Source organism: Pleurodeles waltl, chromosome 7, assembly GCF_031143425.1.
Source record: "Pleurodeles waltl isolate 20211129_DDA chromosome 7, aPleWal1.hap1.20221129, whole genome shotgun sequence".
NCBI lineage: Eukaryota > Metazoa > Chordata > Amphibia > Caudata > Salamandridae > Pleurodeles > Pleurodeles waltl.
The window spans coordinates 101,320,238-101,464,416 of record NC_090446.1 but is presented as its reverse complement, the minus strand read 5'-3'; the positions used below and the strand labels follow the sequence as shown (position 1 = coordinate 101,464,416).

At 43.5% G+C, this 144,179-nt stretch overlaps 1 protein-coding gene across 1 annotated transcript; it reads left to right on the top strand.

Moving 5' to 3' along the window:
* The first annotated feature begins 26,291 nt into the window (after positions 1-26,291).
* Positions 26,292-94,172, top strand: GATA5 (GATA binding protein 5). Its single transcript, XM_069243159.1, has 7 exons — positions 26,292-26,367; positions 36,689-37,295; positions 74,050-74,219; positions 85,621-85,746; positions 88,557-88,638; positions 90,279-90,403; positions 92,534-94,172. The coding sequence occupies exons 2-7, from the start codon at positions 36,797-36,799 to the stop codon at positions 92,684-92,686; spliced, it is 1,155 nt and encodes a 384-aa protein (XP_069099260.1). The 5' UTR covers positions 26,292-26,367; positions 36,689-36,796; the 3' UTR covers positions 92,687-94,172.
* The last annotated feature ends 50,007 nt before the right edge of the window (positions 94,173-144,179 follow it).

The window sequence follows — 144,179 nt, the reverse complement described above, 5'->3', positions numbered from 1 at the left end:
CAGGAATAGGATGGCGGGAGGGGGTGCCGCGGGGCCCCTGGGGGCCCCTGCAGTGCCCATGCCAACGGCATGGGCACTGCAGGGGCCCCCGTAAGAGGGCCCCACGAAGTATTTCAGTGTCTGCAATGCAGACACTGAAATACGCGACGGGTGCAACAGCACCCGTCGCACCTTCCCACTCCGCCGGCTCAATTCTGAGCCGGCGTCCTCGTGGGAAGGTGATTTGCCCTGGGCTGGCGGGCGGCCTTTTGGCGGCCGCCCGCCAGCCCAGGGCAAATCCCAAAATACCCTCCGCGGTCTTGCGACCGCGGAGCGGTATTTTGGTGGGGGAACATTGGAGGGCGGCCTCCGCCGCCCGCCAATGTTAGAATGACCCCCTGAATGTTGACTAACCTGAGTAAGGTAAATTGTATGGGTTGAAGAAACGAAAACAGAGAGATAACAAGCATTAGCAAAGCCAATAGGTCTTCCCTTGTGGACCCATTGGCTACGCCACTGCTGTTTGCCGAGGCTGGACAGCATTGGAAAAAAAAGAAAAAAGGGGTAATCACTTGTCCTTTTTTGCCGGTCATGCCATTCTAGAGGTATGTGCATGCGCACCTAGCTATCGCGGATCTGCAGAATGACATGGAACATTTTTCTTTTTTTTATTTACTGATCCCATATGGCTGATACCACTTGGATCGATAAATAAAAAATATTTTTTAGCACTAAAACAGAAAATGAAAATATAAAGAACCGTGAGGTGGACTAGGGAATTGAGCAGTGGAAGGAAGAGTAGGTGGCGGGAGGAGGGGAAAAAAAGTGCAAGAGGGAGAAAGCAACACAGCTTTTGGGTGAGAAGCACATGATGGACAGAACAACATGGATCATGGAAGGCAAAAAAGTTTGGTGCAGAAATCCCATGAGCGAGAAAGTGAGCATACACAAGGGAGAAAGTACGATTGGGGTCGGGGGAGAGGCGATACGATAAAGAGAGAGAACAACACACAATGGGGGAAGAGAAGTTCATGGGGAGAAGCAGCACATAATGGAGAGAGCAAAACAAAACATTGGAAGGAGAAGGAGAAGAGGAGTGATAAAGCAAGAAAACAACGAACTGTCCTAAACTGGATAACCAAAAACAGTAACACTCATTGTTGGCTTTGCCGATGTCTTTTGAAGATGTTGCACAGCATCAGCAAGATGCTGAGCAACATGGCCAGAAAAAAGGCGCAATGAGGTGGGCATCATTATTTTAATTTACTTATCTGAATGAGCTTGCAACACAAGGCTGACAGTAACATGGATCACCGGATTGCAACTATTTTGGGGGAGGGCAGTCAGCACAGGAAGGAGGTAAATGGAAAAGCCCAAGCGCTCTCATGGAGTGCTTAGCAAAAGCAAAATAGTAATTACCTAAAGGTGCGCAGTGGAATGATACATGTCAACCCAGCCAAAGGATGGTACAGAGGCTATGCTCCTTGGGAGGTACAAACACAAGATGAAAAAGGAAAGTCACCAAATAGGCAACAGTTAAAATAGATTGACACTAAAGCCAACCAATAGTAAGCAATGGGCGGGCTATAAGCCTCCGGTAACTTCTTGGTCAGACCACAATTAGTCAGGTTGCGTTGTCGGGTAAGCAAGACCTAAAAAGAAATACATAGCAAGAAAGCTGAAGTAGAGGCAGCAGGGAGATAGACAAGAGTTAAAAATACGAGAGATAGTGAGAGGCACACTGTAAAGAATGGAAGACAGGTGACATAGCAAGAAAACATGAGGGAGATAGAAAGCGGAAAAGGTAAATAAAGAAGAGTAGAGACATAGCAGCATCAGAGTGGAAGGAGAGATACAATATGGAGAAAGAAGTGTAGATAAAGGAAACAGGTGAGGTGCACTGAGGGGTGGGGTAGAGGATGAGGATAGGTTTATAGGTGAGCTAGAGAGAGGTAGAGGGGTGAGGTAATGAGAGAGGTATAGAGATATGCAACGCAAGTACATATAATGGAGTGGTGACTAGAATGGAAAAAAAATGAGAAGACATATAGAAAGAAAGGCCAGGCTAAGAGAGTAGTGAGGAAGAGGGGAAGGGTTGAAAGGGAGATGACAGAGGAGAGGAAAGAAAAGAAGCAGAGAGACAGATGAGAGGTACTGAAGGGGAGCTGAGGTTGGAACAGAAGTAGAGAGGGGGAAATGTAGAGAGGAGAAGAGAGAGGTGATGGTGAGAGGTGTATATAAAGAGAAAGGTAGAAATAAAGATGAGGTAGTAAGCGAGAGAGGTAGCTAAAAAGATAGGAAGAAAGATGTATATAAAGAGAGCTAGAATAGAACGTTTGAAAAAATAGAGAGAAACACAAAGTGAAAGATGGAGAGAGGAGCGAATGTGGAATGAGAGATAGAGGGTGGTGGAGAGGGGAGGTGGCAAATAAAAGGAGAGGGTGTCCAGGCAGATAGCACGAGAGACTAAGTAGGGGAGAGAGATGAGGGAGTGAATGAGTTGTGACGTAGAGAGTGGTGAAGAAGCAGAACCCTGGCAGACAGGCAGATAGAAGAGAACTATAGAGAAAGGGAGGTAGCTAGAGAAGGAGATTAGGGATGGATATGAGGTTGAAAGAAAAGTGAAATACATTGAAGAGAGATGCAGAGAAGTGAGATGGCCACAGAGTAGTGATGTGCAGAGAGGGGTGTGAGGTAGGTGAGAGGGGTCAGGATGTGGATGTTGGCAGAGAGAAAGGTGAGGTCTTGAGAGAGAGGTAAGGTAGTGGGAGATGCACTGACAGAAGCGTGGTAGACACAGGGGAGGTAGAGATTGCTGAACTAAAGAGACATGCGGGGATAGGTGCATAGAGATGTGGATGATTGAAAGAAATAGAGAGAGACATGGGGGCGAGGAAGAAGATCTGAGATGAAGTAAGATGAGTGACAGGGGAAAAATACCGTTCTTTCATTTAAATGCCATTAGGTACCTGAAAAGGGGAGAATTAAGGCTGGACCTGATAATAGTGCACATTAAGCATCCAAGGAGCACGTGTTCTGATCAATCAAATCACCATCTTCACAACTGGCTTCCCCTCTGTGCCCAAGCCTTGAGTTTTCCCAGGTTAAAATAAAATGTTCCTGAAAAAGCTGAAAGGCACTCCACCTTTCATTGAAATTAATTTAATTAAGTCCTAAATATCTGTCATTCCAGTCTTTTCTATTTATCATGTATGCTGTGCACTGGGGTTCACATTCCAGTCTGTCCTCTATTTATAGATAGTTTCTAATACTAAATGTTCTTAGGGGATGCCAAATTATGTTTTGGGTTGGCTCTCTCAGTTCTGATAGCTTCAAAATAATCTCAGAACGTTCTCTTGCCACCCCGAAACAACTCATTTATCTGCCAATGTCATTAATCACGTATGCAGTTAACCCTGCCTGACCTGTACCGATATCAGGTTGCAAAGACTCCTGAAAACCGTTTAGTTTTTACACACATATTTAATCAACTTTCCAGAAACATTAATCACAGCTTTGCTGATCAGTTTCTCATTTATACTACTTGCTTTAAATAAAAAAATAAGCTACGAAAATTGATATTTTATTTTACAGCAATATGCATGCTTTTATAGTCTTATGATCTGAAGTTAATAACGAGGGTAAATCTTCATGTTTCTAGCACTAGCTTTACGTATTTCTTAATTGTAATACAGAACAATACACTGTTCAGGATCAAAATGTATTGGTGATGGGACACAAGATATAAACACCTATCAATTCCACTTACCTACAGTACAACACTTCAGCTGGATTTGTAATGATTGCTGTAACAAGTCCTCGACTGGTGAAATGTACCAGTCACTTATTTCTTCAGCTATACATGGATGCTTGTTTGGTAAGTCCAGTAGCTTGGAGGAGTTTATCCTGTTTCATCGTTAACACAACTTTTGACAACCAAGTGTTGTCATGGTAAACTTGTGGTATATTCAATTCTCAAAACAAACTTTAGGGCTTACATGATGTGCTTTGTGTAAGATAAAAATAGGCCTGATGGAGTCCAGCGCACAAGAAGAACTGGACAATCATGAGTGTACGCTGAGGACCCACTGTGACAAGGAATGTGACATACAGCTGGGCATATACTGTGCAGCCTCCTTTACACACTGTTCATCAGCCAAGATGGAGACATATTGGGGGCATCGACTGATTGTATTTGCAGGACTGGCTTTTTAACTTGTTGACTGAACAGGAAGAGTTGCCAACAGGCCTTTTATGTTTACATTTGTCTGTCAGTCTTCTGCTACTGTGTCATTTGGTCCAGCTATGTTCGACATGGTTGCCAAGTGTATGTTTACCTCAAGTATATATAGCAGATTAAGGGCTTAATTTACAAGGCCTTTGCGCCACAGTTGCATCATAGTTTTTTACCAATGGTGGCGCAAGCACTGCTTCACACTGCTCCACATTTACAAATTGACGCATTGGGCCTGATGCATCAGTTTGCAAAGACTTGCATCACACAATACCTGCTCCAGGTATACTGTATGCAAGGTAGGTGTTCCCTCAGAAAAGCCATGCAAAACTTCACTGCATCAGAATTTTAATGCCTGCTCAGAGCAGACGTAAAACGGACGCAGGGCTTTTCTCTATGGGAGCCTTCCTCACATTGTTGGAGTAGGGTCATTTTTTTGACGCTAGTCCAGCAATGCGTCAGTTTAGCGCCACAGACGCATCTGCGAAAACGTGCACAATGGAGCTCTGTATTGTAAATACAACGCATCCATGTCATTGTAAGGGTGTCGTAGGGCAGCGCAAGAAATCTGGGGCATCGGAGCTGATGCGCCAGATTCTTGCAAATGAGGCTCTAAGTGTGAAACATGCGCTCTGGGCTTGACAACTGCAGCCCAGGAATCTCATTTAGATGCCAGCAATGTGAACTGCAGGGCTTCTACAAAGCCTTCCTGGGGTCATTTGTAATGGAGCAACCTTTATGTGTGAAGTATAAGAAACAGAGGATCCCTTCAAAGTTGTTATGTATTCTCTGTGTTTCGCTATTTCTCACTCTCTTTCTGTTTCTCTCTTTCTCTAAATATATTCGTGTATGGGTGTATGTAGTAATGGATATATATATATATATATATATATATATATATATATATATATATATATATATATATATATATATATATACATGCCCCCCACAGCCCCAGGGACTGCACCTCCCCGGGGCTAATTTAAAATAGATAGTGGGTCTGTTGTCGACCCCAGGGCCCTGGGGACCACCACCTCCCCAGGGCTAGTTATGATATCCTCCTTGAGGAGCCACTGATGGCCCTGGGGTCTGCCATCCCCTAGGGCCGGCTCCTGCTATGTCCCGAGGTGCCCGCCCCCAGGGCACAGCTGTTTGCTCGGGCTTGGCAGGAGCTTTGACAGCTCCCACCAAGTCAGGGCAAACACTTCACTTTCTGCAGTTTCATCTGTTTGTGTGAGAAAGAGAAAGAGAGGTTGTCATTGCAATGGTCTGTCCATTCAATGACTACAGAGTCAGACTAGCAAGATACTTGGGACAAATGTTATAGTTACTTTTGGATGCAGAGCGGGACAGAGTCACTTCTGGCCTAATGATCAAGGTCTTGTGCTGTCACTCAGTAGGATGAAGGTTCAAATCCTAGTATCGCTTGGCAGTGTGTTTGTTTATTCACTAGCGTTTTGACTGTTAAACCTTCCTAGTGATAGAACGTTCACTTTTCTTTCCTATCACATGTGTGGGTTGAATGTCATAGATGTATCTGGAAAAAGCACAATTATGAGTTGTCTGTGGTGTAACAGTTAAGGTCACAGACCCTCACACTGCATGTTGAGGGTTCTATTCCAGGTGTGTCTGTGGTCTTTTCCTTTCTTTAATTTATTTTAAACTTCAAAAGTTAAAGGTTCACACTCAAAGGTGATCTCACTAGTTTTAAATAGCAAATACACTTTTCCTTTTAATTTGTCCTAAAATATTTTATTCTACTTATATCATTCATCAAAGCCGAAATCACTCTCTCTCTCTCATTCTCTAACTCACTCTCGCTCTCTCACAGGGTTGTGTGTTTTGGGGGTTGGCCCGAGGACCTGGCTGCATGCAGTGGTTGGATTAACATGTAGTAATGAAAATTAATTTACATTAAAAAAAAACATAGAAATTTACTGACCAAAACAAAAGTTACAGGGACATTATAGTTAGGAAATAGAATGAAAAAACATAGAAATTCACTTAAAAAACCAAAGGCTACAGGGGCGTTATAGTTAGGTTCTGAATTTACTCATACAAAACCTTAGAAATTCACCAGTTATAGTTATAGTTATTTCAAGTAACTATAACTCATGCCCTAAGGTAACTATAATGCGCGCCATCAGCATGCACTGCTAATCACCCCAGATATTACAGCACTCATGACATCTTTTATAACATCATTGATAATATCATAGTAACATTTGTTGAAAAATGATTCAAATAAAAATTACTGATAAACTGTGCATGGCCAATCCACCCCCACTCCAATCCACCCTAATACAATCTGCCACACCACAACCCACTGCACTCTAATTCACCCCACCCACTCCAATCCACCCAAACCCATTCCAATCCACCCTAAACCAATCCAGTTCACCCCATCCCCTATGCAGTCCACCTGAGCTCAATCCACCACTTTCAGTCCAATCCACCCATCCCACCCTAATCCACCCCACTTAATCCAATACACCCACTCAATCCAATCCACTCCACCTCACCCCAGTCTAATACACCCCAATGCGATACACCCCACTCCAGTCCACCCACTTCAGTCCAATTTCCCCTACGCCAATCCAATCCACCTCACCTCAATGCAATCCAGCCCAGTCCAATCCGCCTCACTCTTATCCACCCAACTGCAATCCAACCTACATCACCACAATCCAATCCATCCCAGTCCAATTCAATCCACCCCATTTCAATCAACTTCACTCCACTCCAATCCTCCCCATTCCAATCCACCCCACCCCACTCCACTCCAATCCAAGCCACTCTCCCCCAATCCACCCCACCCCATCCCACTTCAGTCTACTGCACTCCAGTCCATCCAGCCTACCCCACTCCAGTCCAAGGTAATCCACTCCACTGCAATCCACGCCACTACAATCCACTTCACCCCAATCCAGTCCCTCCATCCCACCCAATCCCAGGTCAGTCCACTCCACTCCAATCCATCCACCCAACCACACTCCAATCCGTCTCACCTCAATGCAATCCACCCCACTCCAATCCACTCCATTCCACCCCAATCCACCCTAAACCAATCCAACACGCCCCACTCCAATCCAATCCATCCCACTGCAGCCCACAGCACCTCAATCCAGTCCACCCCACAATCCCCAATCAACCACACTCACTAAAATCTACAACACTCTACTCCACCTACCCACTCTATCCTAATCTAATCCTACTTACCCCTTCCCAGTTCAGTCCACCCCACTCCAATCCACTTCAGTCTGTCCCACTCCAATCTGCCCCACTTTGAACCAAAACAACCCGCCCCACACCAATCTCAAACAACCCACTTCAATCCAGAACAATCTGCCCCACACCAATGCAGTCCACCTCACCTCACCCCAATCCAATCAACTCCACTCCATACCAATTCACCGCACTCTAATCCACCAGATTCCACCTCACTACAATCCAGTCCAACCCACACCAACCAATCCACCCCACAAAAATCCAATCCACCCCACGCCAACCCAATCCACCACTTGAGAGGCAGCTGTGTTTGCAATCAGTTGCAATCATTCATGAGATATCCAAGCAGTGTGAGATACAGAGTGTGTCTACCACCAACCCTCATGCCAAGCAGGGTGGAAGTAGCAGCTGTTCTGGAAGAAGGCCTCTGCTTTTGGAAACAGGACTTCAGAGCCCTAGATACAGTCACAAGAAGCGTATTATACATGTCTATATATTCATGTACCAGGGCCAGAGTTACACGCAAAACAAAAATGGAAGCAGCAACTCAACCATTAATACAACATTGCTGCCTGTAGATATATGTCACATGCATCATGGGCACTGATTGGAATTATAATGGTCCGGTTTTGTTTACTTTTCACCAATAAATATGAATTAAATAATCTATAATGGCAATGCTCTGCAGAGTGGTGTGGGGCTATCATTGTCATGATAACACCCATACTACACAACTTTCCGTCAAATCTTTTTTATATTTCACAAGCATATATATAATACATTTAATTATATTTAAGAATATGTTACATTAGCCTGATTTCATTACTCTGTACTTTTCTGGGGTCCAGTGTTCCATCTGAGACACAGACAGGCATTAACGGTGCAGGGGCTTATGCAGGAAGCACAGTGAAGTCATCTACAGACAGTAGGGGCATCAAAGCATGAGCTTCAACCAAGAGTTGCACCCCCTACCCCCACAGCCACCATTACAAAGGTGCAGCCTTTGCTCATTCCTAGAGAATACTGTGTACTGGTCGAACGTCTTTAGTGGGCCTTCAGGCACTGGCCACAGGGCGTGGACCCTTGTTCTTACCCAACAAGTAAGGAGATCAAAGTGTGTGCTTTTGCCGTGTTTTGTGCCACATCCCACGTGCCTATTACTAAGTGGGCATGTCCTTCAGCACTTCTGAATTGAGTACTGTACAGAGATATGGATTTTGGTCTTGCCCTCCACCCCATCCTCCTGCCCATGTACCCTTTGTGCATTGTCTTTGGTCGTACATTACAGGTACTGGGCATTGAGCAATGCTCAGGTATTCCATGCTCAGTGCTACACCCCAGCAGCTGCTGGGTAAATTTTTTGGCTGTGCCTGGCATCCAAAGTGTGCAGTGATTTCACTTCTCTGTACTTGATATCTGCCACTAGTATGTGCTGTGCGCAGTCTGCAGACATGCCTGACAGAAATCAATCAATCAAGCGGTCAGTTGTAGAGTATGTCGCTGTCATCCCTGGGGGTATCTGTCGAAGAGCAGGTCTTGAGTCTCTTTCTGAAGTCTTCCAGTAAGGGTGCAGTTCGGAGGGGTGGGTCTTTCCAAGCCCTGACAGCATTGTAGGAGAAAGAGCGGCCGCCACTTTGGCTGAGCCGGATTCTGGGTGCATGTGCGAGGACCAGAGAGGAAGCGTGCAGATACCTGGTTGGTTGGTGAAATGTGCTTATGGTGGTTGACGTAGTCCAGTCCTTGATCATGTAGAACTTTGTAGGCATGCACGAGGACCTTGAATTGACATCTCTTCTGGACGAGGAGCCAGTAGAGGTTTCTGAGATGGGCTGTGATGTGAGTGCTCCTGGGAAGGTCCAGGTTTAGTCTGGTGGCAGTGTTCTTTATTGTCTGGAGTCTCTTTAGGAGCAGGGAGGACATGCAGGCGTAGAGAGCATTGCAGTAGTTGAAGCAGCTGGTGACGAGGGCCTGGTTTTTCTGGTGTTGGCTAGGATTCATCTGAACATTCTGAGGAGCATACGGAGGGTGTGGAAGCATGGTCAGTTCACTGTTGAGGATGATGCCAAGGTTGTGAGTGTGGTCTGTAGGCCTGGGAGTGGGTCAGAGTTCAGCTGGCCACCAGCTTTGGTCCCAAATGGACGTGCTTTTCCCGAAGATCAGAACTTCGTCTTGTCGGAGTTAAGCTTCAGGCTGTTGGTTTTCAACCAGTCGGCTACGGTGGTCAAAGAGTTGTGGAAGTTGGATCTGGTGGTGGAGGGGTCTTCAATAAGTGAGAGGATCAGTTGAGTATCGTCTGTGTAGGAGAAGCTGTTGAGTCCCTGGGTCTAGCAATGTCGGCCATGGGGGTTATGTAGGTATTGAACAGAGTGGGGCTGAGGGATGTTCCTGGGCATACTCCGCAAATGATGCTCTTGGGTGCAGAGGTGAAAGAGGTTAGTCGGACAATTTGATTGCATCCTGTCAGGAAGGATGTGATCTATTTGAGGGCGTTGTTTTGTATTCCGATGGTGTAGATTCTGTTGATGGGGGTGTGGTGGGTGACGGTGTTGAACTCGGCTGAAAGGTCGAGGAGGATCAGGGCACTGGTTTCCCCGCAGTCTAGGAGTGCTCTGATGTCATCAGTGGTGTGGTCTCGGTGCTGTGGTTGGAACGGAAACCTGATTGTGAGGTGTCCAGTAGGTTGTTTTCTTCCAGGTAGTTAGTGAGCTACTGATTGATGGCCTTCTTGAGTACTTTGGCCAGGTAGGGGAGTAGAGAGATGGGTCAATTATTCTTGAGTTCTTTGGGGTCAGCAGAGGTTTTTTTTAGGAGGGGTTTGGCTTCTGCATGTTTCCATTTGCCCAGAAAAACTGCAGAGGCGATGGAAGTGTTGAGGTTACTGATGGTGTTGGTTCCCAAGTTGAAAAGGTGGTGGGGGCATGGATCAGTGGGTTTCTGGTCCAAGGAGGTCCTGGCTTTGCAGTTCGGGCTGGACTGTTCCCATGGGGAGAAAGGCCAAGACTGATTTTTATATAGCTGGGTCCAAGCTGGAATGGCATAGCAAGCAAGAAAACTGATGGAATAAACACAGATCTGTGACTGGGGGTGAATTTTTTATTTGTTCCGCATTCCATCCATCATCTGTTCTTTTTGCATCTAAGGAAATGCCACCCATCAATGCGGGCCGAACCTCTGGTCAGTTCCCATCGGCCATTTTTGTAAAGTGACAGCACTGCATGAGGTTCCCAATCCAAGAAGTTATTATAAAGTTTAATAAACATGTTTTCATTTTCTCTGTCATCTATCACAGGGACATCTTCATCCCAAATGTGGAGCCTCCCTGTGATAAAGCATAGGGAAAAGTGGAAAAATGTGCTTAACTAAAATAAAAATGGTAAAAATATTTGTATGTTAAATATTAATGCAAATTAATTTTACACTTTTATTTTAAATTTAGTACAAAATAAAACAAAGGCTTCAGCAATATTAACTTATTTTTAATTAAATATTGAATTCATTTAAATATATTAAATAATTATAATTATTTTTCAGTTTTTTTAATTAAAAAATAAATTCCCACCTAAAATAAAGAAAAAAACATTTTTAACTATGCATTTAAAATTAACTACTAATAATGATGTATAAAGTTAATTACAATTCATTTATTTATATACAATAGAAATGAATGATACAGTATTTATAAATTCAAAATAATTCTTAAATATTTTATAATTGAATAATAATTGAATAAGAAATGTTTTATTTTTAGATAATTTTTACAAATACATTATATTTATTTAAATTTTTTGTTTTAATGTATTTTATTTCCTATGAGTTTGTATTTTAAGTCCCTATCTCCATTATTTTCTCTGGGAGAGTGTTGCAGCACCAATGGTTGGCTATGTGTGGTACTGGACTTGCTTTGGCTCTGAGCGGGAGTAACTTACTTCTGTTTTGGAACTCATTTTGGCAGTTGAAATGTTAGAAGTGCAGTTTGTGAATAGCAATGGGCTTACTCTTTTGTGGGTATGTGCATGTCTGTCCCTAACCACCCCTCTAATCCTTTCCGAATTCCTCCATACTCCTCCCTAAATCCTCCCATTTAGTAGTAAGTATGCCCCTTCTTTCAGTGACTCGCCCTTGTCCCTCCCACATTTACTACAAAGTAGTAAAGTTAGATGTGTGAATAGAAATGACAGGAGACATTGTAGGTTTGTGAACAGCATTTTGAAGTACTTTAGTTGTACTAATGTAGTACTACTGAAGTACTAAAAAATACAGTGTGTGAATGGCCCTGATAGTGATTAAACCTTAGGTGGAAAAAAATGTACTGCTCTGTATGCCTATCAACTTATGGGATTGTCTCCATCGGAACCTATGCGTATTCCTCTGTGCTACCTGGAAATGCAGTGGGCGGTTCATATTTCTATAACCCGATCTGGTAAGGCAGGTGTGTATCTGTTAAATTCTGGTCTTCGTCGGGTCTAGTGGATAAGGGGATAAATGCCTCTTATTTATTGCTCTCTCCCCAGCCTGTATCACAGGATGGAAGTAATCTCCAGAAGTGAGAGGCCTATGCATAATGCATCGTGGGCTGCTACACATTTTTTCCCCTTTCCACATGAACATTGTTACAGAGGAGATGCTAAATGAGTCACAGTGGTGCATGCAAACAATGTTTTGTTGTTGTTTGTAACTGGTTGACCATTTCTTCCAATGAATCTGATATTCTATGGTTATATACAGCACTGACACCTCCATATGGAACAGTCATATTTTTCCTTATATCATCCAAATAATTGTAAGGAAATTCAACAAAGTAAAATAAGGCACTGAAAGGTTGACATGCCATTAAGATTTTGAGGACTTACATTCAGCAATTTTCTGAGATGGCTGCACACTACAAACATGGTAAAACCCAGTGTTATTGTAAAAAGTCGTATATTTTGCCCCCCCTTCTACTTATAAGTTTTGAACAATTTGACCAATATGTGACAAATTGCTCCCTTCCCTGGAAAGACCACTTGCGCCCATAGGTGTGGCAATTACCACGGCCCAGCCCCGCTCTTAATGATGGCAGCTTCCAATTCAGGGTCTACTTTCGTACAGGAATAGGACCTGTCAAGCAGGAGGGCACTAATGCAAGATCTACAGACCAACCTGACCATGGTATTTTATTTTTTGAATAACAATTAGGGCATATGTATCACATCCAACAAATTATACAAAACACAATCATCACATTTTTGCAACAGAACAATATTCTTGTGTGTATGGCATTTTTACAGTGCAAATCAGACTTTACAATGCTCAGGATCTGCCCTTCCAGTGGTCCTCCCCGCACTACATGATCTAGCATTCTTATTATGACAAGGGCTCCATCCAAAATTAAGGAAATACTCAGCTCCCAAATGGGGAGTACTGCCACCTCTGATGCAGACCTGATGCCATGCAAGAGGCCTCCATAAGGAAACCCCTTTGACCCACTTCTCCAGCACTCCATCTCCATTAGAACTCCAAAGCCTACACCTCTGAGCTGAAAGACAACCAATTAATAGGACATTTGCAATACAGAATGCCAGAGGTGTTTACTGTAGCTTCCTCCCCAGCCCGGCAGCATGCAAATGGCCATGCCACACACAGAGCTCTATAACAGACGCCTTTATTCCTCAGCATACAATTACACACCCCACTCTGATTGCATCATAACCATTAATAACAACACCTTAACACCTCCCAGCAAGTTAAGGAATTCCTGTGCTGAGTCCTCCTAGAACAGCAAGGGTCCTAGTGCACATAATCTCACAACACTACATCTCCCCATCTGATAAATAAAAAGTGGAACCAACAGTCACATTATATTTCTTCAATAAGTCATCAAGGCGCTTGCACTAGTCAGCCAGATCGAGTGGTATAAGGTTGTTGAGATGCACCGTAATTGTGCATCAATGGCACAGGCTCTGATGTTTGCTCTGGGCTGTTAGGCGGGTAAACCACATTCATAATTGCAGGAACCGATGAACGTCGAGGTAGGTTCTTAGAGTGTGATGAGTCCCGTGTGATGGACTTTCCTGGATCATGCCCCGTCACCATCTGTCCATTGCATGCCACGACTCTCAGAGGATTGACAGCAAATGCAGTGTGTGTTTTCCACTTTACTTTCTGCTTGTCCAGAGCCCAGTCCCTGTCATCAAAGACTTTTTCCTGAGCTCAGTGACACCGATCTGCATATGTTTTCATTTTGCACATTTGAGATGTGTCTGTGACACGAACCTTATCAGCATTCAAGGAACGGCCCACTGTGGAAGTTTGGTTCAGATGGCTCTCCCAAACAGCAAGGTGGCAGGACTCCCATCAGTTGTGAAGTGAGGAGTTGAAGGATAAGCACAGAGGACTTGATACAGCACTTGATTTAACTCGATCCCCTCCATCGATGCTCGTTTAAATACCCTTTTGAGGGTACCTATGACTCGTTCCACTGTGGCTTGTGGTCACAGAGGTGTACTCTTTTGATGCTTGACATTTAGGGCCTTAGTTAGATATTGGTGGATGAGTTACTCCATCACAACGGTGATGGATATCCTGGCCGCCAAATTTCTAAATCCTATAGGATAATAGGATTTAGATTTTGGCAGACAGGATATCCATCACCATTGTAACGGAGTAACCTGTCTACCGAAATCTAAACCAGGTCCTTAGTCTAACTAGAAACTCCTTGACGTCTTCGCTATTGAACGGCAGGCCATTGTCAGATTTGAGAATGGTGGGGATACCCCGCGCTGCAAAGATGTCATCAGCCGCTCTATGACATCATCATTGGTTGTTGGTGGTAGCTCCTCTACTAAAGGAAAGTGTGACTACTCATCAACGACTGCCATGAGATGATGCATGTTTCCTCAGGGTCCCAAGAAATAAACTGCAACTCTTTCCCAAACCTGTGCAGGAAGGACAGGCATTGTCAATGGATGCTGCATCACTTTGGGGGAAAGGCAGTTGCAAAGATGGCACTCTTTTATTTTAGTTCCCTCTCAACTCGCTTGGTAAGACACATGAACCACACTCTGGCCCTCATAATGAACACGGAAGTGTTTACCGCCGTGTTCAGCTAGCGGTCATTTAACTGACCGTCAGCCCCCCTGGGACCCTGCCGGCCACATAAAGAACATTCTGCTGGGCCGGCGGGCGGAAACATTGTTTCTGCCCACCGGCCCAGCAGAATGCATGGCCAGGACATTGCCGGCGGCTCCACATGGAGCCGCCGTCAATGCCTCTGTGCGGCGGGTGCAGCTGCACCTGTTGCGCAGATCACTGCCCGTGAAACGGGCAGTGACCTGCCCGATGGGGCACTGCACAGGGGCCGCTGCACTGCCCATGCCAAGTGCATGGGCAGTGCAGGGGCCCCCAAGGGGGCCCCGGAGCACCCCTTCCACTAGCCCTTCCTAGGCGGGGGAACCCGCCAGGGAAAGGCTGGTGGCAGTAGGGATCATTATCCAACAGGGCAGCAGCGCTGCCCTGTTGGATAATGATTGACTCCACCTTCAGGCTGCCGGTCGTGTGTTCATTATATGGCGGTTCAGCCCGCCATGCCGGTGGCGGTCTTTTCACCCGCCGCCGGCATGGAGGGCTGAACGGCTGGGGTTCATAATGACCCCCTCTGTCTCTTAGGGCTCCTTTGGTGTTTACAATGCCACAATGTCCTTCATGGGTTAATTCATTGACTTGCTGTTTTAGGCTCTCGGGTATGACGATTTTCGAGCCTCTCAATACAACACCTTCCCTGCTCACAAACAGTTCATCCTGTATATGTTTGAATTTTTGAAATCAGCATCGTCAACAAAAGGTTATGTGATCCTCTTCCATGACTGAGTTGAAATGTTGTCTTTGAGGATAAGCACGTTCTTATCAGCATTATTAGCAGCAATAGTCTGTTCAATGGATAGGGCGGCTAGCGTGCTGGACCTCACAATGAAGTTAATATATTCCTCAGCCATTTTGGATGTCGCACTGTGACAATGTAGTCGTGCCCATGAAAAGTAATCAGCAGGGATCTTTTCCCGGCTTGTGTACAATTGCATAGTCAAACTCTTGCAGTCGCAACCCCTGCCTCTCAATGTGAGGTGGCATCTTGGCTTTTGGGTTTTCAAAAATATTGAACAGAGCTTGGTGGTCTCTAATGACAGTGAAACATTTTCTGTATAGAACACATGAACATGTTTGCAGGCCCACACAACAGCCAGACTCTCCTTCTCTGGCTGAGAGTGAGCATGTTCTGTGTCAGAAAGGCTTTGACTGGCATAGGCCACAAGGCATCTCTGAGCATTCAGATGACCATTATTTTGAGCAAGGATTGCCCCAGCCCCACCGGGCTCGCATCTACTGTGATCTCAATATGTAACTTGGTGTCTATATAGGCCATCTCGGAAGCATTCTCACTTGCATGTTTTATTCTTTTGAAGGTTTGATCACATTCAGCAGATCACTGGAAAGAGACATGTAGCAAATTCATGAATGTACCTTGAGCAATAACTGACCATGCCTAAGAAGAGTTGCAGTATGGTGGCATCTTGTGGGGGGCTAGTAGCTAACAGTGCTTGCACTTTATCTGGGTCTGGAGTCATTCCTCCATCAGAGAATATGTCCCCAAAGAACTTAAGTTTGGGCTTGTGAAATTCACCCTTTGTGGCGTTCGGAGTGAGACCTGCATCAGCAAGTAATTGACACACTTGTATAAGAGCCTTGTCATATTCCTTTTGCGTTGCTCCAAATACCAGTATGTCGTCACTGTAGCTAAAAGCATGTGTGACAGGTTGAATTCTTCAACGTATAACATCCTGAAATATTGCTGCAGCTGACGACACTCTAAAACTCAAACTTTTGCATCTGACGAAACCAACATGAGTCAAAAAAGTAATTATGTACCTATAGTTCTCTTTCAACTCGAGTTGTTGGTATCCCTTGTTCAGTGCAAGACGAAGAAAAAAAAATTGGAAGTGTTCAGTTGCACGTATTTCTCTCTCGAGTGCTTTGTTGGCATGGTGCATATCAACTTAGATGAGCACTGCATCTCCACTGTTCTTTTTTGCACCACAACTATGGGCGAAACACATGGAGTAGGACTGGTGGAGCTCTTAATGATGTTATGCTTCAACAGCATTTCTAGTTCTTTCTCAACGGCTTCTTGCAAGTGAAACGTGACTCTGCGGTGCTGCTGGGGAACAGAGCAAATGTCCTCATTAATAGGAAGTTGCACTTTCATTGTATTGAATCTTCCTAGGCCATGAAACAATGACGAAAACTGACTCATAATTTCAGATTGAGTGTGGAGGTTGTAATTGAGAGATATCGATCGCATGTCAGCAGCAGTGGCAAAACTAAGCATAAATTGGATGAAGTTCCTTGAAGAAGGTGAATTGGTGCTTGCACTGATACTGCTTTATGGCACATTGTCGCTGTGAATGACCCTTGACTCTGCAACGGTTTACAAGCAGCACACGTGTATACCTTTGTGTTTGACAGATTGAGGTGTGGCAGAAGAAACAGGCTTTTAAACTTCTCGACTGACATATCGATGCACCACCCTCGTTGATAAAGGTTATGGGGCAACCGTTAATCTTTATTGTGCTCTTGGGGTAGTGGCCAAATTAATTTGGTTGTTTTGTACTTCATGGTTTGCCTTTGTCTTTTGTTCTTCCTTGCAAGCACCCAAATCGACATGCGCTTGTTGTCCCTTGGTCGATAACATCATCCCACATCCATCTTCTTTACTGGTGCTTGATAATGACGTTGAAAAGTCTTTGTAGGATGGGCTTGGTGATGCTCAACTTTGGTTTCTACTTGTCGTAACTGATTTTGCTTTTTGGCCTTATGGGTGTTGCAAGAATGCTTCTGGAACCTTCCGGTGTCCATTTTCTCTTCTCACTGTGACATAGTTGTTTTCTCTTTTGCTTTGCAAACTATTATGAAGTGTTTTTCTTTCCTCAACCCTTGCAAATCTTTCCTATGGCTGGAAATTTACCCTTATGTGTGAATAAAAACTCACATCGGAAACAACTTTTTCTTCTTTGAAGATGTCAACTTGCGTGCATTTACCTTGTACTTGTGCTTGCTTTTCATGACCAATGCTGATTCATTTTTCATTGTTCCATGTTCTATGTCATCAGCTTGTTGATCTGCTGTTTCATCTGCTCTTTCAGCCATTAACACTTCCTCTAAACTGAGCGTCTCTCTCAACATGCGTCTTCTGAAAGAGTCTGAAAGTCTGCCACCGATGACTCTCAGTCACATGACTTCTTCATCATTAAATTCACTAAACTTACAATATTTGATAAGCACATCAAGTCTTTCAACAAACTCATTCGTCGTTTCACCAGCTTGCTGTCTCACTTGATTGAAAATGTAACTTTCATGGTCAACATTCAGCATGTACTTGCTTCTCTGAGCTGACGGTGTGATCTTGCATCAGTCTGTGAGATTTTCTAAAGCACTTCTTTTACTCTGTCACTGGCAAGGTTCTTTAAATATTTAATGATTTTCTTATAATCTGCTTCTTCTAGGGCATCTAAGAAGTCATCAAATGTCTCAATCCATGCAGTCCACATGGCACTAATATTTTCCTTTGTGGCGGTGTTGAATGGTATTTTCTACTACCGCTGAGAGCATATTCTGTTCAGATGGCTGGCACTGTTCATCTGGACATGTTACTTCTGCAAGCACTGGCCATGTGCTCGCACTTGGGTCATCACACCCAATCTGAGGGTGTAAGTCGTCTTCTTTCTTGACATTGGGTAACAGTTCCGTTTCTCACACTTGATCGTTGCTTTATTAGCTTTTTGCGTCATACCTTGCTGCCTTTAGCATTTCGCTTTGTATTGATGATGGCTCTGTGTTATGGAGCGACACAGCATTTCTTCTTTCAGCCTTTCCAATGGATTCTGGTGGGCTTTCCGAATGTTGTCTTTTGCAGGCCCTTCAACTTCTTTGTGGGCCATATATGGGCAGGAGCAGGGCTTAAACTCCAGACACACCAACTTTGAACTGCTTCTCATTGATCTGGATGCATGTGGCACACACAAACAGTTTACTGCATCATCGCATACTCTCAGAGAGACCAGTCTTGTTTCTTTGGGGCATGAATCCCCTACTCTTCACCAGTTGTAGTGTCCTTCCCAGGGCAAGAGCATGCAAAAGACCACACTACACATGGAGCTGAATAACAGACATCTTTATTCCTCAGCATACAATCACACTCTCCACTATGATTATGTCATAACCGTTAATAATCACACTTTAGCACCTCTCAGCAAGTTACGTAATTTCTCTGTTGGGTCTGCCTAGAACTGCAAGGGTTTTAGCACAAATAGTCTCACGACACTAAATCTGCCTACATCTTTTGCAAAGCATGGCCCTACCCCTCCACAGTCCATTTCTGGTTCCCCTACCATTCAGAGTCTGCCAATGTTTGTGCCATGGTGCTGAACTGAAAAAGAAATTTGAGTCTAGGGACAACTCATTAAACAGGTGGGATAAGTTATGGTATTGATATGGAAAGCTCCTCCACCTCAGGCAACAATCCTAATTCAAACATTTTGTATTAGAAAACTTAGCCAGCTGCCTGGCAGAATTATTTAGGCCCTTCACAGATGACTCATGCATCCAAACTCTCCTTGGAATAATACAGGTCCTTGCAATAATTGCTTCAGCAATTTTTATAGCCAGTCAAGAAATGTCTGCCCTCAGATACACACAATGATGTCCCTTTTGCCATAATGAAGCAAATCATTCCTTCCAATGTGTACTTTTTTTAGAGCAGGAAGCCTCACCATGGGAATGACATAATCCGTAGAAGCATATTAACTGAGCAATGACCTGGATCTTGGGCATTGTTCACAGATTCACCATTAGGTGATTACAAATGATGTGTCAATGTGAACTGGTCCAGCTCACTGTAAGGCATGATCCCCAAATGGGGACACATAAAATCCTGAAATGGTCCTGACTCAAAAGGACTAGCCTCCCTATCCCAAGCACCTCTCCTTCTCAATCTTTCACATAGCTACTTCTTTAATTGCTGTTATGAAGTGTTAATTCTTGCAAGATGTTTCCACCAAGGCCCCTCGGGCAGCAATTTCAAAACCATGGCATATACCACTGTAATGTTTTTGAGCTACTTGTGTTAGGGTACAGGTATAAGCTAAGAGGTAATTGCCTACAAGATAACTGGTAAGGGGGCCCTAAGTAGAAACTGGGGCTACACTCTATTTGTATTATTTTTAAAGAACTTTAACTCTGAGTGACCTGGAAGATCATGGAAGGAGCTGTGTGGTATGCATAAAATGGACAGAATGCACTGATGTTACGGTTCTTAGAATGTTATGATTAGACTGAAGCAACAGTTAAGGAAGTTTGCAGTTGGATATTGGTGGCTGATGTTGCTTCCATTCTACATTAATAAATCTCCATTGAATCTCATAGAAGGCACACAAACTAAAATGTTATTTGATTTGGAAGCTAAGATCACCTCAAATCCTATCAAATTCTTTGATACTAAATTGGAAGAGAAGGTGAAATTAATCAGGCCTGAAAAAAAATCGAAAGGGTATGGAGGGGAACCTATTATTTGCTGGGTTATATCATTGGACGCATAGAGTTTGGTTATAGATTCATTACAGGGAAGATATATGTTTCCTTAAAATGTGATTCCATCACCAGCTGGTACCATCAGAGGGAGCTGATGGTATATCTAGAGTTCGGTAAATCACTGTCAGTAAGGCTGAATGAAAGTGTGAATGCAATTTGTGACTCTACTATGACTTATGGTTATGCAAGGGCCTTTCCAGACGTTTAAAAAAATGTATTAGGTTGCCTCAAGAACTGTCTTCATGTCATTAGGCTTAAACCTGGATATTTCCTGAAAGTAAGGTAAGGAATATTCTGCTAATGGTGAAACATGACATGGCTAGTGAGATTGAGAAATGAAGGCAAAATTGCATCACAGGGAAAGTAGAAGCTACATAGTGGTTGTCTCCAGTTGGTATGGCACGTAAAGCCAATGGTGAAGCAAGGCTGTGCATAGATCTCAGAGAGTTAAACTAATGTGTGGTTGTGGATCATTATCCCCTTTCAAGCATAACAGAAGTGTTAAACTCTTTAGGTGATGCCAAGCATTTTTCTTCCCTTGATTTAACCTCTGCATATCACCAAATCAAGCTACATCCTCAATCACAAGAACTGATGTTCTTTACTACTCCTCTTTGTACTTTCAAGTACACGAGGATGCCCTTTAGGTTAATATCAGCCTCTTCTGTCTTCCAGAGAGCGATAGATAGTGTGTTGAAACAGTGTTTTGAAAAGTGGTGAAGGAGTTAAGATTTATCAGTGTGATATATTAGTGTATTGCAGGAATACAGAGGAATTTGATATGAGACTTTGTGGGGACCGCCGAAGAATCTAATCTAATCAACTTACCCTTTAGTTTGAAAAGTTTGAAAGTGTCTAAGACTGAACATGTGAGTCATAATATCACTGCTGGGAGAATTCAACAAAAAAAGGATCTGGTAAATACCATAACATAGTGGTTCTTAACTTTTTGAACCCCCTCCCCCAACTTAATCATTAACGGAACCCGAGCACCCTCACTGAAGCATTAATGGACTCCAAGGACCCTCACTGAGTCATTACTGGAAGCCAATGACCCCGGCCTAAGCATTTTATATGTTTTTGAACCACAAAACAATACACAAAAAATACAGAAACAAACATTCATCCAACAAATACACAAATGATTTAATTTTTATTAAATTTACAAACCAATATAAAAAAAACAAAATTTGAATAGGAAGGCTGAAGCTTTTCTATTGAGGACACTCATTGTCCATACTACATCCTGTTTGATGCACTTGCAATGCTCCCACAAATCAATCTGATGATTCTTACGTATTTGTTAGCCTCCAATTTCAAAGTCCTTCACATTTACAGAATTGTTTAAAGTTTCAACTGTCCACTTTGCTTCTTTATTTCTATACACTTTATTAATCTGTTAATATTAATTAATTTTCTAAGCAGTAGCAGACCCCCCAGAGTAGGTTTCACGGAACCCCAGTGTTCCCTGGATAACAGGATAAGATCACTGCCATAAATGATATGCCATAGTCCACAAACAAAGATGATTTTTTTAAATTCCTTAGCCTGGCTGAATATTATATTACGTTCATCATCAATTTTGCTGACAAAAGCAAGAATTGGAGGAAGTAGTTAAAAAAAGAAACCTTTATTTGGGATCAAATGTGTGAAGAGGACTACAAATGTTTAAAGTCCTAAGTAATTAAAGCTCCTAGCTTTTGTGGTTTTGAAGCAGAAAACCATAATAATGACTGATGCCAACTCTAAAGACTTAGGCAGTGTACCTATGCAGATGATTGATGGTCATGAGGAGTCTATTTTGTTTATTTCCTGAGGTCTGAAGGGGGCGCGGATGAATTACTCCATTAAAGAAAAAGAAGCCTTGGACAACTTCTGAGCTGTAAGAAAATTGAGGACGTTTAAGTGGTTTAGTTCATAATAGACTAAACCCGACCACAACCCTTTAAATAAATTTTTTATCAACATAGGAATAAACCCTGTTTCATGTAGGATACGCAAATGTGTGGTATCACTTTAGGAATTTGAGCTTGACTTTAACATATGTGTCTGGTGCAAAGAATTAGTTGGCTTATTGTTTTCTAGATTATATGACAATGATTCTGTGGATGAGAACCTACATTGTGAAAGTTTATGAAGTAACAAGAGGAATCGTAAGGGAGGACTAATAGTTAAAAGAGTTGAAAAATGATCAGACCATGCAAAATAGTATTCATTTATTGAATGGTGGTTGGACATCTAAAAATGCATGTGATTATTCTACGATATGTTTTTGGGGGTAAAAGGATTAACTTTCCCTAACAAATGACTCACTCTTGAGAGGTAGTAGATTGGTGCCTCCTTTGAGTTTAAGGGATCAGATAGTTTCCAATGCCTATGAGAGTAAGTGAGTATTTCTAAGACTAAGGAAATAATTTGAAACCATTTTTGATGGTCTGGAATGATGTATTTGATGGTTAAGAGAATGGTGAGGTTTTGTTGTGAGTGGTGAAATAGCGATACGATTGTGAAATATATGGGTTTGCATGAACTACCATCTGGGCTCTGGGGGTGAAAATAGCACTGCACAGTGTTTCTTAAACTTTTGACTTATGTAGGCCCCTACTTAATCATTACTGTAACCCTTCATGGTTGTTTTGTCTGCTATGGACTGTGTGATTTTTCCAACCAATAGCATTACAGGAAATGTGTGATGCACTGACGCATCACTTTGCCAATGCTGAAGTGGGATGCCAGAAAAGGACAGGAATACTTCAATTTTGAAATGGTTTACTATTTCCCTCACTGGCTAATATTAAGGGGCAAGGACCATGGCAGGTAAAACTGGCTGCTGCTTCTTCGGTGAAGTAAGCAAAAGAAAACACCTACTTTTAATTTGCTATATGATGTTTATAAATCGGTGTGCTCTAACACTGGATGTTTTCCCCTATAGAATGTGACTTTATGAATGACTTGCCCTTGCTGTGATGAGATTTTAATTAAGCTAATTCGGGGGTATGTTTTGAAAATTCTTCAGACCTATCTGCCATTTTTGGGCATCTTATTTCACACCGTGCAGTCTGGGCGGAACTTTATACACAACAGCTGTTGTGGTTTGCAGTGATAACAGCATTGCATGTGTTTTACACAGTGCTTAATTTGTAAATGAAACGTGCTGGTGCTCAAAGCCCTCCTCTTAAACACGCGGCTGCTGCAATTAACTGTGCGAACATGGAATACTGAGGCAGTTAATCCTGAAGCCATCTTGGGCCTCTTCAATTCATTTAAAGCCACTCCCTGCCCCTTCAGCTCACTCTTGCAGCTTTCTGATTTCTGCCTTTTTAATGCTTTTTCGATATTCTCTTCCTCTGTCTTTCCCATGTGTGTCTTTTGCTCGTAGTAAATGCTTGAAGCAGCAAAATAAGCTCCGGCCCTCAAAAATAAGTGCTGGTGCTCAGCACCGGAAACAACAAGCACCAATTAAGCACTTGTTTTACAATATAATAACATCTGTATGCATGACTGTGTGTATGCCACTGTGTGTTTGAGGTATTATTTTTTTACATGAACCATGGCTGGGTTCCTATCAAGAATCACTAGAGACCTTTTTGGATGTCAGTGAGATATTGTGACACTAGAGTATGAACTACCTCAACCATACCTGAGGGGCCTACTAATAAAGGTATTTCTTTAGGTTTGCCTCGAGGTATTTTGAAATTATCTCAATCCCATAATTATCCAGCGAGAAGCTGTATTAAGAACTCCCTCTCAAGTAAGGTAGGTCCACCCTCACCCTGGTAGTATCATCTTACCAGGGTAGGATGAGGTGTATGAAGATGTAGCATGCCACAGCATGTGGGAGTGGCCTCCTCATCCAATAAGATGGGCTTCTTAGCAGGTCACAGGATTTAGATGGAGACATCAACTGGATCGTTTCCCCAATTTCCATTGTACCATTTGTGTTTTTTCATTTCAAAGAGACAACCTGTACTTTTTGTACATTTTAACATTACCAGGGGACCGGTGAATATAACGTGCAGTACGGCACATCCCACTAGGTAATTTTAACTTTTTTTTCTATATAAGGTTCCTCAGATAAAAATATCAAGAGCTCCCTTGGAACAGGTTGGGCCCATCCATTTTAAATCATCCAACTGGTTGAGGCCTCTATGATAAAGCATGCCACGGATAATCTGTGGATGTGAGTCCTTTTTATCAACTCTGTGAGGTCTGGTAGTAAAGAATGAGAGAAGTTAAACCAGGATCCGAAGAGATTCCTTGGAATATGGTCCATAAGTATGAAGCTGTATCTCTATTGGTTATGTTTACCCTATAGGTTGAAAGAGAACATGGCCCTCCTAAATTGTTCTATTTCCCCTTTTGCGGGATAGATAAATAATGCCCTTGCACCAGAGCCAAAATTCAAACCGCCTTGTCCACCACCACAAAATCTCACCAGTGGAAATGCCAGGTCCCAGCATGCCAGGATGCAGGACTGGGCCTCAAGAGTGCTTCACTAATCCTGTGTAACTTCAAAGATGACTGAGCCATCTGGAGCCAATCCCCTATAGCCAGCACCAAGAGGCCGAGGTGAAGGGGTGCAGAGTGGCAGCAAGGGCAGAACAGAAAAGCAGGCCAAAAGCAAGAAATCCAGAAGGGGCTTTTCTTGAACAGGAGATGACTGTGGGGGCAAAGAGTGTTCTGTATTCTGGCTCTCGGCCTACAAATTTAAACCAATTGCGTGGCCCAGCCACGATCTGCCACTGATCATAACCGCCTCAGGACAAATATGTCTGGTGAGAGTCAGCTTTTCGGGGCTCCTGCTTATGATCTCATCCCCCCCCCCCCACCACCACCACCCCATTTAAGAAGACTGCAGAAGTGGTTGATATGGCTACCACCACCACAGACACTTCTGATGGCACAGACCTCCAACTGGGGGTCTAATTTCAAAAAGGCCTGAATTTTGGAGGCTATTATTATAGTTAGATCCTAACTGGTCAGGAGTGGGCAAAGTTATTGAGGCAGCTTAAATGTGATTTCCACTCTCTCAAGGTGCCTCCCCCAACATATGCATACGTAAACATGTATAATGTTTCATTGTGTCTCCCGTCCAGGTGCCTCCTGGGAGCTCAGGACAGATATGTATCATGCCCCGGACGCAGAATGAACCTCTGCGTTTCCAAAACCAGATGAGACTTAACCTCTTCCACGAGATAGAAATAAAAACATTCACCTTTCTTGGAGTATTTGTATTTTTCTCTCCACCTGCTACTGCTACGGGTGTCTTTCCGTTGCACACCTGCACCGTTACAATAATTTGCTACTAGATCACTTTGTCAGTTTACATCCTGGTTCTCTTGCTGACGGGTCCAGCAGTTCATAGACACTGTGAGTACCAATAAAACCTGGGTGGGGGCTCTTGTATTCGAAGTAGCTTAGTGCAAGTTTCCTTGGGTTTATGAATTTGTTGGACAGGAGGAGGGACGCCCGGAGCCGGGAGCCTGGAGCGAGCCTCCCTGTCTGGGTCCCGGGGGGACGGAGACAGAGACAGGAAGGCTGGTGATTCACCCGGGGAGGCAGATCTCCACAGGATCTGCTTTTCCTCCGCTCGCACCCAATCCTGAGAGCGCAGCAGGTTCGCTCGAGCCCAGGGTCACGTGACAGCAGTCCCGGCAGTGAAGAGCGCGCGCGAGAGTCCAGGGCAAGCACTCCTGGCCTGGGATCAGAGGAGGAGGAGACAGGAGCACAGGGTGGACTCAGGCCTGAGATCACCAGCCGGCCAGAGGGGCAGGACAGCCCAAGGATCAGAAGAGGTGAAGAGGCGCGCCCTAGCCCTGGGAGCGGAGCACAGTGGCACTCCAGCCCTGAGATCAGAGGAGGAAGAGAGACAAGCAAAGGGGTACTCTAGCCCTGAGACCACAGAAGAAGAGAGGAGGGGCTGCAGGCACTCCAGCCAGCCCCGGGATCAGACGAGGAGAGACAAGCACAGTGGGCACTCTAGCCCCGTGATCAGAGGAGGAGAGACAAGCACAGTGGTCACCCCAGCCCCGGGATCAGAGAAGAGAGGAGGGGGCAGCAGGCACTGCAGCCCCGGGATCAGAGGAGAGACAAGCACAGTGGTCACCCCAGCCCCGGGATCAGAGAAGAGAGGAGGGGGCAGCAGGCACTGCAGCCCCGGGATCAGAGGAGAGACAAGCACAGTGGGCACTCTAGCACTGAGATCAGAAGCGGGACAGCAGGCAGTCCAGCCCGAAGGAGAGAGGAACGGGGCAGGCGCTTCATCCCTGAGATCAGAGGAGAAGTGCCTGGGACTCCGAGCTTGAGATCAGGTGAGATGGAGAGACAGGCCGGGCAGGCCCTCCGGCTTTAAGATGAAGGGTGGGGGTACCCCAGTCCTGGGAGCAGACAAGTGAGTACACGTCCGTCCCCGGGCTGACATTCACCAGGGGGGGGTGCAAGAGCCTCCCGACATCTGGGGCTGGTCCCCAGTGCCCGGGCACACGCGGGCCAATGCAGTACTGGTGACGGGCTGCTGCCGGTCTGGTGGTGAGTACTCTCTCACTCCATCTGCAGTCACTGAGCCCTTCTGTGTACCCGGCACATCTGCCGTTCAGGGGTACTTCTCTGTCCAGCACTTACCGCCGTGCACGGCGAGTACCCCTCGCCTCTGCTTGCTCCATATGTGGTGAGTACTTCTCTATATAATGCGCACTTAATCTTCACTGAGCGCGTATTTACCATGCATGCCCGCGTGTGGCGAGTACTTCTGTCCTCTGCATTCACCAGATGTCGCAAGTACTTTTCTGTGTAATGCGCGCTTGATCTTTAAGGGGCACAGCCTTTCAGGCACCCCACGCTTGTGGTGAGTACTTCTCTGCATGTGGCGGGTACTTCGCTAAATCTTGCACACGTAATCTTCAGATGGTTCTTACCTGAAAGACACTCCACGCTTGTGGTGAGTACTTCTCTCCTGCGCGTGCTCCTTTATGTGGTGAGTACGAGTCTAAATCATGCACACAGTTGATCTCCAGAGAGCAGTTATCGTCCAAGTATTCCACTCGTGTGGTGAGTACCTGTGTGCCTTGCATCATTGCGGGGAGTGGGTCAGTCCTCTGCATGTTCCATGAAGGGTGACTACTTCTCGGCGCGCTCTCTCCGCGAGTGGGGAGTACTTCACTCCTATTGATGCATAATGTGCAGGGGCATTTCTCTCCTCGGCACGCTCCCTAAGTGGTGTGGTGAGTAATTACCTCCTCTGCACACCCCCGAGGCTCTGCGTGTGGTGAGTACTTCCCTCCTCTGCACGCTCCCGATGTTCTGTGGGTGGTGAGTACTTCTCCCATGTCTGGTGAGTACCTCGCCCGTCTTCTCGTCCCGCGTGTGGTAAGTTCGAAGCCCACGTGTGGTATGTCCTTTTTACGTGTGCCGTGTACTTCGCTCCTCTCCGCATGTGTGTGGAGGTACTTCTCCCATCCACTTGTGTGCTCAGTACTTCTCTCCTCATATGTGGTAAATACTTCTCTTGTGTGTGGTGAGTACTTTTCTCCTCTCCACTTGTGTGGTGAGTACTCGTTATATTTTGCGACTACTTCTCTCCTCACCCCATACGTACATCTCTCAGGTGCAGCGGGTACTCTCGTGTGTTGTGAGTACTTTTAGTCTCTCCACTTGTGTGGCGAGTACTTCTCTTCTGACCCCATTTCACGCTCGGTGTGTCTTTCTCGCGTGCGGTGAGTACTTCTTCCCTCTTCTCGCCCCATAAGTACCTCTCTCAAGCATTGTCGGTACTCTCGAGCGTGGTGAGTACTTTTGGTGAGTACTTGTCTCACACTCTCTATCAGCCGCCCTTATCTCACAGATAATGACGCCGTCTGTTCTAGGATGAAACGCTGTCACTTACACACGGTTTTGGGTAATAACAGGCGTCAACTTTGGAGTACTTGTGTGTGGGGGGGGCATACAAACTGCGGCCACGCCACACATACTCCCACTTGTGAGAAACGGTGAATCAGTTCTTATGCAGGTGTGACGTCGCACTAAAGGTTTCTCCAGCGTGTCACAGGACGCTGTGTGCACCTGCGCAAACATGCACTTAATTCATTGTGAAAACATTTATTAAGGTATAAAAACGTAAGTATTACATGCAAAACATTTTAAACCGACTGTCGTTGGTTTTTGTACATTTGTAACCCTTTCCGAGGCGTCCAGCGAACGGTTTTAACTACCAGCACGAAAAACCCAGACAAACTGCATCAGACGCAGGTCCATGTTTCACAGCTGGAAAGACACAGACAACTTCTCAATTCCGTATTACGTAAATAAAGCAAAACATTACATTAAATGTGCTGGATGTTTTTCCTTGTCTAAATGTTTAATTTATAGAGAATATAGTTTGCTCCCGTCCGCGTTACACACACAAAGAAGGTGTAAATGGATCCGCCCTGTTCGTGCTCGCACAAGTCGTGCATGCGGGCTGCGAGTGATGGGCTCTGCGGGATCAGAAGCGCCCGAGAGGGACGGCTCTGGGATATCACTCTTTTTATCGAATACTTTTTACCTTCACGCTATTTTTTTTTTCCTCTTCTCGTGGGCTCCGCGGTTTAGTTTTCTTCTTGATTTTTTGTTTTTTTGTACTCTGATGATTTCTTTGTCTTTATGCTTTTTTTCAGCAATACTAGTTTTCCTTTTAGACTTCAGTCACGAGGGAAATCAGACGTTTTTACCTTCTAAAGTACACTGTGCTTTTGCAGCGACAATTTCACAAAGAATATACCAGGGCATAGATGAAAAGGCATTGCAAAATCTTCACGTATACAATTAGTTTTGCTATGTTTTTGCTTCGTTTCCTCGGAAAAACACGAGTCTGAACTTATCAAAACATCATAATAGTAAAGCAAATAAAAAAATCTAATAAAAAAAGTTACAATTCTACAGGCACTAGACGTTTTGCTCTGGAATATATATGGATTTTAATTATGTTTTTTACTACGGTAACATTTACTAATTTTGATGCTGCAAAATGTAAAATAAAAAGAATAATAGAGAATGTGATAGTTTTTTTAAATGTAGGTTTTTGTTAAGTATATATTGGTGCGGATATTAATGAATGTCCTCGATGGAGCGACGGATTAAATTTTTTAATTCTTATCAGTTTTCGAGTGATTTCAAAATACGAACGACACAAAGTAATAAAAAGCACAGTGCAGTTACTTCGTGTTTTATAGGAAAAGTGTCTTATGATCAGGGCCACTTTAATTCTGCGACAGCAGAGGGACAAATTATGTGGCAGGGTTAAGTAAGATATCCTGCAAGAAAAGCCACATGCGACATAATGCGGCACACTTTGTAATTGTATAACTTCAATTATTTCGGCATTTTGAAACTTGGTAACAGTATATGGACATTGGTCGAGCCCCATTAGTACCAGGTTGACATCCGAATATAGCAATAAGCAACAGAAAGGTTACCAGTTCATCTTTACAAAGGGCCTTCCAGTGCGCAGCAACACCTGCCCCTGCATATTTAGTAACTTTTGAACTGTTTGAGCTAGAAACTTTTTTTGTTAAGATTAGCAGATTTTGCGGCAGATAACGGATTATGTGGCAAATATGGCAAATTTATAATTATGCGAAAATCCTCACTGCCGCAGAACCACATAATTGCAGTGGCCCTGTTTCTGAGATTGAGAGTCCGTATTTTAGTATATGTCATATTCTGAAGCCGAGAAGCTGGCTGCACAGAATATTCAAGCTCTATTCTTTTGGGTGACGTTTGTAGAGCACTAACATCATATTGATGTTGTCAACTCACTATATATTGAGATATAGGTAAAAGTCGCTCGTAATTCCCTCTGTTCTCGGCTCCTGGTTCGGAAATGAGAAAACAGGCAGGCAAGCGGTGTGCCGCGGATCACACATCGCTCTGTTGGAGAATCTCAGCTTGGACCACAGGAGGGATGATGTCTCTCCAGGTCACCCATGGCGGGATTGTACTGCCAGTCGAAGTATCACGGGACGCCCTTGTCACTGGTGCATAAAACAACGAAACCGAGGTTGCACCATTTTTGACGGACATGGAATGGGGCAAATACATTTCGCTCCGCTTCATAATACAGAAATATTTATATACAAGAGACAAGATGGCGGCAACAACCTTGAACATGTGTGTAGCCGCTGCATTGCCTGTTTATTTTAAAAGAGCGACAGGTATATTTAAATAGACATCTCAGTCTTCGAATAATCCTTTGCAATAAATAGAGCGGACTGATTTTGCAGTACACGTGCACTGAGTGATAAACGGAGACGGCCGTCCATCCCATGGAAGTATTTATTTCACATATAAAGTGGAGAAAGCCCATTCTACCAATTCCTATCGTGCAAACACAGCTGTTTTAGTGCAAATCAATTTGAACTATATTTATGTTGGTGCAACCACTGTTTGCACAAGGGGCCTTTCCATTTGCACAGTCAGCAAACGTGTTGCAAATCGATCAAGCCTACCTCTTTTTTTTCCCAATTTCTTTTGACGATTGCCGCTTTGAACTTTTCTCTCTCAGAGGTTTGGGTGTGTGTGTGGGGGACGGGGTGTCTATTCCAGCCATATGTTATACATTGTATTTGTATAGTGCTTACTACCCCTGATGAGGCATCGAAGCGCTTTGTGGCGAGCCACAAAACTCGGAGCCAAATAAGTGGCCAGTCAACTGGTTATTGGGGTTAGTTTTGCATGATCATTCCGTGCATTCACGCCAGTTTCTTTGTGGTAATTGTTGACACAGATGTGATCATTAGGGCGGGGCTAGGCGAGTCACAGTTCCCAGGTGGAATTAATAGATATTGTAATGGTTTCCAAAGAGCTTTAAGGCAGTCAGGCATGGGATTTTTAGAGTGACTTGCATACAGAAGAGGAAGAGAGACCGTAGAAAGAAGCAGAGGGCGATTTTAAAAAACCATAAGTGAGGGAGGCCAAGTTTTCATGCAGGATTTTAAGGGTTAGAACAGGTTGAGAATTTTTGCATGCACCTTTTGGATGTAAATCTGTTGAAAGAAACAGTTTCAAAGGTACTTCTGACAGTAAAAAAGGAAACACAGTTTGACAAATAAGAGCTTCTTTTATATACTCACTAAACCATATTTATTACTTTACTATAAAGTGTTGTTAGAGTTTACGTAAGTTATATGCACCATAAACAATATATTTTATGTAAACACACCAGCAACTTAACAATATAACAAGACAATGAATATTGACACATTGCAGTAACCATTAGTGAATTTCGTGCCATGTTTGTCACTCATTCAGTGGCTGGTTTGGAAGGTGCCGTCCCCTTCATCTGCCCCTAGAGCACCCCCACAGAACAGACACCCCCACATCTGCAGCATAATGGATGTGTCTGGGGTCACCTTCTCCTGCCAGCATCCACCTTGCCTCCTAGTAGGTTGGTATTTTATGCTATGGCGGTTGCTTGTATGATACACGGTGGGGGCCACTTTTTGTGGACTCAGAATTTTTGTTTAAGAAGATCTTATGCAAAATGCATCACGTTATTTAAAGCGCCTCGTGTCGCCTTCAAAACACTTCAGGGCACTCTACCGTACTCCTTGCGCATTGAGTTCAGGGCTTTAGAAAACAACTTATTTTTATATAGCGCTTCTTACACCAGTTTGTCAGATTTACCAGTGTAATTTATACCTTGCTTTTTTGACACGCCAATTACCGACCTCGGAAGGATGAAATGTGTGCATTTATTTATTAATCATGACAGTTACTTAAAACTTTACACGATATGACTGTCGGAAGGACGAACGGTTGGACGTTGAATTTGAGATGTCCTAATCTCACCAGATGTCAGCAGCGAGCGCTTAATTATTTGAAACTCCAAGTCCTGCTGTGGTGGTTCGGGGCGAAGGGGCGGTTGAAGACCTGTATGTTTGGACCACTGATAGTCCCACTATTGGCAAGTACTATCTGCAGAGTGTAACATTTGCCAATCCCCGTCTTCTTGGCGCTTTGTTCTTTCTTTAACCTGTGCCTGTTGGGGTCGTGGTGTTAAGGGCCGGTCTGCAGGCAGCTCTGAGGTGGGCGCACTGGAGGGGTTTTCGCTGACCGAATCAGTGTACTAATGCGGTATTGTTGCTGCGTGGGTAGATTTGTGGTCGCCGCGCGCGGGTTTGGATTTAAAACTGTGAGTTTTATAAATTATGAAAATTTAAAAAAACACCGTCAGAAAAGACGTGAAGGGAAGGTAAGGCGTCTCAACAGTAACACAGGATTTAATATTGTGATGCGAACTTCAGGGTCCGTGCACCCAGTGAATGAGATCCGCCCTAGAACTCACCCACCTGGGGCGATCCACAGTACACACGTCGGCAATGAAGCCCATGTCTTTAACGGGATCACTTCCAATATTAAACTGAACCACAGTTCCAAAATATACATTATCTTCAACAGAACTTACGCGACACAAGAATTTAGACAGGTACGTAAGAAAAAATATGCTGCCCTTTAATACTAGAGCTTTTTTAAAATTTGTCAACTCCTAATTTTACACAGAAAAATAGTGGGTGAGAAGTCCCACATTGAATTTTGAAATAAGAAATAAATCCCTAAAACGTACTTTTTTGCAGGAAACTTTTTTTTTTTGCTAAGTTCAAACGTTTTTGCTTGAATTTTTTGCAAGAAATTTCCCCCATGGGCGAAGTTTGTCCCCTTCACGAAAGTTGGTCAACGGAATTACAAATTCATACAACTACATTGACACAATCTGAGACAGATGTGTAATCAATGCTTAACATGTGAGGTGTAACATCTGCTGCTTGCGCACCTGCTTGAAAATATCAGAACAAATGTGCGACCCTGCGATCTTTAGGTCAGGTTTTTCGGTGCACGTGGAGTTTGTGGTTGCTTCTTAGTAAAGCGTGAAGCTGAAAGGATGAGAGCTGTGCTCTCGGTACCTGGACAACACGTACATATCCACATTATAGAACATTATTGCGTAATGTTCTCCATGAATGTGTGGAATTCTGTCTATAGCATTTATGTCCTCGGTGGATGAAATGCTGTCCTTGCATCAAGGTACAACTGATTACCACCACCTCCCCCACATTTTAACACTTGGGTCATTTACTGTTCTGAGTCCATTTCGAGAATATTTAGGGTAAGAGCTGGAGATTGTGAGGTTGACAGTGGGACAGGCCGAAGTTTTGGTCGGGAGATATTTAGTGAAGGTCGAGATTTCTGAGTTCAGCTTCTGCATCCTCTGCTTGTGAAGTCGGTTTTCACCTGGTACCACGAAGCATTAAGCGCACATGCTTACCTAGGCAGGACCAGAACCTCCACAATGGAAGCTTTACTTTAGAAATAGTGATGGACCGGCTAGGCAAGGAGACTCCCTAAGCAAGTTAACTCCAAGTCCCATATTTATACTTTTCTAGAGCCGCATTTGCATCATTTTTTGGCACAAAAGCAGTGCAAACTTACAAAATACAATTCAAGGACCATATTTACACTTTTTTTGCGCTGGATTTGGTTCATTTTTTGACGTAAAAACGGCACAAACGTACAAGATATATTTGTATTTTGTGAGTTTGAGCCATTTTTGCTTAATGAAATGACGCAAATGCGGCGTTAAAAAAGTATAAATATGGCCCCAAGAATCTCATAGAGCAGTGTTGTCCAACCTTTTTATCGCCGCGGACCGGTAAATGTTGGATAATTTTTCCGTGGCCCGCTTGGGAGGGCGCAATGCTCTGCGCCACGGCCGCCCGCCACAGTGAAATGAAGTTGAAGTTCCTCGGGCGGCCCGGTGCCGATTGATCCACGGACCGGCACCGGTCCGCGGCCCGGGGGTTGGGGAACACTGTCATAGAGCATGCAGCCGTGGTAGTTATGGTAGTTATGGAGATGGCCTTTCCGATGTAGCTGCGCCGTACAGTGGGAGACGTTCCCAACGCACTTAGCAAACTCTGCGCCCCATTGTACAGCACTTAATGCCAGTGTCATCTTCAGGATTTTGGGGGCCATGGGCAAGATGTATTTTGGGGGTCCTGTACAAAACAAATTTGAATGTTATTACCATTTCTTACTAATTCAGTCCCAGACAATGCCAAACAACACTAAATTATATGTTAAACTTTAACAGGGTCACACTAAAATAGTTGAAATGTCTTGCGCAGGACCCCAAAAAAGGTAGAGGGAGAGAGGTTTAGCTAGAGAAACAGAATAGAAAGCGGTCAGACAGAGGGAAAGGTCTCTTTTCCAGTGGGCCCCCCTGGAAGGTGGGGGCCCTGGACAATTGTCCACTTTGCCTGTACCTTAAAACGTCTCTGCTTGTCACCTCAGTATTTACTTCTGGTGAAATGGTGTGTTTTTCTTTGAGTATTGCACATGACGCTCAGAAGGATTGCAGGTATTGCATGGCACTCTTTGGGCAGTTGTCTATGTGTACAATTATACCACAGAGTTGCCCTTGGGTACAAAAGGCACACACGTTACCTGCTCCATGAATCGGCCGCACAGTTTCTGAAGTCACGGGGATGATGTTGCTGGCTCAGCACAGGATGCCAGGGCGCACATCCAGTTTCAAAGTTCCCATCAGATATTTCCTGCTCGATCCAGTCTCTTGCATGAGAAAATCAAACCAAGAAAAAAACAGAAAGTTTGCGAAATTTGCAGAACCAAATAGTCAGGATTTACCTGAGATGATTCTTGTGTAATAGACATGTCATGGGGCCCTGGGGCAGAGACTGCACAACCGAGGAACTAGTAGGCTTACGTTTCCATTGATGCTCATTCCTCACACAACGTGGCTTCGTTGCGTGCCGGTGTGGAGGCCCAGAACATCCCTCTCCGCTCTTGGGTTTTCTCTTACACACATCACGTTCAATCAGCGAGCTGTGTGAGAAGTGACAATGTATGAAGCCTTTTATGCACTGGTCATTTCGTATTGTTCTGGGCAAAAAGATGACCCTGATCTCAGCTGGTCTGGTCCGTGCTTAACAAAAGTGGCTAGCAAATAAATTCATTTAATTTGGTTGGTGAAGTTGTGAAATCGAAGGAGTCTATGACTGGAGCTCTTCAATTAAGTTGTGCCACTGTCTAGGGTTGGCACCGAGGCCTACAGCAGCTTTTGTGCAGGACAGGGTCTCTCGGGGATTGGGGGACAGTGAGAAGAACCCCAGAGGGAGATTTGAGGGCCATGGAGTGAGTGAGGTTTTCAGTATGTCAGTGGCTGCAGGGCAGGTCAGGGACTTTTGTAAGCAGAGATGAAAGGTACGGGGTGAAGGGAGCCTCCAGGCTCTCTGCGAGTAACAAATTTGTGGGTTCTGGGAGGTCAGTTGGCGAGGAGAAACCAGGTCGAGTGGAGTTTCTCCGATGAACACATGTGAGCAAATTGTGTTTTGTGTTATTCAGGCAGAATCATGCTTACCTAAGCTGTTAGTTGGTGTCTAGACAGAACCACGTGACACCCTCAGTGGTGTTGTGTGGGCATTGCAAGATGACACCTTCACTGATGATGTCTGGGTAGAGCCATGCAGCACCTTTACTGGTGGTGTCTAGCAAAGCCAGGTGGCACCCTCACTGGTGGTATCTAGCAAAGCCGGGTGGCACCTTCACTTGTGGTATGTAGGCAGAGCTTGGCGCCACCCTCACTGGTGGTGTGTGGGCAGGGCTAGGTGCCACCTTCACCTTGTGAGGTGTGGGCAGAACCAGGTGACACCTTCACTGATGATTTCTGGGAAGAGCCATGCAGCACCCTCACTGGTGATGTCTAGCAGAGCCAGGTGGCACCCTCACTGGTGGTGTATGGGCAGAGCTAGGTGCCACCTTCACTGGTGGTGTGTGAGCAGAGCTAGGTGCCACCTTCACTGGTGGTGTGTGAGCAGAGCCAGTTGGCACCTTCACTGCTGGTCTGTGGACACAGGCGGTTGAAAGATTTACTGTTGGTTGGGTTTTGCATGCAGTGTACAGAACCATTCTCTGTTGGATTGTCTTTGGGTAGCGCCAGCACCAACACTCGCTGAACATTTACTAAAGATTGGTAGATGGTGTTGGGCATTGTTGGCTGCTGCTTTTGCTGTTTGCTGGTGTATGCTAGGTGGAGCCTTTTATGTTAGTTAACATTTGGGCAGTCACCGTTGGAACATCCACTGTTAGAGGGCGTATGACGGGAGACTTTGGAAAAATCCCTGGTACATGTTGTGTGAGTGGAGTTGGTTGAACATTTGCTGTGGGGAGGTGACTGGACACAGTCAGTGTGAACATTCACTGACTGTCGGTGTTTGACCAAAGCCCATCCGAAATTCAATGTTAGTTGCTGTTTGAGAAGAGGCTGCAGAGACCATTGGTCTCGGGTGGTGTCTGAGCGGAGTCATTGGCCATCCGCTGTTAGCTGTTGTGTGGGCAGAGCCTGTGGGAACGGTCCCCGCTGGTTCATATTCGGACGTCAGATAACCTTGGTACATCATTTTTCCCAGAGTCTTTTGGAAAGTGTGGAAGTCATTGGTCCAGAGGGTATTGTACTGTTCTATAATGTATTACCTGTGACTTCAACTACCTGGGTGCTTAGGAGGAGATTTACTGAGTGTTGCACATAAGTGTGATCACGTTGGTCTTACCTAGAAGGTAATCTGTCTGTTTTTGCTCTTTCAGGTGCCGGTGGTGAACCCTTGGAGGGAAGCGTATTGCAGCCCAGATACCAACCACTGCTCCTGAGGAGCCCAGGATCTCAGCCTTACTTTGGAGCCAAACCCAGGAGAAATGTATCAGAGCCTGGCACTCGCGCCTTCCCATGGGCAGTCCTACCCGCATGACGCCAGTGCCTTCCTGCATGGGTCCGCCAGCTCCCCGGTGTACGTGCCCAGCAGCAGGGTGCCCTCAATGCTGCCAACCTTGCCCTACCTGCAGAGCTGCGAGAGTGCTCACCAGGGGCACCACCTGGGGACACACCCAAGCTGGGGCCCAGCAGGCGGAGACAGCTTCAGCACCAGCGGTGCCCACACCTCCCCGGGCTTCCCATACTCCCACAGCCCACCGGTGGGCAGTGGGGGCAGGGAGACCTCCTACCAGAGCCCCCTGGTATTGGGCAACAGCGGTGCCCGGGACCAGTATGGCAGTGCCCTCATGCGGACCAGCAGCTCTTATGGCAGCCCCTACACAGCCTATGGCAACCCAGAGATGACCCCCACCTGGGCCAGCGGGCACTGGGACAGCAGTCTGGTGCACAGGCAGGCCCTGCAAGGCCGGAGATCGAGTCTGGGTAGGTACAAGAACACCTGTTGGGTAGGAGAGGGAGTAATGCTTTTTTTAAATCTTCTTAAAAAGTTTTGATGTCCAGAAAAATAACCTTAAAAATACGAGCCAGTAAGTCATAGATGTTAATAGACTGCATTGTGTTTAATGTATGACGTCACACTTTAGATCCTTTGATATATACTTATTTGTTTGACCCTCATCCATTCCCTCTCCTTAGTATGAGGCTCTTAACATATCCATAAAGACCGAATCCAGGCCTGATTTTCAGTTTATCCACATAAGAAACATTTACATTCAATGCATTAAAATGGCACTCATTCACATAGTGGTCAGCCTGAGAATCTGGCTTGGATGCGGCTTGCCTAGACCTAAGATGGCCACTGAGGTCTCCTTAAGTGGAATTTGTTTTTATTTCGTCATAACTCAGAGTGTGCCTTGTGTTGTTTCAGATCTGTAACTATTGTGTATCAGAGATGGCTCTGGAGCGCTATTCCACCAACTTATAGAGGTAGGGAGCTGAGCTCAAGGCAGTCAGGTGCAGAATGTGTACAAAGGCTTGTGTTGCTTATCACTTCATTCTGCAATGCTCAGAGTGGTGAAAACATCCGCAACAACTTTTGTTTCCTCCAAAACTCTCTTATATTCTTGAGAAAATTGCTGTATTGTTGTAAACGCCTCTTAAAATAGATTAGTGGTGACCCACACTGGTCTTATTAAGCCCAGACGTAGAAGCAAACCTATTTTATTCGGACTTTTAAAGGCTAAAGAGCCGTATTATTTTCTCTAAAACGAAACGGCATATAAAAGAGCACTGCCGGCTTTTTGCTTAACTTGTACAGGAGCAAACAGTATGAGCCACTTAAAAACCTGATCATAAAAATGACCCTTTGACACTTTTTTCTGGAAGGGGGTGGAGCCACCAGCAAACGCGTGTTTCTGGAAGATTCTGGGCAAACACCTGAGCAGAGGCACCGTCCAGACAGAGCCGTCCTCCTAGTCATGTAGGCAGCAAAGGTCGCACGCTGAAAAGAGTCCTAGCCCCTAGCCCGCACCAGAAAAGGGTGTGATCTATCCGGTTAATTCTCACTTTAGTGAACCGCAACCATCAAAATCAGAAAATTGTTCAAAAATGAGATCAAACCCCACACCGGCAACATGTGCTACATAAGCAGGATGAAAAGCTTTAAGACACTACAGCAAACTGAGAAGTAACCATGGTGAATACACATCCCTCCTCCAAAATATTGAAAAGGGATTAGTTGGGAGAGAAAAGGAAAAAAATGGGACCTTCATATCAGAGCAAAGGTCATGCAGAGGTCGAGGCGGGATAGAAATAGAAGGTTATAATTCACGCCATCAATTGCAGAGTCTGAGATGAAGTCACCAGACCTGGGACTGTTCCTGGTGGACAGCACTCACCTATATCCAGTGCTTAATTTGTGCTTGTTATTTCGGTACTGAGCACTAGCACTTATTTTTGAGGGCCAGCGCTTATTCTTCTGCCTCAGGCATTTACTGTGAGCAAAAGACACATATGGGAAAGACAGAGGAAGAGAAAGATGGAAAAGCATCACAAAGGGAGGAAGCTGCAAGGGTGAGCTGAAGGGGCAGGAAGTGGCTGTAAATGGATTGAAGAGGCCCGAGATGGCTTCAGGATTACAATGCCTCAATATTCTGTGTTCCCACATTTAATTGTAGCAGCTGCGTGTTTAGGAGGGGGGCTTTGGGCACCAGCACGTTTTTATTTCAAATTAAGCACTGCCTATATCTCGGCCATGAGAGCACTCTGCTTTGTAGCACCACATATGTGGCTGATGGCACTAGGGTGGAATCACGCTACTGCCTGTCTAAATGCACTTCCCCCAGTTTGCGGGCGTTTGACATTAGTTCTACTTCTGTCCTGTTGGAAATGCGAAGATTCCCTCACAGGATGGTGCATCTGAAAATTGAGCACGGCTGGGAAGCCAAAAAGAACTGGAAGAAGACTTTGTAGAAGGTTAAAGAAAACATATTATTCAAACATAGGTTTTTGAATCTATCTATCTATCTATCTATCTATCTATCTATCTATCTATCTATCTATCTATCTATCTATCTATCTGTCTGTCTGTCTGTCTGTCTGTCTGTCTGTCTGTCTGTCTGTCTATCTATCATTCTATCTATCATTCTATCTGCCCTTACATTGAGATGTATCACTGCTGTGAATTACAGATTTCAAGCAGTATTTTGTACTTTAGGAATGCGTTATTTGGACAGAGTCTTCCTAAATAAATCATTCTAACCACGAATCTGTCTTTGATTAAACAAACCATATGTCAAATAAATCACCCTCTTTGCTCCATCAGCATTCTGTAAATACAGGATACCCTCAGTCTGCTTTTATGTAACATTTTTATTTTTTGTTCAATCAACACAAAAATGTTTTTAACAAAACTCGTTTGAAAACAGTATGTTAAACACATTTCCATGCTGTCTACCTGTGGTAAAACAATAGATAAACATTCAGCTATGTATTTCAGATGTGAAAACCTTTTTGCTTTGGTAAGAAGTATATGGTTCTACAGGAGTGAGATGTTTTGGAGCTAGATACTGTAGTGTTCAGCTAACAATGGGCCCTGGTTGCAAATGAAATAAACAAGTTTTGTTTCACTTTCGTTTTGAGGATATGCATTGAAAAAGGTAACTGATGTGTCAGGGCAGAGAGTGTTTGATGCTTATATTATCTAAAAGCATTGTCATGGTTAGAGGATTATATTATTGGCGAGAAGAAATTTCAGTAAGACTATGTTACTAAATGGAAGAAATCCATGTTTATAGAAAAGTTTAATTTCTACATATATTGCTAATTAATTCATTGGTATGGGCGTTTTAAACAGCATTTTAATCTGCACCAAAATTGACAGATTCTTAGTCTGTTTCGTTTTGCTTGTCCTCCCTGCATTTGGACACAGATTGGGTTCAGATGTTCACACGGTTTAAGTGTTTTTTGGGTATGTTCAGGAACCCCCCCGTTGTTATTTTTACTCTCACATGCAGTAACAGCAGTGGATAAATTAACACCAAACTTGGCATCGAGGCAGATCTCGGTTCAAATTTGATCCTTTTTGTGATTTGGCGTAAATCTTTTTAGCTTTCAGTTTTTCAAAACAATAAAAAATGTAGGTTCAGCAAGTTTAAGCATGTGTAAGATTAGAAGTCAACAGATGGCTTTTTAAAGGAAAATGAACCCTGACTGATTACCATCCCTGGACTTTCTGTGTCATCTACCATTATGTGGTAGGCTATAGGCTGGGAACACTGATGGGAAAAATAGGCTGGTGTATTTGACCTTTATTTGTAAATATGAACCTGATTATGTACATTACAAAGTAGTATGTTATGCCCAATTCCCCAGCGGAAAACGCAGCAAAACATGGTGTCACAACTGTGAATCCGAAAGGAAAATAAACAATTTTCTCTCTAAAATAATATATCATGATAAAATGTCTGTAAACATTATAATGGGATTTGCACTCCGTTTTAATGTTAAAGTGATTTCAGTCAGGTGTGGTCGGCGTGCTATAAATTATGGACCCCTGATCTTTTTCAGTACACCTTGAGAATGGTTGGTGAACTTTGTAAAAAAAAGATATATGTTTCTTAAGAAAAGCTACAATAATCACAGAAAACAACATATTTTAAGAGATGGAATCTTTAGAATATGAAAACAGACATTATCATTTAAAACTATCAGATGCTGGTCAGACTTCAAAGAGATGGACTATAGGTTCTGTTGGATAAGTTACACTGGAGGGGGTTGCGATAACCATAACCGGCCAATTGGAGAGGTTTTTAATTTGTGTTCCTCAACCACAATGTCCGTTATCATATATTTCCAGTGGTAGATAGTACTCCGTCCCTAGACTTGTATGTTTTCATAGGAAGTGCCATCATTAAAAACTGTTCACGTCTTCACTTAAAATGCACCAAACTTGGTGCAATCTTTATTTCAAATTTAGTGTAGACTGGCAAAGAAAGTTGAAAGTTACTATGGAGATCTCTTTTAATGGGGCATATAAAGCATCCGTGTTATTTTTTGCCTTTCCTGGAGTAAAAACTGATTGATGGATTTACACTATACCTCACATGATGATAAAGCTTGCACCAGGGTTAGTTGTTCGGTGTACATGTATTCACTTGTTTTAGTCATTTGAAACTTTTAAAATATCAGTGAGAACAGAAAAACAAATCTGATTTGTTAGAATGTCTGTGAACTCACATTCAAGATTGCAAATTTGACCACATCTGATTGGCTGACTGAATGTCTGTAATACTCTCATTTGGAGACATTACTTGGTTCATGGAAAAAACAAAAGTAAACATTTTTCACATAGTACAGGCAACCTGCCTGTGAAACATGGTAGTGAAGGCACCCATTAAAGTGGTCTGAAATGCCACCATTCATATTAACCAACAGTGGCAAAGGCAGTAGGTAAGGCCTTGACAAGATGTTTTGATGGTTATTTTATTTTTTACTACTACAAAAAGAAAGGACAAATAAATGAAAAAAACTAAACACGCCTCTGCCAAAACATGAGGCCTCATGCTTGAGATAAAAAAATAATTTTCTAAGCCGTCACATTTCGCAAACAGTTTTAGTAGAACATAACACATGCTTCTTAGCAGGCAAGCGTACTTAGTTGTAATGTACATCATAGGAAAGTATGATTCTTACTGGGGCAAAGAAAGTGGAAGACATGGATTAAACTCATGCGAATGACTATAAAAATAATAAACACTCGAGATAAAGAATTGGTGGAAAAGGCATTGGCTTCAGCTTTTGTGCTAAAGTGCACATCCTTTAAAGTAGTAATCAGGCAAACTCTGTCTCTTACGGTGCACGCGACAGATACCCGCCATGAGCTGACCCTGTCCCCCTGGAAGGTGTGTGTGTGCGCGTGCGTGCGTGCATGTGGGGATAGATCAACAATTAGACATACTAGCAACTCCTACCTTATTTTTATGTTTTGTCTTTAAGATTAAAAAAATTCCTCCAATGATCCACATTGAACTATCCTCATGTCCAAAAAATGTGGAATTTATCAAGAGGCTGTCCACAGAATTGAAACTTTTTGTGTTACAAATACAGAAGCTCAAGTTCCCATTGCAAGTTTCTTTCATGTCATTTCAACTCGACAAGATGCCCTCGTCCTCAATGTGGAAGGAGCCTTGCTGGAAGCATTTAGGGCAGAGTTTAATCTATCCATGCCTTAGTGTAAAATGAAGTATTGTGTTTAACATACAAGCAACAATTAGACGCAAAGACTTCCGCTACTCTGTGATTAAATGTGTTTAGACTTGTGTGATAAGAGTAGATCTGTGGCACTCTTTCAGCATGCTTCCTACTGTAGCGCCGTTTAACTCCCTGCAAAACGTATCTATTCAGCGCAGCTCCTTGAGGCCCTTTCTAGAGAGTTTTCCCGCTAGACCCGTCTCAGGACAGAAATTGTAATCACGAGGAAGTCCCCACGACTCCTAAAACCGAAGCGGATGTATTTCCAACCTCACACTGAAAAGATTGAGATAATATTTACTTAAGGTAGACTTTCACGGACACTGCCCAGGCTTATTTTACAGCTTGTAAAATCAATATATTTCTTGTAGTATTATTTTGCAGTGTTTTATAAATATTGATCGCGTTTGCAAACGTCGTCTGTCCCCGGCTCCTGCATCAAGGCGCTATTGATATTAGAGAAAAACTGAAAACATAGAGATGAAAAGCGGTCATCTGTCTCTGTTCCCCTGACTCACCCCACTCATGGTTTTGAGGGTGCCTTTGACCCCACTAAGCGACCTTGCTTTGTTCTCGCCTGTGTTTACACCCCTGGGGCAGATTTATTGCCCAGGCTCCTTTTAACTCATTTATTGTGGCAAATGAGTTTATGTTTCAACAGACTCCTCGTCTCCTAATTCGAGTTAATCTAAACACACTCCCAAAACCATCACTGGAGCGCTTTAAAGGGGCAATGGGGTCGGCCATGCGTGGGGCAATAAAAGCCTTGCTCTGGCAGTCGGCCCTTTCAAATAGAACTTAAAATGTGCTTTAAATTGTACCCCAGAAAACCATCCACCCACACTCATTTTTAAGACGTATTTTTATTTTTCATTTCGTGCCCGAATGTTCCACCGTTTCACACAGATCTATTTTTCAATCTTGTTATTTTTTTGACCTCAGGGATGTTTTTTTCTACCTGTAATAGAATGCCAGTAGTAAACCTGTTAACCTAAATGTCCATAATCCAGTTTTATTAAAGAGAAAAGCCCACCCATTAACCCCTTCTCCTCCTGCCAAAGCGCAAAGAAGCTGAAAGAAACAAGTGCTTCCTAACCATCAGTGCTTTGTGCCTGGTGTGTTTGATGGAACAGATTGGCTTCTGCTGTTTGTTGAACTTTAAAAAAAAACAAAAAACGGCAATAAGACTATGGGGGTCATTACAACCTCGGCGGTCTGTCTGGCAGACCGCCGAGGTTGCGGGAGCCAGAATACCGCCATTGCTGGCGGTATGGCTGGCTCCCTATTTTGCCTTTTCCGCTGGGCCAGCGGAAAAGTCACATCAACATTGCCGCCGGCTGATGTGCAGTGGGTGCAGTAGCACCCATCGCGCATCTCACTGCCCGAAATTCGGGCAGTGAAATGCCCGATGGGGCTCTGCCTGGGGGCCCCTGCACTGCCCATGCCAAGTGCATGGGCAGGGCAGGGGCCCCCAGGGGCCCCCTCAGTCCCCTTACCGCCAGCCTCTTCCTGGCGGTGCAAACCGCCAGAAACAGGCTGGCGGTAGGGGAGTCATAATCCCCAGGGCAGCGCTGCTTGCAGCGCTGCCCTGGTGGATTATCACCGCCGGGGCTGAAATGGCGGTATACCGCCGGCCCTGGCGGTGCGACCGCGGCGCTCCCGCCGCGATCCAAATACGCCGGGAGGCACCGCCAGCCTGTCGGCGGTGCTCCCGTCGTTTTGGCCGCTATGTCACTGTAATAAGCAGCGCCCATCTGATAAAATCCAAACACCCCAAAAATAACCACTTCCACAGGATACTTAGGCGAGGCTACGCCTTGAATAACACATTCTCGCCTTTCTTTATTTGGGCTTTTTATAGTGCCTACCAGTGAAAGGTGAATTGCCTCTAGAAGATTTTTGGTATCAAGTACATCGATCTACAGGTAGACCATGTGCATGAAGGCAGAAGCACGTATGCCTTTGTTGGGCTTCCCATTGGCTGCTACAAACGGTGACATCACACTGGTGGGTGACGCTCTGGAACACAATAGTCTTTCTTGGCGCTCAAGAGGTGGAGTCAGACGAGGGTCGGGCAATGAAAGGTGAGTTATATATGGAAACACCACAGTGAAGGGGAGTAACCCGCAAGGAACCGCGGGAGAGGCCACCATGTTTCATTTTAGACTCCTCCCCTTTATTTATTAAGGAGCTTTGTAAAGAGCTATGCGTCTGCTTTGTGTTATTGGTTTCAATGTTTTGCACCGCTAGTGCCCTCTGGCTAAATGCTCAAGTGCATGCACAGATGTGTGCACAGAGGTGCCAGTCACCTGTCCCCTTTGTCCATTCACCCAGATTGCCTCCTGACCCATCAAAGGCCACATATTTTATAGTCACATTTTTTGTATTTTCAACATTTATTTCAACTTTTTGACTTCAAAACATTCCTCAATTTACACCTTCTAGTGTATTTCATGTACGATTTAATACACTACTGACTCATAGCTTTATAAGTGAGTGTGTATATGTGTTTACGCACGCACATGTTGTGTATATAACATGTCAGTGAAAAATAACATGCTATTTAGAGCAAGTATACCAATTGACACACATTTATTACTAAAGTGCAAAGTTCGCATTCCATGTTATTACCACAGGGAAGTGATACCAACCTGAGAAAACACTGTTTATTGATGCACAGATGGCACGTTGTAATGACATCTCACAAAAAACAGAACTGCGTTCATGGTCACAAGGAGCTGCAATGTTAGTTTTTTGTACGGTACAGATTTAGTCCTTTACAACTTGGCATTGTTTAAATATCTTTCATAAAGCGAAAGCATATTAATTTTTCTAACACTGCAATGTGATCTTAACCTACATGCTTTGTAAATGTTACCAGAAGTCAGAGATGACAAGATAGGACCATATTACACATTGCCCGTTAGGTATTTTTATATGACATGCTTATTGGGGGGCTATTAGGTTTGCAAAAGGCAGTGCTTTATTGGAGCCGGTGGTTTCCGTTGCTCGGCACCAGCATTTAATTGTCAAGACCCAGACTTATTGCAGTCTGCCACATGGTGGCGCTGTCTGTCTAATTTAGGGATGAGCACAACAGCTGATTATTAACTATACATTTAAAATGACTAACACCTGCCAACCAAGCCATTCTTGTAGCTTTGGATAGCCTGCAAAAGTCTGAATTGTAACACTGGTAGGACCTTGATCATTAGTACTTGTGTTGGCACTGACATTGCCATCACTGGCAGGGACAATCGGTGGTGCAAACTGCATTGGCCTCTTGACAAGGACTCCGGAACTTATGTTTTTAGAAATTAAGCACTGGCAAAAGGAATGCATTTTTTCAAACATAGCTGTTTATTGAAAACATTAAGGGAAACATTGGACTATGTTGGTGAATTGTTTGTAGTAAAAGAAAAGAACAATTAACGTTGCAGATAAGAAAGTGGAATTGTAGGAAAACCCTTTACTTTGTCCCACAGATTGTCTCTAGAAGCAAGGGATTGTTGAAGCTGCTCTCTGCCAGGTGCAGCTGATGGGGGACCCTGACTGCAATTAGAATGTTCATGTTTTGTGTTCCTTTCACAAAAGAATATCAATTTAAAAAACAGCTAGTGGTAACACTGCAGATTGATGTGAGGCTGTCATTATAATGATAACAGTGACCCGTCACATTTAAAAAAAATATTTCTTAAGGACATGAGGAACATTTTCCTTATTTCACAGATATATGTATATATATATATATATATACACATTATATATGTATTATATAGGTATATGTGTGTGTGTGTGTGTATATATTTATATATATACTGTAAAAACCAGTTAAACGGCATTGTATATGACCTTAAATATTATATCACTGGCAACATTTTAAACAACATCATTAATGACATCACTGATTATATTTAAATAATAACATTGTTGAAATTACTAATGAGATCAACCAATGATTCTGACAGTGTATATAGGCTTAGAACATTGAGGTACAGCCACTGTAGAGTACTGGGGAATCAACCTTTGAGAGGCTGCTGCTGTTGGAAGTACATGTTATACTCAGAATATCAGACTTTATTCCGACATGGCTGAGGAAGATAGTGTAAACTTATAGAAAATGTGCTCCCATTTTATATTCTGGAGCATCCTCCAAAACCTCAGTGAGAAAATGATGAAAGAAAATAGTTTTCTCTCAAACATAGTTCACCAAGTCCTAGTCTAAGGTCAGTATTTTTCACAGGGTAAAATCACCAGAGAACTCACCAGAATTCCTAAAATGAATATAATGCCAATCAGAAATCATTTTTATTGGGTCTAAAATCTGTTATCACTGTATCTGCTACTTTTTGTAACCTTCACAATCGGACATTCATTGCAATGAATTCCATTGAGGGCCATGTTCCTGTGTCTTGTAATGGCTGCCACAACATGTTGTTCATCAAGGAGATGTCCCTTTGGGACCCCTGCAACATGCCCATGGGGGGGTCAGATTGTGCTTACCCTGCCCATCTAAATTTCTTTTAGCTTATTTTCAGGATGCAGGGACATGTCTCTGAGTCCTGTAATGAGTCCCATAACATATTCATGTTGGAGCCAGTCAATCAGGATAGACCTTTCCCCTTTGAATCGGCCAATGAGAGTATATATGGGATCCAACAATTCAGATATAACTAACTTTTTAACCCCTTCATGCCCACCCGATCCCCTCTTTAAATGCTAATTTCTCGAATCTGGCTGAACGTATTTACACCAAATCATAACAAGCATTTTCAATACAACGGGGCTTGCATTTGCTCGAGTTAGAGCTATTTGCGTTGTAAACTCCTAACCGGACTTTTCTTGACACACAAATGAAAAGAAAAAAAAACACAGCGCGATCGCACTATGTAAAATGCAGCGCGATCGCGCTAAAATTGAAAACGTAAAAACGGAGCACAATCGCGCTATGTAAACCCCAGCGCGATTGCGCTGCGGGGAAAATAAACAGATAAAGTAGTCCGGAAAACCGGGCTGAAAACATCGAGCCTCGACTGGTTTCAGTAATTTACCGGTGCTGCGTAGGTGGGCTAAGCACCGGAAAAGGCATGACGTATGCATGCCTTTAACAAATGAAAGCAAGCAGATTTTAAAGAGCAATCCCAGGAACCTATAAAAGTGGCTGACGTGACCCGGGCGTGGTTTCAAGCCCAAAGAGAGATTACATCATGGACGGAGCGCATTGCGCTCGCACATAAAAAGCATACTTTCTGGGTAACGTTCTAAGTTATTGCTAGATTTGGTCCAACTACATTCAGCTATTTTTCTGCATTGGAGGCAACTTTTTCAATAAGAATTGACATGCAAAATCTCACTTTAGGGATCCCCCAACTTTTGGGCCCTCGCTTGATAGATCATCCAGAAACCTTCCTTGAAAGAGCCAAGGTGGACAAACCTTTTATTTAGGAAGCTTCGTGCAGCCCCCATACTATTCTACAGAATGTTATCTCTGCCAAGGCTACTGGGATCATGGGGCATTGAAGACCTTATTATGCACAAGGTTATCTGAATTTTGCAGCTAATTATGCAACAGATTTTCTGGCAGCATCATTTTCATCCATGGTAGACTGAAACAGCATTTTTGGTGAAATTTGCAAATTTTGCAAATTATGTATTATTTTATATGGCAAATGCAGTACTCAATAATTATGTAGTAAATTCAGCAGCCTCAGAATTTCCCAAATCCACTTGCCCTTATGGTCGTCTATTTTTTTAATATTAATTTTTTCAAGAAAGATAAAGAAAATCTAAACAGCCTAATTCCTATCAGAGCCCATTTTTAGCGGCACTTTGAAGAAAACATCCTTTTCGTGCTAACTACTTCAGAATAAATGACCACACGTAATGTGATCCTATTTTGCCATCTCAGGGTTCTGGTGACATTTACACAAACCACTAAGCCTTCAACTTCGTAGTTGATGATGTAACCAGAAGACTTTGAAATTCATAACTCGCACAAGACCATACAAACCTTATATTACATTTATTATGATTTCACAATATTTATATTGCTAAGTAACAACACCTAAAGCACCATATAAACTAATAAGAGCACATGCTCAACCCATTAAATAATACTTCTTACATGGTCGACTCAACCATATTGTTGTAATGTTAAGGTTAATGTGATATGTAGCGTCATCTGTAAGATTATTTATGACGTTTGGAAAAACATCTCTGACAGTAAGGGTGAGGTTACCAGTTATGAATTCTGTACAATAGTCTGTCTATCTTTTCCCTATTACAATCCAGCTGTTATATCACTAGACACTGATAACAAGAATATGACACCGCTGTACTACTGTAATATTGAAGTTAATTAAGTTTAGCTGTAACATCACAATGCCTGCTGCCCAACCACTAGACAGTGTTAAAGCCCAGTTACTAAGCAGAATTACAACTGCTGTATAAACAAGCCAAATAAAAGAACAGATAGCTTTTTATTTTTCTCTGAAAATGTTCAGTGATTAGTTTATAAAGTGACATTTGTGGCAGTATTTTTATTTATTGCACTGCTAGAGTTAGTTACCAGAAACTAGAAAACTAACTGCATGCAAAAACATTTGAAACTGCAGCTTCATTCAAGTGTTTACTATTTATATTCACACTAGAGTTGACATTTAGTCTATGCATCTGCAAGCATAGTATATCTTTTTATAAGAGGTATCTACAGACAAGGATTTAAAATCAGGTACGGTGACTGGCGGACACACACACACGTCGGCGATAGCCACTGTGTAGTTATGGTTAGATCAGAGTTTCCATTCAAATCCACTTTTTTGTTTTACTAATAACTTAGGCAGTGTTAAAGGAATCTGCACAAAACTTTCCCAAAAAGTTTTGGTCAGGTTTACTTTTGGCATGTTACGTTTGGTACAGATCCGTTTAATACGGAAGTAGACCTTTACTGAGCAAAGTATGTTTGTCCCCTTGGTTTGATGTAAATCAGGTCAATAGTTTTCTAGAAGTTGGCGTTACATAAACGTGATTTATGGACGTGGAAGGGTTAATAGAGATATCAGGACCATTAGTCCACTGTCAGTCCTTAATCCTTGGGTTGTGCCCTGTCCGAGAATCCAAATGAAGAAAACATAAAGCCCCTCCCATTGGATTAAAGAGATTTTTTTTTTCCCCTCATGTATTTTGTGTTCATGAACAGGGTCCTTGGTCCTAAGGGCCAAAACAAAAACATTTTATTGCCACCATCACAGGATGCTGGTTTGATCATTGTGTCTTATGAAAAAATTGAGAACAATGTCAAGGGGGGCGGGGACAGAATCCCGTGACCCTTGGCTCGTGGGGGAGGGGCTCCAAAGGGAACTTCAATTTGCATAAACTTTTTTTTATATATTTGCCATTTGATTCAAGGGTCAAGAGGCAGGATTTACAGGTTCACAAATGCTCCCTTTGGGCCAGAAGACCCCAGTAATTTGCCTTGGCCCCACAGGTAGGTGACCGTACCTAGGCCCGGGTTCCAAAATTAGGGAAGTCTGCGCAGGGTGCAAGCATGTAAAGTGCCCCCTATTAGTGACAATGTGCTGCTCTCAGGGCATTGGCAGACTTGCACTTAAATGAAATATGGCGCAGCTGTTCGGTGTTTCTCTCTCCAGGCGGCAACCCACCTGCGCTTTTCAGAGGGATTAGAGGTCTCCTTGCAGGCGGGTCCAGTGAGTCACCGCACCAGCTTGTAAGCGGATGTCTGTGGGGTCTTTATGACCCCTTTTCACCCCTTTAGACGGTTGCCTTTAGAGGGTGCACTGAAAATGCACCACCTTTTTGTGGCTCACTTCCAGTATGCTATCTAAAGCATGTTTGTCTCTGAGGCCACGTCGTTAATTCGGCACAAGCACAGAGTCAAAGAGATTCCCTCATTTGCATCGGGCCACGCCCCTTTGCAAATGAGGGAACACCATCTGGTGATAGCGCTGGTGCTATATGTGCTCTATGGATTAATGATATATGATTTGCACTAGTTTTGTTAACTACTGCCGTCATTTGGTCTGGATAATTTACTAACTTGCACTCACAATAACTTTGCAAGAACTGACCATGTATTTTTCCTGCAGAGTGAGGAAAAGACCTTGTTTGTCGTGGACACACCTGAATTAAAGACAAACCAATACGTACTTCATTTATTTAAAAAAAAATCTTTAGTCACCAATTCTCCACACACTCAGGGCCTGATTCACAAAGGAAATATACATGCTTGTGTAATTTTACGCTTGTTCAGTTTTCACAAAACTGCATTTTGAATAGTACGATTGCAAGTGCAGAAACTCGCAGTCAGTGCAAAGAAATCCACACATGAAAAGATAGGGCAGGCTTATCTTATGAGCTGAGTTTTCTGCCACGACTGCGGCGTCTGTGCACTTGTAAACTTACTATTAAAATGCAGTTTTGTGGATACTGATAAAGTGGGAAACCTTCAAGATGACGCAATCCCTTCTTTGTGGTAACCTAGGTTTTATAAAGTGCTATGATAGTTTTGGAAGCACAATTTACCTCATGTTTGCACATCATTTGAGATTGTATATTTTTAAGTTTGCATCAACTGTAACCTCATCCCCTAATGAAAACATACAACCTTTTTTCAATTAGTTCATGGATATGTACAGACACATAAAACCACACATTATAAAATTACCTCTAACCCAGATCATAAACCAGTGGCAGCCCAGATGTAACTCTCGGAGGGGAAGGTGCACAGTACAGCAAAGCTTTGTATCCGTACTCGAAGAGCTGAACATCTTTAAGGGACTCTAAGCGCCTCGCAGATGTGCAAATGAAAGTCATGGACAACAATTCACCAAAATGCCAGGGGCACTGGAAATGACACTCATTGTCCCTGATTACATCACAGTATTGATCCCTTGTTAGCCACAGCTCCTTCAAAAGCTCCTTATTTGCTCTGGAGTAGCAAGGGAAAGGGCAATGAGTGGAAACAGTAAAAAGTAAACAGGGTTCTCAGACCCATGCTTACTTTTTAGGTCTCGTCTACAGGTAGATTATTTTCCGTTGTCGAAAGACCGCTTGTGGACCACACAAAAAACTTACAGTGGGCTTAGGCCAGCCCACTGCTAACTATTGGTTGGCTCTCCTGTCACTCTCATGTGCTTGCTTCTTATTTGATGGCTTTCCTTTCTGGTCCTGTGTTTGGCCCTCCTCTGGAGCATTGCTTATCTAAAAGCCTTTTGGATAGACGGGTCCTTTCACTGCTTACATTCAGTAAACTATTTCTTTCTTTTCATTTCAGCGCTCCATGTGAGTGTATGTGTTTTCTTGCTCTCTCTTGTGTGCTGTTTCTGCCATCAAATTTGCACCCCCTCCTTCATATTTGTACTGTTTGCGCCCACTAGCTCGTGCACTACTTCTTAACTCCTTCCCGCCTGATTCTTGTTATTTTTATAACCCCTTGCCCCTAATCTTCTTATTCTGTCCCACTACCCATTGCTCATCCCTGTCACTGGTCCTCTCCACTCCTCACCCTTACCCCTGCGGCTCTCACTTAGAAGCATCCATTTTTTCAACCTCGCTGCCCCGTCAGCTCCCCACTGTATCGCGCCCCTTCTCTACTGCTCTGGCATCCATCCGCCAATCCTCCGTGTCGCATTCATTTTCTTTTAAATCTACATTTTAATTTCAAGAGGTCCAGGTAGCTACAAACTACTGCTGGGCCACCCCTTCGTAAAAGAAACCGTTTGCGCACATTTAACAGTGTTTTTTTTTTACGCCTCACGCTAAGGCTGGTGTCTGTCATCTTAGAACTGTAAGTTAAAGAACTGACGCCTGTGTCATGAAGCATATGTGTCATTAGAACCTTTCTTCTTTCTTTTGCTGATGTTGAACAGCATCTCCCATAAATGTTTTTTCTCTATTTGCCGATGCTGAACAGCATCATCAAAAAAGCATTGGCAAAGCCATTGGTCAACATTAGCAGCCAAAAGATGAGACCTGTTTGCTTTGCCAATGCTTTTTGTTTCTGACAATGACTTCCTGACTTCATAGATGACAGACAGCAAGGTCAGCACCATAGAGGTACCAAAGGACAAGGTGGAAGTAGCAGCTGCTACCCCTGCCAATCATCTGCATGCAAGGCGTGAGTCACAAAGGGACCTGCGTGCAAGGGAAAGGCCCGGCTGGCAGCACAGTCAATACTCCCAGTTCCAGCCCAGCTGCCCTTGAAAACTAAATCAGTGGGTGCTCACCTTCTACTTAGTATTTGCGGAGTCTGATGGGACTTGTAAGAGGAGATGCAAGGGCCTTCTGATGCTAGCAAGTCCTTTTCCCATTACTTTCCTGTGAGGCACCGGCAAATGCCACCAGCAGATCAAGGATTAGGTTTAAAGGCACAAACGTCAATCAGGAGTAGTAGTCACAGCAGGAAGACAAAGTAAACAGGAATCTTGCAGGCCTGTTTACATTTTACAGTTTCCAATGCTTGTCCTTCTTTTAGCATATCTGCCAACTTAGTAATACATTTCACTGTGTGAGAAGGGGGCGTGGTCATGAAGGGAGCGGGCCTCGTGTTGAGAACTGCTTCTATGTAGGTACTTCTGCCCGCTCCACCCTTGATTGCTCCCTACTGCAAAAAAGCAAACAAAAAAGAACAAAAGCTTGTGAAGGCGGCTGCAGCTGATGTCCTGTGGTGTTTTCACACATTGCTACTCAGAACCTCCACAAAAAGCGGAAAAGCCAGTATTGTGCAGTGGTTTCCAGTGTTTCCCTCCCACCAGGTGACATAGGCTTCTCACTGGGTGACCGTGCGAGGAGAGCCGATATTGTGTGGCACACGGTGGCATCGTGTGAGTTGGCAGGTCTGTTCTAGTCCCTCAGTGGCTTTAATATGATGGTGAAGCAATGTAGAGCAGGGCAAGAGGGGTGATGGTAAGGTCACTAGGGATCAGAGCATGGATGAACTCACTTCCACTGCTACAAATACCTGGAAAATCAACCTCCATGCTTAAGGGTCAGTCCAGGAAAATGGTTGTGATGTGTATTACCTACTAAAGAGTGGGGGATGAAGTCCTGTTCTCTGGGGCTCCTGCATTCATGAGCATAGGTGTACAGGGGTCAACAATGCAGGCTGGATTTATTTTTGCCCCTCTGAATAACCCCTTTCCTTGGCCGGAATCTTGGCCCAAAAGATGTACTACAAGTGGGAAGAATAGGCTGTCCCTGAGCATCCCTCCATGATCTGGGCACTCCCCAGACACTAACACACACTTCTCGTATGCTCAGAATCCTATAAGCGCCACCCTATGTTTCCAACATTAAATATGAAACATGCACAGCTGGGAATGGTGTCCTTGAGGCCTGTTTTCAGCACTGAACCCTTAGCATTCATGTGTACTTATTTTATCGCCTGCAGAACTTACAGTCACAAACGCCTCCCATCTGATCCTCCCTACCGAATCATGCCACAACTTTGTCCTCTATGTTGCTGTTTTAGAGAAGAAAAGTGGGGCTTCATTCACAAAGGTATTTGTGTATGCTTGGCTCACACATGCAGGTAGCCTCTTTTTAACAAGTATAAAACCATATATGGAATGTACAAAATTATGCTTTCTCCTTATGAAATATTTATTAATACAATTACTTTTTGGGTGTTAATCTACTCTCAGGACCTAGAAGAAGACTTTCCAGGACAGGAGTACTCTGAAAATGTGTGAACACCAACAAAGATATTAACCAGCTTTTTTTTTACAACCCTTTCCCACCCTGGAAATAGTCAGAGATTAACTCAGTTATGGAAATGGAGCCCTTTCCATTGTTGGAATGGGAAAGAGATAAAGCTGTGAATACAGTTGGTGATTGTGTCGGTTAAATGGTTTCCACAAGGGGAAAATGTTTTTTTGTCAGGAGGAAAAACAGCAAATAAGAAAAACTAGAGATGTGGGAAGGCCAAGCAGATTTATCCATCCATATGGACATTTTCTGCATTAAGTGCTGTAATTCACAAACGATTTCCAGTAGTATGCCTGGAAACCTGTGATTGACACTAATTTGCAAATGTTTTCTGAGGAATATTTGTCAGTTGCAATAAGTGGAACCTCAGCACCCATGCGAAGTTTTTTTCAATGAATTGGGCCCAAAAAAAATCCAAAAAAAGTTAAACAATGCCTTTGGTTGGGGCAACCTACCTTCAGCAGGAATAAAAACATCAACTTCACCTACCCACGGTATTTGCATGATGTTGTATTGCAGATTTGTGTGGCCCCTTCCTATGGTTGCCCCAAAGCAGTAAGGTAGGGGGACAAGAGGCATGAGGAAGTAGCCTTGGAGATGTAGTAATGATGTTGTTGGTGGTGTTGGTAATGAAGAAGACACTTCTAGGTGCTGGACACCTATTACCTGCAACCCAACAGGATGTTCAGAGAGGTCATAGAGAACAGATGAGCCTTAAACTAATGTCTGTATTTTGTTAAGGAGCATTTAAGCCAAAACATATCTGAAAGTACATCCCATGGGATAACATCCTAATTAATGTTCCTCCCATGCTGTATAGGTGGTAGTGGAAAGGTCTGAGAAGGCCCTTCGCAGAGACTCTTAATCATCTTTCTTTGAGGGGAAAGAGGGCTCCCTCGCAGTCAAGGTGCTTTAGAAGTACTGACATATTTGGGCATTTGGCAAAGGTCTTTAAATTGAATTCTGTGTTGAATCTGTACAGCCCACTCTTTTGAGATGTGATCTTCCCTGAATATCCTTCCTACTGATTTGATTCCTGATTTGGTACATCCTTCAATGTATATGGGATTTTTCCTTGGGAGGCCCCTGACCGTGGGAGTTGGAGTAATCCAACCAGTGAGGAACCACCATCCCAGCTGCCTGGGACTTGAAAGACCCTGGACTCAAAGACTTCACTTTTCTTAATCATGAGCAACAGTTGTAGGCAAGTTTCGTGACCCTCTCCACTAGGGCTTAATAGGTGAGATGCTTGTCATGAAGCACACTTGGGTGTTCATCTACTGGGCAGATAATGGCTGCTTCACCAAGCAGAGGTGGCACCGACTCAGGGGCCAGCATGAAAATATATTTTTGCCCAACATGGCAACACCTCAATTTTGCTGCTGTGCATCCAGGTGTCAGCACTTTCTAGGCAAGACAACATTATTTTGAAGGGAGAGTCACCCAATCAGATGTTGATCAGTATGTGCTCAGTAAAGAAGTGGAAACAGAGCTTCCAATTCTGGATAATGACAAGTAATGGACATAGGGGTAAATATCAGCAGGGAGCGCTGTGAAACTCTAAATCCCACTATAAAAAGAGCAGTGACGAATGGTGGAGGATGGGACCCTAAACCAGTGCAAGGGGGTCTTCCCTGTAAACTTCCTGCTATCCAGAGTGTATAGAAGAGAACTGAACGACCAGCTACATTGAAAGCTGCACATAAGTCCAGCTAAAACAACATAGTTACTTGTCACTTGTCGAACAGTAGTATAATTTAGAAGATCCATATGTCTATGTTAGTGACTTCTTGCATATGGTGCATCAATCTCAAAATAACACGCACGGCACAAAAGGATGATTTACAGAGGGCTACAAAGTGGCAGGGCACAGGGAGGCTTAAAGAGTGTAACTTTCTTGAATAGTCATGTTGTCACGGTTTTTCTGAACCAGAGGCTTGAAATCTATCTATCTATCTATCCATCCATCCATCCATCCATCCATCCATCCATCCATCCATCTATCTATCTATCTATCTATCTATCTATCTATCTATCTATCTATCTATCCATCTATCCATCTATCCATCTATCCATCTATCCATCTATCCATCTATCCATCTATCCATCTCTGACAAAACACTGAAATTCACAAGTTATTTTTAACAATGCAATCCATAACTCACACAACAAATGCAACACTCATGGCCTCCCCCTTGAAGTGACAGACGGAAGCAGAAATGTTGTTCTAATCTTACAGATGTGATTACATGTAACATTACTGTTAAAACCTTTAACACTGTCAAAGAGACAACTATGAATTGGTTTGCGTGTGTGTTGTTATTTAAGTATGTTGTGCTTTCAGGCGTTTTTATTGGTCTACATAGTGTGAGGTCATAAGCACTAGCTGTGGTGTGTGAGTTATGGTTGGCACGACTGTTGTGCAATACATAATTTCAACTGATTTGTTTTCATGTTTAGGAAATGTTATTTTTTACTCTGTGAAAGTGAGGATTTGAATGCAATTATGCGTCTCATTAAGTTGCTTACTATACCCAGAGTGCCCAGACTTTGTCTGACTTCAAGCACATGTAGCTCACCATCCAGCCGAGGTTACCTTTGCTTGACAGTTCCTCCTATTCCTGAGTTAGTAATGGACTAGCGCTACCCCAGGTGCCATAAGGGAAATGATGGACCACACGACACTTTCAGGAATAGACTCGAGACATTTGAGAATCGTGTGTGCCTGCAGCAATCACATGAATCTGTGTAGCTGTTACAACAGCTACCTTACATTAAAGACTGCTACATTACAATAAAGGCACTCAGTTTTCAATTTTTAGACATAAAAACTCAGAGAAAAGAGCCTGTTTTCCTACCTCTACATCATTTTCAGTGCATAAACAAGATAAATTTGTTCTTTTTTAAGAGGCTTTCAATGACAGTCAAAACAGTGGCTCTGCACATATTCGGTGTAGCGAGTTAAAATTGGCAGGAGCAAGCCAGTAGGTCTGGCATTTTGATATGGAAAGTGTTTGGTAACATTTGGGTGATTTTGTGTGTACTACTCCAGCTGTCACCGAAAATAAAATCCCAAAACAGAGCGACATCCTGGGCTACTAGAGTATGAAAGCTGGGAGCATTGGCCGAGCTGCACAGGTGACATTAGTGGTGTTAAGCTGTAAATTTAAGGGTGCTAGAAAAAGGAGCCAGAGATGATGATGTGTTGTGAGATGTAACTTTAAAATGCATACAAATATCAAGATATTACTTAGTAGATACCTTTGTCAGAGGCACACTGTTTTCGTTTCATCTTTAAGAATGCCTGTAGTCATAAGTCTTTAATTTGTGAATAAAAACAACTTTAAATTCAAAAACATACGATCATGGGCAAGGAAAAACCAAATGAATCCACGAGGATTAGTAGTAAATGCCACTCTGGCTCTATTACAAAAGAGCACACACTTCCTGACCAAACAAAACCCCACGAACTACCCATTCTATTGTTGTGTCAGCAAAGTAACTACATCATGCAGTACACATTAGCTCTATTCTAAAAGCCAAATATCCCAATCAACAAAATAGAACTACGATTGGAAAATGTAAACATCCATAACATGCCATGGCCTTGATGGGCAGCTCATCAAAGGAACAGCTTTTGGTTGAAGGGAGGTTGCCCAATGCTGTTCTCTCATGGCAAAGGCAACAGTGTGTATTTGACTGACATTACTTAGTGACCATCTCGATGACATCATCGCGGCTAACAGGCGATCATGTTGAAACCACTGAGCATCATTTCATCGTGAGTGTCGCCATGTCGAAGATATCATCAAAGAAGGGATTTTTTTAGAATGTCATTGTAAGTTACATTATACTTATTTGTGGACAAGCAGACCGCCATAGGTATGGCTGTACAGCTCAGATCAGGTTCAGCCCTTGGCCAGTTTTCGAGAATTCTGTCACACCTCTCTGACGTTTTTGAGCTGTAGTAGATATCAGGCAGTAAGAATAGTTGATATTTCCAGTTGATAATTAGATGTGTTTTAAGGTAGTTATTGCGACTGCACAACACACCATGGAGCCAAGGGGTTTATCTGATAACTGGGGTGATGGCATTGCACATTGTGAATTAACTGGAGGTGTTGGATCTTGCTGCAGAGCCCCGATACCCATCTCCTGGCTTAACTGTACTTGGCTGAATGGGTGTTCTGAGTTCTGCTTTGATATTTACTCTTGTATGAAGGTGTGTGGTAATGTTTGCATGCATAGAGTTGTGTGTCATTTAATGCAGGAGGGTGTGCCATTGTTAAGAGCTGAATCACACTGCAGCCTTTTAAACATCATTTAAGCTGTGTTAGGTGTGTGCTTTGTGGTGATTAAGTCAGCTGTTAGACTAATCTTTGGTGAAATGGGAGGAAAGTTGCAGAGAGACTTAACAACCACAGGTAAGCAGGATAATTAGCAGTGACCTCTATTGCAAACTGGTATTGAAATGTAGATTGAAGGAGAGAAGCTTTGAATAGCAGATTTCAAAGACTGGGAAAGTAAGGGAACAGAACACGTGGAATCACCCCGCTAGATAGGAATGCCTGAGACTCCTGCCCCCCGGAAGTGCAGTAGTCATGTGGTTCTGTGATTCCATTTCTGGTGGGGCATCATCGATTGCCAACAGTGGCAGGCGGTAAAAGAGAACACGAAAAGCACCAGGGCCGCAGTGTCTTCTCACTAGTGCATTAATTCCCCACCTCCTTCCACCACACACCCTTGCATTATCACTGATCAAACGAAAAAGGAGTCTCTTGCAGAGTGTTGCCGGTCCCAGAGTAAGGGTATGCGTTACTAGAGGCTGGGTGGAGAGCAGGGAGGGCTTAGAGAGTGGATGGATGGGTATTGATGGGGTCATGAGAGGTCTGTTATGAAGTATAGGGGGGTTTAGACTGTGCTAAGAGATCAGGTAATTTGTTTGCTGGTTATGGGTGAGTCTCTTACTTGCTAAGAGGGATTGCTTGGGGGGGTATAAGGGATGGTAAGTATAACAAGCATTTGCAATGCAACGGGTCTCGCGTTTTCTCATGCTAGAGCTGATCGCGTTGTAAACTCCTAACCCGACTTTTCATCTATCGGCAAAGGTGCTTTTATGTACGTAACCCGAAAAAGTTAAATTAACTGTGTAAAGCGCTCGACTTCTGCCAAGCGAAATCGCGTTAGGAAAACAGAGAAAAAGTAGTCCATGATCCGAGAGAAAACAGCGAGCCACGCATGTTTTCTGTACTTGGTCGCTGCGCTCGAGGAGGGCTAACCACCGGAAAAGGCATGACGTGTGCATGCCTTCCACTAATGAAAGCAAGCAGATTTTACTAGGCAAGCCCATGAACCAATCAAACACACTGACATGACGTCGACAGGGCTCCGGGCCCTTTTCTAATAACTAAAGCGTATCGCTTGCAACGCAGGCTCGACCCTAAAAAGGCAAAAGTGGGCATACTCTGGAGCTAAGAGGTAAGCATGGGGAGCTGTGTATTTGGGCAGCACGTGGCTAGATTCTGCCTTGTCTGCCTTTTGCACACTGTCAGATGCCATGATATATCACGATATGACACCGTTATGCATGAATAGCACTGATGTATGCACATTCATTCCATGGATCCCCAGAATATGCCACAAATTCCTCCTATTAGTCAGGGCCAGCATGAAACCAGTCAGTGACATTGTCATGCATGGATGCCCCGAATGAACAAAAATAACTACCATAAGGCCAGCATTATATTAGGGTGGGCACAATCATGACACAAATCTCTCAAGTATTCTAAGAATTACCAACATTTATCCAAGGTCACCATTAAACCGGAGGTGGACACCATCTTGAAGGAGGCCCAAAATAGTGCAGGAATTCCCACTGTTATGCATACTACAACCAGGTGTGCACATCACAATCAGACCATCTCTTTGACACCTAAGTCTGTTTTAATATTTACCCTAGAAAAGCTGAAATGCGTGCCTCTCTGTCAGCCGCGCCTCTCTTCTAGGCACCTCCACCTGGCTCCCGGTGCATGGCAGCCCATGCACCACATCAATGGTGTGACTGACAGTGCAAGACTTGCACAACAGCCTATAATACACTCGACCCCATGGAGCTCATTTGGTTGTATCACATGGACTGACTCACCAGGGTATGGCTGGGGCAGTCACCATTATTGGGGTGCTATACGTCACCATGCCTCTGCAAATAGTTTACTTTTCCTCACTATATTTACTAAAAGCACGTATATTCACAAGTACCGTTATATAATATATATAGATATATATCATGAACTGAAGCTATGCAATATATACTTAAACAGAAATCATGAATTTGAGAAATAATACAGACATTTAAATTTGCATGCTGCTTAAAAGGCTTGTGATATACACTTATGTGTTCATCTTAGAATGCAAGCAAAAATGGTGCCACATATTTTCTTTTCATGTTATGTTATATTTATACAGCGTTTTACCACCATTTGTATGGTCCCATGCTGCTCTGAAATATAATTTCAAACGCTTGCATTTCGTGAATGAATTAATTTATTTTAAAAATGAGAAGCAGGTATTCCAAAACAAAAATAGTTTACTTACTAAAACTAGAACCTGACCTTTGGGGAACAATGAATATTTCCAACGGAAATGACAAGTTGACAATTTCGAATTTTATGGTTGATATTTCAGTAACAATCTGTGCTTATTTATGGACTTTTGCTGATTTCTCTCCCTAGAGGGTAATTCTTGCTGTTGTGATGGTATTTCAGGATGTCTCTGGAGGCAGTTTTCTGACTGTGTTCCACCATGTACAGCTGCTGTTTTTGGCCTGCCACTCCAAGAGTTTCATATCCTAAGGCTTTGCTACCCAAAAAATATGTCTCACGTGAGAATAGCTTTGCATTCAAACACCTATGATTGTGAAATCTGTGTAATTTATTATTTTTTCTCATCCTCTTACAAATAAAGTCTTTGTCGTAATGTCGTAATTAAAAGTGAAGGGAGACATGTTATAATATTTTAAAATAAAAATTTAAAAAATAAGGTTCTAAATTATGCTTTTCTGGACGGTAGGGCTAACAGATTCTCGCAGGAGACCCGTGATAAGGGAACTTCAAATAATAGAGCAATCTGGTTGGCAGAGAGTGTCTCTTTTTCCATCAGTTGTCTTGCCCCAGCAGGAGCAAGAAACTTCCACAAGTCCTTTAGGAGCTTGTATGGGGGGGTGGCCGGCCGCAGCGTTAGAACAAATGTTGTGGCTGCCATCTCAGGTCACGAGGACTCGGCATTCATGTCCTGAATATTAAAAAACAATAAGGTATAAGGGGACAGGATAGTGGTACCCTGACCCCCTGGGCCTTGTTGGGGACCCGCCATAGGGCCAAATTAAAAAAATAAATGTGGGGGGTGCCTTTGTCTTGCGGGACTTGCACAGGAGCCCTCGGGAGGCAAGGGGCCTTACTGGCTCCCACAAGAGTCCGGTATGATCAGATTTTTTTTTTTAAAAAGGGGTGCGTGAATGTCCGTAGTCAAACCACGTTGTGCACGCCCTGGGGTTGGCTGCCCACAGGGGTTTGGGTGCAGGGTCTGGCAACAGGCCATGCCCAGTGGCCAACCCCACACCCGCATGGCCCAAATGGGTTGGGCACAGGGCCTGGCCTCGGTGAGAAGTTGGCTGTTCGCGGATGGGGTGGCACGGTCTGCACAGAGGCCATGCCCGGTAAGGGGGTGTTGACATAGTTACATTAGGTAACAAAATATTATTTTATGTTAAAAAAAAACTGAAAATCACTGAAAAAATCAAAGGTTAAAGGGACATTAGAGTTAGGTAAGGTTATAATATCTTGATTTGCATTTTAAAAAAAAGCTCATAAATTCACTGAAAAAACACAAAGGTTGAAGAGACATTATAGTTATGTGAAAATTCCAGTTTAAGCATAACAGTTTAAACTAAAAAAGAAACATTGAAATTCAACAGTTTATAGTTATTTCAATTAACTATAACTTGTGCCCTCACCATGTACTGCTTATGACCTCACACATTAAATCACTAATTTATGACAACACTGTTCATGGAGGGGGGCAAGGTAGCGTCAAACTGTGCCAAAGTTATTAAATCAAAAAATCTAATTTGTATATAAATTATTAAAGGTAGCCTTGAATATTTGAAACTTCTGTTTCACAGAAAAACAAATGGTCTTAGGGGGGGGCAGAGTGAGCATCCCCTGACTTGACGGATTGCAGTACATTGCTCACCATGCCACCCCAGTTTGGACCCAGCCATATGCAAATAAGTCTTGACCCTGTTCCTCATGGGAACAGTCCAGAGCGAACTGCCAAGCCAGGTCCTCACTGGACCGGAAACAAGCATCCTGGGACCGGTTTCGGGGTTTCACCCCTCATCAGCCAGGCTAGCTTGAATCCAGTGGCATTGGAAGCACAGGACCGACGTCTGGGCATACCCTTCCCACTTAGGGCGACAAAGCAAAAACAACAAGTGATGGATGGAATGCTGAACATTGTCAAACACTCACCCCCAGTCATAGATCTGGGTTTAATCCATCGTTCTTTTGCTCACCATGCCACCCCAGTTTGGACCCAGCCATATGCAAATCAGTCTTGACCCTGTTCCTCATGGGAACAGTCCAGACCGAACTGCCAAGCCAGGTCCTCACTGGACCGGAAACAAGCATCCTGGGACCCTTTTGGCTTTCACTGCATTATCCTTATATTCGAATGTAAGATCATAAGTTTCACCAGCTATAGTTTAGAAGGCAATCACAAGTTCCACCAAGGGCACCACCATATTCCAAACCATGGCGCAGGCGTACTTCGGGTAAATGATGGACACATAATAAGCTTCAGTCCCTCCACAGCAAACAGCTGATGGTCAGTCTACTATTCCCTCCAGCGAATGGCCAGATAGCTCAGCTTGTTAAGTGTATGCAGTATAGATCTTTGCTAAGTCTTCTGGCTAGAATCCTGCTGGGCTGGCTCAGCTTTTCATTTGTCCAAAGTCGATGCAACATGTTGTGCTCAGTAGCATAATAAAACCTGCAATTTAAGTGCTAGGGGACACTTGGGCTCGGGTGGGGCTTGAAGTGGGCCGGGTCCTGCAGGTGCTAAAGTTCTAATAAGCAGGTCCCTAGCAGGCTCTCCAAATTGGCCCTCACCCTAAGGGTAATACCACCCTGCGCTGCCTTTGATGTAACTAAAGAGACTCGTTATAATTCTATCACAGTCTCATCATTTCAGAACAGAAGCGTTTCCAATAGTTCATACAACGAAGCCATTGTTGCTGCTTATTTAATTGATGCAACTAACGACCATTGACAAAGCCAGTAGTCATGGCGTGTTGTAGGTGTAATGCCTCTTGCTATATTATATATCTGGAAGCAATTCCAGAAAGAAGCAGCAAAACACCAATGGAGCTGCACACTTTGCTGAGCACAGATTTTAGCTTATGTGTTTTTTATGCCACGCGCCTAATTACATCGACCACGCCCCTTTGAGAGACCCCAAGTTTTTTCTTCCCACTTAAAGCCCTGGGCTTGGGGTGCGCTGTACAAAGATTTAGGGTATTCACAAATGTGTGTAGTTTTCAATTCATGGCCCTATTATTCTAGGAAGGTGACATGAACTTGGGGGTGGGGTTTGGCAGAAGGCAGGTTTCACTGGTCCTGAGGGTCGGATAGGGCAGAATGGCCTGGGACATGGAATGATGTCATAGCATGAGACGTGAACCCCGGCTACCCGGAAAGAGTCCTTCTGTCTGGGGTGAGAGGGTGCTCTGGAGGACAGGGGGCTGGACTTGGGACGGCTGACCCTTTCCCCTGACAGCCTGTCAGCGTGGGCCCGTGATTGATGGAGTGTGGGGCCACTCCTCTCTCCCCTCTCCAAGCCCGGTATCAGCCATAGACATTCCACGGCGAGCTCCCCAGCCTGCCTGTCGCCAGCAGTCAGGGCCAGCAGCCTGTGATGGAGATGGGGGTCTCCCCCAGAGCCAGCCCCCGCTCTCTTATCATCTTATAATAACACTGGCCCATGTCTTATTTTTACAGCCCTGACGGAGGAGGAGGGCAGAGCGAGAGGGGGCGGGGGACAGTATGCAACACAAACTATCCGCGCAGAGGAAATGACGACACATCCATCACCACCGGCACCAGGGAAGCCATGACAAACACACACTGCAAGGTTAATTCAAAAAGAAAACACTGCCCTCGCGCTTTCCGAAATGTATATTTTTGTTGATCAACCCTGTAAAAATGATGACACTTAAAATAAGAGAAGACGCGGATATCCCTAGAAGACGTTTAAATATATAGAGAGACTGTGAATGCAGAGTTTAGAGGGTGTCCTGCAGAAATTGTCTGCTTTTGGAAACGTCATATCTTCTAAAATCACAGAAGAAGAAAGATTTATAAGGAAAAGCCTCATATAAAATAAAGCGTAAGGGCCAGAGCTGCCGACTTTAAAGTTGGGAAACCAGGTTCGAGTCTCATCGGCTCAGTATCCTGTGATTCTGGATCACTTTCCTTGATATTTACGAGAAAGTGGTGCAACAGCTCTGATGTGCCACTTTTCTTGTGTCGCCCTGCGACCCTGAAACCTCACCATGGTAACGCTGTATACGGCGCATATGGCGCACGTTAGCCCAATAGCGTCATAATTTATGACGCTTTGCCGGATTAGCGCTAAAGATTATGGTGCTAGTCCAGCAAAGCACAGGTAGGCCCATAGCATCACTTTAACACCTGCCCTGAGTAGGAGTTAAAAATGATTGAAAACATGGCGCAGTGAAATCTTGTAAATTTCACTGCAACATTTTTTGGGCCTCCCTGTGAGGGAACGCTCCTCTTGCATACATTATGCCTTGCGCAGGTATAAGGGGTTTCAAAGTGGCGCAATGCATGCATTGCGCCTTTTTGTAAATTTGGATGGGGCATGGTGGGGGCCTCCTTAATGCCCCCTTAGCATTAAAAAAAATGAAGCTAGGGCAGCGCAATAGGCGCAAGGGGCTTGTAAATAAGCCCCTTAGTCTCTTCGTGCCTACCAAAAAAAAAGAAAAGAAACAGAGGAGCATATTTATAAGCCCCTTGCGCCACATTAGCGTCAGTTTTTTTTACGCTAATGTGACCCAGCGAGGCCAAAATCCTCGCGCCACATTTACAAAGTGGCGCAATGCATGCATTGCGCCACTTTGTAACCCTTTGCGCTACATTATGCCTGCACCAGGAGATTTCCTTGCATCATTTTTTACGGCACCTTTAACACCTGCTCAGAGCAGGCGTTAAAAAGGGGCTTCCATTATTTATAATGGGCCCCTTTGGACTCTGCAGGAGTAGTGCCAATATGCTGGCGCTACTCTTGCAGAGTACATCAATGCCGTCATGAAAAATTACGCTATTGCCCCCTACCCTGCGCCATGGTGCGCCATATTTTAAATACAGCACACACATGGTGGCGGTAGGGGGGCGGTAAAGGGCGCAAGAAAAGTGGTGCTGAAACAGTGCAGCACGACTTTTCTTAAATGTGCCCTGACTGTGTCCTTGTGTAACGTAACTGGTGGTCATGTAAAGCGCTCCACTACCTTCAGGTTAAGTTAGCACTATATAAAACCCCCCAAAAAAACACTGTCATTAAACTGCAGAGGCCCATGCAGCCAAGAGTGATCGTCTTAAACAATGCAGTACAGCTTTTCTAGGAGTGAAATGACTTTATATAGAATGAGCACTGGAAGTGATAGTTTAAGCCCTTTACGCTTCTGTTTTGGGTTGACAGCTTTGTTGCCAATTATCCCTGATTCATGCATGATTTGCTGATCCACATGTGGGACTTGTGGTCCTGTTTTATAATGGAAAAAAAAAACTACAAGTCCCAGAATTCAAAGAAAAAAACCTGAACTGGAGCAGCATATTACGCATGAAACTGGAGAACTTGGCAGGGCCGTGACGGGTGCCTTAAATAGTTGACGAGCTGGAGCAACTCTATTTGACAACCACAGACAGTGATAAACGATTGCTTGTCACAATAACTTCAGAGAAGTGTGCTGCTTTTGGCTGCAATGCAGCAGCGTTTGTTGACAAATCCAAACTAAACAACAGAATATAAACAGAAAGCAACGTAACAACACAACTAAAACATAACAGGACACATCAAAACAATGAAAAGGTGAACACAACAGCCACATAACAACATATCTTCAAATTGCAATAATTCAACAGAAAAGCACAAAACCACACATCACTACCACAACAAAATGCCACGTATAAAATATGTACAAGCATTCTTGTCACAGATTACGGCTTTCAGATAGATGCTTTCACAGTGGTGGTATAAGTGTTTGCATCAAGCACTGTCTTATTTACCTCCAAGGATATGAAACAATGCTAGTTAAAAAGGTTTTGTGATCAGTCCCAGTTTGTCAGTGGCCTTGAGCCAGGGCCATGGGAAGCTTGACAAAACATCATGGAGACCTGGTGTTTGACTCTGAAGGTCTCAGAGACCCACCCAGTGCTATTCAGAGAGTTGGGATGATGCATTTCAAGGTGACACTTGTGTCTAAATTCCACCTGCCGCGCCTAGAGCAGGAATGGAGGACACAGTTGGGTTAGGAGATCAAAATGTTTAGTTTGAAATGCATTTATTTTGAAACAAATTTTGTGAAACTTAATATCAAAATTTCATAGGATCTGAGGTTAAAGCATTTAGCTCAAACACAATTAGTTTGAAAATGCCACGTTCAAACACAAACAGGTAGATATTAAAACACATTGCTTCCTTTCTCTATTATCTATATAATGGTAAAAAAAACACTTTCATCACAGGTTTGAAAAGAAACATTTTTAAAACTGCTTTGTTTTCTTTTTTAAAGGTATTCTCAGGAGTAACTCGAGTTTGGCATTTAATACCCCTTGATATTAATTTAAAATGGAAGAATTACTTTTCTTCCTCAAATCGTAGCCAGTTTTGAAGCTAGAGGCAAATTGTTGTAAAGGCATGAATAGTGATGCTCAGTGTTTTCAAACTACATTTTTAAAATCACAAGTCCAATTACTTGGTGCAAGATACCAGAGACCACAACAGTAAATATTCTTAGGATGTGGAAAGGCCCCACCAGCATCCTTTCAGTACAAGCTAAACCCACAGAATGGGGAATAATTATAGGACTCCCTTTTTTGGGGGTCAAATTACTCCTCAAAATTTCCATTATCATGTGGAATACTGGTCCCATGTACCACCTACTATTCCAAGCAGGATCGCGGTGCGGGAAAAATATGGGTTAGAATAAAACAATGCATGAAAACAGTAGCCAGCGATCCTTGAGGGAGGGTGGTGTGTGGAACAATAAAGTCCACTAAGACAACATTTCCAGAGATTTCATTGACCATGGATGAGTTTTGAATTATAAGGTATAAGGTTCTGGGATTTTTGTCTGTAGGAGGTAATTCTTAAGAGCAGATTTTAAGATGCTGAGGCAGCCAGCGGTTCTTAGACCAAAAGTTAAGTGACACAGGGCAGATTAGGTATTGAGTTCAGTGATGTATGAGAGAGCATAGAAGCAATGAATGGAGTGGCAATCAGTAAAGAATGAGCTTGTTTGTGGAAGACCTGTTCACAGCAAGGCTTTCGAGAAGTTCCCAGACTATAGCAAGGACTTTGAGGAGGATCCCCGTTTCACCTCAAGAGACAGCCGGCTTGATCCCACCGAGAGAAGGGGAGTATTTCATTTCTAGGCTGTGGTCCGAAAGAGATTTGAAACTACAGATCCCATTCAGGGGGAGTCAGTGAGCTGCATTGTTGGTGGACTAGCTAACCTCACGGCTCGCAGACTTCACCTGTCTCTTGCCCGGGTTCAGCTTCATCTAGCTTGCATACATCCCTCCAGCTAGCCACCTCAGCCATGAACGGACAGGTGTGTTTAGCACATCTCTCTAGACGAATTGCCGCAAAGAGTTTCTGCTTTGAAAGAAGACCTGCAAAGAGAATTTAGAAAAGGGATTTTTATGGTTGTTCTAGATCTGACAAGAGCTCAGTCTCGGTTCCGATGACAGCTGAGACTGCCTCAAGCGCACAGCAGGTCTACACTGAAGGTGTAGTAGGATCATGGGTTTTGATTGGATGGGCCCGGTGAGCATCCAAGGGAAAGTGGCTAATTTCATCTCAAAGGGATTGAGCGTTTTCCCTGAATGTGTTTGTGTGTCTGCGTGAGGCAGAGCTTTCAGGCATGGGAGATGGCGTCCAATAACTTTTTTCTGGTTACAGGTCTGGCTATTCAGCGGTGGGTGTAAAGTGGTGAACTTTCTGGAGACAGGCAATGTGATGCTGTGGAAGGTGGTCCACATAGTGGCTGAAGTGAACCAGGGTAGAAGATAGGTCTGTGCAGACCAGGGCAGTGGCTGAAGTAAACCAGGGTAGAACATAGGTCTGTGCAGACCAGGGCAGTGGCTGAAGTGAACCAGGGTAGAACATAGGTCTGTGCAGACCAGGGCAGTGGCTGAAGTGAACCAGGGTAGAACATAGGTCTGTGCAGAGCAGGGCAGTGGCTGAAGTGAACCAGGGTAGAACATAGGTCTGTGCAGACCAGGGCAGTGGCTGAAGTGAACCAGGGTAGAACATAGGTCTGTGCAGAGCAGGGCAGTGGCTGAAGTGAACCAGGGTAGAACATAGGTCTGTGCAGACCAGGGCAGTGGCTGAAGTGAACCAGGGTAGAACATAGGTCTGTGCAGACCAGGGCAGTGGCTGAAGTAAACCAGGGCAGAAGATAGGTCTGTGCAGAGCAGGGAGCCCTGTGCATTGCCGAACATACAGAGACCGCTCATCACATTTTTAGGGAGCTTGCCCTGTTTTTCCATAATTAAAGAGGTGATTGCACTGGTGCAGAGATAAGAGAATGAATTGAGAAATCATATGTAACACGTGCTAATTCAATATGTGTTGTATAGAGTTTAGCAAAGCATACCTAATACACGATCAAGTCATTAAAAAACAAACAAACTGGATTTCACGGTTTTTGCTACATGTATACAATGGAGGTGATGATTTTTTATTCAAACATATGTCCAATTTTATATAGATATATATATATATATACATGCATATGTATGTATATTTATCCCTATTCATTATTCCATCACCTTTTTGTATTTGTCTATATCATTTTGTGTCCTGTGTAAAAACTTTGTTGCACTTGGTATATTGCCATATTTAACCAAATCAATGTCCTTGCCTTTCAACGCATGAAGTGTTTTCAAGCTGTATGCAGTATAACAGTGCATCAATCTAAAACAACACTCTTGTAGTAAAGGTTCCTGTGCACATCCATGGATGTTTCAGCTTTCCTTTTCTTAACTCGTTCCCCTGTGAATGGGAAAAGCTCTTGCGCTGTCAGTCGTAACTCAAAGCATGGAGGGTCAAACTTTCAGCGTTTCACTGTTTTTTTAATAGCTAAATACAGGAAGGAAATTAGATTGGTTTCCATTTTATCTGCAAAATCAGTAAACATGGAAAACACAGAGCCCTATTTATGCGTCAGGGGAGGCCATGTCAGGCTGGGGAACACAAGGACAAAGGGACTTTTTGGAGTAAGTATGGAAGAATGAAAGTAATATTGTTTTACGTACTACGCCTTGGTGAACTGGCCCCAAAACATCTAAAATGGGATAAAACTGAAATATCCAGGGAATATTAATATAAAATTAGTATGGATAGTAAGGGCATAGATGTCATTTAGGGTTCGCCAGTGGTCGCAGCTGAGACCCCTAGCTTTCCCATTGCGACCCCTGGCACTGCCTCTGCGACCCTTGACCTCAGAAGTGGCAAAATCAGTGCCAGTAACACAGAGGCAGCTCGTTCTTATGGACATTGCTTGGAGCTCCACTTCCTTGTTTTCAATCAGTGTTTTTATTACACTAATAGTGAATAATACGTTATTCACTATTAGTTTATTAAAAATGGAGTACAGTAAGCTGGAATATGACCCCGATTGGTAGCTGAGGTAAGTAAAAACACTTTAAAATGTTGTGTGCATGTTTGCAGGTGAGAGTGTGCTTATGTAAAAAAGAGTGTGTGTCTGAGTGAATGTGTGTTTGTGCAAGCATGTGTGTGAGTAAAAGTAAAAATGAAATGGCGTGTGACGTCACTTCTATTACCCCAGGCTTTTTGGTGAATTGACATCCATGAGGAAGGGATGTGTCTGCTTTGCTCTTTAACACTAGAGAGGTGGATGTTTCAGGGCCAAATCACAACGTCTTGTAAGAATACCAAAAGGAGTACTACTCAAGTACTGCTGCTTGTACTGATAAGTGCTTATGTGAAGTGTCCTCAAGGCGTCAGGCTGAGACAGACAATAATACCTCAGGCTGCAAGACGCCATGCCACTGGGAGCTGTGTGCCAGAAATGAAAGATCCAATTCCTGGATGGAGGACAGACCTGTCCCTGTACAGACAGACACAGACACACAGTGGAATGTCTGAAGTTCTTGGAAAAGATGACTCCCAAATCCAGCTTTTATAAACAGTCAAAAATGACCCGAGGCTTCCAGGGAATGGCACAGATTGGATGTTCCTGAGGTCGGTCTGTGGGGAGATGTTTGTTGTGTTGGAGGGGGGAGAAAAGCTTGTAAAGAAAAAAGAATACCACGTATCTTGCCAAAAAGTGAAGAAAAAAGAAACCAAATTGGTCTCCAAAAGTAGTTCCTTCTTTTTGCTTAAAATGGGCCTGTTTCTGATGTGCCGCTAAGCCACAATGGCTCGATTATAATTTTGGAAAAAAGTAACATTTTCGTGTAGGCATATTTCTGCATTTTTAGACCCAGAATTCCCAAAGTATTCCTTTGTGGAAAGCGTTCTAATGTAACACGAGCGGTTGCGAAAATGATCAACACGAGCCTTCGAAATATGTAGCTGTTTTTAAAATGAAAGTCAACAAAAATGTCCAAAATGAAACAAACCCATTCGTTGAAGCAGTGAATCTCATATGTAAGGTAGAAGATTTCACACTATAAGTTCCTTAATAAAAAGATACTAACTTTCACCCTAAATCTCTCTGAAGAGGACTCAGTGATTTTAAATTTCTCTGTAAAAGACTGTAATCCTCCACTATAAATTATTAAATCTGTCATAGATCGTCTGAATTTAGGAGTGAATACAGATAATATGAAATTCGTATACTGTTCGTGAATAAATTACCTAAATTATGCAAAAAAAACTTTCTCTGCCAAGTTTTTACCGAATACATTTTTCAAATGTAGGTTTCTTGGGTTTCAAAGGCATTTTATGTCCGAATCATGCAGGTATGAAGGATGAATAAACGCATGTTTGGTTGAATCATGCAGGGAGCAGCCCACCTAACACAAAATGAGATCTCGCCAATGTGTCCCCGTTCTCTCCATTCTTCTCAGATAACTAATGTCACTCCTAGTGCCTATTTTCTTTTCAGGAGCGTCTTGTCTGACTCTTTCTCTCTGAGAGAAAATGACCCCACCTCGTAGGTGTGTCACTTTTCCCTCACCCTTTTGCTGTGGAATTGAAGAGGATTACGGTATTACTGCAGTGCATCTCTTCATGCCTGTCCATCGCCAGCCCTGCCAGGTAACACGCACCAGGGGTTAGACTAACGCATTTTAGTGTGGTGTTCCGCATCACCGCACTAAAATGTATTAGTCACGTATTATTAGCTCCTGAAAACCTCCTGCGCAAGGGAAAGCTGGGTGTGGCCGTGACTGTCAGAAGCTGTATTAACAGAAGCACAGGAGTGCTGTTCACTCAGTGGTGCAGAGAAGACTCTTAATGGCTTCAGTGGTCTCTGCGTGTCAAGAGTCACTGAACTGTATGTAAAAAGATTGGCATTTGTTTGTAGAACATACATTTTCCATTGTCCAACTCTACGTTCTGGTTCCGTTTCGCACTGATCCAAGATGGCTGCAGCACCTAACTTGGCAACGTACATGCTAAGTCCCATCAACTTTCCGGTGAGGTACGTCCCTTAACCATAAGAGACACCGCGACATCCAGAATCTTGCAAGAAAGCTGTCGTTCCACTAGCAGAAGAAAAAATGGAGGCCTTCAAGCCCACAAGCAGCGGCGCCTCCCGAGGATGGCCGGGTACGATGAGGACGATGATGAAGTAGGGAATGCTATCCATGGGAGCGTAAGTCCTGTGTGCCGTCACAGCACTCGAGGCCCAATGTAATTTTTTTGGTATCAAAAAGGCTGAGGGCTTCGCCGTGGCAGTCGGGACCGACGCTGCTGTGGCAGTCCAACCGCCACATTACAACCCTGTTGGTCAGACCACCAGGGTACTGCCATCACCGCCGGGATCGGTGATCCCGACGGGCTGATGGTGGTGGAGGTTGCAGTCAGCCAGGGTGGCACTGCATGCAGCGCTGCCCTGCTGATTACGACCTGGTTGTCTGCCAGCCTTTTCATGGCAGAATCATTGCCATCAAAAGGCTGGTGGAAAACAGGTTCAGGGGGCCACAGAGGGGCCCCGGCACTGCCCATGCACTGGGCATGGGCATTGCAGGGGTCCCCTGCCCAGCACCCAGTGAGCATTGCGAGGGTGCTGGTGCCCCCTGGGGCGGCAGCATTGCCACCAGCTCGATCATAAGCCGGCGACAATGCTGCAGCCACTTTCCCACTGGGCTGACAGGCGGAAAACTTGGTTTCCACCCATCGGGTGGAAACCAAGTGGAAAAGTCATAATGGGCCTGACGTGGAGGTATGGCGGCAACCTCCCCGTTGGAAGTTCGGTGGACAGGTCTTTCCATCTGCCGAACTCGTAATGAGACCCAAAGTGTCGAGCTGTGAGCAATGGATCCTTCTATAGTCTGAGTGCCACAGTAGTTGAGCAAACTTAAAGGTGCAGTGTTTTATTGAAGAGTTGTAGCCAGTCCAGCAACAGGGAAGCGGCCCATTTATACACTGCACGGCCCAAAGACAGTGACTACGTACCAGCGAGCATAAGTATAAGTGAGCAGTCACAGGTCCCGGGAAGCAGGAGGGCTGGGCGAGTTGGGAAGCTGTCACCACAGTGAGACCAATGACACCTGTTAGACAAAGGGGCAGTTTCAGCTCCTCTGCAAAAGGAAATAGATAACTGGCATGCTCAAGGTGAGCTCTGCTCGGGTGCTGTCTGAGGGGCTGTAGGGGCAGACTTACAGACCCTGTTACAGCCTACAGAGTGGGAACATAGTGAAATATGCCTGGGCGAGCCATATCGGATAGAAACTTTGAGAGATACCCAGGAAAAGATATGTGTGGCCTAACAGGGGATTGCTCACAAAGATCAGCAAAATCATACCCCTAGAGGGTCAAAGTTATATCCTCCTAAGGTTCTCGCATGCACAGATTACTGTTAATATAATTGCCAGATCTATAGAGGTCAATAAGAAAACACTAAATAACACAAAATACAGCATGGGTGAGCTGAGTTGTGTGGGAATAGCTCATAAGTCTCAAGCTATAAGATCGTCTTCTCATATTTCAGTTAACTTCTTAGAGTTTCTCGTTGCTCAAATAGGTGTAATTTCTGAAATGTATGTTTCCCTCATCTTCATCGGTTGATTTTGCAGGCAACAAAGTGTCACTCATAGTTGTTGAATTGTCAATCATAACTACACTAAAAGTATGAAAATATCACACATAGCAATCTGAAACCTTGGCAGCTATGCGTCACACGAAAGGCATGTGTGTCCTGTAGCTCAGAGAGAGATGTTTCATCTTCCACAGAGCATTGCCTCTAACCACCTGTATTTGTTCCCTGCAGAGTACCTGGAGGAGTTTCCTGGAGAAAGCCGGGAGTGCGTGAACTGTGGGGCGATGTCGACTCCACTATGGCGACGAGATGGCACTGGGCACTACCTGTGTAATGCCTGCGGCCTCTACCACAAGATGAATGGTATCAACCGGCCCCTCATCAAGCCCCAGAAGAGACTGGTAAGACTCCCTCTGCACTTGAATTTGTGAATGTACACCTACATCCCACCACCCACACCCCGCCATGGATCCAGTTTTTACTCCACATCTGGTGCCCTTCACTTGAGAGTCAACAGTATTTTCAGAATTTTATTTAGGTGTTTTACCATACCAGAATGGCCATACAGACATGAACATAAACTACAAAACCTAAACACATTATACATTTTACAAATTGTTAATACAACCATTTTTCATTAAGCATATTAATATACACCCCCAACACTATTTTAACAATATTTTATTTAAAAAAAACAGTATCTAAAAATTTACCAATTCTCCCACTTAAAATGAAGTCATTACATTTCATTATGTACACCAACATATTATTAAATGTTGGAATTAGGGTTTTCCTTAAATATGGGGTCAGTCACTAAGCATGCTTCAGAATCAAGGAGCTCCAAAAAAAAATCTACGTAAGAGTTTGTACCAATGGTAAACAGAAAGCATTGGGCCTCCCAAGCTTAGGAGTGTTCAAACAAACCCCTGTAACTTCTGCTGGATGAGCTGCTCTATCCTCATCTCTAACATCTATTGGCTCCAGCCATTAAAAAGATAATAGATATTCCAGTGGTATGTAGTTGCATATACATGAGCTATCATACAAGCCCAATCCGGCTTCAAAATTAGCATTCCTTGTTACCAATTAATATGGGTTTTCCAGCCTCACAATCCTCCAACAATTGGCCACTGTTCTCCTCCACCCCTAAATAATCCAAAATTCATGCCCCAGTTAATGCCAATGAAACTGCACCTTCTTCTTCATGGAACTATCTTTTTATAGAATATCTCAATATGCCTTCATTAGCTGAGTCAACTTGACGCAAGTATGTTAGACACCTCTCAAAGTAGTTATATCTAATATTTATCATTCAGAGCTCTAACCTTAATATGAGATTTTGAGCTCTCTTACACAAAGAGAGCCAGTTTTTCCAAATTGTTATTTCTGCACTTCAGTAGTTTTTAGGTGTTTCTAAAACATAATCTCAGGAATATTAACATAAGAGTTTACAAGCTTTGCTTCATATGTATGTTTTAACATTCCTGCAAATTGTCTCCTAATTTGAATATCAACTTTACGGAGAGTTTCGGCTACAATCTTTGCATGAGTAACCACCACTTTATCATTGCCCATCATAGACAAATTACTTTCAAATGTAACCACTAAATAAGTATATTTAGACATGAAATTCTAAATTCCTCTCAGCAAGCCTCCATGAATATTTTTCTACAGTTTACGGTCTTCAATTTACAGCTTCTGCCTATACCTTCATCACACATCGACTGTCCATTTGCTTAAAGTTCTGTCTGTATAACAAATATCACCCATTTACTACACATTATGAACTTGTCCTACCACAAGTGGCCCCAATTCATACAAGAAGATGTGTCGGGTGTAGCACAACCATTTACCAGGAATCCAGTGCCTCTTGACAACAATGTAAGCAAATTAGCTCCCTGATGCCTCATTATTTCGAGTGCCCCTTTCAGAACTGTTTACACCTAGATGTGCCTTTGTTAGACACCTCCCAGCGCCACTGTACATAAGTTGCAACACCAACTCCTGATATACACTACACCCCCATTCCAGGCCACATTCTACTCAGGTTGTTCCACCCAGACTCCATTTTGTATGGGCTGACTTTCCTCTGAAACCACTGGTCAAGGTTCACCTCCTTCCAAACCTCACAGTACACCAACTCCTGTCTCATCAGCCAATCCCTCGTTGTGCATCTGCTGCACAATGCCAGACCTCACTCTACAGCAGTATCCTTCCCACCTAATCTTTGGTAACCAGTTGCCCCCTTCTCAGCACATTGAACACTTGTGACCTCCTCCCTACTTGACAGCACATGAGCTGCCACCCTCCACATCACCACTGGATGCTAGCCAGCCTCTGCCTGGTACATGCCCCTTCATTCACTGGAATGATCTCTTCAACCACTAACTTGTTGCTTATACTTCATCAACTATTACCTTGTTAGTCTATAAATAACAATAAAAACTACTGCTTTACAATCTTGATCTCAATAATAGTAAATTAACTTAACTCTGTCCCTAACCTTACCAGTGGTAATTGTTAATTATGTTAGTATTAAGTACATTAAATTAAATGTAAACAATAAGGAACACTTACCCTAACATAGCCAATATTAAATATTTAATTGTATTACATATATTAAACTAGTTTGAATAAAATGCTTACCTCAACCAACTGCTAATAATAACCCTTACCAGTATTGCAAATGTTATTATAATAATTACATCAAATTTGATTAAACATAATTATATTAAAAGGTAAGGTTCAGGTACACTAACTGTAAAGCAGCCCTGAGCGAATGTTAAATATTTAAATATGCTATTTAAATAGAACCTTTAAACTAACCGTAAGGCTAACCCTAACTTACACTAAGTATTTATTATATTTTATAAATTCAAGTAGATTAATTTATTTGAAAAAATAAGGACATTTTATCCTAACCTATAAGGTAACTCTACCCAAAGATAAATATTTAATTATATTAGTTAAACAAAATTAAATTAAATTGACCTTTAGATGAGGTACTAGTAACCATAACGGTAATGTAATGGCAAACAAGGTAATTGTAATCATGTGTTAAATATGACAAGTAAATGTTTGATAATGAATGCCCACACCTCTACTGAGCCCACCGTTCAAGGACTACCCTTTCCCTATAGATACAACTATACAATAGGGTTCTGCACAATTTGCATAATTTGCATTTGCATAATTATGTGAGATGTTGGAGAAACGATGTGAATTTCAGTGTAATTAAGCACAATGTTAAGCTGGCACTTGGCTCTATAGTTTAGCATGAAATACATCTTTGCATCTATTTTTCGACATGAGGACACATCCAGCACTTAAAAAATAGCACAGAAAACACAAGCACTGTAAACAACAGCACCTGCTTTCTGTCGTGCTCATTGTTCCCGCACACTTGCATTAAATTTTCACTGCAAATGGTGAACATTTACATGACGTAGCATAATAGCAAAATTTTGGATATTTCTTGCAACAAGAGTAATGCAAATTTACTAAAATTGTGCAAGATTACACTGATGTAACGTAAATTTCACTCAGGTCTCTCGTACACCTAATTCAATAATAGCGCTGAGAGGTGCATCCTTAAACGTGCAACAGTTTAGCTATGACATGCCAGAAATGAAAGATATGGAACATTACCATCTGTATATTTAAATCTACTGCCATTTTCAATTGAAGCGTTGTATTCCGATTAAAATGACTTTGATGCAAGATGTTCAGTTTGCAAACTGAAATCAGACATGCAAGTAATTTGTTTTTTTGGCTCTGCTTCTTTAATTTTATTTGGGGTTTTCTTTCAAAATTTGCTCTGATACGCCAGTGATTTCTACAGATTTTATGTACAATATTCAGGAATAATGAACACTGGGACCTTTATAGAAAGAAGGTCATGGTAAGCATCAGTGGCTTACAGTAAGGCATATGGTCACTTCAATTGTTTGGTTAAATGAAGATGAAGCCACAGTTATTTGAAGGTTAGTTTAATGGAGACATTATTATCACTGCTGACATTGTTTCTTTGTGACTCTGTGTTGTAGACCACAGGCAGGAGTTTTGTCATCCAGGATAAGTGGTATCTGTGTTTTTGTCAGTTATCTTGTACAGAAGGTTTGACTCTGCTCCAAAGACTGTCTGAGTTTCTCGCAGAGTCCAGGCCCTATCCTTCTCAGGGAGCTGCAATGTGTTCATGACATGTTCTCTGGTTGACAGATGGTGTGTTGTGAACTGAGATTCCATATTGCAATATAGAAAGGGCAAACCTCTGTACCTACACTTGACTCTTCTTCTTCACCAATTTTTGCATGGTCAAAACACTTCAAAATGAATCCTGGACTCCACCGGCACAGAGAGGAGTGGATGGTAGACCCCGTTTCTTCCACTTGAGAGACAGCGTGGTGGTGTGGTTCATTCATCTATTAAATCTGTTGATGAGTTGCTTGGCCTTTAACAAACAATTCCAGTCACATCACAAGTCCTCTAGTCAGCGCCTCTAAATGTCTCGTCAGAAGCAGTGGTGGGAGCAGCGTCAGCGTGTAACACACACCGATAAACTTAATTGAAACTGCTTTGTTAGGGACAAATGGTGCATAACAATGGTTGTGGAGAAGATCGTCAAATGTACACACCCCCAGTTTATGAGAGGTACTGGTGTGGATTATAGTTAGATGATGGGAGAGTATGAGTGGAGTTATTTGAGTACAGGGACATACTCCACCTTCTCAACTTTATGAAAATTCCCAAAAGTGCCACAACATGTATGGGCACCTTATCAAGTACTAAGCTAAACACCAACATTTGTGGAGCAAGAGGGGGTGATTGTGTGTGTGACGGAACTGAAATCATCAATTTTTAAAGGATTGGTGTAGAACAAAAGGTGTTTTGTGGAGCAATATTTGCACTCAGACAAAAACGTGTGCTTATCTTTACCCTTTTCAATTTCCTGGCTGTTATGTATGCCACTGCCATAAGTTAGCCACGACATAAATTCCACCCCTTTTTCACCCAATGCAAAAGTGCCTCTTTTTTGTCAATAAGATCTGCCTATATTTCAAACTGAACACACTCTTTAGTTCAGCCTTAACCAGTGTTGTGAATTGCATGGTGAGGGATAGTTAAAGAACTGGCATTGATATAAATTACAATTGTTGTTAGTTACACCACTTTTGTAAATCACCCTACTCTCTTTCATGCTACAAAGTCTTACCACAGTACTTCTGCAGTAAATGTTAGAACACCTTGGATGTAACAAACAACCTCCCTGCTTTACAGCGTCAAACCTCTGGGATGGAAACCTGGCTTTCGTTGTGTACAGCGCACGCTCTTTTAACGTAAAACGTACAATGTACATACAGTGCAATGTACAACAATGCTTAGAATCAAATGGTAGAAAATAAATACACTTCAAAGTCTTATGCTCGTGCAATCGAAACCAAAGGTGTTACACGATGCAGCCGTCAAATTTCATTAAATTTGAAGATCTTTTAATAACAGTGTTTGTACATATTTTAAGGAGTTGGCATTTTAGTCACAGATAAATTCACTTTTGTTGCACCCATAAAGCATCCCACTAGCATAAGAGAACTTTCTCATGCATAAATTTGGTTAAACCACCGTACAAACACATTTCAAACATTAGCAAAAATGCCATTTACTTTCTCAATTTGCTTTGAATCTTAATATCAGACTATATTAAAATATATCTTTATATATATATTCATCCTGACCAAAATAATTTGCATTATATTTATGGTTCAGTTGTAGAAAGAGTTACAGAGCTCCCATAATATGTGGGACTTGTTTTTTAATATTCATTTTTTAAAAACTTTTTTTAACCGACACTTGCAAATCCTGTAGTTGCTGGAGGGAGATGGTGGTTGGTTCTTAAGCTGAGAGATTTTTCTGATAAAAAAATATTCACTTTTTCTTGTTTGTGACCATTCTTGTCCAGTATAAATTGTAAAATTCCCTTCCAACCAACAAAAAAGAGATATGGGCGAATTTACTAAAATGGGTTTAATTTATGAGTCCTGAAAGCTATGGCTGTTTCTGCACATAAGCTTCAACTTTTGAGGGTATTTAATATCCACCCATATTTTTAGCAGCACTTACGCCTAGTCCTTCTGGTTGGCAATAAATATGTTGATAATGTTTTCATGTATTTTGCTATTTTTGTATACCGCTAACCAGATTAGGAATGGCCAACTGAGGGCTTTGCAGACGATATGGGTGTGAAAATCAGTAACAAAAGTTACAAGATGAGCGTGAGGTATATCCAAAACAAATACCGTGTCAGATTAGCAGAGTGTAATGATATAAGGATTGTATATAAGTGCTTTATCAGTGGAAGCGGTGGTGAGGGATTTGAAATATCAACATAAACAATAACGATAGGCTTGTGACAGTAGCTAAACCACTGAAAAAGGTTAAATGTCTTTTTAAGTACATCACAAGTACTATTGGTTATAATCAATGGAAAGATGGAGTTCCATAACTTGGTAGCACTTCCTGATAAGGCCTGTTATTTTTCCTTGAAAGGCAAGTTGCAAATTGTCTGAGCTATATAGGGATTGGGATCCTCTTGAGTTGACAAGTTTGTGGTTCTGATAATAGAGGCATCAGGTATGCAAAGGTTGAATTTCTGTACAGGTCAGTTGGCAAGCCAGTTGTGGATGATCAGAACAGGAGTGATTTACTCAGACATTACAGCTCCTGAAACAAATCTTGCAACTGCGCCACATCGAGGTGAACCAACCAGTAGGGAGCAAGGTCATACTGCAACAGAAACTAGGCCAGGGCACCAAAGTAAAAGTGACTCCCATTGGGGAATCAAAAAGCTCAAAATATCTCCCCTATTTGTGAATCTGGGCAGTTTTGACCTTATAAAGATGTGCTGTAAATGGGCTTTGCAAAGAATGGGAAACTCCACACATTTGTACTTTCTGCAGACATCGCTTTTGACAACATCAGGGGACTCACTAGTAAAAGATGGCCCTCTAGACCAGGGTTCTGCAAAGTCGGTCCTGGAGAGCCGGGTCCATACCAGATTTTTAGCATATCCACATTTAGAAAAATGTAGATTTCTGAAACATCTTTTTTCTAAATGTGGATATGTTAAAAACCTGGCATGGACCCGGCTCTCCAGGACCGACTTTGCAGAACCCTGCACTAGAACATAAAACAGGCCCACAACCAGCCAGACAAACGGCCAACAAAGTGACCTGACAGACCCGCCCATCAGACAATGGCTTAAAGATTAGACCGACACTGGTAAAGTGCATCAGCCCTGTCATCTATTTTAGATACCACTTGAGATTGTGTCACAGATTTTAATTTAGGATCTTGAATGAGGATTTAAATTGCCCTAAGGAGTTTGATCTGGTATTGTTCATTTTTCAGCCAGGGAGTTTCTGTGATCTTAAAGATTCCGATTTTCTCAAACACAAATACGAGAAATTCGGCAAATAAATGGTAATAAATACTGAATTCCAAATTTCCATGATTACTCCTCTGTCACACCCCTGAGTACTCCAAAAAGTGACACTTAAGATAAAACTTAAAAGTGTGTAAATTATACAGAATTATGCAAGTTAGCTACTGTCATTTGACTGGTTTACAACCACCTTTATGCATCTTGTAAGTACTGTTTTAAACTGTGCAAACGTAAATTACTCCTATTTAGAGGCGGAAGGCAGTCTTAAGTAAGAAATTTCCTTGAAAGAAAGAGCCCAAAATTCACAGGATAAAGAGCTACACGTGGGTCAGCAAATTCAATTATTACGAATAAGAAGCTTTAGAGAAGGAAATGGTTCAGATCAGCTCAGAATTGACTGCTGGAAAATACCACTCCTCCTGGAGCGTAAACCGAGTGTCAGTTTGTTACAGTGCGGCTGTCATATGCGTCATCTGAGCAAAATATTAATAAGAAATGAAAATGCTCTCTGTCAAAACCCAACTCTTCAGAGGAGGGTATTCAAAGCACACATGCCTTTCATCTCCACGTTTGTATACACTAGACATAGCTCAGCTTTTTGTCTTTCTTCCCAAACATGCTGCTGGATTTTGATGAAAAAACTTTATTGCATAATCTGGTGCCTGTTACAAGTTCTCTTTCAGCCAAAACCGAGGTATGGGTGCCAAGTTGTCTGATCCAGGAAATCTCTGAAGAACCGCTTATTTAAAAAAAAAAATGGCTAAAATGTAATTTTTCAGTTTATTGTTTTATCGGCAACAGCAATGATTTCATAAATTGTAATGCTCATATTTACTTTAAAAATCTAATGTCTGCAGCCGTAATGCTCGCCAATTAGGCACCACAGGATTATGCTTATGGCCATATTTTTAAAGAAGATACATAACCGGTTAATATGTACTAAGTCCAATATTACCATTGAGCGGTTCAAATGACAACATCATGCACAAGGCTGACGGCTGAGTGGTTTGTAAATATCACCAGAAGATTAAGATATATAGGAATATATTACACGTTACCCATTATGTTTTTTTACATTTATTTTGGGAAGTTAGCCTGAAAATCTATTTTTTTTCAAAAAAGAAAATATTTACACAAAATCCTAAGTAAAGTACAAGGATTAACTGTTTACTTGTCTGTAAAAAATAACAGAACAATATTTAATAGGGTAAGGATATATTTAGAAAACAGCACACCCTTTGCAAATTCAAAAAGCACTTTCCTTTATGTAGAAAGGAGAGGTGGTTGCAGCTGTTTTCTACGGGGTTCAGCTAACAATGGGCACTGATTAGAATTAGAAGGTTCAGGCTTTGTTTATCTTTCTTATAAATTCTTTTGATAAAACAATTTACAATTGTTAGACTAAGTGCAATTGTATGGTTGTGTGTTTGCAACATTTTACTTTAGTTATGGATTTACGGTACTTTCCGCATACTTACTTTATTTGGTTCCTTCTATCTCAAGTGGGTCAAAATAATACTACCAGCGAATGTGCCAATTAATGCTATGTAACGCACCTTTTCTTTTGCATAAGTTAGCTAACGTGCTAATCACTTGTCCTCCATTGCTACATAATCCTACTGATCCTGACAAAGGTGATGCTTTGCTGAGTGGTTTGTGCACTGCCAATTTGACTTGGAAACCAATATTTAAAAGGGATCCTATATTTCAAAGGGATCCTTGACATATTTTCCATATTTCACACGTCCCAGTGAACGCCAAAAAAGCTAATTCCTTCTGCACATGAAAGCTGCACACAGAAAGTATTAGCCTCCCATGGTGACTTGGATACCAAGCCTGGTCATAGGCAGGGTTCTGATGCCAATGCCTGCTGCACTTGCCAAAGGGTGTGCACAGCTGGGGATGGCCGCCAACAGGGTGATGAGTGCTGCGCCTGACCAAAGTCCAGGTCCTGCAGCCAGTCACCAATGTGTGCTGCCAAATTCCTTGAGTGGCAGTGTTTGCTTTCATGGACGTTGTTACTATATCATCACAACACCCCAGAAATTCACAGAAAAACACTTTGTTATAAGAACGTTATGATTTATTCTGCTAATAACACCTATTTGTATGTATGTATGTATGTATGTATTATGTATTTTTTTCACAAAGTGTCTGAAATTCCATTAAAATACACAGTTAAAGTGCATCCATGGTACAAATAAACAGAGTTACAGCACAGTAAAACTATTTTAAATTCTCTCTCCTCTCTCTTTCTCTCTCTCTCTATTTCAGACACACACAAACATTTTATCACTGAAAAAAACAAAAGTTAAACTGACATTATAGTTAAGTGCTGGAATAATATAAAATCTAATGTTTAAAACCAAAAAAAAATCAGTTTAATAGTTCACTCCTGACGTGTTAAATGACATTATTGATGACATGACTTTTGAAATCCTGAAGGTCGACAGCCATGTTTGGCCTCAAGAGGTGGAATTGTAGTAGAACCTAGCTGTTGTCCAGGCCCTGCTGGGCCAACACTGCACCTGCGGCTAAGACAAGCAACCAATCCCACTGCAGATGGCACAAGACCATGCACAGTGGTAGTTGGCCATCTGTGGATAGTGTGGTGCGTGGTCTGAAAGCAAGGCCCTGTGCCCAAACCCGCTACACGTGACCTTCAGCCGTGCACTGTGGGTGTTGGGCACTGGGACTGGCTAAAAGCTACGTTCAGCTCCTGTTGGTGCCTATGGCAACTCGTGGATGCTATATATGGTCAAAAAACAAAATAAATCACTTATAAAACATAGTAAAGTTATGTTTATTGTTGGTAAGAACAGCTTAACCTATGGATTTAAGGTAATCTGAGAAATTCCCTGAAAAACATAGTTAAAGGCCAATTATGGTTACAAATTAAAATAAAAACAATAGTTACAAGTTATGGTTAGGACCACAATCCATGACTCGCACAATAGCCGTGCAAATCATAAATTTCACACCTAGTGCAATGCCTATGGCCTTTCATTATTTATACCAATAAAGTACAGCACATCAAAGGTATATGTAACTAAACAACAACATATAATCAAATGAATTAAAGGCACTACATTCTGTCAAGGTGGTGAGGGGTAATATGATGTGTAATGTCGTCTGTAAGGTGAAGTGCAACATTTGTAATTGCATCTCCTTCATTATGGATGAAGTCTTGATTAGGCCTGGGTAAAATTTAATTTACACCAGCATAATTACCATAATTTTAGGAATTTTGCATTAAGCGAAATTCCCAAAATTATGCCATATTGACTATTTGCACATTGTTTGCTGCAAAAATGTACAACGAGTGCACAGAAGTAACATTGCATGTGAATGACCAGAATGTGAGTGGCTGTTCCTTGAGCCATATGTGTTTTTTGCTCCTTTTTTTAAAATACAAAATGCATCCTCATGTCAAAAGTTAACTCAAGGACGAATTTCAGGCTAAAATGTACATCTAAATTAGGGATTTGTTTTCATGTAAATACACATAATGTTACATAAGTTTCCTGAAATTTTGAAAACTTATGTGGAAGCAAAGTATGCAAATTTTGCATACCCTCAGTCTTTCACATTCAATTTTATGTACAAGTTAATTTGCATGAATGTTATGGATTGAACTCCTAACCATAAATTGAGAATTTTAGTGGTTTCTAACACACACACACCCAAATGATTACTGTGACATCATAGGATTTCATTTGGGTTGCCTTGGGATATTACTATGTTTATCTTGAGCTGTTTAGTGCTGTTGTTGAGTTTAAATGGAGCAGTATATCAATATCATGAGTTTCGTAATATTGTTGGATGTAAATCTTAATAATGCCAACTTATGTGTCGCCGCTAGTCGTTTCTGATGAGCACTAGTTACTCCTATGTGTTTCTCTCGCCTTGTACTGTATATTTTCCTCTTGCCTGTTCTACTCTCACTTCTCTCTTCCGTCTGCACTTTAAGGGCCTGATATAGATATTGGCGAACAAGTTACTCCGTCACTATGGTGACGGATATGCCGTCTGTGGAAACCTAAATCCCATAGAATATAATGGGATTTAGAGTTCGGCAAATGGGATATCCTTTACCTTTGTGACTGAGTAACTCGTCCACCAACATTTAAATGATTCCCTAAGTGTTTTTTTCTCTCTTAAATGGGCTTTGGTGAGACAATAAGTAAATAAAATAAATACATTTCGTGGGTTCCCCCAACCTTATCCTAGAGTGCCTAAATACTGTGGGCTTAATTAGAAACCGGATACCTCGGCATTGTTGCCATGTATACTATTTGAGAGACTGCCCCCTTATGGCCAGCATCCAGTCTGATACACGCGTTGTCCTTTCTTTCTTTCTACAGTCCTCCTCTCGGCGTGCTGGCCTTTGTTGCACCAATTGCCACACAACCACCACCACTCTGTGGAGACGCAACACTGAAGGGGAGCCGGTGTGCAACGCTTGCGGCTTGTATATGAAGTTACATGGGGTAGGTGAATGCCTCCATATTAAATAAAGTTGCATTGGATAGCTGTGCACTGCATGGGACCTTCACAAATAGCCACATTGGGTAGGCGGGGGCCACCTGTGACACACAGGAATGTACATGGGGTTTATGGCATTCAATCAGAAGTTTGAATTAAAGTTCGAAAAGCATTCATTAGAAAGCAAAGTGCTTTAAAATAAAAAAGCGGAGTCTGAACAAAATGAAAAGATTAAAAAATGTTCACATTAATGTATTTCAGAATGTATAGCTTTTGTTAGGGAGGGGGTATGGGCTAGAATTAAGGCTTGATTTGGGAAAGGGTTAGTGCTGGTTTAGTGTTACAGTTAGGCATAGACATAGGGTGCTTATTAGGGTTATGGCTGGGTTACCTTTACGAGGGTAGGCTGTGGAATAAGGTTTGTTTAAGGCTTAGGGTTGGGGATGGGATTGGCGACGGGGCTAGAGCAGTGCTTAATTTGTAAATAAAAACGTGCCGGTCCCCAAAGCCCTCCTCTTAAACACGCGGCTGCTGCAATTAAATGTCTGAGCACGGAATACTGAGGCAGTGTAATATTGAAGCCATCTTGGGCCTCTTCAATCCATTTAAAGTCACTCCCTGCCCCTTTAGCTCACTTCTGCAGCTTTCTACTTTCTCCCTTTGTGATGCTTTTACGTTTTTCTCTTCCTCCCTCTTTCCCATATGTGTCTTCTGCTCGCAGCAAATGCTTGAGGCAGAAGAATAAGCACCGGCCTTCAATAATAAGTGCAGGTGCTCGGAACCGGAAACGCAAGCACAAATTAAGCACTGGGCTAGAGTTAGGGCTAGAGGGATGTGGACTAGTTTAGGACACAATACAGAGTGTGGTAATTAAAGGGATTCATGTGGGGAGGTGGTCGGAAGATTTAGGGTAGTGGTTGTGTACCTTTTGACTTTTGTTGACCCCGATTTAATCATTACTGGAGTCCTTGGACCGTCACTGAATCACTACAGGAATCCAGGGACCCCCCAATTAGTCATTACTGGAAGTGGGGGACTCCGGCCTAAGCAATTCAGGTGATTTGAACCACAAAATGATTCATAAAAATACAGACACAAGCATTCATTGATCAAATACGCAAATGATGAAATATTGTATTTAATTACCAAATCTAAAAACATCAACATTTTAACTTTAATAAGATGATTGGTTATTTTCTTAATTTTATGGAGGCCGCGTATTGTCCATATTATATTCCGTTTGATGCAATTGCACTGCTCCCCCTAATCAGTCTGAAGAGACCAACTTAATTCTCAGCCTCCAACTTCAGACTCATTCATATTTACAGAGTATTTTTAAAAATTTTGTTTTACGTGTTGCTTCTTTTTTTTTATATACACTTCAATAATCTGTTCATATTATTTACTTTTCTAAGTAGTCGTGAACCCCCGGAGTAGGCGTCACAGACCCCGGGGGTTCACCAGGTCACAGGTTAAGAACCTCTTGGTTAGGGGACCAAATTATATTATTTGAAAAAAGGAAAGTATTTAGACCTGTAACAGAAACCATGAACCAGAGGGGCTTATTCTTGAAGTTACCTATTGTTAGTTCCATCAGGGAGCCTGTGGCCGCCTGCAGTTCCCAAGGTGTACACAGTACCTAGTCCATGACAGCAGTGACCCCATGTGCAACATCTGCTCAGGGTGCATGACATTGTATAGGGAAGGTCGGTCACTGTGAAAGGGATGTCAGACTGGAATATCCCTGCAGACGGTGGCATTGCTCAGGGACCGAGGCCAGACTGTAAAATAATTGAGAGATCAGTGCAGAACTAACTCTCTCAAATGAGTCTCTCATATGAGCCTTCATATATCCTGATTATTTTTATTTTCAGAACACTTAAAGAGAAGTGGGTTGTACTATTCGGTTTTCACTAAGTCAACAAGCTGAGAAAGGGAAGTGGGAAGCTGGCCAGGCCGGATGTCATTTGAAAAGGCGCGTAGCAACCAATAGTGCAGCAGGTGCAGCCGTACCAAGCTCCAGGAGTATGAGGGGCACATTGGGCTCCAAATATAGCTGTTCTTTTTTTTACCAGGCAATAGATCTTTTTTCCTTGGTTGCATTCGAGCCCATGGCGCCTTTGCTACACCACTGCTGTGAAGTCCTTGGTCTGCTCATGCCAAGGTCTGGTGTGGTCCACTGTGACAGGAAGGCCTCCTCCCAGCCCTTCCAAGGCCTGCAGAGGTCTGGTCTGCTTAGAAAGCCTCCATAAGGCCTTCCAAGGTCAGCGAGAGATGTAAATAGTTCTTAGTGAAGGACAAGAACCTTGAAGCCACGTGGTCCGGGTAAACAGCAAGCAGTGCATGAGACTCACGCTGAAAGGAAGGAAATGTGGTTTGAAGGGCAAGGCTAGAAAATGTGTAACCAGTAGGGTGAGACTCACACACATGCAACTTGAAGGCCTATGCTAACGCCTCTTCCCTGTATGCCACTTGGAGGGCTATGCTAACCCATCTTCTCTGTATGCCACTTGAAGGCCTATGCTAACCCATCTTCTCTGTATGCCACTTGAAGGCCTATGCTAACCCATCTTCTCTGTATGCCACTTGAAGGCCTATGCTAACCCATCTTCCCTGTATGCCACTTGGAGGCCTATGCTAACGCCTCTTCTCTGTATGCCACTTTAAGGCCTATGCTAACGCCTCCTCTCTGTATGCCACTTGAAGGCCTATGCTAACCCATCTTCTCTGTATGCCACTTGAAGGCCTATGCTAACGCCTCTTCTCTGTATGCCACTTGAAGGCCTATGCTAACCCATCTTCCCTTTGTGTCAAGGTGCCACGACCACTGGCCATGAAGAAGGAAAGCATCCAGACCAGGAAACGGAAACCCAAGAGCAATGCCAAGGGCTCCCCAGGTGCGTTTACCTTTCACTTCTCAAGGATCAGGGGGTGGCTGTTCCAGAAGTCCACTGTCCTGCTAGATAAAGCAGTGACAGTCGCATAAGGTCAGGCTTCTGAAAGAATGTTATGTTTAAAGCAGAGTCACCCGGAAAGCCAAATAGTAGAGTCGGTCAACAGCAGCCTGGCACATCTAGGGCGGAGTCAGCCATCACTGGCCTCCTCATAGGACCAGAAGGAGCTTTTGTTAAAATCAGTTGCTTGTATGTGACTGACTCTATCTCAGCCCCAATGGTCTTTCAATGGCACCCTTCTACTGGGACTCTCGTAATGTTTTAGTGGATTTTTCTGCACAGCAGCACTCAAAGAAGAAGTTATTTAATGTTTTTCGGGAGCAGTTAGGGAATGCTCCAAACAGTGGGATTTCCCTAGAGTAGTTTTGGAAAGGCCAAAGGATAATAGACATTACCTTAAGGTGTAATATTTCTGTAGAGTACTCACTGGGTAGTAAATGGCTGAACAGTAACCCAGAGAGAGTTCTGAGTGCGATATTGAACAGTTAAAGTGATTCGCAGTAGCAGAAAATTGCATTAAAGTATACAGGTGTTACACAGAACATAAGATGTGCAGGTTCACTGTTTTTCATGTTTTCTAAGTTTAGCAGATTATTTACTTAGGGATCTGGGGGTCCAGGATCAATCCTTTCAGTCATTTGGAAAATGTAGACACACCGCCTTCACCAAGGTTGTGCCTGAGGAAAGTGACTGGTGTGGATGGCTGTGTTTGAGGAGAGTGTTGGCCGGAAGTTTACCCTTGAGGAGAGAGATGGACATGCAGTGCTATGTCAGAGCAGTGGGATGGAAGTGGAGAGTTATGTCAACAGCGAGAGACTGATGTGGTGGATGTGCCAGAATAGACTGGTAAACTAGGAATCTTGTGCCGTGGGAGAATAACAGAAGTGAAGGGTTTTGAGTGGGGAGAGTGGTGGCCATGGATGGCTGGTCCTTGGCAGAGTGATAGACAAAGAAGGTTGTGCTTGTGGAGAGTGGACGCGAATGGTTGTATTCGGGGAGAATGATGGCCGTGAAGGTCTGCACCAGGGGTTTGAGTGGAAATCTATTCCCAGGGACAATGATACATGTGTTGTTTGGTCTCCAAAGAGTGATGGATAAAGGGTGGTGTCAAGGATCAGTGATTGACGTAGAGGTTTATGACTTGATGGACATGAAGAGTTACGCATGGAAGAATATTGAGCATGAAGGGCTGCGTACGTGGAGAGTGGCAGAAAGGCAGAATAGTTGCTGTGGAATCGCCGACCACAGTTGGTCTAGGGATCTCATCACAGGATGCGTAAGTTCTCCATTTCTGAGTCCATCTGTGGGATGCACTGGGGTGGAGACCCCCTCCAGGGTGGAGACCCCCTTCTTTCTTTATGGTTGCTGGTTTCTCACTTAGAAGTGGATGAATGACATTGTGGACAGGGGCTTATGTAGAGAAGCCGATGTCACAAACACTCTGTAATCACTTCTCTGCAGTATATGGGCTGTTGCCATATTTTCATGTATGCACACAGAAGGTACACTTCTGAAAGGTAGGTGGAAACTGGAACATGAATGATATCACAGCTTTTCTAAGTTAGTAATTATTCCATCTGCAGGGCGGACAGCATCATCCACAAACTCCCCGGCCTCCGTCCCACACTCCGACACCAACACAGTGGTGAAGACAGAGCCCAGTGGCACATCACATTACTCTGGGCATAGCATGGCACCATCATCACAGGTAAGGCAACCAGTAATGGTTCTGTGTGTCCTGTCTTTAGGTTAACGTATTGTAGTACTCTCAGGTAAGGCACTGCAGTGTCCTTTGTACTTTGTGGTGCCCACACACACACACATAACGTGATGCAGAATTCCTGCACCGGAATGTGTTCCTCTCAGAGGGAAGGTGATTCCACACTACAACTTTATAGTAGCTCAAACAAAGATGCATACTCCAAAATGCCCCAATTGAAAATAAAAAGAATACTAAACACACAAAAACATGCACATACGCCAACATACAGGTACACACACACACAGACACAAATACATCACAGGAATATCAAACCCATGAGTCATTTTTACATTATTCTCTAGTAGGAGGTCACCAGCCATTTAATAAAAAATCTCTGCCGCGCTTCACTATTGCTGTTTTTTAAGGAGCATGAAAAGTAACCAAACCACAATATTCTAATAACGATCAGAGCTCATTGTTAGCTAAACCTTGTAGGCAGCAGCCTTAAAATTCTCACCTATGTAGACTGAATTTTCTTCTTAACATGGTAAATCAAACCCATATTTTTGTGACCAACAGCTCAGTAACAAATACTGTTCCTACTCCGTTCTCACCTCTGCCAAACTACCACTAAATGCATTAATTTGAATATGCTTGCTTGCTGTAGCAGAAGGCGCAGCACAAACAGAGTCATTACCAGAAGTGCAAACTAGTACTCGATTGTTACATTTCCGTGCAAAGTTGTTTACAATCGAAGTCTGACAAACCTTCAGTAAACTCCCAAAATATCTCAAGCAAGATATTTTTCAGTAAAAGCCTTCCAACCTGGAGCATGTGCATCACCCAAGCACGATCCTGAAGAATTTCAATGAAGAACTCATAGGAACCCTAAATGTGATAACCCCACTAAAGGACAGAAAGTTTAAATCTCAAATTAATACTGTGAACCAACAGCACAACACAGATCTTGCTTTCCTAAAAAGATGTAAAAGAAACATGGAGAATCAATAGAAGTGGTAATCTGATTTAAACACAAACAAAATATTATGCAAAATCCACTTAAAGGGCATGCAGCAGTTAGACAAAAGAAAGCCTACTCCAACAGACGGCTCACAGGGGTATGTAACAAAGCTTCAACTTCACCCAAGAGTTCAAAGGGGATCCCATCACAAAAGCTAGTTGGTGACCTACTCTTATTCTTTGCCTATAAAGTGTAGTCAACCAAGCGAGCAATTGGTACCCAACTGCAGCACGCAATGCATATGAGACCTCAGCTGGGCAATACACTGCCCTTTTCAACTCTTTTCTTTACCGGTAGAAGCATTGACCAAAATAGCAAAGAATATCAAAGCCTCAACAGCTCAAATGTATCATTGCCCAGCTAGTTACATGAAACAACAAATTACCACTACAGTCTGAATCCAACAGACAATGTTAACTCATTACTTCATCGTGATGTGGTCTCTGACAAGTTGAATTTGGACGCAAATAATACACCCATCTAATGTTCCATCTCAAATCTACCAACTGAGGCAAAAACCTGTAAGGGGGGCGTGAAGAGAGAGCTACAACAACACAGTGAAGAACGATCCCTGTTACACAACCAACAGTTAGGATTTAGACCAGACAGAGACACCAAAGTGACACTCTTTAGCATGTCAGAAGGGGCGTTTGGGGCCCTTGATGATACCCAACTTGCAGCTTTAATACTGATGGACTCCTCAGCAAATGATGTCATTTTACATCATAGCTTCTGACTCCATCACAATAAGGAATGCATGAGTGTTACAGGGCTTGTGCTACATAATATGTGATCAGTTTACTTTGGTAACTCAAGGAATACCACGCGACATTCCCGAGGATCATCTCTTTCTCCTTGGCACTTCAGTGCATATCCACTTGAGATATGATTGGTTAATTAAAGTTATCTTTTCAAATAAATGCAGATGTTACACAGTTCAGGCTGCTATTGGGGTTCCTCACAAACCCCGTGGAATACTACTTAAATTTCAGTCCCCAAAGTATTTTACATGTTTTTTGCTGCCTGTGTCATTGACATAGATTGTTATTTGTCTAGTCAGTTGCATCCCACTGCACCAAGTCTAAGTCCTGTCTCTTTGTCTTTTTCTCCATTAGGGTCAGACTCATGCAGATGATCTTGCTAATGGTCCCCCAGAGTTGAAGTTCATTCCTGATGAATATATCTTCACCTCCACTCCAATGAATCATCAGTCTGGATTTAGTGTCCCTTTGCGTCAGGAGTCTTGGTGTGCACTAGCTTTAGCGTAAGACAATGCTTCTGCAAAACTGTTCGTCACAAGCACTGCCTTTCCTGTGAAAGAGCGAGCACAAGTCAAGAGCTGCTGGACTGCCAAATTAATAGCCATGGGGTTTTAGATTCAGCAGCGACTGGGTCTCAACAGTGGTTGAGAACGTCAATGAAAGAGCTGCTGGATCGACAACTCAATAACCACTGGGATCTGTGACTCAACAGCTGCTAGGACTGTCGGGGGCAAAGTGAAATTTGATGCTGAAAAACAGATTAATCTGGGACATGGTTTAATAGCTTGGCACAGGTGCAACCAGTGATGTTATATATTGACAGCTCTTTGGGTCTCGACTGCCTTGAAGGAGACAAGTCGGTGCCTCATTTCTTATAAGCCTTGGATGCTTTCACGCCATAGAAGAATGTGTTCACATCATCGTAATAAAATGGAAAAGGCGTACCAAACCCCACACTAGCCAGAGTGGTCCCAAGATCTTCCTCCTGAGCTTGGCTGTCCCTGATTGTGTAATGCAACCTTTGGAGCCTCTTAGAACTTTCCAGAGTCTACAGCTCACCCATGACCTCATACAAATGTCCAGTGGCAATGTACATAATAATGGATCAAATGGTGTGAGGGTGAAAGCGTACTTTTTGATGAATAGGAAAGTGGTGCCACATGGGTGGCTTTCGTTGTTGATCACTATGCAATGTAGTGTTATAGTTTATTTAAATAAATGTCATCAGGGTCTGGTCACTAACTCTCAGAACAAAAGTGAGTCTCTCATTTGAGAGCAGACAACAGGTGTTGCTGGGCTTGAACAGTAAGTCCACGGATACCCACTCAGAGCCCTTCTCCCCTGACAACCTCCACCAGTCTTCTGGGCTCCTGTAGTCCTATGGCGCCCAGAAAGACTCCCCGGGAATTGTGACCCAAACGCACCCATAGCCTCCATCCCGCCTCCCCCATCCTTTTGGACCCCCATCCTCTTGAGACCCCACCTTCCCGAGTTCCACATCTTGTTAAGATCACTCCCACTACTTGCCCCCCCCACTCTCCTTAACCCCAACCCCTTGAGACCACCACTGAGACCCCCACCTTTGTGAGAACCCATCCTTCTGGAGCCCATAGTCCTACGACCCCAACCCTCCTTAGCCCCGACACTCTGACACCCTCACCCTCCTGAGACCACCACGCTGCTCAATCCCCAACCTCCTGGATCCGTACCCTCCTGGATCCCCACCCTCCTTGATCCCAAACCTCCTGGTGAAGCTGGAGTCTGAGAGTTTAGTTTCAAATCTACACCCACGTCCGCTCTTCGCCATGAAATTTTCCCACCAATTTCATAATGATTTCATTCTACGACTACTTTTCATAAGTGCAATTTATTTCACTTTCCAATAAAGACCAATAATATGTCATGAAGTAATTTAATTTTATTAAGAATGTTAACAGATTTGCCTTTTGGTATTTTTATTGGTTTGGGCATAAATAAATATTCTTTTAAATAATTTCTGGAGCTTTTCTTTATTTGTGCATTTATATAGCAGCACTGAACATAATAAATAAGGTTAAATGGATGTGGATCCGATTCAGGTGTTAATAAAAGATCAGCTCACATATATAAAAATTGATTAAGGAGTGCAGGTTCACCTTTGCAATTCAAAGGGTGAAGTTTTACTCCCATATCTTATAGCGCAATATGTGATACAATTACATGCAAGTAAATCTTCCTCTTTGAGCAAGTATTGGGTGCTCCCTGGTGGGGATGCTGTCAGAAGTTTATGTACAGTATTAAAATTATAAGAGGGTTGGCTCATTTCTGAAGTAAGGCAGATCCTCTGGGCAAAAATATGGAAATCCTGTCCAATGTTTTTGCCTTCTGATTCTTTTTGTCTGTAGTCTAGAGATGCCCTGGATCCTGGAATGGCTGCATCAGAAAGGGATGCTAAGTTTGTTGGTCAAATAAATGATGGTGCAATTTCTGATGGCTTGGTGGATGACACAACTGATCTTGAAGATGATACTGGCCAGGAGGATCAGACGTGTACTTCTTTCTGCAATGTGATGATGTGCCAGTTATACTGGGGTTGCAGGAAAAAAAGTATGTTACTCACTTGTAGCAATAATTTAGCCACTTGAAGATTGTCTAGTTTCACATTGTGCAAATTCCAGCTGTTCAGTGGTTTGTGTTTGGAAACGCCTGTTGTTTACTAAGAAATATGGTTCCATGTATTGAACAAGATTATTCATAAATATAGTGCCTATTCATTAATTAAGAACCACAAAACTTTTGGGACCTAAACTGGAGAATAAGGAATTACATCGATAAGTGGTGCAAGGTACAAATAGAAAGGTGAACATTGGAGTCGCATTTATAAAAGTTAGCCAAGTATGGCAAAGGCAATTTTAAGTACAGAGCCTTCCTTCTTCGTACTCAATTGAGAGGTTTCAAAACCTACAAGAGCTGAATTCTCAGGAGCTCTGTTCAGCAAAACCACCATTAAGTTATTGCACTATCATCAGAAACTCCCTGCAGAGATCTTTCTGATGATCATGGGGACATTTATCCTCTTCCGCCTCAGCTCAAGCATTGTCTACTTCAACTCTAAGCAAGTTCATCTTCATCACTACAAAACCTCCTCTCATATGCTGATTTGCTCTGTTCATTTAGATTGTGGGACCGACTTTGCCCTCTGCCTGTGGTCAGCACCAGCGGAACACATTTCTCATTCGATGAATCTGAACATTAAAAACTAGCTAAAGGCATGAACCTGATGTACAGGCATTGGTCTTTGCTCACTGAAGGACTGGAATTTCACTTCACCTGACTTCTCATCATCAAATGTCCAATTAAGAGGAACCAATGCCACATACTTCACTTCAGACATCATCTGCGAGCACCTCCAACTTAAGTGATTTTTGTTTCAAACTTCCTTTTAAATCTTAAAGTAACTTTAATTGGTGGGGCCAATCCCTAACCCAAGCCAAGCTTATTTCCTTTAGCAGTTATTTACCTAAAGGGAGGAAGGTCTGATAAGAAAGAATTGTGTAAGTTGCAATGTTTGATTTATCGAGTAGTTAAGAATCTAGAATCAATATAAAAAAATGTTAGCGTGGATACACACTGATGGCTAAGTCACGAAGGGCCTCCGCACTCTTGGCAGGGGGGCCTGCAATCATGGTGGGGGCCCGCACTCATGGTGAGACCTCCTTACTGCAGTTTCCCATTACAGAGGTCCCCCCACGAGTGCGGTCCCCCATTACGAATGCAGCCCCCGCCACGACTGCGGAGCCTCTACCACAAGCACATAAACCTTTTGTTAATCAGGACCTGAGGATTCTTGGTTCCTTGATGAAGTTTTGTTTTGCAGTTGCAAAGAATGAATAGAACACCACAGGGTCAATGAAGCTAAAAGGACCCACATGTTGGAATGGTGCAGATTGCAAACTAAGCAGCACATAAAGCACTTTAGTTGTAAGAAATCTATGGCCTTCAAAGAAGACTTCAAAACTTGTGCCTCTGCACTGAATACAGATAAATTTATGGGAGAAAACAAAAATGGTGGAAAACAATCGTGTTGAAGCAGGCAACATAACATTGTGTATTACAACACATAAAATATATGTTGCTAGCGTAAGATAACAGTATTTTTAAATGTTTGGCTAAAGGACTTAACTTGGGTAATAGAGGCACTGCTGTAAAGGAATTACTGGCAAATGTCGGGCCCAATGGAATCCTCCCTATAGAAGTAAAAACCCCTTTCAATTCATTCATTGTCAGAAACCATAATAATCATGTACAGTTTGCTTTTTTAATTTGCTAAGTCACCATTACTCAAGCAACATAAACAAACAGTGATATGATTAGTGCTATTTCCCTGTTTGATGGCATAAATGTAACATTACATATGATCCCACATGCTGCAGCTGTGCTCATCCACATGCCAGCTTCATCCTTCTAGCATGGCCATGCCCTGCCTTACAAGACCCCTGGAAAGGGGTCAGCGTAACTCGAACATTATACACTTTCATTGAGATGCCTCGCCACTTGTGATGTTAGGATATGCATCAGACATGTCCATACTGATGTGACACCCAACAGCACTTTTGCTGCTTCTAGCTAAGTGATGAGTGTCTAACAAGGTCTAGTCCAATTCTCTAAAGATTGGATCAGAGATACTGTTTCCTGCAACAATGACGCTATGGTATTTTTTTTAATGCAACCAAAGACATCTAGGCCAAAGTATACAAGGGGGCTTGTGTGTGACTATTTGCTGACTTTGAGGTGGAATCATATCCCTGTACCCTTATAGGAGGAATTGAAGGGGAAGATATCCACTGGTCCTAAATATACTTGTTAATGCTGATGGACTGTTTGCACCATGTGGACTATCTGTGCTTCTAGTTGAGTTAGTTTAGCTAGTTTAGTTAATCATAGTAATTGCGGCCAATACAACATTCAATGCTTTGTTTAGAGTTTCAGTTCCATGTTCTGTTTTAGTTTAGTAGTTCTATCTGTTCTCGGATGGATTCTGCCTTCATGAACAATGTGAATGGCATGCACAGATGAATATTATTTATCCAGCTTCTTCAAATCTCTAGTATTTGTGGATAGTACTTCACCTGGAAGGGTGGATATTTTTAGAGCACCCTGTTTGGCCAAAGACCAAAAATGGAGAGCCCAAGAACGGGTTGTTGGCTCCAAAACTGTGTATGCCAAGGTTGCTTTAGAAAGATAACCCCAGTGTGGCCTACTTTCAGAATGGGTTATTCATATCTGTTTATACTGTCATGTTAAGGATTGTTTCTCTTTGCAATTCTCAATCCACAGGTCAAAGCCTCTTATGATAAGAACCTTCTTGACCGGTGATTGAGCAACTCAGCTATATGTGCAGTGCGATTTTTTGAGGACCTATAGAGTTTGAATGGATTTTGCAAATTTCCGTCACAGAGAACACAAATGTAATACTCTATTTTCCATCACAAAGAGCATCTAACTTTTCAAGATAATGCTGTCCAAGTTGAAGAATACTCAGATCAGCCACCCTAGCAAGTGGATTGATGCAGGGATCTTCAGAAATATTTTGGTCTTTGGCAAAGTCTATTATGCCTCAATCGATTTATGAACTCCGGGCCAAAGTCTAGTACGGGCCAAAGTCTAGTACTGGAAAACCGCACTGGAGAACTTAGCAGTTTAGTTTCCAGGTACCCGAGAAGAATAAAGGGCCTTCGTACTGAAGTTAAAGGTGATCCTACAAAGACCCAGTAAGCGCAATGGTAGTCAGGTGTCCAGCACTGATGTCCAGACACTGTCTAAATTTACCCACAGCAAGGTTGATCAGTGTAACAGTTTATAGTGTTCTGATTTGGCAATATGTGGGAACATAGTAAGTATATAGAAACAATAGAAACAATAGAAACATTCATGGTCCAATTTGAAACCATGTAGCAGCTCAACATTGACTCCCGCCTTTACCCTTCTACAGTTTGAATGCAGATGGATACGTTCTAATGTATATAAGGAAAAGCCTCTTTTTTGCACGATCACCGCCAAAGTTTTGGACAGATACTTCTGGTTTCTCAACTCTGATAGTGCACTGAGGCCTGCTAACCAGACCTCAGTGCCAGTGTTCCAACCCCTTACAAAGTGGATGTTGAATTGGCTAACGACAATTGACATAAGCTTACTTACTTATAATTCCCTAGTATATGGTACCAAGGGTACACAGGGCATCTAAGGCAGAGTGTCCCCCCAGGGCTACCCTAAGGACAACCAATGGAGCCCCGAGGCAGGGTGTTATAATGATAAATGGGGCATATGCTTTTAATCTGACCTAACAACAACACTTTCAAATTTTTGTTTTGCTGTGGAAACATTATCAGCCCTATGGGCTAACACAGAGTTACCAGCTGACTTCTCAGCCTGGCTAACTTCTGAATGAGATCACTAAAATGGGTACTTTGAGGTATCAAATTAATCACGGCATTAAACCCAACTTGATGCCCAAGTCGAACTTAATGTCACTTTTAAGGAAAGGCAACTTTTAGAAATTGTCACTTTACACCTCAAGTTGTCCAGTGGCCTCACACAGTTGCTAGCTACCAGACAGCTTGTTGGCCTCCTGGAGAATGGTGTGAATGGCTTCCAGGTTTAGGAACAATGGTTACCTTCTACAGAGGGAGGTGTTACCTCCCCCTCGCAGGAAGCCACTCAGGGAGTTGGCCTAAAAGGTGAGACTCAAAGGCAAAGCTGCTTTTAGTGAGCAAATGGCAATCACACTCCTAAGGGGTTGCCCCTTTGTTCAGGTAGACACGCTGGCTGCAGGAACACATAGGGGAGACCAGTGCCCAAAATGGTTTTCCCATAGGCATGTAGCCCACAGATATCTACACATCTAGGAAAGGGCTTAGACATCTTGGGAATGGGCAGAATAGTGCACCTTGGGATTGCTAGATGCCACACAGAGCCAGAAGTCATCACTGAGTGGAAAGAATTCTGGTAGCCCATTGGCTAGTGGCTGCCTAAACCTCCATAGGGTACTTCTGGGGACAAATTCGGATCCCCTGGCACCATGAACTTCAGATCATGATGGAACTGGAGAAGGACCGAAGAAGGACTGCCCTGCTGTCCCTGCTGATCCCTCGACCAGGCAAAGAGAGGCTGCATCATCTGCTGGACTGTACCTTCCACACCTTGGGCTAGCGAAGAGAGGACTGTGCCTGTGGCTCCTGGCTTGAGATAGAATCACGCCCCAGACCAAAGAAGTGACTCCAGAGGTCAGTCAGCTGACCTCCTGGAATCAGCCCCAGAGCCATCAAAGCTGGAGTAGCCCAACTCGGCAAGTTAGTAGCCACTTCTGGAGAATCACAGTTGACCTCTGCTGGACACCTCAAGCAACCAATCCTCAATAGCCAAAAGTTGCACTGAGTAAGCCAGACCCAGGAGAGTACCTGAGTCCAGACTTCTCACCCAAGAGGGACACTGGCCTCCACTAAAGGATACCACAGGACTCTCTGTGACTGGAGACCGGTAGCCCAGCAGCAGCTGGCCTTCTACTGGTTCAAAGAGGACTTCGAGAGACCCCGACCCCTGTGGCCAAAGTCACCCCACCTGACCCATGGACCAAGGAGTAACCGCAAGGACGCCTCCGTCAACCGCACAGCACACAGAGCATCTTGAGCATCATCCACCTCCTGTAGCCTCAGCATCAGGACCATTCCATTGAAATCTACGGTGGTTGTGCTGTAAAGTTCATAACTGGACTGGACTTTGATGGCCTGGTAGCTATCCAAATACTCCTTAATGACCCCATGACCTTCTTCCTACTGGCTTTGGTTGTCTAGTCAGGCCGGAGTAGCTAAAGACAACTCTTTCAAATTTTTCTACGTTTACAAACTTTATGGTTACTAATGCTTGTTTGCGGTTGTAACTAAAAGAACTGAAAATGATACTTTCTTCAAAAATCTATACCTCCGGAACCCTCAAGTGGATTTTGCCCATCATGGGGCCAGATGTAGGAAACTGTTTGTGACTCGCAAACGGCAAAATTTGCCGTTTGCGAGTCGCAAAACGCAGTTTTCTATGCAGAAATGCATTTTGCGAGTCGGAACCGACTCACAAAATGCATTTCCGACTCGCAAATAGGAAGGGGTGTTCCCTTCCTATTTGCGACTCGAAGTGGGATGCAATACCATTTGCGACCGCGTACGCGGTCGCAAATGGCATCGCAGTTACCATCCACTTCAAGTGGATGGTAACCCACTCGCAAATTGGAAGACTGGACCCACTCGCAAATTGGAAGACTGGACCCACAAATATTTTTTCAGGGCAGGGAGTCGTCCAAGGGACCACTCCCTGCCCTGAAAAAATACTGAAACTAAAGGTTTCGTTTTTTTTTTTAAGTGCAGCTCGTTTTCCTTTAAGGAAAACGGGCTACACTTAAAAAAAAAAAAACTGCTTTATTGAAAGCAGTCACGAACATGGAGGTCTGCTGACGACAGCAGGCCTCCATGTTTGCGAGTGCCTATACTCGCTATGGGGCCGCAATTTGCGACCCACCTCATGAATATTGATGAGGTGGGTCATTGCGACCCCATAGCGAGTTGCAGTCGGTGTCTGAGACACCGTACTGCATACCAATTTGCGACTTGCAAATTGCGAGTCGCAGGAACTCGCAATTTGCAAGTCGCAAATTTGCATTTTGCTACATCTGGCCCATGGTCTCTAAAAAATCATAAAAATATAATTATTTTTTAAAAATCGTGTCACTGTGTCAGATTAATTTAGTGTTGTGTGGCTTTCTTATTTCGTTGTTTGGTGCTTTTAAATGCATTACACTAGTTCCTTTATTTAAGCCTTGTTGCTCAAAGCCATAGCTACCCAGGTTTGAGCTAGAGAATTTACAAATTAACCTGACTGGACTGAAGACAATTTTTACGAGTGTATTACATGGTAAGATCGCACAACCATACCATATAATACTCCCAAATCCTCTCACTGCACACTGATATATAAGCATGTATGCATGGAAAAAGCAGTTACATGTCATAACATGCACTTCAAAATGGTGCAGTGGGATTATTGAACTCTACTGAGTAGACAGAGCTCTGCAGGATTATTTCAAAAGTAATTCAGCCGGGGTACTTTGTCTGGCCTGCATTGTGGTTCATCATATTTTGCTCACTATTCCGGTATCCAGGGGGAGATCAACCATGGTCTTGCACCAACATGAACAGTGCAGCCCAAACCTCCAACCCTCATTCTCTCTAAATAGGAGGACCAACAACCTCAGATTGGTTTACCCTGATTGAGTCTTATCAGTGAGGTGAAGTTTGAGTCTCATGCCACATGAGCAAGATAGCGGACACCTGGACATGCTCCCCCTGCTTGTGGTGTCAGTGAGAGAATCATAAAACAGGATTGGCCAATGCATGAATAATTCTTAGCTACTAGTAATTGTTCTGGATGATATTCCAGCCTATTATTGTTCTCTCATATTCCACTGCAGACAAGGAGTAACTGTAATGCAAATCAGCCGTGGTCCTGCTCCAATAGGAACTCCATGGCCCAACCTAAGACTACATCCCCTCCGAAGGGGAACACAGGCAATTCAGGACTGGTTTTAGCACTTCTGTGGTTTATCAGTAAGGTGCAGCTTGAGTGCTATGGAACAGTGAGCAACTGCACCTACATCCAGACATGTTTTTTTAAAACATCTTTTTATTGTTTTTTTAAATTCAAACACAGCAGTACAGAAACAGTGCATTAAAGTAGATTCAGTGTGCAGCACAGCATAGTAGTATATATGATAATAGTGTGGGGATACGGTGTCTATCCAGGATACATTCATAGGTGATTGACCCATACACCCTGATATCAACCCCACAGACCCGCCCATTTTTCCAACATCAACATTTCTACCCCAAGCCCATTCCATCGTCATGGTATGTACCCCAACTGCCCCATACCTTTTCCCATTTCTTGGGGCAACCTCTGCTCTGGCTTTTTCGGCACTAGTCCATATCCTTCTGCTGCTGGCGAATCACAGGAGGAGTTGACGAGCCCCACGCGTTTGCCACATTCCTTTTTGCCACCCCGCCTCCAATCTCCAATCTCCAGCCATAACTTTGTATATTTAGGCCATTTACTCTCCACATTATATTTCAAAGGAGCCACTTTCAATCATCGGGACCTCTGTGGCTGCCACTCTTGACATCAATCTTGTCACCCTCTCACAGAAGGATTCAGTAATTTGGCATGTCCACAGTATATGTAAAAATGTGCCCTCAGGGGCACAACCTCTCAAGCAGTGACCCAAAGGTGCCCTTTCTATCCTGTGTAGCAGTGTTCTTGAATACTAGGACCTGTTTAGGACTCTGAGTTGGACCATCCAGAACCCTATCCTTATTAAGATATCCCTAGGGTCGTGTAGCTCTTTCTCCCATCCCTCATCATCTTTGCTGCCAAATCCACCACCCATTTATGTCTTAGAGAGCCAAGTGTGTCTGCAGTGTTATTTATAACCTTCGTATATATGAAGGAATTGGCCGTGTCTGGCACTGGATCAAACAGAAGCCTGTCCTCCAAGGGGTAAGACTCCTCTATCCGCAACCCCCAGTACGTGTATTCCCAGGGCATGAATCATCTGAACATAGCGGTATTGCTCCGAGTCCGCTAGTTGATACTCTGCTTGGTGCAGCTCAATCGGTAGGGGCCTTGTCCGGTTCCATACATTTCCTAGCTTGTCAATCCCAAGGAGTCCCCAGCATGAGAAACCTGTCAGGCCACCCACCTCTGAGAGTAGATCGTAGTCCCATGCGGGGTGGTCTGCTCTGTCACCCTTCCGACCCAACCACGGAATTTTGACGGCGTCAACCACACCTCCATCACTGTCCGAGCGTGTATCGCTAGAGTGTTTCCCCGCCCCTTCCTATATAACAGCACCGGGTAGTCCCTAGGGCCCATCGCCTCTCTGTCCACTCATTTACCCACTCATTTATTGCTATGGGCTTGGATGCCCAATATGATTTAAGGCTATCAGGGACAGCTAGGCCACCATCATCTACCCCCCTCTGAAGTTGGTGAAGAGCTATCCTGGCATTCCCTCCGTCCCACAGAAGAAGGCAGACTTCATGGTCAATTTTCTGGAAGAAGGTCCAAGGCACCAGGAAAGAAGTATTCTGTAATGCATCCAGAGATCGAGGTAGTGCTATCATCTGTCATCTGATTTACTTAATCGATTCACACTTTGGCTAAATCAGAGGTTAGATGACATCAAATTTAATTCCACTAGCAGTTGTCAATCTATCATTTTTTTGGATGTCGAGGTAATCCCTTGAGATGGAAAACTAACAAATACATTGTATATTAAGCCCACAGATCGTAACAAAGCATTCGATTATTCAAGGCATCATCCTTGTAGTCTCTGTGACAACTTGCTCTATCGGCAGTTCTTAAGAATCAGACACAACTGCTCAGAAATGGAAGCATATTTTGAACATGCCCTCAAATAGAGCTGTTGACTTAGAGAGAGAGGCTATCCCAAGAAACTGGTACAGAACTCAATAAGACGGGTATGGTGGCCCCCCGAGAATCGTTGTTGACAAAATGAGACCGCTATCAACTTTTTGTCCTCAAACCAATAATTTCAAGAAGATTGTGTTGCAGAACTGGCATCTGATCGCTAATCTTGACAAATCATTCGTGAACCCACTGCTTGCTTTAAAAAAAGATCACAGCCTTGGCAGTCGAGTGGTTCAGACATGTATATCAACAATTACGGGTAAAAGAGACTTGCGTCAAGCCTGGAACTTGGCTCCTGTAGAAAGTCATTTCAAGTGTGGATCTTGTGCTTGTTGTAGCTCCACAATTGAAGGAAAGAGTTTGTTATTAAAGATCTCAAAGGAGTCATCTTGCTTTTTCTAATTGTAAAACTAGAAATGTTATTTATGGGATTGTGTGCCCCTGTAAAAAACTGTACATCGGTAAGACCAATCAAGAAGTGAGACAACGCAATCCAGTGAGAGATCGGGAGGCCTGTTTCCATCTATGTGTGTGAAGTTCTCCTCCGTATTCACCAAGGTTGGCTGTGACAGAATCCATGGGTAGTAAGCTTAAGAATCAGTGATTCTGTCACTTTGTTTTTATTGACTTAGTTCATAGGACTACATGTCCCAGAATTCCTTGTAAGCACACTTATAGCTTGCAGTCAGGCTTATTCTTTTTACACGTTCATGGAGCCGTCTGTTTCTAAAAAACAATATGTGACACATCTTCATGATGTGAATTAATCTATTTGCCACAGCTGGAAAACTAATTTTTTTAAAGGATACAGTGGAACCATGTTACAATTATTAGACGTCATTATGAGTGACCGGATTCTACATAACACTCTGTGTGCCAGAGGCAACCCTTCTGTTCGACAGGTTTGTCAATGCCAGTGATTCACAACCTGTGGCCCAGAGACTCTTGGGGGTCCGCAAAGCCTTCTCAGGGGGTCTGCGACTGCTTAGAAAATTAAATAATATTACCAGATTGGGTCCCCAGCTTTCAGTAATGAGTCAGTGGGGGGTCCCCGGATTCCAATTATAATTCAGTGGGGGTCCCCAAAGTTCCAGTATTACTAAAGTGGGGGTCAACAGAAGTCAAAAGGTTGGGCTAACTGGTCTACAGCCGATTGCTGCAGCAGTTGGGGCACCGGATTTGTTCCTGAATGGTGTGTACCCACTGTTGACAACAGTTATGGCTTGTCGCATTGCTTTATATCAGATCCTGACTCTTTTCCTCACAGAGTTGGTGACTTTAAAGGTGTTCCTTTAACTGCTTTTCTTCCCTATGTTACATGTGAAGTAACATTTACTTAACCCCGTGTGTCTGGTACATCAACATTTGCAGTAGGATTGTAAGTTTTATTATTGCGCACACAGGGACAGATGTAGGAAACAGTTTGCGACTCGCAAACGGCAAAAATTGCCGTTTGCGACTCGCAAACCGGAGTTTCCTATGCAGAAATGCATTTTGCGAGTCGGAACCGACTCGCAAAATGCATTTCTGACTCGCAAATAGGAAGGGGTGTTCCCTTCCTATTTGCGACTCGCAGTGGGATGCAATTCCATTTGCGTACGCGGTCGCAAATGGAGTCGCAGTTACTATCCACTTGAAGTGGATGGTAACCCACTCGCAAATTGGAAGGGGTCCCCATGGGACCCCTTCCCCTTTGTCAATGGACCCCAAAATATTTTTTCAGGGCAGGTAGTGGTCCAAGGGACCACTACCTGCCCTGAAAAAATTCCGAAACAAAAGGTTTTTTTTTTTTTTTTAAGTGCAGCTCGTTTTCCTTTAAGGAAAACGGGCTACACTTAAAAAAAAAAAAACTGCTTTATTGACAAGCAGTCACGGACATGGAGGTCTGCTGACTCCAGCAGGCCTCCATGTTAGTGAGTGCCCATAGTCGCTATGGGGCCGCAATTTGCGACCCACCTCATTAATATTAATGAGGTGGGTCTTTGCGACCCCATAGCGACTCGCAGACGGTGTCTGAGACACCGTTCTGCATATGGTTTTGCGACTCGGAAATTGCGAGTCGCTCGGAATCGCAATTTCCGAGTCGCAAAACCAAGTTTTGCTACATCTGGCCCACAGTGGTTTGTTTTCTCAGAACCGCTGCAGTGTTGCCGCTGCCGATTGAATGGATCAGAAGTGACGCCTCTCTGCAGTTTGGAACGGTGAATTGCATGACGGGTGATTTCTCCCACGTGTCAGGCTTTCAAGGTATTTGGCTGAAAGATTCTTTAGTTGTCAGTGATCAGGCACTATATGCTGAGTGATTTGTGATTGGTTTGTTTTGTGTTTTGTTTTTTGTCTTTTAGTGACATCCATGGGTTCTGCGTACTGAGGCTAACCCTAAGTTTGTGTGGGTTCGAAACGCGTCGACCTTCGGAGCACCCAGAGAGTGCATGTCAAGTTTTGATGGGCAAACAGGGAGAAGTTGAAATTAACTCTCATGGAGGTAGATTACCCCTGTTTTTACTAGAAGTAACCAGGCTTTGCGCCTCTGGATCAGGGTCTTTAGTTATGAGCTGTTAATTATTGGTGAACGATCTCAGCTCCCTTTTGTCTAAAATTATCAGATAATGGATGCTATATTTTATTAATGTCTGTTCAGTGTATGTTTATGACTATTGTTTTCTTGTTTTCTTATAAGAAAGCTTAGGTAGTGCTAACTTATTCAATTTTATTTATTGATTTTGTTGTGTTTCTTTCTGGGTTTGACATTTTTGATGCAAATAATTGATTTAATTCTTGAAATATTTTGTAATTAAATGATGGAAGCAGCAATTGAAGTGCACTTCCATGAACATTCAAAGTATTTGTTATACAATTGTAGACCGCGGAGGCACATTTATCTTTTTTAATGATTTTGTATAAGGCAGCTTAGCCCATCAGTGAAAGCGGCACCGTCCTCCAGTGACTAACATCTCAATGGAACCTATCGAAATCCTTGTATAGATTTCTTCTCAAGAACTCTGTGGCATCTCGTGTGACATATATGCCCAAGTATGTACGCCCTTGTGTGCTACTGTATCGCCTTCCTCCGCGGCAGGGCCAGTACCACCTCCCTCAGGGAGTACATGCATGATTTGTCCCAGTTAATGCAGTAGCCATAATGGTCCCCAAAGATACAAAACACTTGCAGCACCCTATCTACCAGCATCACTGGGTCAGTGAGATAACCAGCACGTTGTCTGCGTATAAGGAAATACAGTCCTCCCAGTCACCTCCACTTCACACCCCACAATGAGAGATTCATCACAAACCCAAGCAGCCAGTGGCTCCAATGCATGCGCAAAAATCATTGGGGACAGCGGGCATTCCTGTCGGGTACCTTTACCCAAGCTGAAGGCTTGTAACAGTGTCTTATTAACTCTGAGCCCTTGCCACTGGCCTCACATATAAGAGTCGGACCCAGGCGCAAAATCTGAGACCAAATCGCAAGCGTTTTAGGATGGAAAAGAGGAACTTGCATTCAATACCGTCAAACACCAGTCGGGCATCGAGTGATAGCACCACCGACGGTCCATATGAATTACTGTGGTTAATACCCTTGAGAGCCTAGTTGCCAGCACTTGGGCCTTGATATTGGGCAATGATATAGGCCTATGTGATGAACATTCAGTTGGGGGATTGTGCTTCTTAGGGATCACGACAATGGTCGCCATACGCTGATCGAATGGCATTTCCCCTTCCTGCAGCGCTGCTTGGAATATCGCCAACATAGGCTTCGAAACTTTACTGGACATCCCTTTGTATAATTCAACAAGGAGTCCATTCAGTCCCACCGCCTTTCCTGCCTGCAGGGCCCCAAGCACTGCGAGGAGCTCACCCTCTGTGAGATCTCCATCCAGGGCCTTTCTATCCTCATCTGACACGGCCTGAACCTTTCTGTCTCTGAGGAACTCTGTACAGTCCTCAGCCATTACATCAGAGGTGGATGTGTAGATCCCATAGAACAGGATGCGAAGGTGCCTGCTATGTCAGTCTCAGTCCTCCTGAAGTGGCCTGCACCATACCATACTTCAAGCACCCAGTTCCTTCCTCAATCCTTCTTATCCAGCCATGCCAGCAATCTACAGGCGTTATTCCTGACGTGGTACAACTGATGCTGAGTAGCCAGGGCCTGGGCTCTGACGGCCTCCTCCGAAACCTCGCGGAACTTGCTATGTTTGAGACGTAGCTGATGGGTAATGTCCCCATCTGATTGCATTGGGGACCTGCGCTCTAGCTCCTGAATCTCTTGTTAAAAAATGTCCGCGCCAGCTCACTGGGCAGCCTTTTTACCTGAAATCAGGGAGGGCCTGCCCCCTTTTTTACAGTCTTGAATTCCTCCCATAAAACACTTTTGGAGTCAACTGTGCCCTCATTCTCTTGAAAATACTGCTCCACCATCCCTTTGAGCTGTATCATCCTTGCCTTGCCTAATCACAAGTAAGACATCAAAATAAGAGAAACAAGTAGGCTCTGCCTTTATGGTAGCTGTCCTTATCTTGCTCAACAACAAGAGAGGACCACTGAATATGATGCATAATCTGTCTTAGGTCCCCACATCCAATAAGCAACTGGCACGCCTTTCCTCAGCTGACTGGTTCTCATAATCAATCCAAGGACAGAGTGAGTTACCCAACAGTGATCCACCTTCAGTCTTTATTGACCAACATCAGTGCACCATATTTGAACCCACAGCTGATGCAACATAATACATTCCATGAATAGAGACAACATGTGGAGCATCCAATACCTGTGTCATCCGCATCTCACTCCAGATATCACCAACTTTCTAATAGATGCGTCTCTCTACTGCAGCAAAGGATCACTTTAAACACTTATCCATCTTAAAAACCCTCTCATGCTCAAATGCAAAGCCACAGTCAGATGAGTTTGCTGTCCTTATTCTTCCAAGGTGGCTCTATCTTCAGATTTCAAAATCTTGAAGGGATGAAGTTGTGGTCTGTTTTTTACATCCCGAGGGAGGAACAAGCTATTTTTTCATTATGTAAGGAGGGCGCTTACACTGTATCCTTCCAGACCATAGAGCCCTACCCTGAGTCTCTGCCTGTATTACATATACCTCCAGGGCCATATTTAGCAATACGTCACGGCACGCCATGGTGCCATCTTACTGTGCTGCGTGATAGGGAAAGGGCAAGAATGCGCTGTATTTACTATTATACGGAGCATTCCTGGGGTTTCCTAGTGCAGTCACAATTTTGGCCGCCTAGTGCCAACAGAGGCACCCTTGCACCTGGGTGCAAGGGTGCCTGTGTTTGGTGCAAGGGTGCCTGCCTTGCAGGCAGGATTGTTTTTTTGTAGGAATGGACACCTTACACCTGTCTACACTAAAACAAACCTCAGAGGTGCTTTCCTCTTTCTAAGTATGCTGCAGAATACAGCACACTTAGAAACAGGAAACAACGAGGAAAAATAAATATATTTCTCCTTGTTGCACCTCTGTTGGGGAAGCATGCAATTATGACACATTCCCAAGTTTACCAATGTTGTTAAATTTGTGAAGGTGTCAAAATCCATGTGTGGATGCGTGGGAACACCCACACTCCACCCATGGCACACCCCCCTGGGGAAGAGTAAAACAAGGAGCGAGTTGTGTTGCATTACTCTAGATTTATCAAGCCACCCAGGAGCACAAAACAGCTGAGATGCCTGTTGGTCCCACAACCCTCTCAGGGCAGCCCACTTCCATCGTTGGCTGATCCGCCATAATCCCTGCTGTCAAACTCCCAAATCTCCAGCATCCACCGGTATTCATTACACAGTTTAACATTTTGTGTTCCACGTATTGGTGTGCGGTGTGCTATTCTATCATGCTGTGTTCAATGAAAGAGTTGCCTTAAAAGGTATGGAACCTACTGCGTTCAAATAAATATGCACTTATATAGAAATTGGATGTGTTGTGGTCATGCAATGTGTATTTCATGCAAATTTCGGTCATTTTGCGACATTTAAAAGGGGCTTGTTCTAGATTTACAACCTACTGATTTTAATGGCTTGAGACGCCACAAATGATAAATACAGAATTGTATTCTATTGAGTTTCCCATATTGAACAGGAATCTGATGATTTCAGGCAACAAAATAAATAAAAATAAAATCGAAACTTTTGTGCTCCTTGTGTTAGCTACTTAATGTACAATTGGAATTACTTGACAGTGAAAACAATATACTGTTGATTCCACTGAACTAAAAAAGGAATACAGAATTGGAATCTACTGTGTTCATAGATACAGGTGCTCAGTATAGAATTGGAGCCAGCTGAGTTTTACACAAATGGTGCCCATTATATCTCTGCAGGATGTTGTGCCCCGAGCAATAGTCACTCAATACCGAATTGGAACCAGTTATGTTCAATGAAGAGGTACTAAATATTGGTTTTGAATGTTATGGTTAAAGTACCTAATACATCATTAACAAAGATAACATATTTGACTCAGATCTACTGTGAAGCCATAGGACTCATGTAACAGATTCTACCAGAAGGTATTAAGTTAGCTGTGGGGTTGCTTCATGGTTCTGACCCCCATGGACTTCAGCTTACACCTAGGAAACAAAAAGTACTGAGAAGTCCTGAGAAGCAGAGTAAAAAGAAGGAGAGGGTGGGTCGATCTAACAGGAAGCTATGATGAAATGAGAGAAGAAAATGTGTTGTTTGTATCTTAGATCTCAAGGTCTGAATTTTGGACTATGGCCCTTGAATGATCAATTCCTATTGAAAAGTTCATCAAAGACGTTTGGTTGAAATCAGAACTATGCTTTTGGTGTTAGTATTCTCTCCTCGGAATGGTATAGGAGTCCCAAATATCCAAATATCCATCTGTCTGTCCATCCATCCACCCGTCCAATCATCTGCCCATCTGTCCATCCAACATTGACCTTTTGTTATCCAATCTACATACCTTTCTATTATAACATCATTCCATTGACTTCCAGTTCACCAAAAGCTTCAAGTAAAGGTCCTATGCTTTTTGTTAAAGCCTTTCTTGCAAAATGGATCTCGTCTTTATAGGCAAAAGCTGTCCTCTTGCCCTTGAAAACTCTGAAACCCAAGCATGCATCTCGAAGGCGCCAAAAGAAGTCCAGACATAGAGGGAGAATACTCATGGTCTTGAGATACTACATATGGAGCGAGATAGGCCCAACTGAGAGATGCCATTTCAACTACGTACAGTGCAGGAAAGACCAGCTAACCACTCTCTTTGAGGATAGTTTTGAGGTTTCAAAGCAACTTAGGGATCAGCCCCACATTTTAGGGACTTGGGCCCTCATTACGACTTCAGCGGTCTTACAAAAAGACTGCCGAAGCTGCGGGCGCCACATACCGCCAGTGGCTCCCTATTTTGACATTTCCGCTGGGCCAGCGAATGGAAACAGCGTTTCCGTCTGCTGGCCCCCGGAAATGTCACATCAACATTGCAGCCGGCTCATAATAGAGCTTGCGGCAATGTTGATGTGCAGCGGTTGCAGCAGCACCTGTCACGCATTTCATGCGCGATGGGGCTGTGCCTGGGGGGCCCTGACCTGCCCATGCCAAGTGCATGGGCAGTGCAGGGGCACCCCGAGTCCCCCTACCGCCAGCCTTTCCATGGCAGTGTTTACCGCCATGGGCAGTCTGGCGGTCGGGATTATGACCGCCTAGCGGAAGCCTGGAGGTCAAGTGGAGGGGCCGGCGGTATGGCCGTAGCTAATGCGCCACGGTCACAATATACTGGCGGTACACCTCCAGCCTGTTGGAGGTCTTACCGCCAGTGAACCTACACAGAGCGCTATCGTTCTTGAAAAAAATCAAGGTAAGTTTAAAACACCACTCAATAATTTCCTCTTGCAACTAAGGGCATATGTTGATTGTTGAGCTTGTCACAGTGCCCACCTCTCGGTGCGGTAAAGCGTGCCTAGAAGCGACATGTGTAGGTATTAATTCTATGTATCTTTCAACTTATCTGTTTATCTATCTATCTATCTATCTATCTATCTATCTATCTATCTATCTATCTAACATCTAGTTATCTATGCGATCTTCAGTAGTTCATCTACTTATCGATCTGCTTTCTACCTATAAAAACACATAGGGGGTGATTCTGATATTGGCGGGCGGCGGGAGCCGCCCGCCAAGCGGGAACCGCCAGAAGACCGTACCGCGGTCGAAAGACCGCAGCGGTCATTCTGGGTTTCCCACTGGGCTGGCGGGCGACCGCCAAAAGGCCGCCCGCCAGCCCAGTTGGAAACAGCCTTCCCACGAGGACGCCGTCTCAGAATTGAGCCGGCGGAGTGGGAAGGTGCGACGGGTGCAGTGGCACCCGTCGCGTATTTCAGTGTCTGCATAGCAGACACTGAAATACTTTGTGGGGCCCTCTTACGGGGGCCCCTGCAGTGCGGGAGACCCGCCAGGAACAGGATGGCGGTAGGGGGTGTCAGAATCCCCATGGCGGCGGAGCGCGCTCCGCCCCCATGGAGGATTCTCAAGGGCAGCGGAAAGTCGGCGGTACACCGCCGACTTTCCGTTTCTGGCCGCGGCTGAACCGCCGCGGTCAGAATGCCCAGCGGTGCACCTCCGCCATGGCGGTAATTACCGCCAGGGTCAGAATGACCACCATAAATATACCTGTAAGTCGAGCTACACAGTTATGAATGCACACCCGCAATAAATATTTCTTCGTGACTCATTCGTTATCGGACTGTATATCCTGCAAGATTACAAACAGAAGTACAAAATTGAGCAAGTCAAAGAAAACACAATTCCAAAAATACACTAGTTAGTTCCCATATATTATGGTAGCTGAACAACATATTTCAGACGGCAACACAAAGCAGTCATTTTGCATGCACGAGAATGGGTCTATATTTAAAACATTCTGCTCAGAAGGGCTCCACGAGACCGGAAGCGGAAGTGCCCATTCAGGGAGACCAGCTTAACCGCAACCGGCCGAGAACTTCCTGAAGCGACTTTTCCTCTTGTCAAGAAAAGGGCATAGCTCATTCCATTCGTTCATAATAAAAACGGACTTGTCATTCTCTGCTTTATGGGGAGCGGGGGCTTTCTGTACTCTCCTGCAGCAAAAATCTAGATAAAATCAGCTAATGATCCTATTCAGAAACCGCAGGCATAAGGAAGTGTAGAGATCCCCGTGTGTGCACTGTGCTGGACGCTCATGAGAGTCCGAGGAACTTCATCCTTGACACAAAACTTTGCAACTGCAGGCAAGTTTGGGAGAAGAACTCATGTATAGGTGTTATGGATTTGTAAACATTTTGATACACCAGCAAAGTTTTGCAAATTTCCTAATTTTTACCATCCAAGAAAGTTGTGAAGTTTTTCCGAGTTTGCCTTTGCTTTCAACCGAGAGTTTTTTCCACCATGCAAGATGATTTTAACTAATTAGCTCATTAAACCCACTCCTCGTGAAAAATGTATGCCTAATCTCCGCTACAGGGTAACCTTTGGCAAAGCTTTTCTTTTCCGTGCAAAATTGAAAATGTTTGCTATGTTTGCTAAATATTTCCATACAAACTTGTCTTTTGCTTAGATTTTTGTGCACATCTGGAGAAGCAAACATCTTTTAGCCTTTGTAAATTTAAAGTTTTGAATGCGATTTTGCAAAGGTTGCTAAAAATAGAACGCTTAAAATTGGCAGACCCTTTGTTGACCCAACATATTTGTTTGTCCAAAAGCAAACCTTGAAAGTACTCAACGTCACAGCCTGGTGTCTACACAAAAAAATGCAAGTGTTTTTAAATGAAGTCTCAGCATCCCTCATCCTTCAGTCTGTAAACAAGCCACCCACTGTGTCAGTTCTCCAATCCTAAAAAGTTACTGGGAGATAGCATGAGGAGGCTGTTTAGAAGCATTTTTGATTGTATGACTCATATCGAGCAATGTGACAAAGATGCCAAATGACCCGGCCCTGAGGCTCCAAAGGGTGTCATTTCTGGATAAGGGACCAATCACAGTGCAACCACTGAACTGAGAAAGTAAAGGCCTATTGAAGATGGAGACAAAGTTCAAGAAAAGTCGTTGGCCAGCACGTCAGAGACATATGACAAGCGGGAAACAGGCCAAAGTCAACAGGGAATCACGCAGCACCGGGCAGGCGCCAAGAACTCGAGCTGGAAAGAAGTCTAGAGATACAGAGAGCACGAAGGATCGACACAAGTAGAGGAGATGTTCAGACGAGGAAGGGAGAGATTAGGGAACATACCAATGTGCGCATGAATGTCGCTCTTACAAAAAAAGAGTGAAAAAACGACAACGGTCAATGGCCAGTATTCCAGTTAATTTAGAAATTGCAACTCATTTCATGCAAAATCTATTTTGTTAAACCAAACCGTTTATTTCTTATATTAACAGAATTACACCGATACCTCTTAAAATCCCAATTGAAAATCAAATTTATATCTGACTTTAAGTCCTTTAACAATGACAACTTACTCAAGCATTCTGCAATTTTCATAACACTATAATATGCAGACATTATTGTAATTACAAACTAAATAGGTTAGGGTTGTTGCACGTCTGAGTTTATTGCATTTATTTATATATGCACTTATGTATTTATTTATTCATTTATTATTATTATTATTATTGTTATTATTATTATTATTGTTATTATTATTATTATTGCTATTATTATTTTAGTACTAGATGTAGTTTCTATTTCAGAGCTTGTTGCTACTATTCCAGGCATCCTTGCACTCAAAAAAATCACAACATTTTTAGTAGCACTAGAACCATAAGTCTGTAAAAAAGAAGAGTTTTCATGAATCTCATGAAAGCCAATTGGTTGGAATGGAGGCGCCGAGCAAGGGGAAGAGAAATCCAAGCCTTAGAAAGCGCAGAAGAGAAGGACGGTGCAAAGTGTAACCTCTGAGCAGGTTGTGAGGCAGTGATAAGGTTGAGTACTGATGCAGCACCGTTTCCATGAACAGCTTTATGACGGATGCCCAAGCTCTTAAATTTGATAGGTTTGGCAAAAGGAAGCCAATAAAGTTATTTAAGGTGCTGTGAACAGAGGTACCCCACAAAGGATTTTCAAAGAGTGACTGTCAATTTTTTGTTTTTATAAACCGGCGTTTCTGAAACTAATAACTGGGTAATGACAAATCTTGTACAAAATGTCAACATGTTTCGGTCACTGTATACTGTATTTCAAGACGTGTCTTCATTATGGCAAAGCAACAGCAGTTACAGGCACCGTCAATGCCAGCCATTTCTAAACCCTTTTGATATGCAATATTCAAATTCCAAAAGACACTTTCTGTTTGTCTAAACTGGTACGTCATAGGGTAATCAGTGCCAGTTAAGCTTTTGTCAGATGGGACACCACTCAACTAAATTATGAGCTACACTTAAAACTACTCTATTGATATTGATAATGCTCAAAATGTATATAATTGTGAATGTGATATATGTATAGAATACGCCTAGCTGGAAGATAGCGGAGCACTGTAGAGGTTCGAGGGCAGAGATACTATCAGGGAATGGTGGAGATTCTGGTTGAGGCGGTAGGCGGACCATTTCGTAGGTCCCACTCCAATTTTTAGCTATGGCTTATATTAATTGTACTGATGATGCTGACAATTTCCTCAAGTGCAACCAACAGTGTATTGAACTCCATATTGTAAATAGTGGACTTATGTTCCATTTTTCTGTGGTAATGGTACGGGCACCGTTAGTATGGAATCCTAAATGTTAACATAAACTTAGAGTGGGCTTTGTGTCAGACCCTTGCTCTGATTGGATGGCTTTTTTGTCTATATCAGTTCTGTACTCCTTATTGTATTGTATTATAATTTCATTTACATAGCTCTGACTTCTCGTGATGAGGCAGCTTGCTACCTGCAACATAAGGTTAGGGGTTACTCCAGTGGTATGCGTTAATGTTGGTAATTGGTTATTGCTCGTTATTGACATTCGTCTTGTGCTCTCAAGTAATCATTCCATGCATTTACTCCAGTTTCTGTATGATAGATTAAATTAATCACAGTTCATGCTAAATTCTATGGCATGCCTCCGTCTTCTAGTCTTTGTCCCACCTCTGGAGTATTACTTCTTTAGCATTGCTTCTGATTAGATTAGTTGTGTATATCCACTGCTTCTACTAGAGAAGTATTTTTTTATTTCACTTCCAGAAATTCATGGGAGTGCATCACTTTCCTCCTTTATCTGCCTCCCTGCCCCCACAGTCTCTTTTCCCTCGTCCACAGTATCTCCTGTTGATTTCCACCTTTCCTCTTCCCTACCTATTCTTCACTTTTTCAAAAAGACGCCTGGGGTCTGCAAAGCCTACTCGGGGGGTCCGCCACTGTTTAGAAAATAGAATAATATTAACAGGTTAAATAAAGTGTGTGAGAAAGTAGCCTCTTTCTAGCCTTGTTACCCCCATTTTTGGCCTGTTTGTGAGTATATGTCAGGTGTTTTCACTGTCTCACGGGGATCCTGCTAGCCAGGGCCCAGTGCTCATAGTAAAAACCCTATGTTTTCAGTATGTTTGTTATGTGTTACTAGGACCCTGCTAGCCAGGACCCCAGTGCTCATAAGTTTGTGGCCTATAGGTATGTGTTTCCTGTGTGATGCCTAACTGTCTCACTGAGGCTCTGCTAACCAGAACCTCAGTGGTTATGCTCTCTCATTTCTTTCCAAATTGTCACTAACAGGCTAGTGACCAATTTCACCTATTTACATTGGCATACTGGAACACCCTTATAATTCCCTAGTATAAGGTACTGAGGTACCCAGGGTATTGGGGTTCCAGGGGATCCCTATGGGCTGCAGCATTTCTTTTGCCACCCATAAGGAGCTCTGACAATTCTTACACAGGCCTGCCACTGCAGCCTGAGTGAAATAGCGTCCACGTTATTTCACAGCCATTTACCACTGCACTTAAGTAACTTATAAGTCACCTATATGTCTAACCTTTACCTGGTAAAGGTTGGGTGCTAAGTTACTTAGTGTGTGGGCACCCTGGCACTAGCCAAGGTGCCCCCACATTGTTCAGGGCAAATTCCCCGGACTTTGTGAGTGCGGGGACACCATTACACACGTGCACTATACATAGGTCACTACCTATGTATAGCTTCACAATGATAACTCCGAACATGGCCATGTAACATGTCTAAGATCATGGAATTGCCACCCCAATGCCATCCTGGCATTGGGGAGACAATTCCATGATCCCCCGGGTCTCTAGCACAGACCCGGGTACTGCCAAACTGCCTTTCCCGGGGTTTCACTGCAGCTGCTGCTGCTGCCAACCCCTCAGACAGGTTTCTGCCCTCCTGGGGTCCAGCCAGGCTTGGCCCAGGAAGGCAGAACAAAGGACTTCCTTAGAGAGAGGGTGTTACACCCTCTCCCTTTGGAAAAAGGTGTCAGGGCTTGGGAGGAGTAGCCTCCCCCAGCCTCTGGAAATGCTTTGATGGGCACAGATGGTGCCCATCTCTGCATAAGCCAGTCTACACCGGTTCAGGGATCCCCCAACCCTGCTCTGGCGCGAAACTGGACAAAGTAAAGGGGAGTGACCACTCCCCTGACCTGCACCTCCCCTGGGAGGTGCCCAGAGCTCCTCCAGTGTGCTCCAGACCTCTGCCATCTTGGAAACAGAGGTGCTGCTGGCACACTGGACTGCTCTGAGTGGCCAGGGCCAGCAGGTGACGTCAGAGACTCCTTCTGATAGGCTCTTACCTGTGTTGCTAGCCTATCCTCCTTCCTAAGTAGCCAAACCTCCTTTTCTGGCTATTTAGGGTCTCTGCTTTGGGGAATTCTTTAGATAACGAATGCAAGAGCTCATCAGAGTTCCTCTGCATCTCTCTCTTCACCTTCTGCCAAGGAATCGACCGCTGACTGCGCTGGAAGCCTGCAAAACCGCAACAAAGTAGCAAAGACGACTACTGCAACCTTGTATCGCTGATCCTGCCGCCTTCTCGACTGTTTTCCTGGTGATGCATGCTGTGGGGGTAGTCTGCCTCCTCTCTGCACTAGAAGCTCCGAAAAAATCTCCCGTGGGTCGACGGAATCTTCCCCCTGCAACCGCAGGCACCAAAAGACTGCATCACCGGTCCTCTGGGTCCCCTCTCAGCACGACGAGCGTGGTCTCTGGAACTCAGAAACTCTGTCCAAGTGACTCCACAGTCCAGTGACTCTTCAGTCCAAGTTTGGTGGAGGTAAGTCCTTGCCTCCCCACGCCAGACTGCATTGCTGGGTACCGCGTGATTTGCAGCTGCTCCGGCTCCTGTGCACTCTTCCAGGATTTCCTTTGTGCACAGCCAAGCCTGGGTCCCCGACACTCTAACCTGCAGTGCACGACCTCCTGAGTTGTCCTCCGGAGTCGTGGGACCTTCTTTTGTGACTTCGGGTGAGCTCCGGTTCACTCTTCTTCGTAGTGCCTGTTCCGGCACTTCTGCGGGTGCTGCCTGCTCCTGAGTGGGCTCCTTGTCTGGCTGGGCGCCCCCTCTGTCTCCTCACGCAATTGGGGACATCCTGGTCCCTCCTGGGCCACAGCAGCATCCAAAAACCCTAACCGTGACCCTTGCAGCTAGCAAGGCTTGTTTGCGGTCTTTCTGCACGGAAACACCTCTGCAAGCTTCTTCACGACGTGGGACATCCATCCTCCAAAGGGGAAGTTCCTAGTCCTCTTCGTTCTTGCAGAATCCACAGCTTCTACCATCCGGTGGCAACTTCTTTGCATCCACAGCTGGCATTTCCTGGGCATCTGCCCACTCCGTGACTCTTGGACTTGGTCCCCTTGTTCCACAGGTACTCTCGTCCGTAAATCCATAATTGTTGCATTGCTGGTGTTGGTCTTCCTTGCAGAATTCCCCTATCACGACTTCTGTGCTCTCTGGGGAACTTAGGTGCACTTTGCACCCACTTTTCAGGGTCTTGGGGTGGGCTATTTTTCTAACCCTCACTGTTTTCTTACAGTCCCAGCGACCCTCTACAAGCTCACATAGGTTTGGGGTCTATACGTTATTCGCATTCCACTTTTGGAGTATATGGTTTGTGTTGCCCCTATACCTATGTGCTCTCATTGCAACCTATTGTGACTGTACATTGCTTGCACTGTTTTCTATTGCTATTACTGCATAATTTCGGTATTGTGTACATATATCTTGTGTATATTTGCTATCCTCATACTGAGGGTACTCACTGAGATACTTTTGGCATATTGTCAGAAAAATAAAGTACCTTTATTTTTAGTATATCTGTGTATTGTGTTTTCTTATGATATTGTGCATATGACACTAGTGGTATAGTGGGAGCTTTGCATGTCTCCTAGTTCAGCCTAAGCTGCTCTGCTAAGCTACCATTTTCTATCAGCCTAAGCTGCTAGACACGTCTTCTACACTAATAAGGGATACCTGGACCTGGTGCAGAGTGTAAGTACCCCTTGGTACCCACTACAAGCCAGGCCAGCCTCCTACAAAGTGTATATAAACAAGGAAACAAAATTTAAAGGTGGAATGTTTAAAACGTTCTGTAAACGTGAAGGAATTTGAAATTGGAGGATAAAAATCAAGTTAGCTTCCTCAGATCGATTCATGGATGCAATGCAAGTGCTTCACACAGATTACAATATGGACAATTAACGGACTAAAATGAATTTAGAAAAGCTCCAGTCGTTCAATTAAAATTATTTTTTTGTATTTTTTTTGTATGTGTTGGTGAATTAAGTAAATCATTTCATAATGTGTGTGTTTAATGAATTATTGTTGCTCTATTATTTTGCAGTTCAAATCATTGAAGATGCTTAGGCCGTGGTTGCTGTATTCCAGTAATGACTCATTGAGGGTCCCTTGATTTTACTGATGAATCAATGGGGAGTCCCCGGGTTCCAGTAATCATTTAGTGGGGGTCCGCAACAGTTAATAGGTTAAGAACCACTGCTCTAAAGTATGAATTATTTCATTAAGAGTCCTATTGTAAAAATCCATAAGCTCTTCCACATCATCGGACATATCATTCTGCCCTTCCCTCTGTTTCTGGTGTGTTGTCGGTAACTGTAACTTATTTCTCTCTGATTGAGAGTTCATGACATTGACTCTTTATGTACTTTAGATTGATGCTGCTGATTGTTTTAGTGTTTTGGATATTACTTTGACATGCCACCTCAAACTTTCTTTCTTCTGTAAATGTATTAGGTCCTATTAACATTGTTGTAAATCACATCAGTCCTGATTTTCATTGCTCCCCAAAATTCACCCTTCTTACCATTCCAGGTTGTATGTACTACACAGACCCAATATATCATATTACCCAAAACATCTCGGCACTATGAGGTGCAAAGAGGCTTCATATTGGTAGTGTGCATACACAAGATCTTATAGAACCACTAGAGCTCATGACGACAATAACCCCATGTATGTCCTACAGAGAAACGTAGGGAGTGCCGGCGAATATAGGAATTTTGAATTCCTTCTAGTTCTGATATGTGCAAGGTAAGATGGCCTTGTTGCCCTAATCTCTGAACAAATCCCTGCAGCTTTCAGAGAGCGGAAAAAGTTCAGTTCTGCGTTATGTCATTTTCAGAATTGAATAGGTCCTGCAATATATGTACAACTGCACCTCATTCTTAGTAAGTAACCCTCAAAGTTAGCTTCTCCATGCAATATAACCTTGGTCCCTCATAAGGCTCAGTTTAAATTCCTCTCCCTCTGTAGTACTGATGACATTAGTATCATTGAGTTAGGTAATAACACCTGTTAAGGCAGGTATCAGAGATATTTCTGTTGGTGTAAGCTCCATGCACATTGTAAACAAATCCAGGGTTCATTGCTGGCGGTACTAAATTCAATGTGTAGAAATTACTTTAGAGTAATCACCATTATGTTTTGTGTTTCTGGGGAGGAATGGGAAAGTAACTTTATTGATTCACTCTTTATAACCTTCCATTTAGCTAAGAGCGAGGTGAGCAAACATGCTCTTTACCAGACCATCTTCCACTATCAGTAGTAGGACATCATGTATTCCCTACCCATCAGGCTGCTGGCGTATTGTCCTGAGGTGACAAGTTGAGATTTCTTGGCTCTCTCTTGTAGTTGTTCCAGGATCATCACATAGAAGGTGGAGTGAAGGTGAGCCAGATGCACTGTAACACAGTTGACTATCACAGTCATCACATAATTATTAACATCCAGCCACGGTGTATTTTATAAAGGGATAACACATTAAATAGACACCTATCAATTGTGGCACCATAAGAACAAGAAGGAACAGTGAAACGGTCAAGTCTATGGCTTAATATATTAAAGTGATATTGAAGAAAATACCTTTTGGTGATTTGCTTACTAGTTTTGGTACATTCTACACTCTGTGCAAGGCAACTATCATTGGCTATGTTTGACCAATCTTATCCTATGAGTTCAGATTCAACAATAACACCTGAGAACTCCTTGGGATTGAAAGTTCTTAACAGGTGTGTGATATGTAGCATAGCTTTTATGTGTGTTTATGAGGTTGCATAGAACAATGGCTTGGGTAACATGATCATTGTCCCTGCATTGAAGGCACAGGAGCGCATGATGGAAGTGTAAGCCCTAGTAAACAGGCTTGCTTTTCTAAAAGGAGAGCCATTCGGTTTGTGCTCACTAACAAGATATGAGCTCAGTTGTCATCAGTTTTCTGAAGTTCACACTAACTGGCCAGAGAAAGGATTTTTCCATTCTCTGAAGCTCTTTAACAAGCAGGGCAATTGTAATGTAGCAATGAGGAGAAGTTACCCTGGAAGGGTCTCTTGAAAAAACAGAAGTAGCATTAGGTGTCCATGCTCTTCCTGTATTCTGAACAGAAATATTCCTGTGTAGCAGAACAGGGGCAGAGTGTGAGCTAATGCTTCCTCACTCCATCGATGCAAGGAAGGTGCACAGTACCAATCACTGTGGTAGAAGTTAGTGAGTATGTCTGGATCCATGTCTGTAAAATACCATATGATTCATCTTATGCAGAGGTATAGGAACAGGTCTTATCCATGGAGCAACAGTATTTTTCCATGGTGTCTTTGGTGAAAGAATACGTGTATTCACATAATTTAAATATTATGTCACTTATTCATTTGAGAAAAACGCTAAAGGACTTTTCTGGTTCCTGCACGGTGGGGTTCAAAGCTGCTGGCCTTTTCGATTAAAATACAAATGAGGTGAAGTTGAAGGGGCTCCTGTCTACTATCTTAATCAATAACTTCAAGCCATATTCAGAATTAATGTATTTTGAGAAGCAAAAGAGCAAATCCAGGACACCTGAAAAAGGTAAATGAAAATGTAAGCTACAAAATAATAAGATAATATTGTAAGAAGCCAATACTATTGTGTTTATTCAAGAGCTCCTATTAAAACACATTCTCCCCTGGACTGTTTAAATCCCTGGATACTAATATCTGACAATCTCAGTGTGCAAGGAATGCAAACAATAATGAGCAAATTTTTAAATTAGATTATCAAAGATAAAATTGTTAGGTATTGGGGTCGTTTAGATGCCTTTGAAAAACACTAACTCCCGGTCAAGTTAACAGAAAGCAAAACTCACTTTGAGAAAAATATACTCCATTTTATGAAAGCAGAAGTTGGAAGTGGGGTTCTGAAAGATATTAATATTTGTTTTGAATAACCTCAGCATCCATAGAAAACGTACACACATGTCAGGGTTTAACTAAAGTTGCTGACAGTCTAATCCAGTGATTCCCAACCTTTTGACTTCTGTGGGCCCCCACTTTATCAGTACTGAAACCCGGGGACCCCCAAAGATTCCTTATTGGAATCCGGGGACCCCCCCAATGAGTCATTACTGAAAGCTGGGAACCTAATTGGTTAATATTATATAACTTTCTAAGCAGTGGTGGACCCCCTGAGGAGGCTTCGTGGACCCCCAGAGGTCCCCGGACCACAGGTTGGGAATCACTGGTCTAACCAGTTAATCGCAGCTAGGCCTTTTGCAAAAATGGGTAGTGTAATAAATAGAACAGAGTAATAAATAGGTGCGGTAATAAATAATAAACACAGGGAAGGAAAGAGGAACACTTTCATTATTTCACACTAACGGACTCTGATGCACAATACAATATTTTGCCTAAAAAAGAACCTGGCTAGTGAAGAAGCTGGAGAAAGAAACAACAGAACTATCTTTGAAGAAGTAGATGTTCCTGGAGGTGAAGATACTGCATTAAAAATGTCTTTGAAACACATGTCTGGGAATAATTAGCAGCTTCAAGTATCAGTGTGAAGACACCACTCCTTTTCTGTGACGCTGACATCCAACTGGTATCTTCATTGGAAAGCCTTTGGTATTTTGGACAGTTCCACCCCTGGTTCTGTGAGTACTGTCCCTCGGAGTAGTTCCCTTTTGTCATAAGCTGGAAATTGCAGTGACCGGCTTGGTGCACCTAGTGCGAAACAAGGATTCCTGTCCTGGGAGCGAACACTGCTATCAGTAGTGCATGGTACGATAAACTGACCACGACTCATAGCATGAACTATCAAACTAGTTTCACTCAGCCCTATTTTTATCAAGGTTTTCAATGTTATTTCTGACAGCTAAGTTAGAATGCAGATTCCTCTTCCCTTTTATGTCTAGGACCTACATATATCATTAGGAGGCATTTTGAGGAGCCAACATTTGGGATGTGCTGTTTAGAATTCAACATATTGGTTGGTGCTATTTTGTGCACTCAACGTCTTACTAGTTACACTCTCAACATAAAATTTCTTATTGTTTACCGGTCACAATGGCCGTTTGGGCCATTTGCGACGGGTAAAATGCCTTTTGACATGTACCATCCCCATTTTGCAAGTCGGTAACCTAGTACTGACTCGCAAAATGTGCTTGTGACTCGCTATTAGGAAGGGGCGTGCCAAAGGCGTCCCTTCCTAATTGCAAATGCAGGGGGATGGAAGACTGGGAATGCGGTCGCAAAACATACGTAGTTATCACCAACTTCAAGTTCGTGGTAGGCCATTCACAAACAGGAAGTGGTCCCAAAGGGACCCCATGACCCTTTGTGAAAGGTAGTGAAAATGTTTTGTCAAAGCAGGCAGTGGTCCCACTGCATAGTCTGAAAAGGTGAAAGGAAAACTTTTCATTTTTATTTTTCAAATGCATCCTGTTTTTGTTTAAGGAAATCGGGCTGCATTTAAAAAAAAATGCTTTATTGAAAAGCAGTCAGACATGTTGGTCTGCAGACCCATGCAGGCCACCATCTCTGTGTGTGCGGCCATTCCCAAATGGGTTGCAAATTGCTACCTGCCCCATGAATATTAATGAGGCAGGTCACTTGCGACCCATTTGGGAATCTCAAACAGTGTGGTTAACACTGTTGTGCATTTTGTTTTGCGACTCACAATTTACAATTTGCAAATGAACAAGAGTCGCAAAACAAAATGTCGAACATCTGGCCCGTTCTGCTGTTTTTCCTCAGACAATATTAAACCCTTTTTGTCGTTTTGCCTATTTCAAACTTTGTCCTTTATATGATACATTTAAGAAAACATTGTGCCTGTACTTGTTATCGGCTATGTTATTATTAAATAAACCTTAATCTCAAAAGTATATTTGCAGTTCTGTGTGAACATATTCACTGTTATCAATACATTCATTCTGTGAAGTGCTATATGGTTGTTTGTTAATACTGTGATAAAAAATAATTCAGTTGTCTTTGTAACAGACTAGGGCTCCACCGGAGAATAGGTGTGAGTGCTCTTGCATTTGTTTAAGTTAGGTTATATTAGTTATTATGTAGTTATAGGACTTTTCCCTGGACCTCATTAGGTTCAGCAAATGACTTTGGATTGAAGTACAGATACATTTCCTTCCCACAATTTCCAAGTTTCCTTTTGTCTGTGTTGCTTATGGAAGTTTGGGAGTGCTGTGAAGATCAGCATCCTGCTAATGACCGAAGCTAGGCAAGTATGTACAATAGGCCTAAGTAAGTTCTATACACAAGACTGAAGACAGATGATTCGACCGACATGAGGATCCTAAGTATGGGCCCGAACACACTTCTTGCACCCAGCCTGTCAAATGATAGTGTTGATACCTATAAGTGATGCTATGTAGGTTGGGTTTTGGAGTTTTTGTAGTCAACACTTAAGATAATTCAGAGGAGTGAAAGGAAACATACTCACATGGTAGATTTACTCCTTCAGCATGCTCACCTGCACTTCATTGTTTGGCAGCTCTTCTGAGCTCTGGTTAGATTGTGACTGGAGTGAATCAGTGGTGACCTGATGAGGGCTTCCCACAGACCATGATCCAGTCTGGCACATGCCAGATACGAGAAACCCTTCCAGGCTAGGTCAAAACCTTAATGGCAAACATCATGCGGCTCGATGACTAGGAAATAGAGCTAGTCCATGCAAGTTAGTTTGGGCCAGCAAGTGTGTCAACATATGTTCGATTTAAGTAAAGTTCTGCAGGAGCCCTGCTGAAATCATGATGGAGGAAATGTTAGAGAAAAGGTGATCAGGGAACAAACCTTTTAATGGGCTTCTCTCCATAGATCAGCAATGAAAATTGATGTACATTCCAGCTTTTCTTCCAGCATGACATCTTCAAAGGCGTCGTATTACACTTTTTGGAATGGCTGACTGGGTTCCCTGAGTTTCCTCACACACTACAGAAAGTAGAGCAGGAACTGCGTGGATCCGGGCAGGCATGCCCCCAAGAAGGTAGACATCTACTATTAAAGATGCACAGCCCATCTATTTCCTGTAGATGCGGAACAAACGTTTACGTCATTATTTCTCTGTGATGTGGAGGCACAGGGCCTCCCATAATGGGGAGTGAGGCGATGTGTGGTCATGTCATTTGTTTGTTTATGAACCTTTCAATAAAAAGACATTTTAAAACATATTTAAAACTTGATACTCAGTGCTTAGGCAATATCCCAATGCAGTTATATATGTTTTCATACGTTACTGGCAGATTCCCATGCGTTGCTAACAACACTGGGGGTGTCTCTAGCTCAGGAACTTATAATTAAACAAAAAGTGCTTCCAAAACAAAAGGCTGCTCAGCACTTATTCCAAAAAGTCACCAAACACTTGTTCTACGCACACAATCACAACAGAGTTAAACAGGCATTTGCAATGCAATGAGCTTTGCATTTTCTTGAGTTAGAACTATTGGCATTGGAAATTCAGAACTGGACTTTTCTTGCCACATAAATTGGCCAACTCTGCCTCATAATTTTGTCTTTTCCTGCCATGTTTTTGTGGTCTCTGGCAGCTACTGACATCAGAAATCATAAGCCCTTGAGGAGAGACGAGAAGATGACTGCACTACCTTGAGTTGTGTGAACAGAAATTGGAAAATAAGACTGGAAAAGTATTTTCTTTTTATGTTAACAGAATGAAAAGCCTTGCAATCATTCTTGCCTCACATTTCAACAAAGCTCTAATAAAGTTAACAATAGCAGAGCAGCCTGAGAATATCTTTTACCCCAATAAAGGAGATAAGCAATGCCCAGTGTGCAGATGTGAGGCTCTGCAAGTTTCACATTATTGCTTCTAGGTTTAGCTACATTCTACGAGAAAGGACATATTGTGGCTTTCCTGAGCAGTGAACTAAACATTTAGGCACCAGGGGCCAGATGTAGCAAAGTATTTGCACGTCGCAAACGGCGAAACTCGCCGTTTGCGAGGTGCAAATGCCTCTTTGCTATGCAGAAATGCATATTGCGAGTCGGTACCGACTCGCAATATGCATTTCCGACTCGCAAATAGGAAGGGGTGTTCCTATTTGCGAGTCGCAGTGGGATGCAATACCATTTGCGACCGCGTACGCGGTCGCAAATGGCATCGCAGTTACCATCCACTTCAAGTGGATGGTAACCCACTCGCAAATTGGAAGGGGTCCCCATGGGACCCCTTCCAGTTTGTGACTGGACCCAAAAATATTTTTTCAGGGCAGGGAGTGGTCCAAGGGACCACTCCCTGCCCTGAAAAAATACCGAAACTAAAGGTTTCGGTTTTTTTTAAAGTGCAGCTCGTTTTCCTGTAAGGAAAACGGGCTACACTTAAAAAATAAAAAAGTGCTTTATTGATCAAGCAGTCACGAACATGGAGGTCTGCTGACTACAGCAGGCCTCCATGTTAGCGAGTGCCTATACTCGCTATGGGGCCGCAATTTGCGACCCACCTCATGAATATTCATGAGGTGGGTCATTGCAACCCCATAGCGAGTCGCAGTCGGTGTCTGAGACACCGTACTGCATTGCAAATTGCGACTTGCAATTTGCAAGTCGGATGGACTCGCAAATTGCAAGTCGCAATTTGCAAACTTGCTACATCTGGCCCCAGGTGTTTCTTTTGTAAAATAAGCTTATTTTTATGTTACATACACAAGCTCAAAAATAAGCTTAGGTCCATGATTAAATCAATGTGTGCGCGCTGGGTTGTACTGAAATAACATTAATCAAAAGACGCTGGGCGGTGGTAAAATAACATTAAATAAAAAAAATGAAGCCTAGGAGCTACCTCTTATTAAAGATGTAATGGTGGAGCAAATGTAAACGAGGACAGCAGTGGAATAAAGTGAAAACAAATGTTAGCGATACAGGAGGAGGAGGGAGGAACAGAATGCTGCAATAAAACGCAGGCAGCTACCAGCCTGAAACACACACAGTGAAAAGGCAGCAACAAAGAAACGCCAAAGTATCCGTCACAGGAACAGATAAAGAAACCAAAGTGGAATAATACAGTAGTTGGTCACTGCTCTGAAACTGAAAAAGGAGGGAGACAAAGGCAGAGCTGGCCACTAGTGAGCATGAATTTTTAAAGGGCACTGCAGTCAACAAATCAAATCGCTTTAAGCCATAGAAGTATACTAAAAATATACACGAGGCGAACGCATACACTTAACCTAAAAAGGACTACATTAGAAGGTGCTGTTTATATTTGACATAGAGGGTCAGAAGATCTGAACCCCAAGGTAAACTAAAAACCGAACCCTAATCATGAAAAACACGTAAGGGGAACAGGGAGATACTATCTCCACTGAAATTAGAACAATACTTTTAGTATCACCCTTCCCAGCAGCTGTGGAGCTTCAGCCACACACACACCCAATGTGTATTTTAGTGTGTAAATAGTGTCTCCATCCAGGTCATGGATACAGCAATGATAAAGATGATGAGTTGTGGGAGGGGCTTATTCACAGCAGGGTCAGCCTGGAGAAAGGGCCCCTGGCTGTGGAGTTGGCCCTCAGTGGGATGCCACAAGAGGTCATGAAGACCAATAGGGTCAACCCAAAGAAGAGACATCAAGTGAATTATCAACCCAAACCCACCGACAAGAGTGGACTGACAGGACTGGATCAACCAACAGCCCTTAATGTTCAGGCTTCTGTGGTTGGTACTAACTGGATCCCGTCTACGCGGCCAAGAAAAGCAAATGCAAAGAAAGGGCAATGTCATATTTTCACTGCTCAATAAAATCGAATCTTTGATTTGGTATGAAGGGACAGACAGGAGTGGCACAACTAATGGAGATCTCAGGGAAATACATTTGGGACACCAATTAACATCACTTTGATGTAGCATGACTTGCTGTACACAAACAAGTTAAGTACTAAGCTATAGGTAATGTCAATCCAAATATGAACAAAGAAATGTAATAACCACTCGGATAGATTCTCTCAAGCCCTGGGAGGCTAACCAATCAGAGGCAACACCTTCAATCACCAAAACCAGACAATAAAAATACAAACCTTAGAGCGGCTAGTCAGAAGAATGGGGATCAAGCCAGAAGAGATAGCGCCTTAAGTCAGGGTGGTAGCCATGAAATAATTCCTCACATGTTTGGGGATATTAGCAAAACAGGGACACCAATCAATTTATATTATTATTTGTGTAGAGCGCTCCCATCATTGGTATGGGCTTCACAGCTCTAACCTTGTCTAATTGGTTGCAGGCTGGAGAGCACATGATTTTTCCAAATGGTCACAGCTCAACCCTGACATGCATGTCTTGAGCAGTTAATTGTGACCCAGAGCCCGCATGAGTGGTAGAAAGAGATTTAGGATGAATGAATGATTGAACAAAAGCCTCGATGAGGGGACTGTGACAGGGTGAGGGCCGGTTAAAGGATGCTCTGAGCAGACACTACTTTTCTGCTGTGGACTGTGTTGGGAGTCTTGGCGAGCATGGAGTTAGCCATGTGTCAGGGCCCTGTATACTGACACAGGTTCTCCTGCAGCAACGCGACACGTGAATGGGTAAGTGAATGGGTAAGCGAGGTTAGATAAGAGAAAACCATGGATGGCATTTGAGAGAGCATGAAAAATGGAAGGTGACGAGGTAGGAGCAGATAGCAGTAGGGTCAGGTGCTTGGTGCCAATGGGAATGTAGATAAGAAGGAGGAGAGGGGGGAGGGCGGGAAGAGGTGTGTTGCGGCAGAGGCTGATGGTAAAGGGCAGAGGGAAAGCCAGGGTAGGCAGACGGAGAGTAGAGGATGGGTGAGAGGGAGCGCGGGAGGGTAGCCAAGTGAGGGCAGGAGTATGGCAGGTGAGAAGGGCGAGTGGCAGAGGCTGTAGGGCGAGACAAAACTAGAAGCAAGAGACAGGGGCAAAGGATTCTAAGGACGAGAATTAGGGGCGGGTGAGGAGGGCTGGAGGTGGGGGATGAACATTTCCTGCTTATAAGAGACAGGGGTGGAAGAACGTGATAGTAGGCGGTGCAGGAGTAGGGTATGTGAGGGAGACAAGACGGCAGGAGTAGGTCAGGGGGTAGCAGCGATGGCAGAGGCGGGACAGAAGGAAGGGTGGCTGTGGACAACAGCCAGGAGTAGGAAGACGAGACCAGAGGAAAGAGGGAGTATGTAAGGGGTATCAAAAGAGAAGGGGCGGGGTAGAGGTGGGGGGAGGAGCACTTCCTGACCAATCAGAGCGCAGTGCTAGGTAGGGGCAGGTTTATAGGAAACACTAGACAGGAGCAGAGGCAGGTGGTAGGCTTTGGCTTTCTAGGGTATGTAGTGGGAGGAAAGAACGAGCTATTCCCCGAGGAAGCACAACACAGACTTCCCTGCATCCAGCTGCCGTGTCTGTCCAGGGTAATCACAACTCCCAGGCCTCCTGTGCCAGGCGAAGAACAATATAACACTGCCCTATCATCTCAAACAATTCAAGGGCCACACAGGCAGGGTACTTACCTAAAACAAATACCCTTTTCCTTACCCTGGAAGGAGAACACGGTGGAAAAAATGAAAAAAGTCAAATCCTATACTCAGTTCCACGAACTATTAAACAGGTCTCAATTCCAGCTCATTGTAAGTCTCACATGGAAGATACAGATCCAGGTGGGGGCGGAGGGGGGGGGGAGGAGATTGGCTGGAGGAGGCTGTCGTTAGCCTGTGTATTTGCCAGTCCTTCAGCAGCAGAACCTATTGGTTCTCTCCAAGGTCCTGAAGTCATCCTGCGGACACTTCTTTCTGGATAGCGCCAAAGCTCACAGAGTGGTCAAGCGCTTTTCCACACAGGGGCTCTGGGCTTCCGTTCCTGTGGATGGGAGCGTGCAAATGCAGCACGCCTCCTAGAATGGGCAATGTGGCTTCCAGGCACTTCATCAAATAATCACTTGGGTTTGTCTGTGAACACAAGCCCAAGGCGCTCGATTTCAGGCAGGTGGTGCCCAGGACAGCAGACTCGAACTCAGAGTCCCCAGGACGGCCTCTAGGGCAGTAGGGAGTGGGTCTCCCTCAAGCCTAGAGTGCAGACTTCAGATTTGACGGCTAACCATCTCTGGACTAAGAAGGCATCTCTACAGCAAGGTTGGGCTGTGCAAGGCCACCGCTGTGAATGGTGCAGTAAGGCCGGTCGCCTTCCTGGCCAAGGATGGGAGAGGTTCACATAATCCTGTGTACGGCTGTCTTTCACTATCCAACCACAGGCATAGGGTCAACTCTCGTGCACATAGTAACCTTGCTACGCCTTTACACACAATTTGACAATGCGCTACGATGCCACCAAAATGGTTGTCATCGCTATACAAATGGAAACAGCATAAAATAAGCTGCTCTTAATCATGCCTCATATCACATGTTCCTATTCCTTCCCTAGGTCTGTCCCTACTGTGGCCTCTCATCACCTGCCCTCGCTCCTGCCCACATCTGCCCCTATACCAATGCTTAATTTGAGCTGGTGAATTCAGGTGCGGGTCACCAGCACTTATTTATGAGGGCTGGTACTTATTTTTCTGCATCAGGCATTTACTGCGAGCAAAAGACACATATGGGAAAGACGAGGAAGAGAAAAACGAAAAAGCTTCACAAAGAGAGAAAGCAGAAAGCTGCAATAGTGAGCTGAAGGGGCAGGGAGTGGCTGTAAATGGAATAATGAGGCCCGAGATGGCCTCAGGATTCCACTGCCTCAGTATTCCTTGTTTACCCATTTCATTGCAGCAGCCGTGTGTTTCAGAGGAGAGCTTTGGGTACAAATTAAGCACCGGAGCTGAAGGGGCAGGGAGTGGCTGTAAATGAATTAAAGAGGCCTGAGATGGCTTCGGGATTACCCCACATCAGTATTCAGTGCTCCCGAACATGTAATAGCAGAGCCGCGTGTTTTAGAGGAGAGTTCTGGGCACTGGCACGTTTTAATTTACAAAGGAAGCACTGCCCTACTCGTATTTTATCATGGGACCCTCTTACCATCTCCCCCTTGGCTCCTGCCCCTAAAAGTACTCCTGGCCCTGTCAGCTGACACGACAGCCCCTCCCCCGCCACCGCAGCCGACTTCATGTTCCTGCAGATTATTTCCTGGCTTTCAACAGTACTCCTGGTGGGCGTCCCCTCACTGACTACCCCCTCTTTAACCCGCTCACAGGTGCCCCCCCACCCTGCTGCACAGCTGGCCGTGTCATCACTGCAGATGTGCAAAGGTCACCTGAGGCAGGTGGGTCCGCAGCGCTCACGCTGCACTTTACACCCGGGGCTCGCGCGTTCGCCTGTGTCAGCAGGCCGTGCCAGGGAGCTCCAGGCCTGGGCCCTTGTTTTCCGTCTTTATGGGCATATTAATGACCCCAATAAACGGATTCCCGCCCCCGGCGGTTATTTTTATGTCACCATTTCCTGCATTTGTGTTTGTGGAAAAATAGAAACCGGCCTATTTCTGTGCAGAAACCTTCGAACTCTGCCCAGGCGGGAGGTGTCGGGTTTATGGCGGTGACTTATTCCTGGGGATGTGGAGCTCCGTGAAAACCCTGATTCAGGATAAACTCAGGCCCTCGAGGGTACAAGTGGGGTAAATGAGGGTGGCATGTGGTTCACCCTCCTCACTTATAAGTATCTTCAATTTACCACAAACCGCAGATATAATGTTAAATGCACTCCCATACTTTTATGCCTGTTTTGTAGTATGTAAGAAATTGTTTTTTTATTTTTATTTGAGATGGGGGAATGCCCATCTCAGTGAATAATTGCAACCCTGTTCAGGGTGGAACCTCAAAGTTAATAAGTTAGCCTGAGGTCAACGCCCTGGTAGCCAAGGCACAGAGCAGACAGGCTTAATTTAGGGTAATGAATAAAGTATACAGTACAAAAACAGTCATAAAGTCGAACTGCAAAACTATAAATCCTAAACCGAATTAGAAAAAATAGAGTAAAGTTTAACTAATAAAATAACAACAAAATGACAACAATCCAATAATGGGAACTGGAGATCCGAATGTGAACATTTTTAGGTATAAATAGCGCCAAGAAGCATAAAGTATCAATGATAGTCCATGGTCACAGTAAACTGGAACCTAGAGCAATTTGACCAGGGGTGTAGCTTCTATTTGGTGCAACAGATTCAGTGGCACCAGGGCCCAGAGACCTGCGGGGCCTATCGGACTCTGATAATTGCTGTCTTTCACAGTTCAAACAGCAGCCATAGGCCCAATTCCTTCCTTGCAATAGGGCCCATGACACACTGGCTACACCATTGAATTTGATGCTGATTTTGATGGCATGTAGATCGGGTACACCAGCCAGGTTTGTCCTGGTCAAAGAAGATTTTACCTTCTGAGTTTTAGACCTTTAAGTCCCAATCCACTAGAGGAGTACACTTAGATAGCCCTGCCAGGACCTCAGGGGTGGCACTTAGACTCACAGGGAGTCAGGAAGAAGCCAAAAAGCAAGGTATAATCCAGGTCCGGTTCCCACCGCTCAGCTGGACAGTAGCAGAAAAAAGGCTTGTTGTGTTCCTTTAAAAGACAGTCAGCTTTATGACACTTTGGAGTCTACTTCTTTGTCCAGGGTCCAAGAGAGAGCAGGTCCAGTCCTTCGGGGTTCTTCTCAGGTCTCAGAAAGGAGGTTTACCCCTCTTCTGATCTATGTCAGGTTCAGGAGTTTTCTGAAGTGGGGCTTGGAGATGATACATTTATGCCTGGCACGAGCAAATGGGTGGATATGGCTCCTGGGCATATACTAACCAAGGGGGTAATAATTTCTGAGTATGTCAGCCCTACACACTTTGGGCATTTTCAAATAGGCCAAAGCCTTTGGTCATTTGAATCTTGGGCTCTAAGGGCTCGGGTGTGTGAGAGGACGGTAAGCCTGTGGACTCCCATGTCTACCATTAAAATCCAGTTTGAACAGTCACTATACCCTCAGTGAAGCCAGAGACAGGGGTCTGGTAGAATAAAGCAGTGTTATCCAGCAAACTGACAGAGAATACACAAGAATTGCTTTGACCTCCCACGTCCCCTCTTTTTAAGTTCACCCCTAATGTAAAACCAGCAGACTTATCAAGCAGGATTTGACAGTCAAGCAGAATGGGATACTGCTGCGTCAAAAAGAGTGCTTACAGGTCCAGCCTACATATTCTGTCATGTTCGGAGGAGTTATACCTGCCCATGTGAGTCAGCCTATTGCCTGCTCCTGGGAAGCATTTCTCACACCTCTTCCAATGTTCATTACTGGCTGGTAGGAGGTGGACAGCAAATGCAAATATTGCCTCCAAGAACTTCAGGCATGGAAAAACGAACTTTCTAAAAGTTACTTTTATTTATTTATTAAAACCTGACTTGACCATTGACTTGGATTCTTAATAACTATTAAAAATAGTTGTTTAATTATTTTTCGAGACTGTCCCATTAATGTGATACATTATTAAGTGTTTAACTAGAACTCTGGTGTTCTACATAGGGCAGCCAGGCCTTCCACAGTGAAAAATAGATTTTGGGTACTACTTACTATAAGGGACATTGTTACAATACATTTCGACATGTCCTACTTTTAAAGACAACACACCATGTCTTGTGGACTTATAAATATTCATAAGAAAGGTTTTGACCTGTCAAAGAAGTTTATTTTGCCAGGTTGAACCGCAGTGGTTAAACTGCCACAGTCAGGTTACAATAGTAGACCTGAAGGCATGTTGTACACTGTCACTCTAGCGGATGGCACAATTGGTGCTGCAGTCCTCTAGTGACATTTAAATCACATCTAGTACCATCTACTAAAGACATACTTGTAAGTTACATATACCAACTAAGAGCATACCAATTTTAGCATATTACAAAGGAGGTGCACAAGCAGCTTATTACTTCTTAACAGGGGTAGAGTGCACATAATTCTACAGCAATCAAAAAACAGTCAAGTCAAAAATCTCTAAATATGGATATACACCTGATCTTCAATAGAGTTAATTTTTGACATTGTCCAGGGTGGGAATGGGAAAAGAAATTAAAATGTTTTTAATAGACACAAACATACATATTTGCAGGTGTGTACAAACTTCCCACAAGGGCATTCACACCCTGGAGCATCCACTCTGGACCCTGGGAGCAGATTTACTCACATGTGAAATGCTTGTGTTACCAAATATTTACACAAGTGTAAATTAACTTTTTGTGAGTCCTAGATGCAGATATACACTTATAAAAATGACCACGTGCACACTAAATTCAATTGGGGTACAAAAATGTGTTTGAGAACTAGGCTCCTGGTGAGTAACAAATCTAGGAAAACCCACCCATCCACTGCAATGTGGGGTAAAAGTCAGGCTATCTTTTAACCTACACAATCATTATAATCCATCCCCATACTAAAACGTTTCTCACATTCCTAATGCGGGATACGCATTTTTAATAGGAAAAAGTCCAAGTTTTAGCTTCAACAATTCCAAGCAAATTCTCAGAATGACGTCACGACCTAAAGGCAGTACCCCACCAAAAGCAGCTTTTTCCACCAATGAGACACCTCTATCAAAGAGGGTGGAAAACTACAGAAGTGGTTTCTCACAATGTGATTTTATTTGACATATTGAGAAAGAAACGAAGTTTCAGATGACAGCGATAGTCACAAACTTCAAGGATGAGTGACGTAAAAAAGTGAAATAAAACATCTTAACCAGATGGGAAACCGACATTCCACATAAAAATTGGAACACCACAAATCAACCTTTGCAGTCCTTTACTGCAGAAGTTTACTCTATTTAAATGGGTCCATATTCCAAGTTCATTACCTGAACAAATTCCTCTCAATTTGAGGACTGAAGTTTTTTTATTATTATTATGCATTAAAAGTGCAAACCCATCACAAATAGTCAATAAATTGGCAATTAAAAAACATATTTCGAGTGCAGATTAGCAAGAAATTTAAACCAGCCATTAATAGTATTGTCGTCTAATCTCTAACCATAGGCCAATCCTATACCAATCAGCAATTATAAAAGTGCCATGAACAAAAAATAAAAAAAACGAATAGTTGCAGAGTCTGGGGATACTGCTAACAGTCCAAGCTATCACTATACATATACATATGTAGTCATCCCTAAAAAAATATATACATCATTAAAGTGCAATAGTACCAATACATCGGGAGAACAGTAAGGACTACGGATTTAAAGTGCAAAGCGAATAAGTGCTATCATATATAATGCCGAAGAAGCATGGCATTAAAGTGCATTGCTCGCGAAGAGGGGGAAACAAATTTTAAACTTTGGGCACATCTACTCTAAAATTGAGGAAAAAAGTTTATCATTTTAATAAGAGTAGATTCTTTAAAGTGCAAATTACAATCAGACATAGAGCAATGATGCCTCTAAAGTGCACAGATTCTTGTGCAAACATGGAGCTCTAAAAAAATACAAAGTCAACAAAATCTCACTGTACAAATGCAGATGACATAATCCTACTTTTCTTATGTGTCAATATCCCTCCCAACGTATCGGGGGGGGGAAGAAATGCCACAGCAGCTCAAATTTATCAATTTCATTATTCCTCTTAGTATAGGCATTCTCCAGTTACAGTATCTTATTCATTTGATTTGCCATTAACTGAACAATGGACATCTAGGAGACATTCATTATTGTAAGATGAGGGATTTAGCAATTGAGACCGCTAAGAAGATACATTTTCAGTGCTTAATTTGTAAACAAAAACGTGCTGGTGCCCAAAGCTCTCCTCTGAAACACGCTGCATTTAAATGTGTGAGCACGGAATATTGGGGCAGCTAATCCTGAAGCCATCTCGGGCCTCTTTAATCCATTTACAGCCACTCCTTGCCCCTCCAGCTCACTCTTGCAGCTTTCTGCTTGCTCCCTTTGTGACGCTTTTTTGTTTTTCCCCCGTCTTTCCCGTTTGTCTTTCACTCGCAGTAAGTCCTTGAGGCAGAAAAATAAGTACCTGAAAAATAAGTGCTGGTGCCCCGCACTGGAATCCACCGACTCAAATTAAGCACTGCTTTTGTGCTCAGATCTCGCAAATGCCTTGTTATTTACCAGCGCCCCAAAAAAGAACTTCTAATAAACCTGGTTCCACCCTTTTAGGTATTTGTTGAGATATAAGCATAAATACCTGTTGCCAAAACAATTTCAGTAAGTAAGTAATATAAGATGTGCTCCCCATCTCCCTGTACCATTTCAATACATCTAAAACACTTATTTAATACATTGGGGAAACATTTGTTGAGAAATTGTGGGGGATCATATAGAGCACATCTTGAAAAATAATGATTCTTTTAAAATTAGCTGCTCTAAACTGTTTGTAGGAAATAAACGAAGATGTCCGACCGCTGGTTTTGAGAGATGGCACACCCTTTGCCTAATGCTACCTTTTGGAGAAATTTTGGTATATTATTCTGCTGAAATTTCTGATGAAGTACATTATATCAGCTCCCGACTCCTATCATATTATATTTATAAAATAGTCTCAAAAGATTCACCTCCATAACGAGATTAAGATTCAGCCGAAAAGTAGAGATTTGTGCAAAACTAATGCATAGAAAGGGAGTGTTCTCTTAGTCTTGGAGAGCTAACTGCTGCCAGGTCTTCCTTCTACCATTTATGATAAAGTCAGATAAGATACCAAACCCCAGTCTGTTTTAAAATGCACTGGTGGATTCCAGGGTCTGCAAGGCCAGACTATTATAATCCTGTTGAGAAAAAACATGGATGACAGTCTAATATATTGGTGCATATTTAAGACCCCCTTGTGCCACGTTAGCGTCATTGTTTTTTACGCTAATGTGGCCCGACACGGCCAAAATCCCTGCACTATATTTACAAAGAGGCGCAGTACGTGCATTGTGCCATTTTGTAACCCTTTGCGCTTCATTAGGCCTGCGCCAGACATAGGGGGTCATTCTGACCCTGGCGGCCGGTGACCGCCAGGGTCACCGACCACGGGAGCACCGCCAACAGGCTGGCGGTGCTCCCAAGGGCATTCTGACCGCGCCGGTTCAGCCGCGGTCAGAAAGGGTAAACCGGCGGTCTCCCGCCGGTTTACCGCTGCCCCATTGAATCCTCCAAGGCGGCGGAGCGCGCTCCGCCGCCATGGGGATTCAGACACCCCCTACCGCCATCCTGTTCATGGCGGGAAACCCGCCATGAACAGGATGGCGGTAGGGGGTGCCGCGGGGCCCCTGGGGGCCCCTGCAGTGCCCATGCCAATGGCATGGGCACTGCAGGGGCCCCCGTAAGAGGGCCCCACAAAGTATTTCAGTGTCTGCTTTGCAGACACTGAAATACGCGACGGGTGCAACTGCACCCGTCGCACCCCTGCAACTACGCCGGCTCAATTCTGAGCCGGCGTCCTCGTTGCAGGGGCATTTCCGCTGGGCGGGCGGGCGCTCTTTTGGGAGCGCCCGCCGGCCCAGCGGAAATGTTTGAATGGCCGCCGCGGTCTTTTGACCGCGGTGCGGTCATTTGTCGGCGGTACCTTGGCGGACGGCCTCCGCCGTCCGCCAAGGTCTGAATGACCCCCATAATGTATGCAAAGGGGGCATTCCCCTCCGGGGGGGGGGAGGCAAAAAAATATTACAAAGAAATCTAATAGATTTCTTTGCTTCATTTGTTTTGTCACTTTTAACGCCTGCTCTGAGAAGGCATTAAAAGAAGGCACACCATTGTTTACAATAGGCTTCAATGGGCTTTGCAGGATTAGCGTCAAACATTTTTTACGCTAATCCTGCAAAGCTCCGGACTGGCATCTAAAATCCTGTCCTAGTCCCCTAACTACCGCCATGGTGCACTGTATTTTAAATACGGCACACACATGCTGGCTGTTAGAAATTGGGTCTTTGGTTGGCAGTCAGGTTACCCCCTGTCCAAGCAAGACCCTCACTCTAGTCAGGGTAAAAGAGAATCACCCTCAGCTAACCCCTGCTTACCCCCTTGGTAGCTTGGCACTAGCAGTAGGCTTAACTTCAGAGTGCTAGGTGTAAAGTATTTGTACCAACACACACAGTAACTTAATGAAAACCCTACAAAATGACACAACATAGGTTTAGAAAAATAGGAAATATTTATCCAAACAAAACAAGACCAAAACGACAAAAATCCACAATACACAAGTCAAGTTATCAGTTGAAAAGCAAAAAGAATCTTTATGTAGTTTAAAACACACACTAACACTGTTGGCGTGAAACTGTACCTTGGGTGCGTCAAAAATAACCCCGCACGTACGAGTGTGCGTCAAAAATGGCTAGCGATGTGTCGATTCCACTCACAAGCGGGACTTTGCGTAGTTTCTCCTTTCGTCGGGTCGGGGCGTTTCGCCTTTTCTCTCTGCAGGAGAGTGATGCGTCGATCCGGTCAGCACTCTCGGGTCTGGGCAGGCCTTGCGTTGTTTTACACACCCAGCGGTGCTTGCGTCAAAAATCCAGCCGCACGATGATCCGAAAACCACGCAGCGCGGGTTGCGATCTCCTAGCCTCCGTCAGCAATGCTGCGTGTCGGTTCTCCAGATCTGTGCGTCTATTCTTCAGTCACGTTTCCGTCAAGCGGCAATTTTCAGCCGCGGAGCCGGCGGCGCGCCCTTTCTTCAGCTGCAGATCGGAGTTGCGTTGATCTTTTCCCTGCACGGCGCTCTGTGCATGGATTTCCCCCTCTTAGGCTGCCAGCTTCTCCTTTCAGGGTCCCAGGAACTGGATGGGCACCACATGGCAGAGTAGGAGTCTCTCCAGAGACTCCAGGTGCTGGCAGAGAGAAGTCTTTGCTGTCCCTGAGACTTTAAACAACAGGAGGCAAGCTCTAAATCAAGCCGTTGGAGATCTTCACAAGATGGAAGGCACACAACGTCCAGACTTTGCCCTCCTACTCTGGCAGAAGCAGCAATTCAGGATAGCTCCACAAAGCACAGTCACAGGCAGGGCAGCTCTTCTTCCTCAGCTTTTCAGCTCTTCTCCAGGCAGAGGTTCCTCTTGGTTTCCAGAAGTGTTCTCTAGTCTCTGGTTTTGGGTGCCCTTCTTATGCCCAATTTCTCCTTTGAAGTAGGCCTACTTCAATGCAAAGTCTCTCTTGAATGTGAAATCCTGCCTTGCCCAGGCCAGGCCCCAGACACTCACCAAGGGGTTGGAGACTGCATTGTGTGAGGGCAGGCACAGCCCTTTCAGGTGTGAGTGACCACTCCTCCCCCCCTCCTAGCACAGATGGCTCATCAGGATATGCAGGCTACACCCCAGCTCCCTTTGTGTCACTGTCTAGTGTGAGGTGCAACCAGCCCAACTGTCAAACTGACCCAGAAAGGGAATCCACAAACAGGCAGAGTCACAGAAATGGTGTAAGCAAGAAAATGCTCACTTTCTAAAAGTGGCATTTTCAAACACAATCTTAAAATCAACTTTACTAAAAGATGTATTTTTAAATTGTGAGCTCAGAGACCCCAAACGCCACATGTCCATCCGCTCCCAAAGGGAATCTACACTCTAATCAGATTTAAAGGTAGCCTCCAGGTTAACCTATGAGAGGAACAGGCCTTGCAACAGTGAAAAACGAATTTAGCAATATTTCACTATTAGGACATATAAAACACATTACTATATGTCCTACCTTAACCATACACTGCACCCTGCCCTTGGGGCTACCTAGGGCCTGGCTTAGGGGTGTCTGACATGTAAGAAAAGGGAAAGTTTAGGCCTGACAAGTGGGTACACTTGCCAAGTTGAATTTACAGTTAAAACTGCACACACAGACACTGCAATGGCAGGTCTGAGACTTGATTACAGAGCTACGTATGTGAGTGGCACAACCAGTGCTGCAGGCCCACTAGTAGCATTTGATTTACATGCCCTAAGCACCTCTAGTGCACTGTACTAGGGACTTACTAGTAAATCAAATATGCCAATCATGGATAAGCCAATTACATACACATTTTGTAAAGGAGCATTTGCACTTTAGCACTGGTTAGCAGTGGTAAAGTGCCCAGAGTAACAAAAACAATAAAATCAGAGTCCAGCACACATCAACAACCTGGGGAACAGAGGCAAAAAATTAAGGGAGACCATGCCAAGGATGAAAAGTCTAACAGTGGCATTAGAGGGTGCGCAAGAAAAGTGTTGCTGCACTCTGTGCAGCGCCACTTTTCTTAAATATGCCCCATTGTGTTTTACCCCTATATAATTCTCACACAGAATTGTTGCTTTTGGGATTTTATACCTGGTTTTCTTGTGGCATTTCATTTCCACGATTTCACATTCTTTAATTCTACTGTTTGTGGTGTTAAGAATGGTTTATATATTTTCTGGTTGTTAAACGTTACTTTGAGATTGTTGGACTGAACTAATTTCATGTGGTCAATAATCCCCATGGGACCAGTTAAAAAGGTTACCATTCCCATTGTGATTCCAAGTACCTCAGGAATACCACAGGTCCACTGTTCTTCATCGAGACCCTCCACTTGCTGAGAGCATGCAACATGCCTGGGTTACATACGGGGCAAAACATGCGGGAATTAGTACAGAAACACTGATTCTCACATGTTATTGAACAAAAACATGTAATGGGGAATAGTTTAAAACCCACTAAGTAACTATTGCATATGGGTTTTGCGTGTCAGAATAGTAATTACAGAAATATCTTGCAACAAATTTGTCATAGGACAAATATCAACAACTGAAATATTGCGAAGGTAAGTATATGTCGGGCAGCACACATTCACTTTTCTTAATTCCACATCAACGTACGTCTAAGAATTATCAGTGCTTAATTTAAGCTGGTGGTTTCCGGTGCTAGGTACCGCACTTAATTGTCAATACTGGCACTTATGACAAACTGCCACATGGGGGTGCTGTCAGTCAAATTTAGAGATGAGCACAACAGCTGTTTATTAATACAATACGCAGAATGAAAATAACTAATACCTACCACACCGGCCGTTTTAATAGCTTTGGGGGCCTGGAATTGTCACAATTTTAAGAGTGTGTGTTGGTGCTTTTCCTGGCAGCTCTGGCAGGGGGAACAGGTGGTGCAAGCTGCAGTGACCCCCTTACGAAAGTAAATATATGTGGAGGTAAGTGTAGTAAACCTGTACTCAAAATTGTTATATTTACTTCCTATACTTAAAATTGTTATATTGACGGTCGGTATTTTGGTTTTTCAATAGTATTGCTATGACCGTTTTTAGGGGTGAGCGCAAATCGTTCTGTCCCTCTTCTAATCTCTCTTTCGGGGGAATTTAGCCACGCCAATGTTACGTCAGTCACTTTCATTGGTTCGTGGCCGTTGCCTTTTAAAATCCGCTTGTTTTCATTCGTGAAAGGCATGCATACCTCATGCCTTTTCCAGTGTTTAGCCCTCCTCGAGAACACCGGTAAACTACTGGAAACATACGATGCTCCATGTTTTCTGTATGGTTTCTGGACTACTTTTTCTCTTTATTTCGCAGCGCAATCGTGATGTGTTTTACACAGCACGATCGCGCTTGTTTTTTATTTTTCATTTAATGTGTCAAGAAAAGTCCGGTTAGGAGTTTACAATGCTAATAGCTCTAACTCAACGTAATGCGAGACCCGTTACATTGCAAATGCTTGTTTAGCTTTTTATTTAAAACTAGGTATTCCTGTAGCCCGCCCACATGACATCAGTAATTCAATGTGGGAGGTGGACTTTAGGGGGCTGTTTTCTGGCCCTCTATCGATACGTCCTTCAGAGTCAGACACCTTCAGTTCTAGGTTACTAATGAAAACCTTTGAATAGAATAAACCCTGATTTTTTTTCGCGCATACAATGACAAGCTTTGCATTTGTGACATCAGAAAAGAGATGCTCATGGGAGTAAATTCTTTGGAGCACTCGTTCTATGAAGTTCTTGTTAAACCCATCCTCTAAAGCTGTCTCTAGTTTTCTAGTTTTCTAGTTTTCTTTACCCACCTAAAGCTGTCTCTAGTTTTCTAGTTTTCTTTACCCATCTAAAGCTGTCTCTAGTTTTCTAGTTTTCTTTACCCACCTAAAGCTGTCTCTAGTTTTCTTGTTTTCTTTACCCATCTAAAGCTGTCTCTAGTTTTCTAGTTTTCTTTACCCACCTAAAGCTGTCTCTAGTTTTCTTTACCCATCTAAAGCTGTCTCTAGTTTTCTAGTTTTCTTTACCCACCTAAAGCTGTCTCTAGTTTTCTAGTTTTCTTTACCCATCTAAAGCTGTCTCTAGTTTTCTAGTTTTCTTTACCCACCTAAAGCTGTCTCTAGTTTTCTTGTTTTCTTTACCCAGTCTGGTGACGAGGAGCAATACTGTTCCATTGTCTTTGCAGTCTACACCCTGCGGGCTCAGAAGTGCAGCGTAGGAAGGCTATGCTGGTGCCCAGAATCACCTTTTTAAGAGAATTTCTCTCTCTCTCTCTCTCTCTCTCTCTCTCTCTCTCTCTCTCTCTCTCTCTCTCTCTCTCTCTCTCTCTCTCTCTCTCTCAATATCTCCCTCTCTCCCAATCTCTCCCTCTCTTTCTGTCTCTCTCTCAGTCTCTCTCTCTTTCTCTCGCTATCTCAATATCTCTCTCCCTTTCTTTCTCTCGCTCTCTCACTCGCGCAAGCTCCCTCTCTCTTTCTCTCTCTCTCTCTTTTTTCTCTCTCTCTCAGTCTCACTCTCAATCTCTCCCTCTCTCTCTCTCGTCCTCTCGCTATCTCTCTCAATCTCTCCCTCGCTCTCTTTCTCGCTCTCTCTCAACCTCTTCCTCTCTCGCTCGCTCTCTCTCTCTCTTCCTCTCTCTGTCTCTCTCAGTCTCTCGGTATCTCTCTTTCTCTCGCCATCTCTCTCTCTGAATCTCTCTCTCTTTCTCTTTCTCATTCTCTCTCAATCTCTCTCTCAAGCTCTCAGTCTCTCTCACTTTCTCTCGCTTTCTCTCTCTCTGAACCTCTCTTTCACTGGGATCGTAGAGGGACGGAGGAAGCGACTTCAAAGGCGTGGCTTATGTGAATGCGGAAATTATTTTCTTAAAACTGTTTTGGTCCTTGCTTCTTTCAGTCCCACCCCCTTACTTACTCCGCGCCCTCTGCTTGCCATATCTGGCCCCTCTTGCCGCCCTCATGTGGTTAGTGCTTTTCCGTTGGGGTTTGAGGCTCAGAGGGCGTCATCAGAGGTCCCCTTGAGTAGATGGGGCTGAGAACACCTCATGTCTCCGGTGTTCCGCCTCGGTGTGAAACACCTGAGAAAAATGAGAAACTATTGGGGGAATCTTACTCTGAATTATCAGTTCCTTTGATAATTCCTAATTTTTCAAGGAAGCCCCAGGATTCCACCTGCAATTCCCGATAAATACCCGAAACCCGCCAACATAGTTACCAGTGCACAGGCACTGTTGTATTGGACTGTCGGGCAGCTTGGCACTGACGCGTGGGCCAGCTTGAAAGGACCAGTGTGTTCTCTATTTATAGTTGGGACGACGTGAAATAAAACAGCCCACACACTAGTCCTTTCAAGCTGGCCCATTTGGCAGGGCCAGACTGTCCGACAGGCCAGTCCAACCTTCACCCAAGATCAGTAACTCTGGGAAGCAGGTTTGATGGGGCTGACAAGAGACTTCCTAATCCACCCAGTGAGAAGTTATTCACTGCAAAGCCTCTTGTATTGTGATAGGAAAAAACATGATTATGCAAAATACTCATCTTATTTTAACTTGGGACGTTTCTGCTTTATATTAGTTTTACATGTTTTTTCACATTATGTGTATATAGTTGGAATGTTTTGCTACTGTTTTTTTTCTTTCTTCAGAAATAAACCACTGATTGGCTGATTCAAGGGACTGATCAAACTCTAATGCTTCTCTCATTTTGGCCAGGAAGGTCGTCAGGGT

Coding starts and splice junctions, on each gene's coding strand:
- GATA5 (XM_069243159.1), top strand. CDS start 36,797: ATGTATCAGAGCCTGGCACTCGCGCCTTCCCATGGGCAGTCCTACCCG. Junction 85,747..88,556: donor TGTATATGAAGTTACATGGG/GTAGGTGAATGC, acceptor CTTTGTGTCAAG/GTGCCACGACCACTGGCCAT. Junction 88,639..90,278: donor CAATGCCAAGGGCTCCCCAG/GTGCGTTTACCT, acceptor TTCCATCTGCAG/GGCGGACAGCATCATCCACA.